We start from the raw sequence: 144,179 nt of genomic DNA on the forward strand, positions 1-144,179 counted from the left end.
GGGTGCAAAATGATTCTTGATATTGAATGAAAAATGACGTCGGCATAATCGCTTTTGGTGAAATCGCCAATACCAATCGTTAAGTTTTTAATCTCTGAAACAGAAACCGAATCTCACATTCAAGTTAACCGATTCCTGAAAACTCAAATTCTTTCAACAACAATTGCGTAAACGTACTGAAATAGCCCAGAAATTTCAATTTCTTATAGTCTTAAAAATGATGGGAGTTATACTTTGTATGTTTTAAAAATGGTAATGGTTCAAATTAAATTCAAAAACCAAAAACTCGAAGACCTCCTATCTAAAAGTGCAATGCTTACAACTGAAGTATACCAATCTGGACTGAAACTGAAAATTGTTCCGCACACTAAAAAAATCAATGTGTTGTTTTTCTCATTAAGCATTGTAGAATGAAAAACAGTGAACAAAAGTAAACCATAAAACCTCTTCTAGAAGACGATGCATTGAAGAAACAGCTAGATGTAGTCAGAACTGTATTTTGGTCAATAACAGCACCTGAGCAGTGGATTGTACGAGTGTCCTTTTCAAAAAGCCTAACCAGTGCATAAAAAGGCCTTTTGGGTGCAATATATTTGCCATTGGAAACATTTTGGACGTTTTCGTCTTCAATTGTCGGCTTAAGTAAAACACATAAATTCAAAATCAACAAAGCATTCATTTGCGTCCACATTGTTGACGTTTGGTTGTGAAACGAAAAAAAACTTTACTGACAAGCGGAAACAACTGGCTACAGATTTATAATAAAACTTAAAATAAGATCACTAGCAATTACTTATCTTTCGAAGTTTTAATTGATAGTAATCTTGTCGGTTAGAAATATTTGACAATTATGGCTTCATTGTGTTTGGCTTCGCATCAATGTAGGTTTGACAGAACAATGTACCCCCAGTTTGAGACAAATACCACGTGGCTAATTTCTTCACGCAATTACGTTGCAAAATCAAAAACTTAAAGGCCAGTTTAGAAGACAATAAAACAGGAAAAATAGAAAAATAACATTACACACTAGCGCCCCTATTAAATTGGGACGACCATTCTGTCCATTTCACGCATTATTTTCAACGAAATGTATCTTGAAAGATGCAAAAATGGCTTAAAATGTGAATATGGATAAAAAAATTAGAATTGAAAGCTGCTTCAATTTTTTGTCACCAAATTCAGCAAAGTGGCCATTTTGGCCTTTTTGTGGAAATTGGTAAAAAAAAATGTGTCCATCAGATTACGCCCTTTAAAATACGATGTTCCACAATTTGCGGTTTCCATTTCGACACGCTATGTCCCTTAGAATCCAGAAATGAGCAAATAATTAATGCTTGTTTGAGTAGTAAATAATCTGACTTCAAAGACGCTTTTAAAAAACAAATTGCGTCGACGGTCCCAGAACATTCACACATCATAGCGCATATCTATAAAAAACTATATTATTAATAAAAATTTGTAAAATATACGTTTGATTGAATAATATGTATTTATTTAAGAGAACGATCGCTTGTGAGTGATTCAAATGAATAGTTTCTATTTCAAAAGTGATAGTTGTTATATAAGTTAGATTTCAAAAAAATCGTTTACGAAATTTTGATAAAATTGCTATAACAATTTAAAAGTTTTTCAGAGCCAACTCAAAAAGACCACCTTGTAAGGCTGGTGAAATATATACTCAAACAGATTTATTTCATAATTCTCCGCCAAATGACACATTCGCATCAAAATTACTAATTCACAGCTAAATGAATTCACAGCCCGGTGCACTTTAAGAAACATGGTTTTTAATTTTTGGAAATTATATATACTTGATCACTTTTTACAAAGAGGGATCTTTCAGAAATTGAAAAAGCTATTACTCATACTCCAACAAATGGACGCCCAGCATACATGAAGTATATTGGACGCTCATTTGTTGGAGAACAAGTCATTGCTTTTCAGTTTACCTCTGTGTGAAAAAAGATAAGCTACTATTAATTTCTAAGAAATCGCTCTGTAAAAAATCGACCAGGAAAAATTTTTTTCTAAAAACTTATTTGTAAATTGGATTGATTTGTTAAATTTGCCAAAACTAATATAAAAACAACCGTTTAAATATCCGAATTTCAATGACCGAATTTTCGCGGCAATAAAACAAAATCGACGCTGCTAGATAATTTGAACTTACCGAAAGCAGGCTCACATACGTAATTGTGTTTTATGGTGACAAAATTTGGCACCATAATTTTAAAAGTAATCAGTTTTGAGAAATTTGTGTTAATATATTTGAACGTTATAAGTTGGAATTGAACGGAGCGCTAGTGTGTTATCAATTTTTTTCAATTTTTAGTTGAGAGATAATTCAGAACAGCACATAAATGCTTCCCTAGTTGTTCATACATGAGAATTAAAATGGAGGTCTCGGAGGTTTTAATCCATGTTGATGAAATGTAGTTTTCGTAATTGCATTGTTAACACCTTTTCGTTCGGTTATTTCAAACATTTGAACAGTGAGCGAAGCTAAGTACACAGAATAGAATTATGCATTGTTTACTTTAAAAAATTACCTAATTTTTTAAATTTTCAACTTTGGAAATGACTAATCAATATCAATACTTCCACAATGCCTTCACCAGATTTCAAAGCTATGCAGACAAACCTGAAAAACAACGTTTCCATTCACGGAAATTACTTTTTAAGTAATAGTATAAATGTAAAAAGCGGGGTTGAACTTCCGACGTTAAATAGTTTTGTACAACAGAGATAGTTTGGCGCAGTTATTTGCAGTAAAAATTATTAACGACTTCAGCCAATAGTAAAAATTTTCAAAAAGTTCTGCTTTGGCATTATCTGTTACAATATATTACATTTTTCATTTTTCTATACACTGAGAGGAGAATGTTTCATAAACGACACCTAAGAGCCACTATTACAATTTGTCTACGACTGTAAATCAGAAAGACCAAAAAATGGCGAAGGAAGTATTGAGAGCGAAGGAAACCAAACAATAATTTTGGTGAAGTGCGCCAGGATTGCAAATTTATTCTCGTTTCTTATCAATTCTAAACTACTAGGACGAAACTTGACATAAGCATGATCTTTAAATAGAGACGTATGTAGAACGATTGATACTGCTTATACATTTACAGCTTTCACACCGCCAGTTATATCTTTTTGATTTTTAAAATTTCACCAAAATGAACACAAAAATTGCGTCCTTGAAGTTTTCAGCAGGGTCTATTATTTTAACCACTACTCTCACACTTATGACAGAAAAACATAACTCAGAATGTTTTAATTCTGACAGAAAAAAATAACTCAGAATGTTTTAATTCTGACTGAAAAACATAACTCAGAAAGTTTTAATTCTGACAGAAAAACATAACTAAGAATGTTTCAATTCTGACAGAAACACATAACTCAGAATGTTTTAATTTTGTCTGGATTTTTCGTTTTTGCAGCTACCTTCTCTGAACCTCATTATCCACTATATTGTGTTTATCATTGCATTAACTAACACTGAATTAGTGCCAATAACTAATAGTCCAGCTTTACTGACGAATAAACTTGCTTCAATCTTATAATCGATCCAATTCCAAGTTGAAAAAATCAAAGAATAGTTAATTGTTCTGTATAATAAACCCAAATCGGAGCAAAATTAGCAAATTTCAACAGGAAGAATTAGCGGAATAGGTTGTTAGTCTTTTACCAAGTTTCAGATTTTATAAAAATAAGTGCTGTGCTCAAGAATTTTTAAAAAGCCAAAAGAAACAAAAACAGAATCAACCGAATAATCGTTCTAAAATGGAGTACTTTTTACAAAGCACATCAAATCAATTTGATTTAGTATATCTAAATTTCTGAGTTTCCAGCTGATATTTGAAAACTCTTCATCCCTACTTTTACTTACAGTCTTATGGCTTACCAATTAGATTTTGGTCTTTGGTTGACTGTAGATACGAAGGTCAACAAAATTTGAACAGATTTCCACAAAATCCTTTTCCATTATAACTCTTAATTCTAGGAAAGTTAATAGCCATTTCCATACTCGCAACAATTTTCATGACAAACTTTTTGGCAAATATCGGAATCAAATTTAAAGTTAACTTAATAAGTTGCCCACAAAGAAGCAAATTTGATTACTTAGGGCTGTCTTAGAGTCCTGTTATAGTTTGAGTTTTATTTCAAGTGGGTTTTTATTTTCCAGCAATAATAAACATGAAGTTAACGATAGGGTTTTGAATAAAACGAATCGATAAATTTTGCATTAAACATGCCAGTTTACCATAAATTTTGATTTGGCTTTTGAATGCGTTTGCTCATTTGATTAACCTTCTTTTTTCGGCCAAATTTTCAGTTTGAAAGCATCAGTTCTCTCTTGTACAACAGGAGCAAAATTCTTTTCTAGAATCCTTTGTTCGATCAAACTTTCGCTCACTTGATCAAATAGTCGCTCATCAAATAGCTTTTCGATTATCTCCGTAACTCGACCCAAACTTTTTTGTCGTTGATTTTGGTCAAACAGAGAAACACCACTACCTTTATTTTTTTTCTTTGACCTCGATGGTCTTTCCAGACAACTATTTATAACTGACTTTTTTTGTTTGCAAAAAAGTATGCCATACACGATTCTAATATGCTGGAATTTTTAGCGAGATCTTCAAATGACCGACGCATTTTCTGCGGATGATAGTTAAAGTAAGCAAACGTTTATGTTGCCGAACACGAGGTTCCTCTACGTCATTAACGCTATTAAAATGAGGAAGTTAAATTGTCTAGCCTTTAGTACCTGTTCGAAGACATTTTGTATTTTGGAAACCTTTTCAGTGAGTAATCTGATCCCCAAAACTGCGCACATTGCTTTCTTACAACTTCTAACCAACTGTTCTCATACTCCTCTCAAAGGGGTGCACTAAGTGGGTTGAACCTACATTTGATCTCCTGTTGAACCAGATGTCCGTCTATCCTTTCTTTGTTCTGTGTTAAATTTTTGCAATCAGCGCCAAATAAGTTTGTGCTATTGTCTCCGACCTTTACAATATTTTTCCCCAATAAAAAAGGGTTTTCTTTTCTTCAGCCTTTTTTATGAAGACTGATGAGGATTTGATCTCTTCTTATGATGCATATATGAATTTGGCCTTCTTGGCCCAATCACCTTCAGGTCGCTTTAACCAGGCCGTCACTTACTTTTCCTCCGTTTCTCAAAATTGTTGCTTTGATGTCAATGTCAGTGCTGCGTTGTTGACAAAATTTAATGTTTCCACGGCAAAACAATAGTTGCGTCGAGTATTTCAATCGATTACAAACACTTTTTGTTTTACGATGGCCGCTGTGCATCAATTGAAGCACTTTATTTGAGTCTTTCCAAAAACTCTATTGTTATCTTAATCTTATCATCCCTATCCATCTGTTCTATAAACCTCTCTCATCGTTGTTTTTTACTATTTTTTAATGATTGGCGTTGAAAGATGTTTCTTGTGATGGCAAATTTCAAATCGGCTGCTTATTCTTTTTTTTGGTTGTTTGTGAAAGTTGATGAGCCACTTAAATCTTGTCTTTCGTAGCCGCAGCAAACACATGAAGCTAATTTTTTCCGAACTATAGATGTTTTTCATTTCGATGCCTGTTTCAGTCTTACTCAGAACTTGTTCTTAGCATTTCATGAAATCTGTTCCCTGGAAAATTTATTTTTTGTCTCGCAATCCAATGTTAAAATTTTTTGCATTGGTTTATAGCTACAGACCACGTGAAAATCCTATCGTCAATTGATTGCTTTTTTATTATATATTTCATTAAAGAGTCTCAAAAGAACAACTCGCAATCAGTGCAACTTTTGAGATCGTTTCTTAAAAAACAATTTTTATTACAAAAACGTTTCTTCTATACAATGCTTTTCAAACTAACAATAAAAAAAATACAAACAGTTTTGATGAACAACACCGGACACTTAATCGGACATCAGAACAGATTATTACTTCTCTGGGCCCACATAGTTCAATGCAAATCTTTATTTTGTTTTTTAGAGCAGAAAATATTCATCGTCAATTTGTATAATTTGCTCTCTAGCAAAGTGTATAAAGATCCATAAAGTAATTCTAAAAAACACTCCAGCAAGAGACAAAAATAGAATCTGGCGACGAAACAGAAATCATGAAATGGACAGAATAAATTCTGATTCCGATAAATTTGTTTTAAAACCCTGTATTAATATAATTTTTGTAATCATTTTTTGATCGATTCTATTTTGCATCTCTTCAGTCATTAAATGAATGCATTCTTCATAAAATAATATACAGTAACCCATTTCTCTGCATAATTTCTTTTATCTGTCACCCAAGTGCATCAATTAGAAGTACTTTTTGTGATTAACAAAATCTTTCAGCTCAACAATGCAAAGCAATACTTGCCTTTAGAGTAGTCTTCTCTAGCCATCCGATTAAATTGGGCAGTATTTCTCTAGAATTTGTCTTCAGAATGTAATTTGATCAGGCTATCCAGGCTCTAGAAAAAGTTATGATGTACCAGACAAACCATACATTAACACCAGACAATCCAGTCTCCCCAGGTTGAGTTCTTGCTCGAAATCGCCTCTGATCAGACCGTCCCAGACCAAAGTGACCTCTGATCAGACGAGTGTGCCCTCGAAGATCGTTGTGCGCTCGAAGTGCGCTCGAAGCCTCCTCTGATCAGACTAGTTCCAGACCGAAGAGACCCTTGATCAGACAATTTCCAGACCATTGTCCAGGCGAGTTCCAGACCATTGTCCAGACTAACATGCGCTTAAAATACTGTCCCAGACCATATGCATGGATGATCTCTGCAGATCTTCAATAACGAAAGTGTTGCACAAACCTACATGAAAATACATAAAACAATAAGATTTATCAATGAAAAAAAATTTCGTTGCAATAAACGAGTCCATATATCACCCAGGTTAAAGTCCCGAAGCGAGTATGCCCATACTTAAGATGAACGCACTGCATGGAATACTAAATTCTGTCTGAGTGGATTCTTATAATAGACAAGGGTGCTCGGTAATATACGCTCCCATATAATGTTCCGACCCCGCTCATCCACGTTTTTATTTAATTGTCTACCAAATGAGGAAGAGATGGAAAACTTTCAAAATTTCACATATCGCTCGAAAAAAACAATGTGAAAAAAATGCTGGATTAAGTGAACAAATAATGCTGGACTTCAGGGCCGATGTGACTTGCCATTAACGAAAGTAAAAAACATGAAGAACAATAAAACCGTTTAATAGAAAACATTAATTGCGACACTAAAGTCGGTGTCTATTACGACTCTAATTAACAAAAAGAACAAGGAATCCACTAAATTGTGATTTCATCAAATTAACCTGTTTCTCATTAGATAATATACGAGACCTTACACTAATGAGATGCGGTAACAGGTCGACGAAGAAGAGCAAAAATGGCAAAGATCAAACATACGTTTCTGTTTTGAAAACAATCTTCCAATTGATATAAACCTATACATATCAACTCGCCACATTAAAAAAATATTTGTTGAACCACACAGGAAACAAGTAAACGTTTTTCTTCCATTATATGTCAGATTACTACAAAAAGAACGGCAAAAACGAAAAAATCAATTAAAATTACTAAGAAAGTGTTATCACTATCGTTAAAACCCTAGGCTATTCATAAAAAAATTGAACTTCTCAAGCAGCGCCTTTTTTTACCATTTGGACGAGTACAACAGTTTAAAAAGTGGAGTTGTTTAAATTACATAGAGCTCTAATCAGACTATCCAGACCTTTGACTGCACCCTGATCAGACCTTGACCAGGTCATAGAGTAGATTTCAGACTTTGATATTTGGGTTCCGCTTTAACCCTGTGTGTGAGCCAAGTCAGTCTGATCAGGGCTGTCTTAGGTTGTCGCGCACCTAAGCATGGGTCGTTTTAAATCATGACATTAAGAGTCATGGCATGCTTGAAAGTTCATACTTTTTTTGCCCTATGTTTCATAAGGTCTAAATTTTTATTTGAAAAAAATTAAGAAAACTTTGCTCGCAGCATTAGTGTATTACTGATAACCCATTTTGTCTTTATCTGAACGACGTTTGAAAGCCTTGATGGATGCTTTCTTGCTCAGAGATGTATAACGGACGTTGAATTTTATCATATTTTTTGAGCAGGTCATCTTGAGCGATTTAAAATAGGTTTGTCGGGTACATCAGTTACAGCTTCTACCCTCGTGTGTGCTAATAATAAATATCTTAAACTTACAGCAGAGTGATTGCCAAATTGACCGATAGAGGGTTCAGCCGACAACCAATTAATTCAATTCATACCCACAACCGCGGCAAATGGTCGGAAAACGGCACATAATTACAATGGTCCGACGAATTAGTAATATTTTGACCAATCAGATTTGTCAACAAACAAAATTAAATTATCGACTGAATTTGCCGATTTTTTCGTTGTCGTCTGAACACCTTGTAGACAAATACACGCGGCACATTGACATAGCTTCTCGGCAGCTATTCAAATTTCCAATTGTTACGACAGTTAATTAAATTTAGAAATTTGATTTCACTTTTTCATCATTATTGTCTGTAATTCAGTGGATTGGTCATATCTTGGTTGAGATTTTCCAGACGTTGCCCTGTTATAAGATCAAAAATTTAGACATTGCCCTATTGTTTTATCCTAACTCAAATTTGGCTCTAACTCCAGCTGGGCCCTAATATCAGATCAATTTTTTAATTTAACTCAAGAGCGAGTTACTTGAATAGGAACATCATTCATGAATTAAATACCGTTTTTTGAGCAATTAATGTTGAGAAACTGTTGTATATATATAAATATATATATATATATATATATATATATATATATGTGTGTGTGTGTGTGTGTGTGTGTAAGTGTGTGTGTGTGTGTGTGTGTGTGTGTTGTAAATATATATATATATATATATATATATATATATATATATATATATATATATATATATATATATATATATATATATATATATATGCGCTGTTTTGAATGTCTCTCAGGCGCTGAATTTGAAAAAAAAGTCCACAAACAGCCTCGAACTTACACTTATCAATTGCTGAAATAGACTGGGTGGCCACTCCGGTTGGAAATGAGTCTGATCAGATGTCTTTCTGGTCTGTATGATCAGCAGTGATCCGCTTTAGTCTGTCTGGTCTAGTCTTAGGGGGGTCTAAGCAGGAGCAAAAAGTGTGAAAATGGACCATTACTGTATTCGAACATGCATCTCTTATGTGAAAGCCTGGTGTGCTAATCATTTACTCCAACTGTTCTCCAGCTCTGGAAATTGGGAATCTCTTATATCCCATTCTTATATTATTTCTTGTTCCTCGACAGCTATTTCAAGCTTTTCTTATGCACAATTTAAATTAGGTTGTTCTCTCTCAACCTTCTATATCGCCTTGAAGGGTATCACCCAATCATTTTTAAACCCTGCAATGACTCGCGAAGAGCTGGTGGAGTTGCCGTCTAAGTAAGAAACGATCTCCTACACACAACAATTGAACATTCAAATAACAGAATTGAGAATTTGATAATCAAAATTGGCACTGACGGAAACAAAAAACGTTTTTAACTGATTTACAGACCACCAAATTACCGGTTGTCAGAATTTTTGGATGCCTTTGAAAACCTGTTGCTGTTTTTAAACAATATCTTGAATTACATCAAGCATTTGATTTCCAAGTGCAAAACAGCGAACCGACTAGAGTCACGCGATCATTCGCGACATGTATCGATCACATTTAGCGAGAAAATATATAGCAACTGAAAATATCACAACAACTATGAGTGATCATTTTGCAGTTCAAGGGGTGTTGACAAGAAATACCAACAGACTGGTTATCAAGGAGGAACCAATCGGCCAGCGATCCATTTCAAAGCTTAAACTGAAAACACTCCTAGATTTTTGTTCGTACTGGACCAAAGTTTGCGAAAAATCGATCTTGATAACTTCACTGCCGAAGATATTTTGATTGAATTGTCGAAATTAATAATTGATACAATTCAAAACTTTGCTTCTTTGCGTAAAGTCAATTATCAAAGAAAAGACACTTGGATTACAAACAATATAAAGAACGCGATCAATAAAAGAAACAAATTTTTTTCATTTATGGCTGAATTCTCCGACCGATGAAAACAAACTTCGATATCGGTGTTCAAGGAATGATGTAACAGAACAAAACCGCAAGTAGAAAAAATTAGGGAACATGAAAAAATGGGAACCAATGCTTGTCCTCGAAAACTTTTTCAAGTCTTCGGCTCTATAACGAACGACGACATGGTCAATCAAAAAACTCCAGAACCAAACGAATTGAATGATTATTCTGCAAAAATTCCTAGAACGCTATCGGATAGGATAGAGCAAGCGTCTGAACCGTTTTCAGTGGAAAGAGTTGTTGAGTCGATGGCCCTCTTCCCAACAAATCGCAATAGGATAACAAATATATTATCCCACATGAAACCCAAAAAAAAAATTGGTAACGATGGTATCAGTAATGAATTGTTAATATGTTAATATGTTGTTTGCCGATCATTGAACCTTATATTGCTTTAGCTATTTACAAATGTTCCAAGAAAAATATATTTCCAAAATGCCTCAAAAATGCAAAAATCATACCGTTTTACAAAAAGGAGACTACCTAGATTGCGGAAATTACAGAACAATCAGTCTTTTGAATTTTCTCTCGAAAGTTTGTGAAAGTGTTCTCTATAAAATGATGTCTAAGTTTTTTGTGACTAACACCCTGTTCAACCAACGACAGTTCGGATTCCGTTCTCACCGCTCCTGTGCACACTCTATATGAGAAATAACTGATTACATCAGAGAAAGTATCGAGCGTAAACAACAAGGGCATGCAATTTTTCTGGATTTTTCAAAAGCTTTTGATACGCTGGATCACAAAAAATCTCTTGGAAAAACTAGAAAAATGGATTTGGTGGGTCAATCATAGAAATTTTGATAAATTATTTGTCCGATAGAGTTCAATATGTCTGTCATCGAGGGAAAAGTACTGGAGCATTAACAATCGAAACTCGTGTTCCTCGGGGCTCAATCCTGGGTCCGTTTTTGTTTCTCGTTTTTATCAACGACCTACCAAATCAAATTAAGCAAAGCAGTGTTAGTCTCTTTGCTGACAAAACCACACAAGAGAGAGCTCCGGCAAGGAGTCAGATGTTATTAATCAAGAACTGATCACTTTGAAAAACTGGTTCAAGCGGAACAAACTATCAGTGAACTACACAAAGTGCGTATTGATGCATTTCGGTAAAAGATGCAAGTGAGAAGGTACATTGAAATTACAGGAGCAAGAAATAGCTACAGATCACAAATGCAAGTACCTCGGAGTTTATCTAGACCCAAATTTGACGTACAAAGAACGCATAAAGTATATAACGACGAAATTGAACAAATTTTGTGGCACTTTATACCGAGTGAGGAACCTTTTCATCATTAAACACATATTGACGTTTTTATCATTCTTATGCAAAATCAATCATAACTTATTGTCTTCTGATACATGGAAGTGCTAGCAAAACAGATTTACAGCGTCTCAAAAAATGCCATAGAAGGATAATTCGAGCCATATTTTTCAAACGAAGAGTAGATTCCCTCCGCAACATCTATGAGCAGCACAACTTGTTAACATTTTTCGAAATGTATATCTGTGAAATTTTCAAAGAACTTTTAAAACTTAAGAATTTAAGATCCGAATCTCCCCTAAGATTCCTCACTGAAAGCTCTGCTCTGATTCTTGTCTATAATATTCGTGGCAGCATACATGGAATATTACCCTCTCAACACAGTAGGACTTGCACTTAGGAAAAGTCACTAGAAAACACGCTCCGAAAAGCATACAACTGTTTAAAAAGCGCAGAATTGCTACCACCCAATATAAATTCGCGCTCTAAATCGAGCGTCGCCCTTTTTACAATGCTTGCTAAAACTTTCATTCCAGACAACAAAACTTTGTTTGAGTTATTTTTCTAGGATCTAAGATTTCATTTATAAGTTAGCCACGAATTTGGTATCTCTAAGGGCAACGACTATGAAGAGCCAGATTGCTCATTCGTTGTCCCTTCCGATTGTTTGGTTGACATTTTTGTATTGTACTTATCATAAAATGCTGTTATTTCAACAATCGGTTAAATAAACTTTACTTTTACTTAACTTTCTAACATTCAGGAAAATAATGCAATGCCCCCCCAAACACACACACACACACACACACACACACACGCACAGTACGTTATACACCGCAGGGGGGGGGGGGGGTTGGAACAGAAACCGAAAATATCTCTAATCTAAGTTTGGACGCATAAATAGTTTTCACCAATCATTTTTGAGAATTCGAGTTAGTTGTTTATGGATCAAAACTTACATTTGATTTGTGTCGTCATCATAAAATATGTGATTGATCGAAGCAAGTACTGTGTAAGAACACCTGACTAAAAGGTCGCGTGAATGATTAAAACTATCACAGGTCACGTTCAAACGTTTGAAAAAGTGTAAATTAAATTATTCGGAGCTCTGTCAAAGTACACCACAGATTATGTGTTGTATATATAATCTGTGGTATACTTCCACAGACCCTTGAATGATTTAAACTTTTTTAAACTTTTCAACGTGTCTTAAGCAGAAGGCTTTAAAGATAGCTTTATTATACGTTATAGCGAAGATATAAACATCAAAACTAAAATGTAAAACAATAATCATAACGATAAAAGCAGACATTTAAGTACATTACGATTTTGTCAAGTTGGTAAGAACAGAATACACTGAATGCATTGTTAAACAACACGCGTTTCCGGTGAACACAAAACAGATGGTTATCAAATTACTTTTGCTGTTATTTGCGTTATTATTATAAAATTTAGTTATTACTCTAAAATTGTTTTTTATTCATTTGGTTGGTATATTTTGAGAATCTATACTTGCTAAACACAAACCTTGACTTTCAAACTGTTATGGAAGATCATAGATACCGCTACAACTGAGAACATGTCTATTGAAAATATTTTTGATACTAATTATAATTATTGTTATGTATAATATGATAAACAAAATTTTTTTATTGTTCAAACATTTAAATTACTCAGACTATAACCCTAAGGTTAGATATCTACATGCTTTAAAATGGTAAAAATAAATTAATCAGTATTGTTATTAAAATCAATTTATAGAATGACCCAAGCCTGCTCATTCGGTAAGATTGGTGGCCGATGTAAATGAAAACAAGTTACAAATTTCAGCTCTGAATTTGGTTAATTTTTATGTTGTGTTGCCCGCTGTGTTGATGATACACAGTGGTACAAAAAAGAGTTCCATCATTTCTCTAGTAACGAGCTATTGCGCCTTTGTATCTTTTTTTAACGTCTTGCGAACGGTTTGTATAGTTTTCAATCAAGTTGCTAACAACATCTTAGTAACCCAGGTTGAAGTTCAGACCCAAATTATCTCTGATCAGACTTCTCAAACGGAAATAAACCCTGATCAGACTTTCCAGACCCAAGTCATCTCTGATCAGAATTTTCAGACACAAAGGGCCTCTGATCAGAATTTTCAGACCGAAGGCGTTCTGATCAGACCATCTTCAGACCATGGTCCAGACTCAACTTCAGACCATCGCCCAGACCTTAATCAGACAATGATCAGACTGGAGTGCGCTCGAAGAGGTTATGATCAGACCCAGTTGCGCTCGAAGCATTTATGGTCAGACCCAGTTGCGCTTGCAGCCATTTATGATTAGACTGAAGTGCGCTCGACACCGGTTCTGATCAGACTCAAGTGCGCTCCAAATAGTCTGATCAGAAAAAAATTTTACTTATGAACAAATCTTTTAATTTTGCTATAATATATTCATTTCATAAAAACTGATGATTGCGGTATTTAATTCATCTAAGGAAAATTCAATTATAAAGGTACTGCTAAAGAAAACGAAACCCAGCTGCTGAGAACAAATTTTATTTAGTGTACCGTTTAGTGTATATTTTTGACTCAATGGGTGAGTTTAGGCAGCTTTTCATAAGAGACATCGGGGTCTCCAGCTGATCAAATTTTCCTCTGAAGGGGACCAGCATTTGTTATCAGCGGGATTCCTTTTACTCATCAGAACTATTGGACTTTTGATGAGTCTCTGATAAGAACGCTGCCTTATTATTGCCTCTTGGCAGAGCCAACATCTCTCAGTAAAAGAAACAAAAAAAGAAAAAATAAGGCGCTTGAAATGGTACCTGATCAGACCCAATCGCGTTCGAAAACGTTTCTGATCTGACCTCTGATCAGACCATCTCCAGACCGTCGTCCAGACTGTAGTGCGCTCGAAATTCCGTCAAAACCCTGTAATTTCGGTCTGGGAACACACGGGTGTGCGCTCGACTTGGTCTGCTCATAAACTAATTTAGGTCTTGACCTCAACCTGGGAAAATTCGTTTCAAAATACCCGGCACTTTCTCTTCAAAGTTCTCCACAAAAATTGCCTGTTTTCGTAATCACTGCTTCGAAAACACATATACATTTCCACCTGGGTTCATACACAGACTCTATACCAGCAACCCCAGTACATCCAGCTCCTTTTTAGAAAAAAAAACTGCTGAAAACCTTTGATTTATATAAAGTAGCATTATCTTGTTGAAAAAAGGGGTCCTTAACATGTGTCTTTTGTTCGCATTGAAAATTTACCAATAAGTTAGGACATTGTTTTATACGAGACATATCCTTATTTAGCTGATGTAGTTCTCTCAACCTATCAGCCCGCCTTCTGGTTTGAGTAAAATGATTTATATCCGGGTGACGATCCAGCAGTCTTTCGTTAGATGCTGGAACATTTGTGGAAGCTGTACTGGCTTGAGATGACAGTCTAAAACTCCGCAATTTGGACACGTGTTCTTCGCTTCTTTGGACGACTAATGAATCCAGTTTGAAGAACTGTGTTGTACACACCTTGTGTTGAGACGCAAACTCGTAAAATTATATCTATTTTATTTTGTCAGAAAGCCCACCCAGGAGCGCCACTGTAGAATTTTGTATTTTTGTCGTTAGAAGGCTTCTCACTAGGGACTGGCTAGCGCCCAAAACTCTATCAAAATTTGAAAGGTTCTTCGAAGAAAAGTGAGTTCGTCTGACAATTGAGTATAGACTGTTGTCCCCGGTGCGCTCTCAAAGCTGTATATAAACGATATTTGATGCGCGAAATAATGAATTTCTTTTCCAAGTAATGAAAGTGATAATTCACTGAAATATAGTTATAAAAACAACCAAGTATATATCGGTTCTTTGCATCGATGAATTGAAGCTAAGGATTATCGATGAATTGAAGGTAAGGATTATCACAGAATAAGTAATTACGAAGTAGAGAATTAATGAACACAATCAAATATTCTCCTGTTATTCAAAACTAAGTATTAAACACAACTTACAACGGTTTGAAGAATCCCGATTCCACTAAGTCAGTGTAATTTAAACTAATCAGGAAGGTTGATTAATGGCTTTTTTCAACACTCTTTTTTACCTAGGAAAGTTGACAAACCACTGCTTTTCAGATTCGCAGATATTTCTCTGAGCGTTTTTGTTGTGCCTAAGGGTACTCAACCTTGTCAGTTTTTTATCAGCAAAACGTAACGTGTCGTTCCTTTTAGAACATTCTGACCTAACGTTTATGTGTGATAGTTGGCGTAGAAGGTCAGTCGCAAGATGCAACTCATATAATGTGAATGTTTGTTCGCGATGACCGAAGCTGCGTGTTTAACTCGATTTGATAATTTCAGAATATGGCACAATTCATGTCTCAAGCTAAGCAAAATGTGTGCAAATTTTCGCACAATTGGTTTTTACTCTCTCCCAGTAACGGATACACATCCGACTTAACCTATGATACCTTTGTTTCCCGTTTAGGCTGGAGTAATGTTTAGTTTTAGATAAACCTTATCCCTTTCCTAAGAGTAATGAAAAAACGAAAAAGAAAACTCCGCTCTTTCTGTCCCTCATTCCCTTGTAAAATAGTTTCAACGCTAATACTTTGGGTTATATTGAAAGTAATTTATCTCAACTTTTAACTCGAGGTCTTGGTAGAATGTTTTGACTCTGCAAAAAGTGTCGTTTCTTTCAGAGAAGGATAAGAAATTCGTCCTTCACCTTTTTTTTGTTTAATTTAAAGGCCAAAAGAACGATTTATTCAATGTGCAAGGAATTCTCCTACGATTGATCAGTTAAAATTTCCTGGTGATCGGACCTGAGGAAGTTGGGTTTTCGGGACTTGGGGTGGGGTGATGAAATTCTAGACGCTTAGTTTGAAGCAATTAGGAAACCTGAAGCCGTACCACAGAGTGGCAGATCGATTTTTCATGCTCTGATACCTCAGTAAAGGAATTAGTGTGCATACCATTTCTTGTTTGCTCAATGAACTTATGCAAATACCAGTAAACTAGCAAATTACCAACTAGCAATTTCATTAAACCTTAATTCCTTCTAGCTTTAATTACCTACTAACTGAGAGCGCCAATGGATTTCCAATTATATCCTTATATACTCAAATTTCATCGTCGTGGAACATTTCGACAAGATGTCAGTTTTAATCGACAGAAAAGGCACAATTTTAAACAATTATGCATTCGGTTTTGCAAACCGAAACTAATTCTTATTAATAAAAAGACTGGACTGAGAGTGTTGCATTCCAGGAAGGCAAAAATTATCATACAAAAATTACATCGGGATCCCGAGCATATTAGAGCAGTTAAGCTCGAACGGCTTGATAAACAATCTTACGATGTCCAGGGAGCCCAGCCCATCGTTCGAGAAGTAGTACGCAACTGTGATTATTGCAACGAACAAATTACACATCGGCGTTCTACCGGTCCCTTAGTTCATGCTTCCCGCCTTACACTGGATAGAGTTTGCTACGAATTAGGCCTAGTTATTAACGAAAGGCCGTTACTGGAAAACAATTGCTTCAAGAACGCCCCTTCGTTAGATGCTACATCTTTTATCCCTAAAACCGTGGACACTATTGATCTCGAATACAATTGCGTTTGCTCTGACTTAGCACAATTTTGAACGGAAACCCTAATCAAGGCGGAAAAATTGAACAAATAATTCGTTGTTTCCAAAAGGAAGGCCCGGACCGCCATTTATTAAATCTGTTGCACGCTGCCCCTCTTACTAATGGCCCAGATGATCTTAATTTCGTTACAACAACAGATTTGTGAATGAGTTTAAGCAAATCCACTGGGATTGTTACATTGGAAGCAAAAAGGGCCCAAGTTGAGGAGCAATTTACTTAAAGGCCGGCATGAGCGGTGAGCATTGTTTTATTGTTACTCGTGCTAAGCCAAAAAATGAAAAGTGAGTGGTCCAAGTTCGATGACATAATTTACTAAACCGGACTAGCACACACACATGACAGTTATATAAATTATATTAGTGTTAGCTTTTACTCAACATAGAAACGCTTGCTGTGTACTCTCTTTTTTTCTATTAGTGCTTGTTGTTCAGCTCTTCCATCTTCTGATAAGTCGCTATCGTAAGTTGGTTGATGCTGTCGTTGTTCGTTTTGAGGCTGTTGTTGCTCGCTTTGAGGCTGTTGTTGCTCGCTTTGTTGCTGTTGTTGCTCGCTTTGTTTCGCTGCGAAGGTCTTTTTTCCCTTGTTGGATTTGCTGCTCTTTCTACGCTTCTTTGTCTTTGTCTTGGAGGCCCCAATATGCTTTGCCCGAGGGGGTTTTCCAGCCACCGGAGGTAGTTTTATTGGTGCCTTTCTGAGTCGCGATTTCACAATTTTGTTATCCATAACGCGAGTGAGCTATAATTTAAAGCCTGACGAATAAAGGGTAATAAATATGGAGCAAGGCCAATAATAGCAATTATCTAAGTTCAGTTTCTAACTGAAAAAATGAGGGAAATAGATTGATTTTCTTTTGTTTGGAGTTGGAACGGGCTAAGTTTTAATGTGAATGACCTCGAGGTTTTCAAACTCGAATAATCTTGGTCTCATTTGCCTTGCTCCAAATGGCGCCACAATTTTTTCTTCCTCTTATCAGGTGTTATTTACATTGCGAAACACCAATTTTGGTATTGTTGGTCATTTGTGTGCTCATTCGGTCTTCTTTTTGTTAGAACAAGGCATTTGAGTCCTAAGTGTTTGTTTCATTAGCCCTAATGTAAAGACGCATAATTGTATTTGAGACCTGTCAAAATTTGGACCTATTTATTTTACGCGCAAAAGCTCTGGGTGTGAAAGATAAAGCTGTGATTAACAAAGGTGTCAATAAACCACGCATGAACTAAATTCTACACATTTTATTGGTTGAAAAACGACGACTCGAAAGTGGCCTAGCAGAATCAGACGTAGAACTGCGCAAATATAGGAAAGGCAAAACAATGTTCAATAATCGGATCGCCTCCATTGAATTGAGAGAGAAATGTATAACATGCACAATGGCTTATTTTTAAATTTATTTTTTACCACGGCGAAAAAGTTTGAGTAAGACAGATGTTACGCAAAAATACTGAAAAGCAATCATGGTCATGCCTGAGTATGAGTTACCGAGCTACCCTAGCAAATTGATTTGAATCAATTTGCTTCAACACTGATTCATAGACGGATTTGTGCCTTCTTTTAAGGTTTGTTAAGTATTTTTGGATAAACGTTATTGTTCCGATCCCCCACTTTAGTGGGGAGGGAGGAACTATATACTCAAATGTGTTTTTTTTTCAGACAATTTTGGCCAATCGATATATTCAACGTAGAGTGTTGTGAGTGGTATCATTAAAAAGCACGTATCATCATCTCAGAGTTTGGAATTGAAAGATTTTTTCTGATTTATGTTTTTACAGGGAGTCATCGAGTATCAAAGTTTTGTGAATCGTCGACAATTTTTTTTCACATTTTCAGTATTGTTTGCTAAAATTTTGCAGAATTATGCCAATATGATTTAAAATAAGTTAAGATTTTTAACGGTAGAGTTATGTTATTATAGTTAGAAAGGGAAGGCCGTTGCTGAATTGTTTGATTGAAGTTTCTTTGGCAAAAATTGTGAAAAAAAATTCAAAATCTAGAATTTTTTCATTAATAATTGCACCAAAATATGCAGTTTTGGTCCCCCTTTTCTCCAAAAGAGAAATCGGCGCCCCTTAAAAGTCTTCTGGAAATACAATTACGCCGTTTTTTGAAAATTCTGTTCGACAATTATACAAAGTGTTTTATTGTTTTTTTTTTAATTTGAAGTATTTCACTCTACAATTGGTCTAATTCGCAAACAGTTGGAACGCTAGGGCGGCTTTGGGCACGCAGCAAAATCAGGGATAGGGTTGATATTATCATGGATTTTTTACAGGAAGTAATAGGGGATCAAATTTTGTGAATATTTGAGTTTTTATTTACATTTTCTGAAACTTTTGCTAAAATCAGGCCCAATTTTGCCAATTTAATTTGAAATAAATTACAATTTTGAAGTGTAGAGTGCTTTTGTTACACTTAGAGAGAACAGGCCGTTGCTGAATTGATTGATTGGAGTTTAATTGGCTAAAATTTGTGATAAAAATTTCAAAATTCAGAATTTTTTCGTCAAAGATTGCTTTTAAAATATGCATTTTTGGTCCTATTTCTTTGAATTTGCCAAAAACAAAGACCTAGAAACCGCTAACATAATCCCTTTGAACTTCGAAAGAGAGCTAGTTGAATTTTGGCGCCCCTTAAAAGTCCTCTGGAATTACAATTTTGCCATCTTTTGCGATTTCAACACGACATTTATAAAAAATGCATCATTCATTTTTTAAAAAATTTGAAGTATTTCACTCAACGATTATTCTAACTCGCAAATATTTTGAACACTTGGGTGGTTTGATGGGAACGCGGTAAAATTAGGGATAGATTTGATATTATCATGGATTCTTACAATCAGAAACTTTTTAACTTTTATTTTGGTGCTGCCTTTTTTTCCAAAATTTTTAATGTTAATTACTGACAATTTTTTATTCACGGCTCCATTAGGGACAGCTGATATTTACGTAAACTTGAAGTCAACTGTAGATATAAATTGTTTTCCGATAACATAATGGTTTTTCTGGCATTGAGGAAAATTTTTAGTAAATTTTAAATGAGTTATTGTGTCTTGCATTTAGCTTGAAAAACGAATTTGTAGCCTCAAAATTGAGAGATATCTTTCTTTAATTTTTTGTTCAACCAAAAAATAATTTTTTTGTTGGTTAAAAGCTTTGACTGATGTCTTCAGGGCGTAGACAATTTGTTTTAGAGGAATTTTGTCAAATTTAGATACATTTCAACTTTTCTGGTTCTTTTTGCTTTCATTTTGTGATGGTCGTTTTACAAAAAGACATTATGATGTGCAAAGGAGAGGGAAATGAACTTTTATTTCCTGGCGTTTATTGTTTTATAAATTTAATGCCTTCAACACTGTGGTTTCGAAAATTGTTTGTGAAATTATTTAGTTCAACTTGTATTAAATGTTTTTTATAGTCTTATGACTCAGTCTCTCTAATAAGAGGTGCAAAAAGTTTTCAGAGAAGTTGAAAGAAAAACAGTCTGCTCTTCAAGTCGAAAGCTTATGTTGGTTATGACTTTTGAAAATGTTTGTTTTTTTTTTAAAAAAAAGACAGTGGATTTCTGAGGTTTTCTATTCCTGCTAATTTTATTTCTGATATTTGTAGCATAGCATCTCTAGAGACAAGTCACATCCCTTATCCAATGAACTACAATTTGCTTTGAATAATAATTTTTTTTCTTCAAATGGTCTTTAATCTTGTTACAACCAGTTTTCATAAAATATTCATTGTTTTTGCATATTCCCCAATTTTTGAATTTTTGCAGGTTTTTTGTTTTCTTTTCACAGTATCACAAAAATGGGTGGTCCCCTAGTCATTTGAAAAAATTGCACTCAAAAAAGCTTTTATGATTTCAGTGAACAGCTTAATGTTCAATTGGCTGGGACATAGTTTTCCTTCAAAGTTTTTCGTGCAAGTTTTTTCGTGCAAATTATTTTTTCTCATTTTACCTGTATTTGCCCATTCGCTCATTTCTTGTCGACTTGTTAGCAAGTCGTATTGTGGAAAAATCACATATTTTTTCTAAATAAGTGGAGTGAAGATAATCTTCTCTAATATAAGTTTTATCTGATACCATTTTGAATTGGTTAATTATGGTTTTCAAAAAAATGGACAACCAGACAAAATGGTCGTAATAAAAATTTGTAATCATTGGACTCATCTGCCCTCTAAAGTAGATTGTTTTATTCATTTTGTAACTTGTTGAATGATGTGTTGATATGTTAAATTTTTATCTCTTCCTGATTTGGTAAAAAAATTAAGTGAAAAATGCAGATGAGCGGGTCGGAACTTAATAATAATAATGAAATTAATAAATTGTTTCCAGAGTATTGATTAGAAAAAAAAGAAACCTGCTCTTTTACATTAAGAAGTTACAATCGAAATTAATTAATGCATTAAATACTCCAGGAGAACACTTTTACGCCAAGGTTGGTCTGTTTTCAAGTGTCTAGCGAAAGCACCTTACCGAGCCTCCTTGTTTATTAATTCTCTGACATATGTTTCCTTTAATTTCTTTCTTTTTCATATATAATATATACTGGCTCATCAAACAGCGGCAGATGCATTTTAAGAAGCTCTTAAAATTTGAAGAAGTAATTTTTAATGGTGCCGAAGATTTTTCCTTAGAATAACTCGAAGTATGCAAGCTGCGTCAGGTTTTGATTTTCAAATCTTTCTTCATGAAAACTATAACTTTACCAAACGAAGAATCATAAAATTATTAAAAGTATTCATTAAAAGTAAACTTCTCCGATTAGTCAAAATTTTGAACTAATTCCAGTGGTGTGAGTCGAAATTCAAGTTGCTTCTTAGTTGTTTTTCAAACTGAGCATTATAAAATTATTTTTCGGGAAGATTGATTTGCTGCAATGTTTAGGTCTAGACAAAATATTGAAACTTTGTGTAAAATTATTTTCAAAACCACAATACTGCATTGCTTATTTTTGCACAATTTATTTGGGAGTTATTGTCATGGAGTTTTAGATAATATTTTTAACTGAGTCCAGATTACTTCTTAATTCTAACTTTTTAATTCTACATTCTTCTTTATTCAAGCTTTCAAATGATACCACTCACAGTTCTCTACGATCGACACTTGAGTCCTGATTACTTCTTAAAGGTTTACTTTATAATACTTCATGCATTATTCATACATTTGGTTTTGCCCCCCCCCCCCCCCCCCTGTAGTGTCTTTTTTCAGTATTGCTTGGTTACAGCTACTGTAGATTGCTATATAAATTAGCCAAATGGCGAAGCAATAGTTAATTCTATATGACCGTAGTAAATATTAATGCCTTAAATGCAGACTTGATCACAAAATCTTTTTGTGATGAAATTAGAAGACAAAAGAAAATTCCTGATTAATAACACTTCTCGTGAAAAGGCCAACAATAAAACATTTGCTACTTCAGGCTCATGTTTACTACTTATTCACAAGAGATTTCCAGTTTACAATGAATTGCTAGGTTGCTCAAGTGGGTAAAACATAAAACCCGAAAATTTTACAAATCAAAACAAATCAAAAGTCATCAATCAATCAAAACAAATTAAGGAAATCAAGCTTGTGCTTGAACAGATCAATATCACAATCTCGTTTTTCTCAATAACAGAAAAAATTCAGTAAACTAAGCTATTTTTTTCTGCTTCTATTGTAAATAAAATCTCAAAACTTCAACCTTTCTAATTTGTAGAGAAAAATAGCATCAAAGCTCGAGGAAACTTGAAATTAAACCTACTCGATGACAAGCAGACTAGATCAACCAAGTTTTATTCTCAAATTTTTGCATCATAGCCAAAATTCATTTAATCAACAAGGCGGATATCTTTATTGTTCAGTCATGAAAAGTATCCGAATTTCGAAATTTGGGAAAATAGTTCTTTCAATTACTGCTACATTATTATTGATCTGGTTATTCGCAGTGGTTCGTAAATTTGTTCTTTATCTCTGCTTCGACGTTATTTATTTTCCGGACCGTATAATTGAAATTCCGCCTTGGTTCAACAAAACTCTTGTCCACCCGGAAGGATTATATCACAAAATGCCACCTGAGGATAAAATTATTGTCAAGAACATTTCGGCTAATTTGAACTCATGTCGAGAGTTTTCGGCTAACGATAACTTGCGGGTTTTCGTTGTTCTCAACCGACTAGGTAGCTATAGACAGCGGTATGATATTCGAACAACTTATGCTCCGGATTTGATTTCAATTCGAAATGAAAATGGTGAAGCAATTTCTTGGAAAGTTCTTTTCATAACCGGAATGCCAGAATCTCCGAGCCAAGCTAAACGTGTTTGGAAAGAAAACCAAATACATAATGATGTTATTGTTATTAACGTTTTGGAAAGATATCATCTATCGGCTTTGAAATTACTTTTGGGCATGAAAATAGTGGCGCAATTTTGCCCGAGTGCAAAATATATGCTCAAAGTTGATGACGATATCTATTTTCAAGCGCCAAAAGTTTCAGAACTTATTGCAAAAGCGCAAAAAGTGGCCAACGAAGCACGAAAACTGTCAGATAGTCGAGTGTCAGTTGATGTTCCTATTTACGCTGGCGCGCGTTGCGGTGGCAAGTATATTATAGCCCGGAGGAGGGGTAAATGGAATATTTCAAGGGAAGTTTACCCGTTTAAAACTTACCCTTATTACTGCCCCGGTTACTTTAACATATTTTCAATGTCTTCGGTGAAGCAAATGGTTAAAGACTGTCCTTATCATTGTGTAGGTCATGGTACGAATTATATTGAGCAAAAACCTAAACATTGTCTTAATGATTTTGATGATGTATTCTTCGGTTCGTGTGTCAGTTTACAAAAAGACACATTCAAAGTTCCTCAAATTGAGGAGGGCTTGAGTGAATTGCCGTTAAGTTATTTTAGTCTTAGAATTTCTTCACACCCTGAAAAATTTTTAGCCGTGCATACTCAAGTGAACAAACAATTGTTCAATGACAATTCTGAGAAAACATCATATAGAGTTTTAGAAAACCAAGAAAAAAGTGAAATGCAATTGCTTCACGAATTTTACCGACAGCTTAACTTTGCTTCAAATAGAGCAAACATCGTTTTATTGTTACCACTCCTGTTATGCTTACTGTTTCACATGGCAGTATAAGAAACTTTCGATTGAAGGTTTTGCTACAAATTTGGTGCTAAATTTTTCAACATTAATGCAAACTTAAAACTGCTGTATGTACAAAAAATACATAGCTTATTAATGAATTATGGTGGGATGGGGAATGTGCTTAGGACCATTTTGATTGTGTACTATTAAAGTAAAATTAAATTTGATTCGTTTTGTTTGGCCTGTTTTGTTGCTATAAAAGGTTTTGAGAAGTCGACTACTTCCGTCAGGTTTTGAAAATAATTGTGTTTCTGTTTTGCCGGCTTTTTCCTCGAAATCGATCAAAAGTCAACTTTTGTAATTTCAAATTTTAGTAATTTTAGTAATTTAGGAATGAACGAAATTCTAGTTAATGTTGAAAGTTTGTGCTCGAGTGCACCAAAGTTTGTTGCACATTTGATTCCAATAAACAGCGGAATCCCCAAAAACTACATTTGCTTCTTCTGCGAGAACGAGAAGCCAGATTAAATTTTCGTGTACTGCAAGCATTTGCAGATAATAAAAAAGCTCCGTTTGGGATGCATGTTATTCTAAACTTTTAAACATCATATGAGGTAACTAAACAAAACGCTAGGAAAACAAAATGACAAACCAATTCTACCCAAATTTCCTTAGTCCGCTACTATAATTAAAATTTATCCTTAAAGAAGTTGCAACAATCTATAAAAAGAAGTTGCGATAATCTATAAAAAGTTCTGTTCACTAGTTGAATATCGAAAACAATCTAACTTGCATGCACGTTGGTGTGGTTTCGATCCATTAAATCTCAAGCTAATATTTCAATATAAGAAAACCGTATTTTATCATTTTTTGCGCTAGGAATTGGCAGAACCTTAAGCAAAAACCAAAATCAAAACAGCATGAGATTATCAATCTCTGAAAAAAATACATTTTAATTCTGGCATTTTAAAAATTCACCATATTATTCAACTGAACGAAATGAAAACAGAACAAGCAGGCTCGTTAATGTGCGTTTGTACATGATGTTCCGACCCGAGCTCATCTAAATTTTTGACTTAATTGTCAACCAAATGAAGAGATAACAAAAATCTTTGTTCGAGTTGGAAAAACTCGTTACAAAATCCAACTACTAGTTGACTTATATAATGTCATGCCTCATTACAACAACATGCCTCATTCAAAAACAAATACTTCAAGGCAAAAACTAATTATCTAAATTTAAAAGCACCTAGTAACGTCATGATGCAATCAGATAAAACATTAACTAAACAAATTAGATTTAACTAACTATACAACAGATGGAAATTGCCTTTAATGAGGCTAGGTAACAAGTCGACAAAGAGAAGAAATGATGGGGTGAAACTCGAAAGTCAATTAACATTTTTTGAACCAAACCATTTCAAAAGTCTTAAAAATCATTAGCTTTTAACTAATATTTATAACTCTTGATACATTTAGCAGAAAATCATTAACAAACCAATGGCACTTGTCTTTGGTTAGAAAAAGCCATGAGAATGGAATGAATATACAGAAAAACTCAAAAAAATTGCAATTATTTTGCAAAATTACAATATCTCCGAAGACTTTAAAATCATTAGTAATTACCTAAAAAATATATTTTTAATTCAATTTTTTTTATACGACTTCAGCTAAGATGATACTGAAAACATAAATAGAATCATTGGAGCCACAATTGAAAATCATTGGAATCTGTTATTTTCCGAATGTGCAAAAGAAGAGAAAAAGAAACACAAACTTAACACTCACGAAACTTTTTTGAAAACGCATATTGTCCATTGTCCGAAAAACCATCAGTTATAACATAGAATCAGTAAACATTTTAATTTTTCAAATGCAAAGAATTGGACGTGACCTCTCAATGATGAGAATAAGTTACAGGTTGACAAAAAAAATTAACAAAAACAGAAAAAATTCAAAAATATTTTAAAAAGTAGAGTGTCATAACCTTTATGACTATTGCTATAGACTGACTGATTTGGGTAACATCTTCAATTCAATGCTTAATTCCAAGCTAATGAGACCGGTCAGCATTTAACAACCATAAAAAGAATAAAAAAACAAGCAAAAACAGCAAACTCAAAAAAAAAATGAGCGAAAAAAATGTCGAGCGAAACCATTAAAACTGAAATTTGGGAATTTTCAGTATTTTTTAAATTTATTTTGTAAAAACAAAGGGATTCTACTTTTTAAACAATATTACTCAAAAAAATCAACAAATTTGAACAAACACAATAAACCCAAAATTTTCGAGAAAACCCGTAGTATCAACGTCATTAATTCCAATAGATTTCTACGGAAGCCAGTAAATAAGCTAAATAATGCCTCGATGGGACAAAAACGATGTATGTCGTTCAAAAAACATCAACAAAACATACATCAAGTCACTGACTATGAAAACAACAACAAATACAGGCAAAATCTAAAAAATCAGTAGAGAAGTGTGAGAAGAAAGTGACGGGGCCATTTAAACAATAAGCTTTTCTCTGAAATCCTTATCTATGATCCATTGAACTTCTTCTATGAGCCAATTTGAACTATCAATTTCAAGATAAAGTGATAGGATTTGGAAAGGAATCAAAATTACAAAAATATATCCAAAAATTAAAGAAAAAAATTATGACAACTCGTGCATCGAAGTCACAAAACCAATAGTTAGAACATGTAACCGCTAACTAGATAAACTTCAATTGAAGGTGAAAACAAAATATACCTGTCATTACTTATTACAGGGACTGACGATTAGTTCACAAAAATAAATTTACGATTGTGCAATGTTCAAAAGAAATTTTGAAAAACTATTTTTAAAGTCTTGACAGTCATTAAAATCAATAGCTTTCAGCGGATGTCATAAAATACGTCCAGTTTTGCCTCAATGGGAGGACAACGATGTTTTCTAAGCTTTGGTAATTAATAAGACTTCACAATACGTCTTATGACTATGAAAACAACAATAATTATAGGTAAAAACCAAATATTCAGTAGAAAAAAGCAGCAAGTATCCAAGCCATTTCAACCAGAAGTTTTTCTCTGCAAATTTTATCTATGATCCATTGAACGTCGTCTTCTCAAAGCCAAAGGGAGCTATTGGTATCAAAATAATGTGATAAGATTTCAAAGGGAACCAATAATACGAAAATATCCATAAAATTTGAACATTTTTTCAATCTTGTGGCCTTGAAGTCAAATGACCAATAGTTAAAGATTAAACTGCTAACCAGATTATTTATTGTCGCAGAAGGAACGAAAGGGGTCCTTTAATTACGGAGACTGACTTATAGTTTACAAAAACAAGTTCTTGATTGGTTAATGTTGAAAAAAATTTCTAAAATTTATGTTCAAAGTCTTAACAGACATTAGCTGTCCATTTGAAGCACTATATAGGTTCACTTAAGGCTCATTACGAAAGTAAATGCACTTTCAATCAACGAGTCTATTCCATGCAAATCCAAAAACTTTGTAAAACCTAAAAAAATCAAAATTTCAATTAAAGTTACAAAAAAGTTAAGTCTTTGTTATCGCCTTCCGTCTATTAGGAACACAAAATTGATTCATTTTGTGGCGTGAAACGTAATTTTGAATTACTATTTTTGTAGAAAAAATCTTAATTTGAACAAAAACTCCCCTAAAAGGGAACAAAATCATGCCAGATTTCACCTGTTCACACAAAATGTTAAACCTCGATAACTCCTCAAAAAAAAAAACGAATTCTTTTTAATTTCGAAAATTGTCTGCACAAAAAACCCATTTGAGGATATAGTTGCTCCTCCCACAAGTGGGGTCGGAACTATTATTGTGATTTAATACAAGCAATTTTTATCAAGGTCAACGGTCAAATGCTTTTGAACGAAGTTTGAATGTTTATTGAAGCCATGTGCGTCTCTGTTATGCAAAATTTATGCCTAACTAGTTTTTACTTTTAATTGACTTCTACGTCTTTGATTTTTGCATGATCTAAATGGCACTCATTTTTAATTTTATGCAGCTGTGCTCAGCTAACGGCAATTTATCTCTGAAAGTCAAATTGATAATTGGTTGGAATTGATTTTTCTTGCCTTAAATCTTATTAATGGTCTATAGTAACCTATATTTTTGTCATTTGAGGCGCCTGGGTGGAGTAATTGCTGCTATTATCACTGATGCTGGGCGAAATTTCGCTGTTTATTGGACATAAAAAAGTTGAGAAAAACAATCTCAAGAGTCATCTTAATTGATTATCTGTTACTGTTTTTTTCGTAGAAATCTCAAGTTGTTATTAGTTGCTCCTTCAACATTTCCATACTGTATTAATTTGCATACCTATTAATTTCACGAAACATTTAAATTTTCGAGAACGTATTGTATATTGAGGTTTCTACTATAAGAACTGAGAATAAGCAGGTGTCGGTTTAGTTGTATAATCATCTTTCATGTTTAATCATTTTTTTCATCGCTTGTTCTATTACTCCCCACTGTTCTTAAACTTCTAGTAAACAGTAAAATTGAGCGCGCTACTCTTCAGACACTTCTGAGCAGTGTTCCTAGGGAAAAGAGAATTTTTGTTGAAATGTTTTTTTTTTAATTTGAAGCAACCAAACGAGAAAATATTTTATGAAACATTGTTATTACACGCCAATTTTGGCACTTAATGCTGGCTTTGTTGAAACAAATGGTCAAAATTTTGCATTAGAACTAGTTGTTATCATTTGCCTAACAAGTTCCAAAATGAATGATTGAATTTTACCCTGTTTCTCATTAATAATATCAACACTGATTTTCCATTCTCTCAAGATAATTAGTAGAACCATTTTTCCATAACTTTTAGTTTTTCTTGTTCAATTTTCTAAATCCACAGTTCAATGGTTTCTGACGACCAATCGAATTTGGTTGCGATTGGTTTAAGAATAACCTGGGATAAAAAGGAAACAAGAGCAATTATCTTTGGAGTAGTTCCTTTGTCAGAATTACTCCTTACAGTCCACTATAACTCATAACTGCCGCATTCCAACAATTGAAAATCGATAAAGCGGTTATGCCTAAAAGTTCGAAGCCCGTTTGAAATCAAGGGAAGGCTTTTGAAACTGCGCTTATCAACTCTCAAATTTTAACCGATTTTTTTCAGAGCTATATCTTGCCGGAAAACATTTCTAAAAAATCTTTCTCAAGGCTGGCTCCGAAATACAAATTGGCTAAAATCTAATTTCTAAGTAAACATGAAGCAGTGAAGGGCACTAAAACATGGATGAGCTGAATCAAAATATTGACGTTTCTTTACTTTCTGCCACTTTTATCTTTATTTGTGCACCAATTTTGTAAATTCTAAATAAAACCAAAATTAGAGCTTCACAACTTTTTTTCACTTAGGTGTTCCTAAACCGTTTTTCAGGTGTTATGATCTCGCATTTCCATCTTGTATTCAATATGCAAACACATGTACGTGGTGGCAAGAGTCTTGAGCCAAAAAAGTGCGTACGCTAATTCCTATTAAATTCATGGCCACTTTGCCATTTCAGAACTTCATACTCGCGCTTAGAGAAAAAGATATCTCATACTTGAATTGTCTTGTGATCAGATCATTGTGATATTAATAGAGCTGTATGTACAGTATCTACACATTAGTATTCATCCCACATTACAACCAATTTCAGCCAAAACAAGTGATAGAACAGAAAGCACTACAGTTATAATTTAATTCGAAATTCTCAATTAATAAATTGATTCAAAAATACACAGTTAATAAATTAATTTGAAATTCAGAGTTAATAAATTAATTCAACAATTCTAAATTTTGATATCGTGACTTTAGTATATTAGCTTTAAGTTTAGCGAGCAACCTTTGTGTGCGTTAAACTATTTAATAGTGAACTGCAATGACAATACTGTTAAAATTTAGAATCTCGCCAACATAATTTTGTAAATTTCTGAATTTGAAATACACATTTTTAAAGTTTAAAGTGAGTGAACCAGTAGTTGAGTGCCCCCTTTTTTCCAACCATTCTGAGCTAGCCATAATCTAACTACTATGGTTCATATGTTGTTAATTGTTGGCAAGATCACATACAACTACGATTCAAATTTTATGAGAATCAGAATCAAGTTTCTCCTTTCCAATGTTTTTGAGTAGCACGAGGAATATAATGGCATGTGTACTATGAGGCAGCTAATAGCTCAAAGGTTTCAGCTGTTTCCTTTCTTCCCATGCTCAGACCCTCGTTCACCCCCCCCCCCCCCAGCTCTTTAGGACAAATATAGCACCTAAATAATGGTAGACGGCATTTGCTCGTAGGGGAGACGTTAACATTACATGTCCAGAAGAAGAATGGGGCTTCTACCAAGATTAAATCATATCTCTACAATTCAGGGTTAAACTGCCGGAAGGAAAACAGATACTGAATGGCCAATGTTCACCATGTGAACATGTTTTAGTTCACGCCTTCCACGTGAACAGACATAACAAGCTAAAATCTGTTAATATGCATATCTACTACTTCTATGAAATTTTCTAGAATATTCGACTTGGCCACATTACGTATCAGTCAGATCAAAACAGTGATGCTTGGCTAAAGCGCGCAGCAGAATTCGCAGTCGCATCCACCACTGAGTCTTTGGTCTCGTAAGTTTGAAGTCTGCATCTAGAGCGACAGTTGCAATTGGTAAGAACTCGAGCTTTCCGTGTGTCATTCCTAGCACAACTGCAGATTCTGGTTTAATTGTGAGGACAGAGGCTGAAAAACAGAAATGTCTTTCAATATCAAAACCTACCCGGTAGATTATCGGAAAATAGCATCCATTGATTTCCATAACCGCAATTGGGATTGAAAGAACAAGAAAAAATGGACAAAACTGATTTATGTAAGAAAAATGCAATTTTAAAGAGCGAACTAGTTTGATTTCATTTCGTAGTTAGATATAATCCTGTTTCTTAATGAGACCAACAGATCAACTGACCAATGCCTGCCAAAAAGACAAACAGTATCCAAAAATTTAGAGAAACTAAAAAAACCAAACAAATTAAATAAAAATAAAATCATTGCTTAAGCTCCTAAAGCTTTTACCCTGCAGGTTAAATTTGATCCATTTAATTATACGCATTAACCCACGCAAAAGCCGTGGAAGAGGTTTATTGGCCAATTATGATAGAACTCAAGTTTCTAAAAAGTTCGCAATATTAATATGTTTACAACATGTGTCTCTTGAATCTCTTCACCAACACATCTGCAAGCCCAAAAAAATTCACTGGCCATTAAAAATCAATAAACTCGGAAAACAAAAATTATAAAAAATTGAAAATTTTGAATTTTATTAAAAAATTGCTTCAATTCGTGATATTAAAACGAATTTACGTTGAAAACCATCCAACTGGAACTAAAAACTATGTATTAACCTATTATCAAGCCCTAGATGAGGTTACCTGGACGCTGATGCTGGAAAAATTAAAAAATGTCACATTTTCAGGGAACTTCAAAATTTGCAAATTTTATCAAAAAAATTGCTTTAACTCCTGATACTACAGCTTTAATGAGAGGATTAAGGGGCTAGCATCAATACCAATAAGCAAAAGAGATGGTATCTAAGACTTATAAGAAGAAACTTCTATCCCGTTCCGATTTTGATTGCGTTTTTTGATACTGATTCTGTTCCGTTTAGATTGCTTCGCTGATCAACTGCTGTTTAAAAGCAGAATGAGCGACGAATGAAACTAGCCTAGAAAAGTCAAAAACATTTCATGTTAAATGTCGAAAAGGTGTAAAATGAGGTAAAGCAAAACAAACTTTTATTCGACGAAGTAAGAAAGCGCGCAATAATAGCCTGCAGAGAAGATGACAGTGGCCATTAACAAGCAATTGTTTCTAATTTTCTCAAGAAAAAATTGATACCGTTTGGCGGCTGAGTTTTATTTTGGCTTTGCATCAGTCCTATATATGATTCTCGGAGTCTCCATTTTGTGATTAGATCTAAGAATTATACCTATTTCAGCTTGTAAACTGAAGACTACTTATCTTTACAGTAAGGTTAGCCAGCAATCTAATAAACTTTGATGACCTATTGCACTGACTTAATGACCGGGCTGCATCGGTTTATCCCTTTTCGTTTCATGTTGGTCTTTTAAACTTGACTTAAACACTGCACTGAGTAATTCACCAAGTGAAAGAATTTTAAATCAATTCAGTTGAAACAGTAAGTGAGGGACGCCAGGAGTCAAACGTCAAAGTCGTCCCTTGTGTAAAATGAAATACGTGATCGAATAGTAAGGCAAATTAAATAGATCTAAGCAGGACAGTTCTTCAAACACAAAAGAATTGAACTAAAAATTAAGATTACTCTACCAGACCAATTGAACAATGCCAGCCAAACAGGTTTGTACAAAAATAGAGTAAAAATAGCATTCAATGTGTATATACTTTAAGGATCAGCGTGTTGAAAAACAAGGTCTTTGTTCAAAAATGTAAGAAACAAGAGAAAATATTTGACAAATAAATTGAAAACATAACCAACTAACGACGGGCTAACTGCTCTCAAAACGATCGGCGAGCGGTTGGCTTCGTCAGTAGCTAGCCAGTTTAGTCAGGCTAGCTTTAAATTAATTGAAGGGGCGTAAGGTGAGCGCAGCTGGGGTGCCAAGTGGATTGATTGAGGAGACTGATCTGGAGGCGGTGGGTGGGTGGGGTAAGTGATCAATTTCTAAGAACCGCCCTTCACACAAATAAAAGTCTCCAAAACAGTTTCTGTTAATCGCATAATTGAAGACTAGTGTACTGCACGACTCTAGAGAACTTAATACAAACTAGGCACTACCTCTTTATCCCGTTTATGAAGACGAAAGTCAAATGGTTCAGAGGAAAAGTCGGCCAAGCAAAAAATTGCATAAAAGAGACAAACAGGATTAACATATTTGCTAGAAATTGCTTTTGAGAGCAATTAACAATGACTTCCTAAAAAGTGCCTGTTAAGTCATTTATGATAAACACATTTCTACCATAACTCATTGTTAATGAAAATCAGAGACTATGACATTAAGCAGCTGAAGTGCGGCACAAAAGAAGCTGAAGTGCGGCATCAACAAAAAAAGAGAGCGAGAGAGATAAAACGTGAACGAGAAAGAGAATGAAAGAAACTCTATCCGACAGAGAGAGGAGATAGGAATATTTTCTATGATGGGATTCGACTCTGCAACTTCTAGCTTTCTAGCCCTGTTAGTAAATGAATCATATAGAAAAAAAACTGAAAAAGGCAAAATTTAAGAAAAAAATTTCCAACTTCGCAGTAAAAAAAAGTTCAGAACCATATTTTGTCTTGAAAGTTCTGACAAGCAACCCATCTCCGAGACTTGAAAAGTTTCGTTGGCCAGTAATGGTGGTTAAACTCAGAAAAGTACAAAAAAAATGAAAAAATTGGAAAAGAATTGCAAATTTTAACAAAAACTTGCTAAAATTCAAGACATTAACATCCTAAGAACAATTTCATTGTCTCAAGAGGCTATCCCGTATCCCTGTTTCAAGTCTGAAATAGTTTCACTGGCTCAAAGATTCATACACTTGAAACATGCAAAAAATTTTCCAAAAATGTGAAATTCCAAAACTGGAGGCATAAAAAATATTGATCCCCATGCCATTATCTCTAGAACCTATTCACCAGCTTATTATCAAACCTTTAAGGAGGTCCCAGTGCCCCTGTTGCCGGAAAAAAATTCAAAACCAAAAAATCGCGATTATTATGAAAAGTTGTATAAATTTGTGATAGAAACATTCCGTTAGATCCATAAAATATGCAGAAACATATTATCAAACACTAGAAGAAGTTCCGTGGTTCATGAGGCTAGAAAAACCTAAAAAATGATTTAAAAAATTTGGAAAACTAAAAAATATTAAGTATTAAGCATAGCCGGCAGATTGCCGGAAAATAGCCGCGATAGACGCTTGAGACCTTCCATGAATTGGAACAACTAAAGAGATTAGATAGACAGATCGACCACCAGTCCTTTAATAGACCACTAGACTTTTTGGGTTAGCTTTGGACTGTCTTTTGTATGAGACACATAAGCTCTATAAGGAAAAAGCCCTAATGGGGCTTTTCAAAATTAGGATCTTTTGACGTTTGTGCCCCCTCAGCTGTGGGCGCATATTATTTGCACCCCTCAGATGCACGTGCAATATTTTTTACATAATGACTTAGTATGTAATGGCACGTGCTCTAACTGGGGGGCGCATAACGTACTGGGGGGGGGCACAAACGGAGAAGATCCCATTATTAATATTCGAAATCAAAAACTCAAGACTCTAATAATCAAGAATTAGGGAATATATGTTTGGCACTACTTAGATGCACACTATTGACCTTTAATAAGTAAACGCTCATAAAAATTTAGGTTCCATAAGTGAGTTCAGAAGCCATTTTTTTTAGTGAGGTAAGTCATGGAAAAAGTCAATTCCAAGAATTCAGGGTAAGACGAAGCAAAAAATCTGTTAGACGAAGAAAAAAATTAGGAGCGCTATAATAGCCGCCTGGAATTAAGGACGCGGCTGTTAATAAAAAAAATTGCTAGAACTTGTGATATTAAAAAGTTGAAAATTAATCACTGACCAACAACAATTTTATAGTAACTTAATATCAAACCCTAGCGGAGGTTTTCTGACCCTTGAGGATCAAAATCCTGAATAAGGACTATAAATGTCAAAAAATTGAAAAAAATATGACAAAAATTGTCAAAATTCTTGATGTTAAAATCTTGCAAGACATTCCATTACATCTAGAAATTATACAGTAACCTATTTACCAACCCTAGAGGACGTTACTCGGCTCTTGAGGCTGAAAAAACGTAAAAAACAAATTTTCAAAAAACAATTGAAAAAAAGCAAGTTTTATCAAAAAATTGCTAAATTTGTGACATAAAAAAGTTCAAAAACTATTCATTGGCCGAAAAAATATTGCCAGTAACTTATTATCAAACCCCTTAAGATGTTTTCTGGCCCCTGGGTCTGGAAAGACCTGAAAAAGGAAAAACAAATGTCAAAAAATTTGAAAAAATAGCTCGTTTTGTCAAAAAATTGCTAAAATTCGTGATGTTAAAGTGTCGAAATCATTCCATTACCACTAGAAACTATACAGTAACTTAGTATTACAACCTTGAGGCGGCTACTTAACACATCGGGCAAAAAACACATCGGACAAAATGTCAAAAAATGTTCAAAAAGCCTAAAATTGCAAAATAGTATAAGCGGTTGCTCGTCAGTAGCCGGAAACGGGGGTGCACCGAGGGCTGATGGTGGGAGGGGGTGGTGCAACAGTTGGGTGGGGGTAACAGCGCGCTGGGGATGCGGGCAATAGTGGGGGGGATCAAGAGTGGAGGGGTCTTCAACCTCTTAAGAACCGCCGTTCACACCAAAAGTTTAAGTCTCCAAAACAGTTTCAGCTGAAACAGAGCTGAAAGGCTCCAAGAGCACTTAATGCCCGCTGGGCGCTACCGGTTTATCCCGTTTTTGAGGACGAAAAGTCAAAAGCGTCAGACGAAAAATCGGTGAAGCGAAAAATTGCATAAAAAAGACCGACAGGACTAATATAATTGCTAAACTTCGTTTGAGAGCAATTAAAAAACTTGTTTCATAGATAAAAACGTGTTTCAAATTCCCAATGTTTCAATGCTGTGATTATCTCCAAAACAAGAAACGTATCGCTCATATTTAAAAGTTCTGGCACTGAGCTGGCATATTCACAAGGCGGACCTGAGCCCATAGTTTTAAATGACGACTAAGCCCAGAAAAATTGAAACATTCTGATAACAAAACCGAATTCGTTGTGAATTAGTCTAACTCTTCACACTCAAGTCTTCAAAACCTAAAGGTTCTTGCTAAATTCTCAAAACAACTAACTTGCAGGCTAGCATAATCAGGCTGCATATATATGAGACAGACAACCAAGAACAAGAAAGTTTTTAAAATTTTAAAAAATTAGCGTAAACTGGGAAAATTAGAGAACAAATGCTATATTTCTTGACGCTAATATTATGCATAAGTGTTGAAGAAGCTTCGTTGGGAACTAGAGATAGAAAAAGTCGAGAAATGACAAAAAAGCAATATATATTTTTAACAAATTTGATCTTGATTTGATCTTGATAATATAATCTTAAAACCGCTTTCGTGAACATAAAGAACTAACCAGTAACCCATCGCAAGGCCCTAACAAGTTCCACTGTCCCCTAAGAATCCAAATATTTGCAAAATGACAAGTTTTCAAAAAATTTCAGATTTTCAAGAAACGTCTAAATTTCGGGATACAGAAACTTTGAAAAATATTTCATCGCCCCAAAAAATCATGCATTAAACTGCCCTCAAGCTTCACTGGCCTCAAATGATTGAAATAGTTGAAAATGACAAAAAAAATTGACGAAATTGACTTAAAACCTAAAATTTGAAATTTTTATTGAAAAGTCAACAAATTTCGTGAAATTAATATTCTCAAAACCACTTCTGTCATTCTAGAAATCGTCCATTAAGGCAACTTCAAGCCATGAAAAACTTTATTGGCCCCTAAAGATTGAAATGCTCAAAAATGACACATTTTCAGAAATCATTTAAATTTTAAAGCTCTTAATTTGTGTTTAAGTTTGCATCACCAAAAAATACAGCACGAAAACGGACATCAAAAGAGTTGATGGCTCTTAAACCTTTAACCAACTTTGACAACAGTCGAAAAAAAAACTAATCCAATAAAAATTAAACAAAAATTGCACCATTTTGGAGTTAAAAAGTCCCAGAAGTGACCTTTCGATCTTGAAATTAGGCCTTCCTAGCAGCTTTAGCACTCCAAAACCTACGCACTTGAATAACTTCTTTACTCGGGTTAGGACCTCTAATGAAACTTAATGCCCACTGGTCGTTTCCTGTTTATCCCGCTTTGAAAGCTCAAAGTCATGGAAATATGTGTGAAAACATCTTGTGAAAACAGACTGAAACAGTAAAGGAATCGCTGAGAGGAAACTATCAACCAACCATCATGCTTAAAATTTACGCAGAGAAATTTGAAGCCCCAAAACCGAAAAAAATCAGATTTGACTAACTTAAGACTTAACAGTGATTATGATGGTCATTCAAATAAAACAAACTGCACCAAAATTTTACCGATAGTTATTTAGTTCAATGAGAAAATGAATCTGAAGTCTATGCAGCCAGTTAGGCGAGTCAGAAGTTTTTACATGCTCAAAAAACGAGATTAAAGCTTCAAATAAACTAATAACATAGGATGAGTCATGAATTACAATAAAAGTAATTCTATTTGAAGAGACGTTGAATTGCTAGGGATTTGGCCATGAAAAACCGCTCCAACATCTAGGAAAAATAGGAGTCATATTGACGCACGTGAACGCGGATAAGGATTTCCAGCTTTCACAACTCTAATTTTGATTTCACATTGATATAAAAAACGATGCACGAAGAAATCTGCTAAAAAAAGCACCCTAATACAATTCATATTCTTCAAAAGTTTACATTAGGATCGCTTGAGTAGATGAGTCCAGCAAATACAAAAAGGAAAGAAAAAATTTATACAAAAGGACGCAGTTTGAATAAGGAATGCGGCTTTTAGCCCAACTGACATTTATAGCCCCCAGAAGAACAGGCGTTGGCCTAGCTCCGCTTGAAGCAACCGTGCGGTTAGAGAACTCAGCCTCATTGTGCACGCTCGTGGGATTGTTGGGCTTCCTGAGCGGTTTGGGCGAACCGTTCACTTAGAGCGCTATGTTGCTTTGCGAGAACTGCACAGCAATATAATGCTCTCGAGCTTCAAAAGACGCATAGTAAAACTGCTCAGACAAAAAAGATCGAATTGAAAAACGAACATGGCCCCAATAAGTGCCACAAATTTCTTTTGAAAGCAATTAACAACCAAAAAAGGTTATAACTTTAAGTTCAATCGCCGTATCGGAAATTGGAAGAAAAATTTTAATATGAACCTTTAAAATTCATTAGATGCATTTTGAGTTTTGTAGTTTTTCTGACTTATCCTTTAATCAAGACTTCATGGCAAATTAAGCATACTCTCAGAAATATATCCAACTCATTTTTGCTGCGATTTTGAAGTTCCATGTGAAAATCTATTTGAAGAATAAAATATGGTTTGCAATTTCACGTCGAAAACATCGAAAACACAGAAAAAATCAAAGCGAAATTGCCGCATGTGAACAAAAAACCACTAGCGAGAAAGTGAATTTTTGTTCAAACACGGTTTTCTCACTCTACTTTAAATTTAGAGCGAAAAAAATTCACGCCGCAAAACCACTCGCTTTTTCGCTCCACTTCCTGTTTCGGAGAGACCAAAATCACTGCTCCAATTTGACTTCAAAAATCATGAAAATGTGTGAACAGATCTTAAAAAAACATACCCGGAAGAATTCCGGAAACGACTCGAAGTGAAAACCTTTTTAACCACCATGAAACTACTCATCAGAAAAAACTTGCCTTCACTTGGCTCTTGAGGCTGAAAAAACGTAAAAAACAAATTTTCAAAAAACAATGTTGTGATTATCAATGCTGAATGTGATTATCAATGTGATTATCAATATACCCGGAAGATTACCAAAAAAACATACCCGGAAGAATTCCGGAAACGACTCGAAGTGAAAACCTTTTTAACCACCATGAAACTACTCATCAGAAAAAACTTGCCTTCACTTGGCTCTTGAGGCTGAAAAAACGTAAAAAACAAATTTTCAAAAAACAATGTTGTGATTATGAATGCTGAATGTGATTATCAATGTGATTATCAATGTTGTGAAACAAATTTTCAACGCTGTGATTATCTCCAAAACAAGAAACGTATCGCTCACATTTAAAAGTCGCATAGTAAAACTGCTCAGACAAAAAAGATCGAATTGAAAAACGAACATGGCCCCAATAAGTGCCACAAATTTCTTTTGAAAGCAATTAACAACCAAAAAAGGTTATAACTTTAAGTTCAATCGCCGTATCGGAAATTGGAAGAAAAACTTTAATATGAACCTTTAAAATTCATTAGATGCATTTTGAGTTTTGTAGTTTTTCTGACTTATCCTTTAATCAAGACTTCATGGCAAATTAAGCATACTCTCAGAAATATATCCGACTCATTTTTGCTGCGATTTTGAAGTTCCATGTGAAAATCTATTTGAAGAATAAAATATGGTTTGCAATTTCTCGTCGAAAACATCGAAAACACAGAAAAAATCAAAGCTAAATTGCCGCATGCGAACAAAAAACCACTAGCGAGAAAGTGAATTTTTGTTCAAACACCGTTTTCTCACTCTACTTTAAATTTAGAGCGAAAAAAATTCACGCCGCAAAACCACTCGCTTTTTCGCTCCACTTCCTGTTTCGGAGAGACCAAAATCACTGCTCCAATTTGACTTCAAAAATCATGAAAATGTGTGAACAGATCTTAAAAAAACATACCCGGAAGAATTCCGGAAACGACTCGAAGTGAAAACCTTTTTAACCACCATGAAACTACTCATCAGAAAAAACTTGCCTTCACTTGGCTCTTGAGGCTGAAAAAACGTAAAAAACAAATTTTCAAAAAACAATGTTGTGATTATCAATGCTGAATGTGATTATCAATGTGATTATCAATGTTGTGAAACAAATTTTCAATGCTGTGATTATCTCCAAAACAAAAAACGTATCGCTCACATTTAAAATTTCTGGCACTGAGCTGGCATATTCACAAGGCGGACCTGAGCCCATAGTTTTAAATGACGACAAAGCCCAGAAAAATTGAAAAATTCTGATAACAAAACCGAATTCGTTGTGAATTAGTCTAACTCTTCACACTCAAGTTTTAAATGACGACTAAGCCCAGAAAAATTGAAACATTCTGATAACAAAACCGAATTCGTTGTGAATTAGTCTAACTCTTCACACTCAAGTCTTCAAAACCTAAAGGTTCTTGCTAAATTCTCAAAACAACTAACTTGCAGGCTAGCATAATCAGGCTGCATATATATGAGACAGACAACCAAGAACAAGAAAGTTTTTAAAATTTCAAAAAATTAGCGTAAACTGGGAAAATTAGAGAACAAATGCTATATTTCTTGACGCTAATATTATGCATAAGTGTTGAAGAAGCTTCGTTGGGAACTAGAGATAGAAAAAGTCGAGAAATGACAAAAAAGCAAATTATTTTTAACAAATTTGATCTTGATTTGATCTTGATAATAAAATCTTAAAACCACTTTCGTGAACATTAAGAACTAACCAGTAACCCATCGCAAGGCCGTAACAAGTTTCACTGTCCCCTAAGAATCCAAATATTTGAAAAATGACGTTGAAGTTTTCAAAAAATTTCAGATTTTCAAGAAACGTCTAAATTTCGGGATACAGAAACTTTGAAAAATATTTCATCGCCCCAAAAAATCATGCATTAAACTGCCCTCAAGCTTCACTGGCCTCAAATGATTGAAATAGTTGAAAATGACAAAAAAATTGACGAAATTGACTTAAAACCTAAAAATTGAAATTTTTATTGAAAAGTCAACAAATTTCGTGAAATTAATATTCTCAAAACCACTTCTGTCATTCTAGAAATCGTCCATTAAGGCAACTTCAAGCCATGAAAAACTTTATTGGCCCCTAAAGATTGAAATGCTCAAAAATGACACATTTTCAGAAATCATTTAAATTTTAAAGCTCTTAATTTGTGTTTAAGTTTGCATCACCAAAAGATACAGCACGAAAACGGACATCAAGAGTTGATGGCTCTTAAACCTTTACCAACTTTGACAACAGTCGAATAAAAACTAATCTAATAAAAATTAAACAAAAATTGCACCATTTTGGAGTTAAAAAGTCCCAGAAGTGACCTTTCGATCTTGAATTTAAACCTTCCAAAACCTACGCACTTGAATAACTTCTTTACTCGGCTTAGGACCTCTAATGAAACTTAATGCCCACTGGTCGTTTCCTGTTTATCCCGCTTTGAAAGCTCAAAGTCATGGAAATATGTGTGAAAACATCTTGTGAAAACAGACTGAAACAGTAAAGGAATCGCTGAGAGGAAACTATCAACCAACCATCATGCTTAAAATTTACGCAGAGAAATTTGAAGCCCCAAAACCGAAGAACATCAGATTTGACTAACTTAAGACTTAACAGTGATTATGATGGTCATTGAAATAAAACAAACTGCACCAAAATTTTACCGATAGTTATTTAGTTCAATGAGAAAATGAATCTGAAGTCTATGCAGCCAGTTAGGCGAGTCAGAAGTTTTTATAAGCTCAAAAAACGAGATTAAAGCTTCAAATAAACTAATAACATAGGATGAGTCATGAATTACAATAAAAGTAATTCTATTTGAAGAGACGTTGAATTGCTAGGGATTTGGCCATGAAAAACAGCTCCAAAATCTAGGAAAAATAGGAGTCATATTGACGCACGTGAACGCGGATAAGGATTTCCAGCTTTCACAACTCTAATTTTGATTTCACATTGATATAAAAAACGATGCACGAAGAAATCTGCTAAAAAAAGCACCCTAATACAATTCATATTCTTCAAAAGTTTACATTAGGATCGCTTGAGTAGATGAGTCCAGCAAATACAAAAAGGAAAGAAAAAATTTATTCAAAAGGACGCAGTTTGAATAAGGAATGCGGCTTTTAGCCCAACTGACATTTATAGCCCCCAGAAGAACAGGCGTTGGCGTAGCTCCGCTCGAAGCAACCGTGCGGTTAGAGAACTCAGCCTCATTGTGCACGCTCGTGGGATTGTTGGGCTTCCTGAGCGGTTTGGGCGAACCGTTCACTTAGAGCGCTATGTTGCTTTGCGAGAACTGCACAGCAATATAATGCTCTCGAGCTTCAAAAGACGCATAGTAAAACTGGTCAGACAAAAAAGATCGAATTGAAAAACGAACATGGCCCCAATAAGTGCCACAAATTTCTTTTGAAAGCAATTAACAACCAAAAAAGGTTATAACTTAAAGTTCAATCGCCGTATCGGAAATTGGAAGAAAAACTTAAATATGAACCTTTAAAATTCATTAGATGCATTTTGAGTTGTGTAGTTTTTCTGACTTATCCTTTAATCAAGACTTATGGCAAATTAAGCATACTCTCAGAAATATATCCGACTCATTTTTGCAGCGATTTTGAAGTTCCATGTGAAAATCAATTTGAAGAATAAAATATGGTTTGCAATTTCACGTCGAATGTTAGCGCTGTTGACGGAGCTTTAACCAGTAAATCAATTTCTATGAGAACGAAAAAAGATAAGCAGAGCTTGATAAAAAAAATCGGAACTTTTGTTCGACGTCACACTCACATCCATCGGCACCAGTGCACATGTTGATCTGCTTCACCATCCACTGACCAGCCCTGACTCCCATTTTGGATGCGTAGTTCCTGTCGTATGCTGTGGGGTGGTGTCCCTCCTGCATGTGTCCCAGTCTGTTAGACCTGGCCGAGAATGACCCCTTGCCCTCCTCATTCAACAACCTCTCCATGAACTCCATCGTGTAGTTGTCATTCGCATTTTCGTTCCTACATTGCATACACCATTAGTAAACCAGTAAATCAGAAACACGGAAGTGAACCAAAGTTTTTAGTTTAACTCAAAACTGAAAGACCCAAAATCTTATGACGATGGGATAACCCTTAACTCCGAAATCTGTCACATGGTAATTGATTTCACTTGATTCAATGCAGGGATGCCGTCTACTACTATTTTAAAACATACCCGGCAGATTGCCGGAAAAGGGTTGACTTTGTATTTAGCGGGATTTAGCTGAAGAACAGGGACACTAGCCTCGGAAGGCAAAGAATGGGTGGGGAAGGGTTAAATGGGGCTAAGACCGCCGCTTTCCAACAATGAAAAACTGCTTTCTCTAGCGTTTTTTCATCACGTTTCTGAAGACGGAAATTCAACTTAACCGCTCGAGCGAGCAAAGAAAGCGAGCTTCAAACGGTACAATCTTCAATACATAAACATACCCGGCAGACTGCCGGAAAATAGCCGCCGATGATTCCAATAAGCATGATTGGGATTGAAAGAATAGAAGATATTGAAAAAAAAAGATTTTTGTACAAAAACATTTTTAAAGTCCGATTTATTTTGATGACATTTCGTAGTTGAACATAACGTACTTCTGTTTCTTAGAGTGAGGCTACAGGGGCTACTATCAATACCAATAAGCTAGTAACTAAGACTTATAGGAACTACGTTCAAAAAGCGGGCATCTAAAATTGGGCATTATGGGTTTATCCCGTTTCTACTTTTGACTTCAAATTTTTATACTGACTCTGTTCATTTTGAATTGCTTTGCTGAGCAACTGATGTTCAAAATCACTTTTAGCAGAATGAGAGAAGAGAGAAACTAGCCTAGAGAAGACAAAAAGATATCACGCAAAATGTTGAAAAAGCGGCAAAATGAGGTAAAGCGAAACATTTTTTTTATTCGACGAAGTAAAAAAACATAGCAGGACAAGTCCTGACGTACAATTCAAAAAATTTTCATTGACTAAACAGAAAACTAGCCCTAGAAAGGACTATGAATGGATTGGGAAAACCATTTAGGAAAAAAACGATCCAAAAAATCGAAAACACAGAAAAAATCAAAGCGAAATTGCCGCATGTGAACAAAAAACCACTAGCGAGAAAGCGAATTTTTGTTCAAACACTGTTTTCTCACTCTACTTTAAATTTAGAGCGAAAAAAATTCACGCCGCAAAACCACTCGCTTTTTCGCTCCACTTCCTGTTTCGGAGAGACCAAAATCACTGCTCCAATTTGACTTCAAAAATCATGAAAATGTGTGAACAGATCTTAAAAAAAACATAGCCGGAAGAATTCCGGAAACGACTCGAAGTGAAAACCTTTTTAACCGCCATGAAACTACTCATCAGAAAAAACTTGCCTTCACTAATAGCCTTCCAAAGCAAACCATAAAACAAAAAATTAAAAAAAAAATCAAATATGTTAAAAATGATTAAAAAATCTGATCAAATTTTGTCAAAACTTGAGATCCCGAAATAACTATCTCTGCCAAAATTACTCCATCAAAACAACTAGTACTTACTAAAATCACTTAAGTGAATGTCTTAATGCTTCATGTAAAAATACTTGGGGCCAAATTATGAAAAAAAATCTCTTAAAAACAACCGCACTAAAAAACTTGAATGAGTTAGTAAATTTCTTAATATTACAAAAGCATATAAATCCAAAGAAAAATTCGTTGCAACCAATAGCATATCCAGGTGCTCGCAAATCAATAGACAAGTCATAATAGTCTCAGAAACTTGTCTCAAAAAACAGAAAAAAAAACGAAAAAATGCAAAGAAAAAAATTAAGAAAAATAGTTCCAATTTTCGCCATTTTTTGTCATATTTCTCAACAAAAAAATGATTCATATCAAAAATTGCCCATAATTATTACTAAACAACTAGAACAACTATTATAAACCCTAAACCTCCTTAAATGCCGTAAATGCAATTAAGGAATAGAAACGGCATTCAAAAACAAATTCAACAAAAAAAAACTGAAAAAACTAAACGAGTTTTTTTAATAGTACAAGGACACATAAAGCCGAATATTGTTCCTTTGCAATTACAGCAATGAAAACTCGGCAATTAAAACAATGGGCAAGTTATAAAAGGGTGGGTAAGATACTCGTGTAAGATTAAAAAAAGAAAAACTCCAAAAAATGAGAAAAATAGTTTAAAATTTCTCAATGTTTCGGTAATTTTTCCTTAGAAAATGATTTAACCCAACAAAACTTTAGTCAATTGGTATCTGACAATTCCTTAGGTAACAAGCTTCTATTCAAATCCCACTTAAAGCAGTAAAACAAAACAGGTAAAAAAATCATTAAATTTCGTCTAAAAATCAGCAAAACTGATCAAAAACCTCCAAATTAGCATTAAAAATCAAATCAACTACTTGAAACCTTCAATTCCTATCAAAACAAACCTAAAACTGATACAATATCATATTCAAACCTCAAAACCAACAAAAGTTGCAAAAAACTGCTTTAAAAGCCGCACGTGAACAAAAAAAAATCGCTCGCTTAGAAAAAATTTTTTCACACACCAAATTCTCGCTCTCTCAAAAACAGCGGTGTGAACAAAAACCACTCTCTTTTCGCTTTGCTCTTCACTTTTGTTCAGCACCAAAATCACTCCAAATTTTTTCACGCGTTTCATTTCCCGCTTCAAAATTCACTCCAAAAATTGATTTAAAAAAGGACTTCTCCAATACTCCTCTTCGAGTCGTAAAAAGACAGCGCCCCAATACAACTCAAATTCTTTGAACTGTAAAAAAAGGAGCACTATAATAGCCGGCTGAGAAGATGAGGGCGGCTATTAATAAATACACCCAAACATTTGCTCCCAAACATTTCCCTATTCACAAGATCTGAAAATGCGTCAATCTATTCGCTTTTCACCGTTAAGTACCAATCAGATGCGAAAAAATTGATTTTTTGACAAACATTCTGTTTCATGATTATGCTTCCAGAAACTACTCTTAAAACGTTTAACCATCCTAAGCCACCTGAACTAAATATGCATTTAGGAGTAAATCTAAATCCAACAAAAACTAAATATAAATTTCAACAAAAACGAAATTATAATAACCCAAGAATTGTCATAGGTTCTCAGACTATTCTGCTTGACTGACCTAACTAGCATGCCTCTCTGTATATCTGAGCATTTGATCTTCTCTTGAATGTGATAAACATCGTCTTTCAGGTCCTCAATGGAGAACTTCTCCTCGTGAATGTAAGCAGCATCAGCGTCACATGCCATTGCAGCCATAGTTGCTAAGTAGCCACAATATCCACCAAATGTCTCAATGATAAACACTCGCTTCCTCGTCCCTTGAGCTGACTGCTTGATGACGTCACACGCCTAACAATGAGTTCAATAGTTGGTCCATAGATTACACTCCAAAATCAGCTTAAAGCTCCTTTTAAAAATTTCTCATCTCAATCTGATGAGAACTTTAATTAGAGAGGAAAATATAATCATTCTCTACACTGTAATTTTACAAGCTGGCATTTGCTCAGTGGTCATTATTTTTTTAAAAAAATCTTATTCTAAAGACACTGACTATTGTCAACGCTTTCAAAAATTGCTGCTCTTAAACTAAAAAGACTAAGCACAGGTTAACTGATCATTGTGGTGATGGGTGGTGTATACTGACCCTGCAGATGGCATTGAGGGCAGTGTCGCATCCGATGGACAATTCACAGCCAGGCACATTGTTAGAGATGGTAGCTGGCACCACTATCATAGGAATGCAGAACTGTCTGTAGTCTTCCCTCGCATCATTCAGAATCTTCACTGATTGAAACGCCTAAAAATCATAATCTTGACAAACCTCATAGAAGAGATTTAAAATTAATGCATCCGGAAATTGACATCATTTTTCACACGCAGTTAAAACCGATTGCACGCTCGTAACTGGAGAACATTTTTGCACTTGTTTTTAGCATGCTCAAGGTGCCGCGCCCTCGGATATATAGGCACCCCAACATCCGACAACAAAATCTTCCGAGTTACAAAAAGAGAATTACGATTAAAATAAATTGGTGCGCACCAAGAGCCGCAAAACGATAAATAGTTTCGAGCATAATAAAATTGCTCTGACCTGAAATCCTCCAATGACAACCAGACCGCAGATATTGTGGGCTTCAAATTTCTCAGCTACTTTTGGAATTTTGCTGGGAACAGTTCTGAAACAACCAAAGACTATTAAAAGAATTAGTTAAAATTTTATATCTTTTATATCTTTTATAACTTTATTGGCATCTCAATATAGGATTGAGGCTATCTGAAAACTGGAAAGGATCCATCCAAGAAAATTGGGAAAACTGACATATTGAACGTGATGTTAATAAAAGCTAACCCTTTACAATGGTTAAGCAATAAAGATTCAGTTTCAACTTAAGAATAATAGAAAGCAAATCAGGAAATGAGCAAGCATTAAGAAAATTAATTTGTAAGCATAGATTGATTATATACGACTGTTAGAGGTGTGGCTTTTGCAAGGTACACAGGACCCCTTTAACACCAGCTGAAATGATTTGAAGACCATAAACCTCGTTTGTAAATTCTATCAATTGAAACGATGAAACTCTCATCAGAATGAGCAGATACAAAAGATCTGTTCATTGAATAGCGCATTAAATCGAACTAACGGGATTAGAAGAGATAATCCACTGTTTTCGGTCACAACACGAACTTTTGCTGCTTTCCAATAAACTACACAAGTAAATTATCTACTTATTATTAGATTATTACTTTTTAAGCAGAGTATGACGAGAAAATATCGAGAAAATATCTATTCATTACATTTAAGCTAAAACTAATTCTATTATACAACTAAACTGACAACTGCTTATTCTCAGTTATAGTAGAAACCTCATTATACAAGACGTTCTCGAAAATTTAAATTTTTCGTGAAATTAATAGGTATGCAAATTAATACAGTATGCAAATGTTGAAGGAGCAACTACTAACAACTCGAGATTTCTACGAAAAAAAAACAGTAGAAGATAATCAATTAGGATGACTCTTGAGATTGTTTTTCTTAACTTTTTTATGTCCAATAAACAGCGAAATTTCGCCCAGCACCAGTGATAATAGCAGCAATTACTCCACCCAGGCGCCTCAAATGACAAAAATATAGGTTACTATAGACCACTAATAAGATTTAAGGCAAGAAAAATTATCCAACCAATTATCAATTTGACTTTCAGAGATAAATTGCCGCTAGCTGAGCACAGCTGCATTAAATTAAAAATGAGTGCGATTTAGATCATGCAAAAATCAAAGACGTAAAAGTCAATTAAAAGTAAAAACTAGTTAGGCATAAATTTTGCATAACAGACGCACATGGCTTCAATAAACTTTCAAACTTCGTTCAAAAGCATTTAACCGTTGACCTTGCTAGAGATAAATTTGACTTTCAGAGATAAATTGCCGCTAGCTGAGCACAGCTGCATTAAATTAAAAATGAGTGCGATTTAGATCATGCAAAAATCAAAGACGTAAAAGTCAATTAAAAGTAAAAACTAGTTAGGCATAAATTTTGCATAACAGACGCACATGGCTTCAATAAACTTTCAAACTTCGTTCAAAAGCATTTAACCGTTGACCTTGCTAAAAATTGCTTGTATATAATCACTATAATTGTTCCGACCCCACTTGTGGGTTTTTCTGTTAGACAATTTTGGCCGATCGATATATTCATCGCAGAGAAATGTGAGTGGTATCATTAAAAAGCTCGTCCAGCGAAAAAGTTTTAAAACTTTTTTCTAGGAGTTATCAAGCTTTGAAAAATTGTTATCACTTTTATCGTTTGTTCAAAGTAAAATCACTTTTTTGTTCAAAATAAAACTATTTCAATGAACATAATAGTTCAAAATTACATTTCACGCTACAAAATGCATCAATTTGGTGTTCCTAATAGACGAAAAGCGATTACAAAGACTAGTTCTGGTCTCATAGGGAAGTTTATTATCAACAAAAATCGAATTCTATTTGAGAGCGGTTTTTTTAAAAACTTTTCACATTTTTTTGTTTTTTTTTTCAAGTCACTTAGATAATAGTCACCTTTCATATCGAGGTTCTGTTATTGACAAACCTTATTTACAGTCCAATGATGCCCAATGAATAGAAAATTAGCTTTCAAGGAATCTCTCACATTTTTTGGCTTAGACTCAAGTGTTTGTAATTTTTAAGGAATTTTTTTTCAAATTTTACTAAATTTTTGAAGTCCTATGGAACAGACTCGTTGACTAAAAGTGCAAAAGTCTTCCCAATCAGCATTAAGTGAACCTATCTAGTGCTTTGAGTGGATAGCTAAGGGCTGTTTAATTTTAAAAAATTTGTGAAAATTTTTTTTGAACGTTAACCAATGTTAAACTTATTTTTATGAGCTGTAGGTCAGTCAGTCGACGTCCTTCCTTTCAACTGCAACCAAAATTTATTGGTTTTACCTTCTAACCACCGATTTTATGTCTTCGATGCGACAACTTTTCACATATTTTTTAAAATTGTTAATATTTTTTTATATATTTGGTTCCTATTGAAATCTTATCACATTTTCCTAATATTGAGAGTTTCCATTGGCTTAGACAAGACGTTAAATGAACAAGTTTTCAGAGAAAAGCTTATAGATTAAATGGCTTTGACACTTTCTTCTAGCACTTTTCTGCAAATTTTGCCTGCATTTGTTATTGTTTTCATAGTCTGTAACGTATTCTGTAGCTTATTGATGACTTATGAAAAAAAAAACAGCATTGTCTTCCCACCGAGGCATGACTTAAAGAATTTATTGACTTCCCTTTACAGCTATTGAATTTAATGGCGTTGACACCACGGGTTTTTTCAAAAATTTCGTGGTTTCAAAATATTTGATGATATTTGTTGATTATTTGAAGTCTTGTGGCTAAAGAAACAAAAAAACTCAATGCTGTTTAAAAAAAGTAATTGAAAAAGAAAAAGTTTTCACTGAAAAATTTGTTTTTTAATGGCTTAGACACTTTTCTCTCAATTTTTTTGAATTTGCTGTTCTTTTACTCTTCATTTAGTCGTAAAAGTAAAATGCTCACAAGTCTGATAAGCTTCCAACCGGCGATTGCATGAATGATACTACTCTTCGCAGTCAGTTCATAGCGAAGAGTCTTAAAGTTTATATATTCAATTTCATCTTTTTTATTTCTTCAAGTTTCGTTGATCGTTTTGTTAACTTGTAACTTCTCATCATTGAGAGATCCCATCAAATGCCTTGTAATTCAAAAAGTAAACTTTCTATTGCTATTGTGTCTTAACTGATGTTTTGTTTGATGGACAATATGCATTTTCATGTTTTGTGAGCGCTCAGAATTTGCGTTTCTCTTATTTTGGCACATTCGCGCAAAATAGCAGAGCCCAATTATATTCGAATGAAGCGCAAGTGAACCTACTCAATCGTTCAGTATAATGTTAAATAATAAGCATAGATAACATTTGGAAAAAACAGATTCAGATAATAGCTAATGATTTAAATGGCTTCAAAAATTTGTGTTTTCTTCATGTTTCTTGTGTTTTCTCAAAATTTCTCCATTTTTCTGCATGTTTCGTCCGTTTCTATGGCTTAGTTTTTTGTGATGAAGTTTTAGTAATTTTATTAAGAATTATTTTGTTAAAAGCTAATGATTTTTAATACATTTGACATTATTAATTTAAAAAATGTTGATTGATTTTTGAATTTCGCCTCATTATTTCCTTTTTTACTTGTTACCTAGTCTCATTAAGGAAAAGTTCCATCTGCTGCATAGTTAAGATAAAAGAAAATTTGTTTTATCTGATTGTATTTGACGTTGTTTACTAGGTGTGCTCTTAAATTTATATATTCAGTTTTGCCGTTATTTTTATAGTTTCTCATTTTCTTTTTTCTCGTAGTCTTTTTTACTGGCAGATCTCGTGAGCGCTGGAATGAGGCATGGTATTATGATAGCAGTTTGGATGTGTAACGATTTTTTTAAACTCAAACATCTATTTTTGATTATCTCTTCATTTGGTTGACAATAAAGTCAAAAATGTAGATAAGGTCGGAACATCATGTGCGAACGAACATTACCAAGCCTCCTTGTTTTCGATTTGTTGGCAACAAACTTTGCAAAGGTTAAATGATCCTAAAATTTTGTATACACATCGGCACCCTCGAGAATCTGGATTAGAAAATGATCGACGGCTGTTGGTAATCTGTGTTGCTTTTCAAAAACATTTATTCCATTCGAAAGGCTTATTCCACTTAAAAATCTTGCTTTATGAACTAAACAGATGTCGAAAAAATTATTCCATTTGAAAATTGCTATGAGCGCTTGTCGAAAAATATATTCATTCGAAAATTATTTTTTTTAAATGTACAATCCCGCTTTTCAAAATTTTAAAGAGCGGAAAGAGGATTAATGCAAATTTTCCAAGATGTTTTGGACGTTTTTCGTCTATAATTAATAAATTGATTAATAAATAAGCGATTAATTAGGATATTTTTGTCCTTGTACTACAACAAGCTCTTAAACAAAGTTTTGATCGGATTTCTTGATGACAATCCAAGCAACTGCTGACTACTATTTCTAATTTTGGTGAAGTTGGTTATTTGGAGTTCAATTCTTGTCGGTAATGTGGTGGGAATTTTCAATCTCCATGGCATGCCCTGCGCTGTCAGAAGATTTCAACCCTTTTTCAAATAATACTAGAGGGATAAGTAGGAATGAGTGAATAAATATCACACGAAACATAGAAACGGTTTGCAATTATTATTTATTTTAGCTCCAGTTAATGAGTAAACTTAAACTATTATCATTGTGTATTGACAAAATATTGATTTACGATATTCGATAGGTCTTTAACTTTTGCTGACAGATACGAATGCACTGTTCTAGTCTGATTTTGATCAATTGGTTGAACTTTTTTTTGAATGCGCTAGCCGTTAGTTGGAAAATATCAAAAAAGAGTCCACACTTGAATTTTAAAAATTAAGCATCTGATTCATGGACAGCAATTAATTAGATGTACAACTGCAGAATATAGAAAAAACAAAGATAAATGATACAATCTACAAATAAAAGCTCCATAGAATAATGTGGTATTTGAACAAAAGTGTTATCAAGTTATTACTGCAGAAAATAATTTTAATCAGATAAAATTAAACATGGACAAGAATGTATGCATTGATCTGTGACCTAATGTATGACGACGACCTTTTAGTACAGAAATCAACTCTAATAGTACAACTTGGTGTCAATTTAAGGCGAGTCGGGTATGATATTAAATTTATTAAATGAAGGAAGATGTCATTGAGGGGAGGAGGGGAAGGGGGGGGATGACAGCACTTCCACGACTGCGCATAAGACCGACTTGCCTGGATTAATCTTTGGTCCAAAATCTACAATTTACCCATAAAAAATGATGGAAAGATGCCAGGGAATGACCCAAAACTAAGAAACATAAAACGGATCATATATGGTCTTCAATTTTAAAAATTTGTTCAATGAACAATAATGGTATGACTAAATTCTCTTGTAATTTTCAGAAAACTTCAACTGTGAACACTCGTATATAATGTATTCAAACAGTGCATTTTGCTTTGCAGTTCTGGACCTCGGTCATACCAAAAAAAATTTACGTATGCCAGGAAAAGTGTTTTCGGTTGTATAATACATAGTTCACCGTTTTATGGTTCTCTTCAGGGAAAACTTTGCAGATAATTCAATTGAGCTAAAGCTGATTAGTTATAGAGGAATGATTTGTTCAGGCCGCTCTTCAAGCCATTCCAGTTACAATGGCTAGATCAACAGGACAGGGCAGTTTTTTGAAACGTTCAGAAAAATACCAACACAAGATAGACAAGTTGGAGGATGTTAGTGAGACACTTACTTAAAAAGACTTCTGAAAACAAAGCAATGTTCCGTTGCAGTCAATCCCACATTATTTGGTATCTGTAATTAATATAGCATCTGTAATTAAAATTACATTTAATTGCGGCATGGTTAAAAAACCGATGCCAATGGACGGAGCCAATATCAAAAAACCGCACGCTAAAAGAGTGAAACTGACAATTTCAGTTTTTCAGTTGAGCTCTCGAAATGATAGCCCGATCATACGAAGAATACTGTTGCATTTGAGGGTCGAAAAGCATTGATTACGTGAACAAGGATCTGAAGACCTACACAATCAAATCAATGAAACATCTCACCCTATTTTTGGTTGCTAATATCTAACGACAGTTTCTCTCTCCTCGCCCGCTTCACGAGGACAGAGAGAAAAATCCAACTATGGTTTCAGAACAATTCATCCAATGTCAGTCGGATACGTTTGAAAAAGAGGCCAGAGGAGCGGGGAGGAAATGATGGGGGGGTATGAATGGGAGGACTGGACGAGAGGGGAGGTCCAAATCGCCCAGTGGATGAGAGTGGACGGCAGAGTGTTTGGGGTGAGGGTCACTAGGGGGAGGAGATGTGTGTGTGTGTGTGTGTGTATGGGGGGTGTGAGGGTGGGGGGTCAGCTAAATGATGGGGGGTCAAGCTTTTTTAAGATTAACAGCCGTCCAAAGGGTCAGACGAAAGACGGGCCAAGGGAAAAATTGCATTAATAATACCAAAACACAAATATAATGGCTACAAACTTTGTTCTAGAGCAAAGAAAAAGATCTAGGAATAATATTGAAAAACGGTTTTTCGGCTAACTGATACGATTCTTAATTTCACAATTTAATTTAAAGAATTTGTTTAAATAAAAGCCCTGTTTCTAAAAGATGGAATCGATAATCTTTCATTAGGGTGATACACCTCGTTCACATTAAATCAGCAACTAAATTCAGCGAAAGACCTCTCCAAAAAAGCAAAAAAAAACATAAATCGACAACAGTCGGATGAATTGCTCCCGAATGACAGACGGGTGCAACTTAATTTAGAGGTGTAGCTTTATGTTTTATGGGCGCAAAATACCCGACCCCACAGGGGTTCTAACCCGTGCCTTCCATGTTGCAGTCTGAAATTTTAACCACTCAGCCATAATGGCATTGATTTCCTTTCCGCTCACAGTCGCTTTTACCAAAAAATCACTTCAGAACAAGAGCAACTCAGACCATAAAATGAAAAAGTCACAAAAGAAATCAAAAACGTTCTAAAACAAAAACTAAAAACAATCAGGCGCAAATTTTGTGATTCTAATCTAAATATCGCTTTTTTACCTTAAATATATTCACGTAAATTTGCTGAATAATTCTAAAATCCATTTATTTGAAACAGCGAGTGACGAAAGTCAGAAATTGAATGTGGACGTCGTGACTTTTATAAAAACGAAAAACGTGATCGAAAAGTAAATGAATTGAAAAAAGAGAGCGCCTAAAAAATAGACTTTGATAGGTTGATGGCGGCTATTAAACAGCAAAAAAAATCTTAAGAACAAAGAAATATCATTTTGCAAAAATTGCAACACTTTGTAAAGATTGCATTTTATCTGATATAAGTTATTTACCGGCGTTGAAAAGTGAAAACAATCTGAAAAATCAAGGCTATAAAGAACAGACAAAATAAAGAATCCAAAAGATTTCAACAAAACATTTAACGATCTACAAAGCATTTGCGGAAAAATATTGAAAAAAGATTTACTGTTAAAAAATGCAAAATAACAAGGCTGGCAGACTGACAAAAAATGTTGCGGTAGCTGCATAAACCATTGGTCTAATAATACAAATGAAAAAGTAACACCTAAAAAGCTTCAAGACAAAAATTAGAAGAAGGCCTCCTAATTTGACTTGAAAACATCAAAATTGAAGTCAAATTGAGAGTGACGAAGTCATTGTGAGAGTTATGTCCTTGGCTACCGAAAACTTATTTACTCACATGAACAAAAACTCGCTCCCAAATAATTGAAAAATGAAGTCATACGCAACGCAGTGAAAAAAAATTGAATGACTAAACAAACAAAAACTGATTTGAAGTGAGCGTAACGTCATATAGTCATAACAAAAATTTTGACGAATTTCACACGTTCTGTTCCGTTACAGATCTCTTTGATAAATTGAACAAATCTTAAAGCTAAAAACATAGCCGGCAGATTGCCGGAAAATAGCCTCGATAGACGCTTGTGGCCTTCCATGAATTGAAACAACTAAAGAAACAAGATAGGCAGATTGACCAAAAGTCCTTCAGTAATCCACTAAATTTTTCGGGTAAGATACGCACTGTCATTTTTATGATACACATTTGGTCTAAAAGGAAAAAGTCCTAAAAGAGCTTTTTCAAAATTGATTTTCGAAATCAAAAACTCAAGACTAATACTCAAGAATTAGGGCATATAAGTTTGGCACTATCAGATGCACACTAGTGATCTTTAACTAGTAAATGTTCATAAAATAAAGTTCCAAAAGTGAGTTCAGAAGTAATTTTTTAGTGAGGTAAGTCACGCAATCGACCTAAAAGCAGGAATGACGTCACACAGACAAATTTTAACTGCAAAGCACTAGAAGTCACTGAAGTCATTGAAAAAGTCAGGGTAAGACGAAACAAAAATCTGTCAGACCAAGTTAAAAAAAACATAGCAGGACCAGCCCTGACGTACACTTCAAAGAATTTTCATTGACTAAACAAAAAAATTAGACCTGGCACGGACTATGAGTGAATTGGAAAAAACATTTCTAAAAACTCAGATCGGAAATGAAAAAAAAATCCGAAAATCAATGTCAAAACACCGCATGATGTGAACAACAAACCAATGGCGATAAATTGAAATTTGGTTCAAACAAAAAACTAGGCCTAGAATGAACGATGAATGGATTGGCAAAACCATTTAGAAAAAATCCAATCCAAAAAATTGAAAAAACAGTAAAAATAACATAACCGACTAACGTCGGGCGAATTGCTCTCAAACGACCGGCGAGCGGTTGGCTTGGTCAGTAGCTAGCCACGGGGGGGGGGGTGGAGCCAATAGTGGGGGTGGGGGGTCAACAAAGGGGGGGTGTCAACCTCTAAGAACCGCCCCTCACACCATAAGTATAAGTATAAGTCTCCAAGACAGTTTGAGCTGAAACAGACCTGAAAGGCTCTAAGAGCACATAATGCCCGCTGGGCGCTACCTGTTTATCCCGTTTTTGAGGACGAAAAGTCAAAAGCGTCAGACGAAAAATTGGTCAAGCGAAAAATCGCATAAAAAGACCGACAGGACTAATATAATTGCTACAAACTTCGTTTGAGAGCAATTAATCAAAGTGAAATTTCAGCATGTGAACAAAAAAAACCACTAGCGAGAGAAAATTTTTGTTCCAACAACGTTTTCTCACTCTACTTTAAAATTAAAGCGAAAAAAAATCACGCTGCAAAACCACTCGGTTTTTCGATCCATTTCCTATTTCGTCGTGACCAAAATCACTACTCCAATTTATGAAAATATGAAGATGTGTGAACACATCTTTAAAAAAAACAGCGCCCCAATACAATTCAAATTCTTTAAATTGTAACAATTAGGAGCGCAAGAATAGCTGCCTGGAATTGCTGACGCGGCTATTAATAAAAACATAAACCCACTAACGTCGGAAAATTTGCTCTCAAATGACAGGAGGCGCAATTTAATTGAGAGGCTGTATCCTCGATAATTTTTTCTTTATGGTTGCGAAAACATAAGCCGATGGTAGGATTCGAACCCCAACCTCCTGAGTACAATTTTGTTACATCGACGGAGGTATTAACCACTCGGCTATCAGAAACTTGTCATCGAGCCTCTAACAATCGGTTTTGTCTGAAAAACAAACTATATTTTGGAGTGACAGCAATTGAGATCACTCAAAAATCAAGAAGTGCGTGAAAAAGTCAATTTAGAAGTCAAAGAATATTCTCGAAGAAAATCCCATAACGGTCGAGCAAAAAATGGGCATAAAAAGACACGTTTACAATAATTGCTTCTCATTCGAGAGCAATTAATTAATGAAATCACAAAAAATTACTTAATTCATACCATTACCTGACTCCGCCAAAAAATTTATACTGCTATTATTATTCACTTGAAATAAAATTTTTTTAGACCAACGCACACAACATAAAACCAGAAAATAGAAGTCTGAAGAAAAAAGATGAAAAATATTGGTATGAATTGATAAAAGCAAAAAGACTCAAACAATAAGTTCAAAATTTTGATCAAAAACATCTATAATCTTGCCATAATCTGAAAAAACACGATATATAAAACATTGAAATTACCAACGCCTTGTAACCATAAAGCCAAAAATGGAAAATAAAATTTGATTATGACAAAAAACAAGAGTAAAAAAGAAAAACTTAAAATTCGGCCGAAAACGTATCAGTTAAATAGAATCGTAGAGCATTTACGGATGTAGCGAAACGAAGTGTAGAGGGGTCAAATGATTACGTGGTTGCGCGGGGGTCAGACTCTTAGCAGCGCCTAACACCACTAATTTGTCTCTTACACAGTTACGGTGGCCGCTCTAAGAGAATTTAGTGTCCTCCGGACTTTACCTGTTCATCCTGTTTTTGAGGACGAAAAGTCAAATGGTCAAACAAAAAAAGCAATCAGACAAAGCTGTTAGTGCAAAAAATTGAATAAAAAAGACCAGCAAGACTAATATAATAGTTATAAACTGATACGACACGGCGAACTACAAAATCGAGAAATATCACCTGATTTTGGGTTTGGAACACATAATTGGACTATCAGAAACATTACAAAATCAATTGCATAGGGTTACATAATAATATAGCCTTGATAAAAAATATTCCAAACAAAATTATCAGCGTAGAATAGCTCAAAGACTGAACCGGTTAGCTGTGTGCACTATTCTGAAATAAATTTCCTCTCAGAAACTTTTTACTGACAATGTTAATTGTACACTTTATCGCTTTGTCAGTTACTAACATTTGAGTAATTAAAAAGAAGTAATCTGTTCTCAGCAAAATCAGTGCAATGACTCCCACAAAATGAAAACGTAGCTGACCAACTTCAGACGAATTACTTTTAAACGACGGTTATGGGTATGTGCCGATATTAGCTAGCATATTTTAGGGACGTTAGACTTGTTGTAAACGCAAACACTTGCTAGTGTTTTCCAGCGCTCTCAGCCGAGTGGTGATCGTAACCAATTAATCGCGTCTGCAGGTTCAAATCTTGTCAAAATCTTATTTTCGGCCCCTATGAAACTCATCCCTTTTCAACCATCAAAATAACGTTTGGCCGACAACCTTCGGGTCTCTGTAATTTTTGCGGTTTTTTGTCGTTTGTCCCTTCTGTAACATACATTTTTTGCACATACGATTACGATTGTACGCTAAAACTATACCAAAAATAGACTCGAATTCTGAATTTTCAAGCTTGAACTAGTAACGATACACGGTTATTAGCTCGAATTGAGTTTGAATTTTGGGTTCTGAAGTAGAGAGACAAGATATGGGAGGGGAAAATACGTCTGGGCCCTAATCGCAGTAAAAATATGATTGAGAGCAGCGAGCGCTAACACATTCGTACATTCAGCTTCCTTAAGTTATTGTCCTTCCTCAAACCAATTAGATCAATTTTCACTTTAAGAAGCAACTAGTCAAGTTACTAGCATTGACGACACTGAAACAACGTTATCAAATTCATAGATAGACGAGATGACAGATTGTTAACAGAATTTCAAATACATACGTCAGCTCTCTACAGCAATAGTGTAGCAATCCGCTATTGACAAGGGGAAAAATTTAGTTAAAACGAAGTATTTTTAATGCTCGGTTAAGTTTTGACGAGACAAATTTATTGTAACCCGGATTGTGGCGAACACAGTTGGCATCCTTCAAGTAACCATGACCTTAGAGTCAAAAAAATTACTAAGCTACCATTGACATTTTTCAATCGCTCCTTATTTTTGACCAAAAATTTCCGATTCTCCGTTGAAAATCCCGAGTTTGGTTTTTATTTTTCCGCGAACTAAAATTCATTAACATTAAAGTATCCCTCTCCGTGATGAGGCCACATGAACTTTACTCTCTGAATAATCTGTGATATTATAATTGGAGCCATTTATTTTATTTGTAAAGGCTTTTGGTACACTCACCTATTAGTTCCCAGAATGGACCCTCCACTACCCAGAAATCCAGACACAGATGACCAATTCGCATACTCTACCTAAGAAAAAGAACAAATGAGAGGTAAGTCTTGACAGTAGCTTCAAGACTCTTTAATAACACAATAATAGCATTTTTGTCATTCCTCTCGGTAACTAAAGGCTGTTAGCTTGAGAAATCAACAGAATATATGCGAATCATGAAAAACTGCTTGAAATATAAAATACTTTTTGTAAAAATAAAAAAACTTTTGCAAAACTAAGATTGCGATGCGAGTAACATAGCCGGCAGATTGCCGGAATAGCTGCGAAAGAATAGACCTGCGTGACATATAATAGAGATAGAAACAGATACAGATCTAAATTGAAAAAAAAATCGACGCCGCTCAAAAAACTAGGTAAAAAACATTTACCGATAAATTAATAAAGCTTGTTAAAATTCATCCCGCAGAAGCCTCTTATTAGGGACCTTTACGGCACATATGAGTTCCTTTGACCTTGAAAAAATTCAAACTAAACTTAAGTTTTAAAGTACAAAAGTCATTTTATTGAGTGAGGTAAGTCACGTATGATCAAAATCTAATCACGCAAATAACCTAAAAACTTCTGCTAAAGCGAGTGAGAAATGACGTCACGCGCGCAAATGCCGTTAGTGAGAGGAAGAAGTCATTCAGAAAATTTGACTTTTTCAGCTTTGCTGTGTGAACAAATGTAAAACGAAAAAAGAGCGTCAGACGACGAAACAAAAAACATAGCCGGAAGAATTCCGGAAGCGACTCGAAGCATCAAAACTTCACTAACAAAACCGTAATTGCAGCGGAAACCACCACTTTTTGTATTAAACCATTAACTCACTGCCTCTCCAGGTCTGCTCTAAAAATTGGTGAAACTTAAACAACTGTCACCAAGCGAAACAAAATGCAGCAAAATTTTATATCATTGAAAACGTTTGGTAACGTTAAAAAACCGAAATAATTGAAGTGGTCAAAAAAGTGATAGACCGAAAAAGCTGACAAGGTTATCAATTTCCCTCAAATAATTCATGATTTTAATCTGAAAGCTCGCGAAAGCAAACGGCAGATAATAATCTTAGAAACCAAGTTAAATCTTTTCAAAACAGAAAGCTCAAATTTAAGAATCAGAAACACCTATAATTACACTACTAATCATTGCGATTAAAACAAAAAACAACACACTCAAACTGTTCCTTTTTGTACAAAAGCTAGACAACATGATTTCATACTAAATCAAAAATAAAATTGATCATAGAAAAGACATAAGCAGCAGAATATTCAAAGACAAAAAATTGTTTAAATTAACACCAAGGCCGGAAGAAGGCTGCAGTAAATAGTCATAAGTGGAAATTGCGGAAAAGGCTTGCTATCAAATTCTCAGTACTGCCTTTTGCTGAATGAAATCAATTGCACTCCAAAGAAATGACGAAAATCTAAGAAAAAGTTGAAATCATTCATTTTTAACAACTGAAAAATCAATATACGGAAAATAAATGTAGGTGCCAGTATAAGGATAGAAAGATACTAACTAGAATGTGAAGTATGTAAAGAATATGGGCACAATGTAAGAAACACCGTAACAAAAACACATTCTTGATTTTTGAAAATTAAAAATCAAAAAAAAATTCAAGAAAAACGAATACATTTCATTGTTCAGCTTTCAAGACAAATAAAAGATAATTAATCATCCGATACAAAGAACTATTCTCCTGAAGAGAACACAAAACAGGATAAAGCAGAATTCATAAATACGAAAAATTGAAGCCATTTGCAAAAAATGGTCAAAAAACTTTTAAAAAATTGGTGAAACTTAAACCACTGTCAAGAAGAGAAACAAAATGCAGCAAAATTTTATATTATTGAAAACGTTTGGTAACGTTGAAAAATGAAAAATTAAGGTGGTCAAAAACCTGATAGTCTGAAAAAGCTGGCAAGGTTATCAATAGCCCTCAAATAATTCATGATTCTAATCTGAAAGCTCGCGAAAGCAAACGGCAGATAATAATCTTAGAAACCAAGTTAAATCTTTTCAAAACAGAAAGCTCAAATTTAAGAATCAGAAACACCTATAATTACACTACTAATCATTGCGATTAAAACAAAAAACAACACACTCAAACTGTTCCTTTTTGTACAAAAGCTAGACAACATGATTTCATACTAAATCAAAAATAAAATTGATCATAGAAAAGACATAAGCAGCAGAATATTCAAAGACAAAAAATTGTTTAAATTAACACCAAGGCCGGAAGAAGGCTGCAGTAAATAGTCATAAGTGGAAATTGCGGAAAAGGCTTGCTATCAAATTCTCAGTACTGCCTTTTGCTGAATGAAATCAATTGCACTCCAAAGAAATGACGAAAATCTAAGAAAAAGTTGAAATCATTCATTTTTAACAACTGAAAAATCAATATACGGAAAATAAATGTAGGTGCCAGTATAAGGATAGAAAGATACTAACTAGAATGTGAAGTATGTAAAGAATATGGGCACAATGTAAGAAACACCGTAACAAAAACACATTCTTGATTTTTGAAAATTAAAAATCAAAAAAAAATTCAAGAAAAACGAATACATTTCATTGTTCAGCTTTCAAGACAAATAAAAGATAATTAATCATCCGATACAAAGAACTATTCTCCTGAAGAGAACACAAAACAGGATAAAGCAGAATTCATAAATACGAAAAATTGAAGCCATTTGCAAAAAATGGTCAAAAAACTTTTAAAAAATTGGTGAAACTTAAACCACTGTCAAGAAGAGAAACAAAATGCAGCAAAATTTTATATTATTGAAAACGTTTGGTAACGTTGAAAAATGAAAAATTAAGGTGGTCAAAAACCTGATAGTCTGAAAAAGCTGGCAAGGTTATCAATAGCCCTCAAATAATTCATGATTCTAATCTGAAAAAGACCGCGAAAGCAAACGGCAGATATTAATCTTGAAACTAAGTTAAATCTTTTCAAAAAAGAAAGCTCAAATTTAGGAATCAGAAAACGCCGATAATTACACTTCAAATCACTGCGATTAAGACAAAAAACAACACACTCAAACTGTTCCTTTTTGTACATGAGCTAGACAACATGATTTCATACTAAATCAAAAACAAAATTGATCATAGAAAAGACACAAGCAGCAGAAGAATATTCAAAGACAAAAAATTGTTTAAATTAACACCAAGGCCGGAAGAAGACTGCAGTAAATAGTCATAAGTGGACATTTGGGAAGAAGCTTGCTATCAAACTCTCAGTCTTTTGTTGAATGAAATCAATTGCACACCAAAGAAATGACGAAAATCTAAGACAAAGCTGAAATCGTTCATTTTTTACAACTGAAAAAATCAATATAACGAAAATAAATTTAGGTGCCAGGACAAAGCTAGAATGATACTAACTAGAATGTGGAGAATACGGGCACAATGTAAGGAACACCGTAACAAAAAGACTTTCTTGATTTTTGAAAGCTTAAAATCAATTTAAAAAATTCAAGAAAAACGAATACATTTCATTTTTCAGCACTCAAGACAAAGAAAAGATAACTAGTCATGCGATACAAATATCTATCCTCCTGAAGCAACCAAAAAAAATTTTAAAAAAGGAAAAAGCAGAATTCATAAATAAGAAACATTGAAACATTTTGCAAAAAAATGGTCAAAGAACAAGTTAAGACTGCATTTAACTATTTTCTCAAAACTTAACGCCAAAAACTGATTGAATTTTTATTGAAACGAAATTAAAGTCCCTCATGTTGCACAAAAAAAACTTTCTAGCAATTACAACCAAAATACAAACGAGAAACTGACGAAAATCGGAAAAAAATACCAAAATCGGATTAGCATATGTACAATTTTATGGAACAAAATTACATCAAGGTATAAAGTGGCGTTGAGTATAGGAATTATCAAAGAGAAATTGCCATACTGATTTTTGACAAAAAGACGGTTAAAAGATCCAAAAAATAAGAAACTAAAAGACAAAAAATGCCAACAATTAACAAACATAGCTGGCAGATTGCCAGAAAATAGCCGCAATAGATTCGTAGATCGGCAGTCTAAAAAACAGTAAAAAACGACAGACCAAAAAAATTCGTTTTTTCATTAAGGCTGATCTGTTATATTTTGATTAAAAATCTGTATAAGTTATTGCTGCCTTCTATTAGCTGATCTCAAATAACCTTCATTTAGAGTGACACACACCCATTTGACCTTATCTCTTTGAATTAAAGTAAATAAAAGTCAATTTCGAAGTGAGGAGGTCATTTTTGAGAGTGAGGTAAGTCAAGTGTGACCAAAAATTTAATCACGCGCATGAACAAAACTCGCTCCACAAAGAGCGAAAAATGACGTCACACATGCAGTTCAGTTGAAATTGCATGAACGAATGAACAAAAAGTGGCTGTGACGTCGTCATATGGTCGTAACAAAAATCATGACGACGAAATAAAACCAAGAGAAGGCCAATAATAGCACCAGCTATCGCTGTGCGGCTATTAAAAAAATCAAGAATTATGTGCCAATGTTCAACTTGAAACGCATTTTCATGCTCTGCAAAACACTGTGGCATCAATTTCCGAGGTTGACACTTCAATATAGTATCAAAAAAAAATTATTTCTAAAAGGAACCAAATTAAAAGTAAAAAAATTGGGCCACTTAGACGAAAAATCGGCTAAAAACGGTTATCTATATGTGCAATTCAGTCAAAAACTACTTTTCAAAGTCAAAAAAGTCATTTATTAAACGCAGCGCATGATCAAAAAACTTCTGTCGCTTAGCGAAAATCTGTTCACCAAGACAGCTCTTCTCACTTTCGCTTTTAGATCAAAATGCCGCGTGAACAAATCTACTTCCTGTAAAAAAAACCGAGAGAAAACCAATACTCCTCTTCGAGTCGTAAAAAGACCGAGAGAAAACCAATACTCCTCTTCGAGTCGTAATAAAAAAACCAATAGCACCGCAATATAGCTTCTATATATAGCTTCGCAGCTATAAAAAGATAGCTGTTTGAGGTCAGGGTTTCAAGGACAGACTTGAAATCGAATTCCGTCCAATACTCACTTGGTCGAGAAGAAATCCGTCAAAGCCTTCAGAGACGAGCAGGACGTTGTAGTTGTCCTCATAGAATAGAGTCCTCACTACTGCACGGACTGCTGCATTCATGCCAGGCGCAGGGTTCCCCATGTTCATTACTGCTATCACTTGGGTCCGTTGCTAAACAGAGCAAATTACATTGAAACATTTCAGTTAACATTTCCGGAGTCTAAGTGGTTTTATGAGCAGTCTACGTATCTTGTATACATAAACTACAAGCCGGAGGGGGGGCTACTCTAATTCAATAGTTTACGATTGAAAAGTTTGTCAACTTGGACTTGACCATGTTTTGTAACTTCGGGATGATCAAACTTTGGATTTTAGAGGGTGTGCGAGAAGTGTGTCAAATACACCCCCCCCCCCCCCCCACTTGTAGTTTGTATAAACAATAACTCAACAACTCGTTAAATTATGGTTTCAAACAAATCTGATTAAAACTACCATCCGTAATTAAAACAGTGAATCAGAAACAAATACAAACAAGACCTCTGTTCTATCTAAACTGATTATCATCTCAGAGCACTAATTTATGCCTCATATAGTGGGAGCCAACCTGACGTAAAACTCATTTTAAGCTCTAATACAAGTTGAAGTATTATGTCAACAAATTATTTTTATTGACCTCACTTTTTAGCGATAACTTCGAAGACCACTCGGAAAAGCAAAACTTGTTGCGAGTTTCATTTATACCATGAGCGATAGCAACGCATATAATGATCGATTATCAATAATCATGAGAGCATTTTTGCTGCAAATTTGTTAAGCATGAATTGAGCCTTTCGATCGGTGACAGCTGTAATTAACTAAACTGTAATGCCACTGCCCTCTAGCGTGAACTGTGAATGAATGAACTGTAGTACAACGTAATGAGACTATAATCAGGCAACTCAAACTATCTAAACACTTTTCATCGCTTCAACTGTCACTTAACATCACAAACATTTTAGAAGACATCAGGTCTTTCACCGATACATACCCTATTGAACAACTCCATTTTGGGACTCCATGCTTGATCCGCTGGCTTTAAAAAACAATAGATGATGACGCACACACATTAAGAATGAATTGACTTTCAGGTCACACAAATATAACAAAAAGATTAGAAAAAGCAAAATCATAACGAAGTAACTTCAAGGAATTGCCAATGGTGGTAAAACTTTGCTCCAAAAAAGCACCGGAAACTAGTTGTTTTGATAACTGCAAAGCTAGCAGCACCTCCTGGTAACCATTAGGTGAACCGGTGAACCGCAGACAGGCTCAGAAAAAATAGTGAGAGAACAAATGAAAAACCCAAAAACTAATTTAAAATAATATGAAGTAACAAAATAAGTAGGGCAAATTACTCTCAAACGACAGGCGAGAGGCTCGCTCCGTGTGGGAGGGGGGGTATCGCTGTACGGGACCCTTACGGTTTGAACGATGTGCAGGGGGGTGGGGGTCTAAGAACCGCCCTTCACACCATAAGTATAAGTCTCCAAAACAGTTTCTATGAACCGCATACTTGGAGAATAGTGCGCTGAAAAGCTCTAAGAGATTTTAATGCCCGCTGGACGCCACCTGTTATCCCGTTGTGAGGACGAAAAGTCAAAAGCGTCAGACAAAAAATTGGTCAAGCGAAAAATCGCATTAAAAAAGACCAACAGGACTAATATAATTGCTAAAATTCGTTTGAAAGCAATTTTAAAAATTAGTTGTTTCTAGTTGTAAATTTCTGTGGAAAATTGTGAATTGCGCAGTGACTTTTTGACAGTTAGGGAAATCAAGTATTGGGGGATCATTTTTCAAGAAATTATTATTATTATTGCTATTATCTTCTATACAAAAACGATCACTGCCAATTTTTTTGTAAGGGTGTTTTTGCAAGTCGGTTTCAATTAGGAAAAAAACTTGGTCTCCGCCGTAGGCTTTTAGGACATCAACAAAAACTGATCAATAAACGGTTCGATTTGACGGGAAACTGCTGAAATATGGAAAAGTTGGTTGAGTTTTACTACCGTTATTTTGCTACTACACTACTAGTTTATTGCTCAATAATAAACAATCTTTTTGTTGTTATAAACTGTTTTTTTAGCAAAATGAATTTTGGGGGCACCAAAGAACTCGAAATATAACTGACTAACCGAGAAATTGCTCTCAAGCTACTGGCTAGGGGTCAAACTCTTAGAACCACTCTGAATTAATGTCTCCATAAGAGTTTCGGTGAACCGTGTACTTAGAGCCTAAAAAGCCAACAGGCTCTAAGAGAACTTAATGCCCTCCGGGCGCTACCTGTTTATCCTGTTTTCGAGAACAAAAAGTCAAAGAATTGGACAAAATTTGGTGAAGCAAAAATTGCATAAAAGACGCAGGACTAATATAATTACTACAAACTTAGTTTGAGAACAACTTATAAGTTGCTACTGAAGTTAGCTCGCTCCCTATTTCAAAAAATCAGATTATGTGTGTTCTCAGTACTCCTTCAAGACGAGTACGCTCTTTGCTCCAAAACCTCTTTGAAAAATATCTTTGTATTTATAGAAAGAAAATTTTGTTCCCCCAACCGAAGTATTTTGAGATGTTTGTAAAAAAAACATCGTAAGCAATCTGGCGGTAAAAGAAAAAGCCGGGAAAAGTTAGGAGAGCAGTAGCAGCAGCTATTTGTTTATATACTACCGTATTAAATGTTCAGGAAAAATATGGCCTCAGGAAATCTGGAAAAAAAATTGATATATCAATTTAGACGGATTAAAATACGGCTTGGACAAGAAATTGCAAGGGGGTGGTACAGCAGTTTATACCATTGACTATTCTTTAAGATGATCATTTGCATAGCAATGATTTTCAGAGCAACTTAACCATAGCAAAATGTAGCTATGTGGCTATTCCTGAAATAAGCATAATAAATACTTTATACAGAGCAATGATGGCATATATCACAAAGCAATAAACCCCACGTACACATTTTTGAATTTCTTCAAAGCCACAAACAATGAGAAAGAACGTTTCAAACCAACTGAAACAAACACCAAGAGCTCGCAAATCGGTCTCACTCAACAATGGCTGAATGATTTTCAAGTTTCTGTTGACATCGCCACCAAACTTTCCAATCAGGAAACAACCTTTGAAAACGTTTCATTTTATGGTCACACAGATGCCACACAAGTACTCTTTCATTCAAAGACACCTTAAGAGATTGAAACGGTTGTTTTTTCAACTCAATATCTCTTTAAACTGATTTCTAGCCATAGCCAAAAACTTGCCATACCCTCTATGGCACGTAATTTTATGCCGCTTTATGGTTAGTAACTTTCTTCCAATGATCAACCCGGTGTATTCGTAAGTGTTATTTCGTTATTATATGGGAGTGTGTCCTGTTTTTCAACGCTGTCTCAAGGTTTCAACTCTGTTAGTTTTATTTGGCAGTGAATTCTATGCATGCTTACACTGTTTCCGAACGTATTCAATTTTGCAGCCTGTTAAATATCAATACATTAAAAACATACATTTTTCTCAGCAAGCATGTCCGTTCCAGGTGACTACCAACAATAATTCGCACAAGAGAGTTGTCATGCAATTTTCCGATGCCAAATTGGCACGCATTGTTGGATGTTCTCAATAACCGACAAACGTCGGATGAATTGCTCTCGAAATACTGGCTGTGCTCTCGATTCTATTCTAACGTGTGTCAACCATTTCAAAAATACACTCTTATAGCAAAAAATAATGGTAATAATCGGCAAACTTTCAAAAAAAAATCCCGCTAACGGTTGATCTTTTCACTAACATTACACCAACATCACAGCTTGGCAAACATAAATGACTAATGTCGGAAAAATTGGTCTCAAACGACCAGTGGGAGCTCTAGTCAAAAGGTACTTCAGTAGGGGGAACGTAGAGGAATAATGAAAATGATTTTTGAAGAAAATTTTAAAGAGCGAACTATTTTGATGTCATTTTGTAGTTGAACATACTCTTGTTTCAAAGTGAGACGATACAGGAGCTAGTATCAAAACCAATAAGCATTAGAGATGGTGACTAAGACTTATAAGAACCAAGTTCGAGAGACGGGCATCTAAAACTGGGCTCTATGGGTTCATCCCGTTTCTATTTCTAATTTCGTTTTTTGATGTTTCGTTTTACCAAACATAACCAACCACGATCGGCCAATTCCTCTCAAACGACGGGCTCGAGCTCCTTTGTGCTGTACCTTAGCCATTGAGGGGGCATAATACAACTAAGGGGCTTAAAATGATATTAGATCTTATTATAGACCAATTATAAGATCCAAGATGAAACCAAATCGATCGAGTGGAAAAATGGATTCGATAAGTCAAAAGCATTATTACGTCTAGATAACTTTCTGAGATCGTAGAGAAACTGCTTATACTACTTTCCAAAAATTTATGGAAGATCTGCTGAAAACCTTAATTAAATAAACAATAAAATAAAATGTTTACATTCCTTCCTATTGGTATCAGATATGCTCATACCATTGCATTAAACGAGTAATAAACTTCTAGCGAATTTTGACGAAGCCAGAAATACTCTATGAGGCAATTGAGTAACTTGTTAATTGTTACCAAATATAAGGCTACCGCATTGCGATTATCGGTTTGATAGACAGTCCAGGGGAATATCTCCAAGTCTACTTCGAAGGAAAGAAATAATTTCTCTGTTGTTAATAATTAACAAAACATGAATATATTAATTCAAGAGACCCGGAGGGGACAGGCAACAGGACAAGCGGTCTGCTAACTCCTGCCCTTCAAATGAAACACTTCATAATGAAACACTTCATAAATGAAACACTTCATAACACGTCAAAATATTCAAAAACTTCAAAAATAAAAAAATGTTTTTAATAATGGGTTAAGTCTGGTTTTTTTTTGTTAAAGTACGATACCAAACTATTTTATCATGCCAGAATCGCCGGTCCTTAATGTAACTACGCTCCCACATATTGCTTTAAGCGTTCAAATAATTTTTCAAGCAGCTCTGTACCTCACTGAGCAGCACCTTTCAATTTTACTTTTACAAAATTGTTCATTCAAAAGGCACTTCTAGTAAAGTCTGGTTTTTCAAAGACAAATAGGTCATTCAAGAACGTTTCAGAATGCAATTGGTTTAACGAGCTTAGAACAACTTTCAGGCACTCATAGATGTACAGTTCATTGACCGTAAGAATTTTATTTGAAACAGAAATATCTCCGATGCGATCCATACGTTTGCGAAAATAAATTTTAAGATTTTTTTCTGAAGATATATTTTTGATATATAGGAATAAAGTATACATCCATAAACCAAAATATCGTATTGGATGATAGAGTTAATGTTACTTTTGTAATATTGTATTAGCTGCCTCCTAGGAACAGTGCCTTAACTTGGATATAATCCCGCATTGTTTTCCGAGTCTCTTTTTAACATAATCGACATGTGAAACAAAAGACAGTTTACTATCCAGACGTATACCAAGATGTTTACACACAGGCTTACACAGACAGCAAATACTGTAATTTCGCTAGCTTTGCGACAGGAGGGTAGATGATTGATATAGATAATAAATAACAGTGGACCCAAAATTGATCCTTGAGGAACCCCGCAATTTACTGGTAGCCAAGAGGAAGAAGCACCACTTAATTCAACTCTTTAGTATCTCTTAGTTAGGTATGACTGAAACCAAGCATGTGCATCACCCCGTACACCATAGGATTCTAATTTAGATAACAAAATATTATGATCTATTGTGTCAAATGCCTTTTTCAGGTCCAAAAAGGAGCCTATAGTTGCGTCATTTTCATTGGCTGGTATTTTTTCGATTCGATGAATTAAAGCATCAATGGTGCCAAATTTTTTTGCGAAAACAAAACTGCCTGTTTGTGAACAATTTGAACTCTTAAAAGAGATGGTAGAATCTATTGAACATCATTCTACAAAAATTTTGCTCCAGATTATGCTCCAGATTACTAAAAAAAGATATCGGTCTATAATTGTTTCAATCAGTTTTATCAATTTCTTTATGAAGAGGTAAAACTTTTGCTTTTTTTAAATTCACCAGGGAATTTTCCTTTCTTGAATGATAGATTGATTAAATACGTCAACAACGGCGCTACAATTTGACTTGTCGTTTTCACCAAAACATTGCAAATTTCATCCTCCCCAGATGATGTTTTATTATCCAAGCTATTAATGATCTCAATAACCTCACTTTCCTCTGTTTCAAACATGCACAAACTTTATATTTGACTCTCTACGGGTTTTAAGGGATGATGAGGAATCTTGTCTGAGACATTACTCCCTATTCCTGTAAAGACTTTGTTGAAACAACTGAAACAATCTTTTTCTGATTTTTCTACTTTTCCCTTAGAGCTGAAGGGAATGTTTTGACAACGAATGCTTTTTCCAGTTAAATCATTGAGTAGTTTCTATGTCTTTCTTGAGTCTCCAACGCATTTTACTTCTTAAATAAGAGGCATAAATTTTTATTAAGAAACCTAAATTTTAACCAAAGAAGTTGTTATCAAAAACATTTCGGATGAAGGTTTACACCCTTCGCCGTATGAAGTGCGGTCGTTAAAGAAGAGCTTTTATTTACGCCCTTCAAAAATTATTCACGAGATTAGATTCACGTTTTGAAATTTGGAATATTAATCATTAAATTGTCAAGCTAGCCGCCGAGCTAATATTATTGTTTCTGTTATAAGTCAAGCACCAAGCTCAACTTTTTTTCCAAACACACTGAAGACCTGGTCTTCATTTGTCATTACTAACATGTCACCAAGCTAGCGGTGATATTGATTTATCTGGGGAAACGGGATGAGGCAAAACAAATAGGAGCGAGACCATTTTTCGAAATTCAATATATGGATGAGCTCAAAAAAGCGCCTTACCAGTAATAACCGATGACTGCGATCATTTTCAGGTCCTCATTGATTTAAAAACAATCGCCTAACTTCGTTCTCTCGAACGACAGGCGAGGTGCTGGCTTTGGTTGTAGTTAGCTTAACCTTAGGAGGCTTACCTCACTGGGTAACGATAAAAGCTCGTTATAGCATGGATTTCTATCTCTGCAAACGTTCTTAACATCTTGGGTGAATCATACACTTAGAGCTTACTAAATCTCCAACAGCTATACAATAGCTTAAAGCCATCGGGCGTAACCAGTTTGTCTAGTTCCTTTTGTCAAAAAGTTATATCTCAAACAATTACCACCCGACAAATTGCTTTCGAACGACGGATGAGGTGTTGCCCTGTATAGTTGTAGCTAGATTAAGATTATGCTCAGCCCTAAGGCGTTGGAGGTCTCAAACCCAAATTATATCAAATTTGCCTTTCACGCCTTGAATTTCCACTTACAAAGCAGCTTCGGTAAATTGTACACTTAGAGCCTACTTAACTTCAACAGCCTTTTAAGACTCCTGGGTTTTATTGCTTCATCCCGTTTTTGAACTCGAAAAGTCAACTTAAATTGGTCAAGTGAGCAAAATAGTTTTCTGGAAAAGGTCAAAAACGGTCAAGCAACATTTTGCACAACACGACAAAAATCTTTTATTAAAACTTTGTTCTCGAGCAATTGGTAACTCAAGCAGGCCAATGAACACTCTTGAAAAAATCGGTCGAGCAAAAATCGAACATTAAATCGGTCGAGCAAAAATCGAACATTAAAAGAAGACACACAGCTACAAATTGCTTTACACTTCATTCGAGAGCAATTGATAATGGATTGATGGCAATAATAGATTTTAATTTTCTTACCTTGCCTTCGATGACAGATGTTGCTTCTTCGGGGACATGTCGATTGTTCAAAGTTCTATAGATTTCTAGATTGTTCATAAAACTTTTGCCACGCAGCTCAACCGCATCTTTGAAACGAGCCTCGCTGACTGCTTTTGCAACACTTTGGGTCTGAAAAGGAATAATTTAAACCGCAATCATTTGACAAAAGTTTGCTTTGCATCATTTAACACAATACAATGACCAAGGGGCAGTAATTATGCCAATTACACTTGAGTTATTTTCTCTGTTCCTGAACAAATTTTAGAAGTTTGCTTACTTCGTGAATTACCACTATATTCATTTCACGCTCTCTTCACAGACTTTCAACAAGCAGAATATAAGAGAGAAAGGATACATGCCTTAAGTACGGCCTCCATTAGTGGCACTCTTTTCTCCCTGTTACCCGAGATGGATATCACGTAGGCTGGTGTCTCGGGTGTAGAGTCTCGCAGTGCCGCTATGGCCTCAGCCCCCATTCGGGTGCCTAAGATTCGGTCGAACGCGGAGGGACTTCCACCACGCTGAACATGTCCGAGTATTGTGACCCTTGTGTCGTGATTGAGACGTTCTGTGATGACCTGCAACAAAAAAATTGGTATTCAGATTTCAGCAATTTAATGCGATGTAGTTTCAAACTCATAATTAAAGTGAGTGATAATAATTCAAACAATGAAAGCAGAAAACAATATTACCACAGTTGGAATAAAGATATGTCATATATTCCGATCAGACTTTGGTCGGAATATATGATATCCCAATTTTTTTTTGAATAAGTATGCAGAATTGTAGAGACAAAATTCGATTCAATACAAACGCGATAAATTCTAAGTCAATTGCTAACAACAGAGTCGCCTATACTACTAAAGGCAGAGGATAGAATACTGAAGTTAACGTTACGTTCAAACAATAGAACTCGAAATTGCAAATAATTTTGATTAATCAGTAACTAGACCTATAAGAAAATTTTCAGAAATATTGGAGTACCTTTTTGATGTGGTCGGCAGATATATGATTTCCCTGTCTGTCTGTTGCCCCCTCAGCCACCACTACGATACACAGTCTCTGGCCTAATGTTTTGGCCTCTTCTAGCTTTGCACACATTGCTTCCTCCCAACCATCTTCGGGGGGATCCTGAAAAAATTTAGCAACCTACCGGTCATGGTTTCACGGCAAAATCGTTTGACAAGTACTAGATCTCAAATCAATCCAGCCAAGCAACTCTAGAAAACTCAGAACATGAACATTTTTTATTGTCTGTTTATTGATACTATTCCTTCACGCATCAATTCAAGCTCTCGAGGGTATAAGTAGAAGATTTTGTTTTCGTAGTAATCATGATATAATCCCCTAAAAGAGCGTTGGGAAATTATGAAAAAGTTTGCTTATAATTTCTCCACAAATTTGCAATCACACTCAACAACGTTCTATACTCAATTTTTCATGCCTCGGACTTTTTGTCCGGTGTTTGAAGAATTGTCCTAGTCTGCTTATACTAAAATCTCAAAATGAGGACAAGTTGTGCATGTAAAAACCTACATACTCGGGATGACCTCCATTAAAAAAATTCCAAACAATAAAACGCCAACCATATATGGATTTCATGGAAACTTAATAAACAAACAACGATCATACAAAGTTTTGGCTGTAACATTCCACTAGACCACTTGCGGTTCCGAAACTACGTTTCTGTGCATGAAAAGTCGAGATTCAGAAGTTTCTTTTTATTGTTACTTGAAAATGCCATGAAAATGTTTATCGAACGTTTTATGGTTACAAACTTAACATAAATATGCTATTATTGAACTTATCCAAACTTTTTTTAGGTTATTTCGCATATCGTAAGTTGCTAGCTACGATTTAGGGAAGCTAGCTTTAGTTTAATTGAGATGATTAGTTGCATTGATGTGAAATGCATTGATGAGCGTGGCAGAGGGGGCGCACGCGGTGGGGGAGGGGGTGGAGGACACCGAGGCTTCGGGGGCATCGAGGTTCAACGCGCTGTGTTGGAACGGTCTGTGGGGGTGGGTGAAGAGGGGCGGCTGATTTAAGGGGCGAGTGTGGGAGGTGTGAATTGGGAGGAGCGTAACAATGATTAAGCTTCACTCATTGTCCGGTTTGCAAACTAAGAGAGGGGAAAAGATACTGTTTGTACTCGAGGAGCTCCTGGAGGAGGGGATCCAAGTGTGCGGGGTTAGCGGTGAATGGAGGTGGCGGGAGACGATTTCATCTCTTTTAAGCAGCTTCTGTAATTTGTATACTTAGACTGGAGAAACTCTAAAAAGAACGGCTCGCCGACTTAACAAATACCGGGCTGTACATGGTTAGCCAGTTTTTGCGGAGCAGAAGTCAAATGTTCAGACAAAAAACTATCAGATAAAAAAGCGGTAGTACAAAAAATCTCATTAAAGAAGAGCAATAAGACTACAGTAATCGCCACAAACTCCGTTTGGCCGCAATTGACTATTGGCAAATTATTGTTTTGCTCATGAAAACAAAGGTTAGATAAGAAACAAAGCTAAGGCAAGATCCAATAATAGCTTTTATATATCACTATCGCAGCTAATATTTTTCTCATTACTTATATCAGAACAGAGGTCTTGACATCAACTACATTTCTTTTTTCTCTCAGCATTGATTATCAGTGTCGGTCGAATCAACCAATTCTGAAAATCGACATGGTAAAATTTATTTTTAAAAAATTCTGTTGTGGCTAACAAGAATTTATTGATTCAGGATGTTAATTGCTTTGCATAAACTGGGCGCAAAACAAAACACATATTGCCTCAGTAGACTGAAAATATAAAAAGCAGACCTCTGGTATGAAAATCCAGTCGGCAGCACTGGCAATTCCGGCAACTAGAGCTAAATATCCACAGTGACGACCCATCACTTCGAGTACAAACGTCCTTTGATGGCTAAAACAGTCACATTTCGGAACATGGGTATCAAGAATCGGACCAAATAATACAAAACATAAACCGACTAGTGTCGGAAGAATTGTTCTCGAAGGACAGGCGGGTGCAAGAACGTTTGACCCACACCGGGATTCGAAAAATTTTTGACCCCCTCCCGCTTTATAATCACATGCTCTACCGACCGAGCTATTTGGCCCATACTATTGCTATACTGCAACCAATTTTATATTAGCAACAACAGTGAGAGCAATAGAGATCTATCAAAAATGAAGAACGAAAGCGTGAAAAAGTCACTCGAAAAGTCAAAGAATGCTTTACAAGAAAAGCACAAAATTGTCAAGCAAAATATTTGCATAAAAAAAGACCAACACGTTTACAATAATTGCTATGAACTTCGTTCAAGAGCAATTAATAACAACAATTGACAAGTGCTTTTGTGTCAAGGTAGTGACAAAAAATGATTGGACAATAAAATGTGGAAAAAATTAACTGCTAATCTAATTTTGATCAATTTCTCAGCTAAACATTACCGCGGTATTGTGCTAAACTCCGCTGACTTGCCACAAGTACATGCCCTCGCTAAGATTTTAATAAATAATAGCAGAGTAGAATTCATTTTCGATTGAGCAACATATGATAACCCAATGACTCGATTGACCCGACAATTTCTGTGTAAATTGGTTTGTCCAGAATTGGACAGCTAAAAGTTTACAATCTTTAAAGATTTTAGATTTTCTTAAAACTTACTGCAATAATTTAATTTGATTTAGAAGAATTGTCGAGGTATCATGTCAATAAGGCACTTAAAATGATGCCACGACAGATTATTACTTATAGACAACTAGTAATATTTAATGAAAAATGAGACGAATTGTGGCACAATATTTATTTGACTTTCATCAATAAACGGCCGCATATTAATCCCCGGAACCAAATAATTGCTTAAAAAAGAAAAGCACAATGGAGACGATAAACAAAAATAGAACCGACTACCACCAGACAAATTGCTCTCGAGCGACGGGTGAGGGTTAACTTTGTATTTAGCGGGATTTGGCTGAAGAACAGGGACGCTAGCCTCGGAAGGCGAAAACGGTAGAAACGAATGGGTGGGAGGGGTTAAATGGGGCTAACACCGCCCCTTTCCAACCATGAAAAACTGCTTTCCTAGCGTTTCTTCATCAGCTTCGCTGAACCGTACTCTTGAAAGCTGTCTCAGACTTAAAGCACTACGGCTATGCAGTTTATCACAATTTTGAAGACGGAAATTCTTAACCGCAAGTGAGCAAAGAAAGTTCTATCGCTTCAAACGGTACAATGTTCCATAAATAACAAGAAATAACGCGTTTACAGTACATGCTTCAAACTTCGCTCGAGATAATTACTGAATCTCACCAAATGTAATAACTGCATTACTTGAAAGTTTAATAAAAAATTGTCAAACAATAGCAGACAGCTTGAGGGACATATGGAGGAGGGAATTATGAACGAGAGCGCAATTTAGATCACGCCAAATTCAAAAAGTCACAAACAAGTCCGTAAGTCAATCAAGAAGTCCGAAAGAGCCAGCAAAAATTAAACCTAAATTAATTGCTTCGAATCTGTTCGAAGCCAGGATTCGAACCACTGACCTCCCGATCCATAACCACATGCACTGACCACTCGGCTATCAGGCCCTTATTTTTTTGCTTTGCTGCAACCGACTTTATATTAGGAACAAGCTTTACTTAGGAGTGAGAGCATTACAAATCACTCAAAAATGAAGAACGAAAGCGTGAAAGTCACTTGAAAAGTCAGAGAATGTTCTAGAAGAGAAGCGCAAAATGGTCAAGTGAAAAATTTGCATTAAAAAGACCAATACGTTTACAATAATTGCTATAATCTTCCTTCAAGAGCAATTAATCAATACCCAATGCGCATGAACCATTGGTTTTTAAAAAAGCTGCACTCCGAATAATAAAAAGAGCCCCAAAGCCGAAATACTTTGACTAGTGAATTTCTCTACGAGTATAAAAAACAGACAACCGCCAGACGATTTGCTCTCGAAGGACAGGCAAGGGTTTTGACAAGCACATACACAGAATTAAAATGATTGCTTCTAATATAATTGGGGAGCAATTAAAAAACCAAAAAATATCGGTTGTAGCTCCGCTCAGCTATCGCAACTAGTAAAAGGACCGGAAAAAATCACAATGCATTTATCTACATAATTCTAAATAACACTGCATTAAGATTCACTGCCTTGAGGCTTTATCGACTTCTGCTACACAAAAAACGGTCGAAAAATTGAAACATACCGAGTAACGTAGAGCGAATTGCTTTCGAACGGCTGTCGAGCGGTTGTATTTTTTCAGCAGATAGCTGGCGCTTAGAGAGGTAGGGTAGAGTTGGGGAGCATATAGGGTGGGGGTGGAGTTAAGAGGAGATGGCGGAGAGCGTTGGGGCGAGGCGGTTGGAGTGGGTGGGGGCCTAAGTCGCCAAATGCTCCTCAAACCATAAATTTATGTTATCTTCAGCAGCTTTTTGCACTCAGATTTGTACACTCAGAAACCAGTAAAACTGTAAGAGAACTGCTTGGTGACATATTGCATTCCGGGCGTTACATGATAAGCCCATTTTCCGGACCAAAAAGTGGAATGAATGGTCAGACGAAAACAGGATTCAGCAAACTGCTAAAAATTCGTGCGAGAGCAATTTAAAAAAGGCAACATAGGTAACTCATACTTGGAATAATTTAATGAAGCAATTAAAAAGCTTCGATACCAACATAAATTTAGTGATCAGTGAATTCATTTAGCCTATATTATTGTTTTTGATCATTCTCAATTTTCAGCGCTTTAAATTTACGCCATCAAAATTATAACACAACGGACTAAGGTCGGAAGACTTACTCTCGAAAGAATAGTAGGAGCTCGAAACTATTGCCAATCGAATCCTCTTCAGTAGAGGGACTAAAAAGTCCTAAGGGGGGGCAAATTTAGAAGCTATTATATACCACAATAACCATTAATAAAATTTAAAGTGAAAAAATCAATTTCGGCGCATTTTTCACTGTTTTTAGTAGTAAACTGCACATGACTCTCCAATGACAAGTCCGATGCCTTTCTTTGTCGCATCTACCTTCAATTTAGGTAGGCTAAACTGTCTGTCTAGGATTTAAGTCCCCTCCGTAATTTCGAATCCCGCAAACTTAGCGATTAGTTAGGCTCTTAGAGAAACGCACAGCCACTTAATTACCTCGACCTTTACCAGTCTCTCGCGGTATTTCAAGACAAAAAAATCCGAAAACTTGTCGCATAGACAAAAATTGGTAGTCCGAAAAAAAACGCATGAAAAGACCAACAAAGCTAATATAATTGCTAAACACTTCGTTTGAAAGAAAGTAACAATTGATTGATCGCAACAGTTGCGAAAGCACATGACAACAATTCCATAATACTTATGTTTGGTGAGAGCAAAACTAAAACATATCACCAAATGTGTCAACAGCATACAACTATGCCAACTCAAATCGATCTTCTAGTTTTGCCGAATAGTTTGTTACACTCACAGAATTGTTTGTTTCAAAAAACAGAAAAATGGAAAGTGAGAATTGAAGTAACAAGTAGTTGAATTTCAAATAGAGTAAGGGGATTTTAATTAACTTTTATGAGGTCGATAGGTATTTCAGAAATTAACTTTTGACTTCATTAATTGAACTAACCAAATCTAAATTCAGATCAGTATATAGTAGAGGCCAACCAATTTTAACTTAATTGTGGTGACAGAGATTGTTTGCATAAGCGCAGAGATTTTGCTGAATTCAAATTCGGTATTTAACGAACTTCAGAAAACAGATTTTCCAAAGTTGATTATCTGAATATCAGCACTAGCGTTATCTACCTCTGAGCAGTGGTCTTGAGGGCATCTGCGCACTCTAGAATTCTGTGTAGAGCAGTATCTGCACCGATTGTCATGTCAGTGAGACAAAAGTCGTTGTCTATGGATCCAACCAAACCAACTATTTGTAAATGGCTATGCAATTCCTTTTGTCCCTCACTTATGTCACCTAAAACAAATTATTATCCTCAAACCTATTATCCTCAGACTACCTATTATCCTCAAACTACTGGTACAAACCATGAACGCACGTAACGTATCCCCCCATCGCAGTCTATAGCAAAAAGCTCTTTTCGTAGTTAAAGGCGATTATCGTAGCTCCTCTCCTCAAAGGATTTGAAAGCCAGTTTTACCTTTGCCCGCACTTTTCGTATTTGCTATTAATTCTCTCGAGTAAAAAGCTGTTCATAGTTTAATTTGTTTTTACAGGATTGAATACATCTGTTTCCGTCTTAATTTCTGCTGTCGATCCTTTGTCATGATATTTCATCCAAACCAAATTGATTTAATTCATCAATTAAAATCTTTTCATCTACTGAAGCAAAAAGATTTATGAGGTACAGAAACATTTGTTCCTTTTCATTCAGTTTATTTCAAACTTGTTTCTGTTAGCAGTACCAGTGCATTAGTATCTGATTTCGGACTACTTACCATTAGCGAACAGTTCTTCTACTAAGCTAGGCCACTCTTCTCTGAACAAATTAGCCCCAGTCAAGCTTCCATCTCCCCCAATAACAACCAAATTAGTAATGCCCTTGCAAATGAGATTCTTGGCTGCTTTGAGTCTGCCTGGTCTCTCACGGAAGGCTTTGCATCTTGCACTGCCAATGAAGGTTCCTCCCTGTAATAACAGTTACACAGTAATACAGGAACCTTCCCATTTAAGTTGCGAAAGACAATTCGAACTTTGTCTCGAAGCAATATGATGTAGAAAATGACATCCCAATTCAAGACAACCATATAATAACTAAACACGCGACAAAAATCAGGCAGACAAAAGGTATGTCAAACCAAACATTATCTGCCCTGTTTTCCTGTGAAAGTTTTGACCCCTTCCTCCATAAATTTATGTCCTAAAGTTTGCGACCGCTTTGACCGAAAATTAGGGTGTCAATTAAAATATTAAAAAATACTTCGTGATACCTTTTCAACTGGAGGAGAATATTTAAACACATTTACATTAACGATCCCACCGGGTGACTTTAAAATTTGACCTTAATCACATTTAAGTCTTCAATGTCTTGTCGGATCAGAAATGAGATCTTAGGCCATAAATAACGAAAAAAAAGTAGTTCATTGCCTTGCCCTATTTCCAAAGAAAATTTGATTGACAAATAACAACGCAACTGATTTTAATTTACGGGTCTTTCCAATTATATCCCCCAGCTTAGTAGTCATATAACATATAACCCCACCCCCTCCCTCCCCCCCCCCAATTCATGGCAATTATACCGTAACGGGGGAGCTATAATTTCGTGGGGGGTCTATAATGGGAAAGACTCAAATTGACTTGAGCACACTCAATTAATAAAGCAGCAGTCGAATCCAAAAAACAAACGAAAGTCAAAAAGTTGTGCGCGAAAAGGTTCTATCACAAGCAAAGTAGACATACTAACCACGTGAATGACGTCACTGACTTTTGCCCAGGTCGCTTCCTCAATGAATTCATTGCCATCCACCATTCCTTGATAACCCTGGAATTAAAAAATTCAAAGTATCATTTTACAGAAAAAAATTACAAAAAAACTTGTCTCGGCCAGGTGAAAAAGAGTTTATTTTTAAAGACTCCTCGATATTGTAAGAAAAGAATACACTTAAGGTTCGTTCCCAGCTGTCGAATTTGAAATCTAACATTAACCTTTGAAGCAACCGAATCTTAATCTTGAAAAAAAAGGAACAGATAACCGGCTAACGTCGGGTTTTGTACGGCTAGCCTACGCTTAAGATAGGGAGTAGAAAAAGCGACGCACTAGTTTTATTGGAGGGACTGTTTGGGGCGGGTGGAGTGAGGTGCGCGGTGGTGTACTGTGGGTAGTCAAGCATGGGGGCAAGTTAGGGGTGTGAAATTGGAGGTCGTCGCAAATGAGTGAGCGGGTCGAGTCCAACCCACGAAAAACTGCCTTTCACACCATCATTATATGCCTTCTCAGAAAATTCGGTGAATTGTACTTTAGACACTAGTTAAGCTCTAAGAGGGCTCTCCACAACAACTTAATGCCATGCGAGCTTTACATGTTTATGCCGTCTTCGAGGATTAAAAAGTCAAAAGCGTCAGATGAAAAATCGCATTAAAAAGACCACAGGACTCAAATAATTCCTGCACTCTTCGTTTGCAAGCAATTATAATAAATAATGTTTTTTGAGGATCAAAGTTTATGAATTCCGATGACCACTTCTCTAAAATTCCATATTTTATGGCACTATATTATCCTTCTGAGGAAGAACACGTTATATTTGCATCAAAAATGAAAACATGCAGATTCTAAAGTGCTCATATTTGGCAAAAAATAGTTATCAGCTGCAAAATTAAATGTAAAAATTATTCATGCATCGAAAAGCAAGGGACAAGACAGAACTGTAAACACATAAAACATTAGAATGGCGCATCAATGAATGGCTCATACAATCCAAAAAAAATTAAGACAAAAATATACAAACATAGCCGGCAGATTGCCGGAATAGCTGCGAAATAGACTTGCGTGCCGTAAAATACAGATGGAAAAAGATACAGAAGTGAGTTGATAATAGTTATCGCCGCCGCCTATATAACTTACAAGTTTATTTCAAAGGAGGTTGTTTTTGGGTGCAAAAAAAGTTTCCCTGTCGCGTCTCGAACCGGCGATCTCCGGATTAACAGCCAGTCGCCGTAACCACTCGGCTGTCGGACCATACAATCTGTTTTCTTACAATCAACTTTGTTTTAGGAACAGATTCTGTTTCTGAATAACCGCAATTTAGGTCACGCAGAAAGCGTGAAATCAAGCGCGAAAAAGCCATTTAAGCAGTGACGAGACAGAATGTTCTAGAACAAATGTAAAACGAAAATAAAGCGTCAGACGACGAAACAAAAAAACCAAGAGCACCGCAATATATCTACGCTCAGCTTACAGCTTCGCAGCTATAACAAACATAACTGACTAAGGTCGGGAGAATTGCTCTCAAATGACCAGTTTGCTTAGTCAGTAGCTAGCCACGGTTTAGTCAGGCTAGCTTTAGCTTAATTGAAGGGGCGTGAGGTTAGCGCAACAGGCGGGGGTACCGGGGGCTGACAGGCTGGGTGTTACCAGTGGGAGGGAGTCTTTGGCTGCACGGGGCCCTTACGGCCTCAATGATGTGCAGGGGTAGGGATTGGAGGGATGACGGGGGTAAGGGGTGGGGAACTTAGAACCGCCCTTCACACCATACGTATAAGTCTCCAAAACAGTTTGTGAATCGCATACTTGGAGACAAGTGAGCTGAAAGGCTCTAAGAGAACTTAATGTCCGCTTGGAGCTACCTGTTTATCCCGTTTTTGAGGACGAAAAGTGAAATAAGCCAGAGGAAACAACGGTCAAGCAGCAAAAATCGCACAAAAAAAGGCCCAGATGATTAATATAATTACTACAAACTTCATTTGAGAGCAATTAAAAACAATTCTAAATGTTAGGCCCGATTGTTCTTATAATTCCATAACAAATTTTGGAGACTTCTGAGACAACTTGAGAAATTCGAAAGACAATTTAAGAAAACAAAACTCTGTTTTGCAAAAAAACACTAACAACAGTCAAAATAATCTGATAATTAACGGAAAAGGCCAACCACTTCACTGGGTCAATTAAACGGTAGCCAATTGATCAAAATGGGCTCAGAGAAAAACGTAGATAATTTGTATACATTGCTTGTAAATTTTGCTTCCATTGATCTGACTGTATCCAGTTCTTCTCGAATTGCAATCGTCTGGTCATAACCTTTCCAAAATGCTTGATAAACAATTCTACAATAGCCTTTCTCATAAAATATGCTACTAAATTCATAGAAAATTAAAACATAACTGGACAAGGAGGCTTGGTAGCGTTCGCATATGATGTTCCGACCCCGCTCATCTACTTTTTTTACTTAATTGTCAACCAAATAAGGAAGAGATAAAAAATGACATATCGTTCAACAAACTACCAACTGAATAAAACAAATTTCCTTACAGGGCCGATGAGACCTGTCATTAACGAGATTACGAGAAAAAAGAGCGACAAAAATCAAATAAATACATATTATTAATAACGACCAAAACTCGTTGTCCATTTATTAAAAACCCCTTAATAACCAAATCAAAATGGCATCAGATAAAATTTTATTTAAAACCCCTTAATAACCAAATCAAAATGGCATCAGATAAAACTACGAAAAAAGATTGACCTGTACTTCGTTCCAAAAAATATGGAACTTTGCCTCAATACTTCAACTTTTCGAATTGGTACAAAAAAGTAGCATCAAAGCTTGAGGAAACTTGAAAACAAACCTACTCGATGACAAACAGACTTGATCAACCAATTTCCATTCCCAATTTTTTTGAACAAAGCCAAGTTTTGTTTTATCAACAAAGCGTGTGCAGTCATGAAAAGACGGCGATAAAAATCATATAATTACAAATAATAATTACAACCAAAAATTGTGGTTCACTTTTTAAAACCATCAATAACCAAATTCAAATGGCATCAGATAAAGAATCTACTCATGAAGATTTTTCTGTACTTCATTAGAAAAAATATGGGACTTTTTTCAATGCCACTTAGTAAGAAGTCCACAAGAAATGAGAAAAATGGTAAGGTTCCATAAAACGTTACTTTTTTGAAAAGAAAAAATGCCAAGCTGATTAGAAACATTATGTATCAACTGAAATCACTGAGCGATTCATATATACCTCCTTAGACAGTAATTGAGACCTTCAATTATACAGGATATGTAATACGACAAAAAGAACGACAAATACAGGCAGAAAAATTCAAAATTTGCACGAAAACGGTGTCCCAGCCAATTAAAGATTAGGCTAATCAGCAAGAACATAGAAATTTTGATTGGGTTTATTTCAAATGAGCGGAAGACCAACCATTATTGTGATACTGTGAAAAGAAAACAAAAACCAACAAAAATATGCAGAAATCAAGCTCTTATAAAAACTCGTTTCACCAAGAACTAAAACCATTTCAGGAAAACAAAAACAGTTTTTAAGAGCAAAATGTAGTTCAATAGATAATCGATGTGACTAGTCTATAGAGATGCTAAGCTAAAAAGAATCAGCAATAAGATGGGCAAAACTAAGAAATCCATTGTCGTTTTTTTTTAATTTTTCAAAATCCATAGCCAACATAGGCTTTCGACTAAAAGAGTAGAGTTTATCGTGCATATTCTTCGAAAACTAACTGCACCTGTTATCAGTGAGACTAAGTCATAAGACTAAAAAAACATTAAAAACAAGCAGAAGTAACAAAAATTTCGCAAGCAACTTTAAGAATTCAGTGTTGAAGCAATAAAATATATAAAATATTCACCGCGAGAAAAATGAATCTTCTTGTCTGATTTCGACTTTGCGTCTAATTTGAACACGTTGAACGACTATCTCACTGACAACAAAAAGAGCTACCGGAATTGAAAAGTATCTAAAACTCACAAGGTTCTCCTGAAACAAAGTGTACGCCCTAAAGACATCAGTCAAAACGTTTAACCAACAGAAAAAATATCATTTCTTTCAACAAAAAAAAACGAAATCTGTCAATTATGAGGATAAGTTACGAAAACAATAAAAATTTTTCAAAAAATCAAAAAAAGACGCACACGAAAACAAAAAGGTTAAGTTGAAAAATACTCATTTTTTAAAAAATTTCTATTGAAATTCAATAAAAACCATTAGCTAAATACCGATATCAGTTATTAAGTTCATTTATTTATCCATGGCCATTGAGACATTTAATTACCCAATATTTGGCATACGACAAAAACAAGGCAAAAATAAAAAAACTACCAAAATTCTGCGAGAGAATGATGTCGCAGCCCTTAAAACTATAAGTTATGAAAACAATAGATATATACAATTACGTATTTTGTAGAGAATTTTTCGATTAGATTGTTAAGCAATGTGACAATCTCCACAAAAACAAGAACAGCAAAATGGGCAATTATGCACAAAAATGATAAAATTTTGCCAGAAAACTCGTAGCACCATAACCATGAAGCCGTTATTTTAGAACAATCCACCACAAATATTAGTTTGTATCTTAAATGAAAGAAAGTTTGAAAATTTTAAAGAGAATAGGCTAAAAACTGACAGAAAAAAGATAAAATGAGAAACCACTAAAATTTTCTCAAATATTAATACATTAAATACCAACCGAACGCATTGTACATGTTCACTTACCTCATAAGAAGTCATTTGGATCTTTTAATGGTTAGACTTAGTAATCAGGGTGCACCAAGACTCGAAAATGAAGGCAAAACACAAGAATTCAGTTAAAGTTTACTAAAACTCGTCTTCAAAGCCATAAAAACCATAAGTTTCTTCGAAAACAAACTGTATTTACATTCGTCCTCTTTTTCACAAAAATATGAGTTTTCATTAAAAAAGCTCTGAATTGAACATTTTGTCAGTAATCAACATTAAAAATACCCAAATGCAAAAAAAATCTCAGCACCAAAAAAAAAATTGAAATAAGTTTCAAACCTATCCCTTATTTTGCCACGCACCCAAAAAACAAATCAAGTGTTCCAAATGCTTGCGAATCTAACCAATTGTTGAGTTAAGTATTTCAAAAATTAAAAATAAAACAATTATGCATTTTGTATAATTATCGAGTTAATTTTGCAAAAAACGGCAAATTTCCAGAAAACTTTTATAGGGCTCCGAACTTCAACTAACTCTTTTGGAATTGACTGGGATACTATCAGCGGTCTCTGAAAAAATTTTTGGCCAAAAAAACTCTAATCAAACAATTCAGCAACACCACTCTTCTATCTTACGGTTAACAATAACATTCTATCTTTAAACAATTTAACTTAATTTAAATTATATTAGCAAAATTTTGCCAAATTTTAGCAAAAAGAACAAAGTTTAAAAAAAACTGTTCAATATTCACAAAACTTTAAAACTCGATCTCCGTAAAAAACAAAATTCGAAAAAATCTTTTTTATTCAATATTTTAGGATGTACGTGCTTTTTAATGATACCACTCACAACTCTACGATTGATATATCGATCGACCAAAATTGAATGAACAAAAAAACCATTTGAGTATATAGTTTCTCCCTCCCCACTAAAGTGGGGGTCGGAACAATAAACCCAAAAGGGACGCTCAAGGATTTGTCCACCCAAAAAAACTTCAGCCCTGGAAAAGCACTCGGAAATAAAAAAAAGTATCCGCCAAAATAACCACATCTCTTTTATTTATTAGATGAATCCTGAAGATCTCGGTAAAAAAATGGTTAAAGAACGGTTAAAGAAAAAATCATCAATATAGTGGAAAAAATTTTTGCGCAATGTTTACATTAGAAACCAATGATTTGAACCAGTGATAATCAATGGTTGGCCATCAATCTGAGCAATAGGCACAGGCAGATAGGGGGCAAAAATGGTTATTTGATTAAAAAAACGGAATTGTCCCCAAATTAAACTACATTACCATTTCATTGTATACAACTTGTTGCCGCTCAAACCAGTTTCTCAGTGAGCACAAAAATCGATAGATCATCAGATATTAATTCGCAGAAATAAGTTGAAAATTTTTGGAAGTAATTTTTGGAAGTAAATTTTTGGAAAATTTTTGGAATATTTAGAAGATTGTAGGGGCACAACTTCTGGAAAAGAGTTAATTTGGAAAAAATAGTTCTCCGACCGTTGAATTGTGAGAAATTGGTTTAAAAACACTTCCAAGCAATTTGGCAAAAATTTCAAAAGGCGGGAGAGGATAGGGACTCTGACAGCTGTTACTTTTTTCTAACATGGTCCTAGATCGGAAAAGCAAATTTGGAAACAAATCTGCTGACAAACTATCATGTCGGCATGAGGTGTTCGCGAGAACTAGAAAACTCGTTCAACACTATTTTTATTAATTGATAAAATTTTTGCTTAAATCATGGGACACGTTTAACAACCAATAGGAAAGCTTACTGTCCAACATATACGGTCTATATCCGCTCACCAAAGTCTACTAACTTCTTGTATGAGGTAGACCTTTGCACCCAGAGAGATACCCATGACGACAGCTGCACGCACGGCTGCATTCATGCCAGGTGCATCTCCGCCACTAGTCAACACTCCAATGTTCGCCTGGAGTCTTCGGGCGCTCACGCTGTATGATCTCGCTGAAACAACAAAGAACTCTAAGATAAAAAGGACTGTCAATAGAATACGAGTTTGCAGCATTGAATTTATTTCAAGCAGAAACTAATGCCCGAAAATTTAAGTTAATCTAGCTGTTGAAGGTAACAATCATTATTAGAATAAAGCTATTCACTTCTTCACACTATTGCCTCTTACACACAAGCCAGTTTATCTTACCTGAATTTGCGTCACGATAAACTTCTTATCACAGAGTTGGGAAAATTAAATCACAATTTATCAAATTTAAGCACTGATAAAAACAGTACCTTTCAGGGGGCCCTCTTTTAGAATCTTACTTCATTTTTTCTTTCCATCGATTTACGTTTGGGGCGGTTTGTAAAGTACGACTTCATTGATCTTGGTATCTGTCCGTGCTTTTTCTGTGCAATAAGAGGTAATGTTCAGGAAAAAGCGAAAAAATTCTTACTTCCTTCCCTAGAAGCAAAATTCTTCCGTTGGCATCTGCGGTGAAAAGCAGCTTTAAAATTTATCTGACAGAGCCAAAAAGGATTTCAAAAAAAACTGCCTGACAGTATAAACTGAGAATGCCGAGGAAACAGACGGGAAAACGAATCGAAGCCCAATAAATCAAAAAAATTTAACGATATTCTAAATACTTTTCACCCAAGGTGCAAAGTTCCAACTGTTGTTTTCCCAATATCTTTCAAAACCAATTTTGCCTTATTATTAACTACCCGTACAACGGATTGTTCACTAAGCATCAAAAAACCCGGAAAATTAAGAAAACCAAATACAAATTAAAAACCTTTGTTTATTGCATTAAAAACAGGCCAATCATACATTTGTCTAAATAAAAGTTTCAGATCAAAAACAGGGAAAACATATCTCAAAGTCACAAAAAGAAACAAACACGGCAGACTGCCGGAAAATAGCCTCCGTTGATTCCATTAACCAAGATTAGGATTGAAAAAAGAGAAAAACTAACAAAAATGACTGATTTTTGATAAAAATTTTTGCACGCATACAATTTTGAAATGCTAACTAGTATGATGTCATTTTGGAGCTAAACATACTCCTGCTTCGTAGTTAGACGACACGGGGGCTAGTATCAATAACAATAAGCATTAAAGTTGTTAACTAAGAACAAACGGATCTTTTCCGTTTGTGCCCCCCCCCCAGTACGTTATGCTCCCCCCGTTTCAGAGCACGTGTCATTACATAGTAAATCATTATCTAAAAATATTGCACGTGCCTCTGGGGGTTGCAAATAATATGGACCCACTAAGCTGGGGGGGGCACAAACCGAAAAGATCCGAACCAACTTCGAGTAACGAGCCTCTAAAAAAGAGTTTTATGGGTTTATCACGTTTTTGTTTCGTTTTTTATACTCACTCTGTTTATATTGAATTTCCTTGCGGAGGAACTGCTGTCTAAAAACACTTTTAGCAGAATGAGAAAAGAGTGAAACTAGCCTAGAGAAGTCAACAAGATTTCACGAAAAATGTTGAACTTGTAACTAAGGTAAAGCGAAAAAATTTTACGACGAGGTAAAAGATAAAATAGGAGCGCTATAATAGCCGACTGAGAAGCTGAGGCGGCTAATAAATAAGCAAAAGATCAAGAAAAGAGACAAAAAGGCAAGAAAAGAGACCAAAAGGCAAAAAGGATCAAGAAAAGTGACAAAAAGGCAAAGAAAAACTAACGGCTAACATGAAGCTTTTTCGGGCAGGAGCAGAGCTTTCCGTAGGTGGATACAATATAGCAAACAAACTCTCTAGTCAAATCTCTTTAACGGCAAAATGACAACAAATCATCACTAAAGAGTTTACGAAATTCTGATAAATGCTCAAAATGATTAAAATTCTCCTATGAAATTTTCAATTGAAATAAGTGAATAGAATCAGCTTGGCAAAAAACTTACCGACTGAATTGAAAACGCAGCATGAACAAATTCTACTAGCCTTCCCAAACATTTATTTTTTCATACATCTCTTCTCGATCTACCCTAAAATAATGTATGGAGAAGCAACTCTTTCTTTCTTTGACTACTGTTCAAAATGGACAGCTCCCAATTACTAGCCAATTGAATAGCTGATAGCGGCTATTAAAAACGGTTATTTGGTAGATTAGAACACTTCCTGTGCGACGCACAGCTGATGCCAATCCCTCTTTTTTTCACTCTGATTCCACCAAGTTTGTCGGAGGTAAAACTACAGGCTCAGCTGTTATTTGCTCAGTAACTTCACCCGGTCAATATATTTGACGTAGAAAATTTAAACATAGCTGGCAGATTGCCAGAAAATAGCCGCAATAGCTTTGTAGATCTGCAGTCCCAAAAAAACAGTAAAAAAGACAGACCAAAAAAATTCGTCTTTTCATTGAAGGCTGATATGTTAAATTTTGATTAAAAATCTGCATAAGATTTTGCAGCCTCTATTAGCTGCTCTCAAATAACCTTCACTTAGAGTGACACACACCCATTTGACCTTATCTCTTTGAATTAAAGTAAATAAAAGTCAACTTCAAAGTGAGGAAGTCATTTTTGAGAGTGAGGTAAGTCAGGTGTGACCAAAAATTTAATCACGCGAATGAACAAAAAAACTTGCTCCACTAAGAGCGAAAAATGACGTCACACACGAAATTCAGTTGAAATTGCATGAACGAATGAACAAAAAGCAGATTTGAAGTGATTGTGACGTCATATGGTCGTAACAAAAATCGCGACGACGAAATAAAAAACCAAGAGAAGGCCAGCTATCGCTTTGCGGCTATTAATAGTATGATTAGAAAACTCATCAATCTTCGAATATTTGGACCGGAGGATCTTTTCTTTAGTTCTTTCAACGAGTTAATGAGAAGATTTTTCTTGGCTAAGTTGAGACTAAATTGGATGAATTACCAGCATTGTATGTTCAAACCCGCAAATTTTAGGCATTTTTTTTCATTTATAATGAGAAAAAGTCAAGAATCGAAATATTTGTAAGATTTTAATTTAAATTTCAGGGTCCATATAGATTACATGCAACTAATTTACACTATTGTTCAGTTATTTCGCCATTTGTGACTTCTAAAAGGTTTATATGATATCTCATCGACCATATATCTTGCACGCATTTTTAAAAATGAAGAGCAGTTTTGATTGCTTTCAGAAACTTGGTTTAAACTTGCGCGGTTTAAATTCAGCGAGGTTTAAACTTGGCTAAATCATCTTGCAAACGCAGTCTTAAAAATTTTGCATGTCGGTTACGTCGATTTGCTAGCAATCAAAACTGGAGGTGAATAGTTTTTTTGGTGTCTTTTCATAAACATGCAAAACAGGTGAGAAAAGATTCAAAAAATGATTATTTTTTCTAGTTTATGATAATTATTTATTGTGCAAATTTCATACTCAGCTATTAAAAGAAGTATAATAACAACCACACTTTTTGTCAAAACGATTCAGGGATCGAAAAAAGTGCTTCTGAAATAAATTTTTTGAACTTGTTTTAAATTCTCACTTGTTCCGTTTTTTGTTCACCCAATAACTTCAACTACAAAACAAATTTTCCCCAGCCGCGTCCGTTCAATTTGCTTTGCATATACTCGTGAACCCGTCAAGATGCAAACCAAGTAATAATCTTTTTTATTAGTTTTCCATCTGCTTAATTTCTTGGAAAAAATGGGCCAAGAGTGCGGATGGAAGAGCGCACATTACCCAGCTTCCTTGTCAATTCCGTTTTTATTATCTTTAAAAAGATCTTTAAACTATAGCTGCTGCGTCAATATTTTGGTTTATGAGCAAAATTGTACTTTCATGCTTCCATAAAATTGCAAAATGGAGCAATGATCTTCATGTAATAATTGAGCGCACCTTCAAAGTACATCAAACAAGAAATATTCAAAGCTAAAGCACAGCTCTAGCTATGGCCATTGACGAGCAAGCTGTACATTACCTTCAATCTGTACTTCTAAAAATACACCCTTCGAAGAATCGAGACAATTTGAATTATTTCAAACGAATAAACTCAATTTTAACAAGTTTTTGAGAGAAAGCGCACTATTTGATATTCCTAAGGATGTTTTTCAAATTGTAATTTAAAACCTTTCAGAAAAATACGTTATAATCGAAAACTCAAAAAATATTGAAACATAGCCGGCAGATTGCCGGAATAGCTGCGAAAGAATAGACCTGCGTGCCATATAATAGAGATAGAAACAGATGCAGATCTAAATTGAAAAAAAAATCGACGCCGCTCAAAAAACTAGGCTAAAAAACATTCGGCGATAAATCAATAAAGCTTGTTAAAATTCATTCCACAGAAGCCTCTTATTAGGGACCTTTACTGCACAAATGAGTTCCTTTGACCTTAAACAAATTCAAATTAAACCTAAGTTTTAAAGTGCAAAAGTCATTTTATTGAGTGAGGTAAGTCACGTATGATCAAAATCTAATCACGCAAATAACCTAAAAAGTTTCGCTAAAGCGAGTGAGAAATGACGTCACGCGCGCAAATGCCGTTAGTGAGAGGAAGAAGTCATTCAGAAAATTTGACTTTTTCAGTTTTGCTGTGTGAACAAATGTAAAACGAAAAAAGAGCGTCAGACGACGAAACAAAAAAACATAGCAGGACAAGTCCTGACGTACAATTCAAAGAATTTTCATTGACTAAAAAAACAAACCTAAAACGGAAAACCATTTAGAAAAAAATCCAATCCAAAAAATCGAAAAAACAGTAAAAATCAAAGTGAAATTGCCGCATGTGAACAAAAAAACCACTAGCGAGAAATCGAATTTTTGTTCAAACACCGTTTTCTCACTCTACTTTAAATTTAGAGCGAAAAAATTGCACGCCGCAAAACCACTCGCTTTTTCGCTCCATTTCCTGTTTCGGCGTGACCAAAATCACTACTCCAATTTGACTTCAAAAATCATGAAAATGTGTGAACAGATCTTAAAAAAAAAGACAGCGCCCCAATACAATTCAAATTCTTTGAATTGTAATAAAAAAAAACCAAGAGCACCGCAATATAGCTACGCTCAGCTTACAGCTTCGCAGCTATAAAAAAAATCTTAATTCAATAAACTGCTTTTTTTTACCATAGTTATGACAATTTATAAAATTTATAAAATCATAGTTATGTTAACCTAGTTAATTGTCAAATTCAAAATCTTGAAAATTCGTCCTTATAGTACTTAACTATTCTGAGGAAAAGCTAGGGAAGTCATAAGGTTCATCAGTTATGGCACAGCAGAAACTTCTGAAGTTGATTAACAGTAGAAAGGAAGACAACAAAGCTTCTCCCAATATTCAAGGAAAGAATTGTTACATGGCAGAGAATCAGCTCGGGTTCCAAAAGCATAAAGAAAGCATCGCAATTGGTTAGTATTAAGTTTTCTATATTAATGAAAAGTTTTCAAAACGCTTTACGGCAATACAAGTACCATAAAATACTTACAGTTCTCTCTATCTTTAAAAAGAAAGTTATTTAACATTTGAATCTGATCCACTGATAACTGACAAAAATTTGCAACATCTTTGCAACAGCTTCCAACTAACACTTAGCTAAAAACACGCGTGGTCAGAAGCACAGAAAATCGAAGTTGTTTCATTGAATTCAGTGTTATTATACGCTTTCACAATATCTTGGCCTCAAATGGAACCATTATTCTATATTGCGTTATGAAATTATATAAGTTGAGTTATGCAAATTGAGCTGAAAATTGATGAAAACACTGGTTTCAGAATTAAAATAAAAACTGATCTCTCCTTTTCTCGCATTACTGAAGGTATCATAGACTCTAAAAAGCAGGATTCTTCGATTGCGTTGAACAAAGTTTCAGACAAATGAACATTCAAAAGAAAAACAACTGAATATTCAAATAGTTTCGACAAATTCAAGAAAATGGCGAAACATATTGACGGCCGTCATTTTTCTCCAACCTTTCATGTAAAAAATTCAGAAGTTCGCTCTCCTCTCAATTTCCCCCTTTCCTTCGCACACACATCTCTTTCATACAACTATAGATAAACACTCAAACAGCAGAACACGCAAAGGCTTTATCTCTTACAGGCTTCAGAGACTAATGATTCCAGACTGAGCTTGGTTTTTTAAGTTTTAGTTACTAGCGTTGTTGTCCAAGCCGACATTAAAAGCTCATCAAAAAATGGTTCACTTAGTTTGATTGCAGTTGAGTTATTTTACGGTTAACTTTTGGCTATCGAAGGCTATTTTTGTCAAATCACTCTTTAAGAGCGATTCACTCTTATTCGGAGTGATCCCCCAGTAGAAAGATCGCTCTTTTTCACTCTTAAAGAGTGATTCCCTCTTTTTTGAAATATTTTTTTTATACTTTTTATTTCAAATTATCTATACTCTTCAATAAATTTATATTTTCTGTTACTTTTTCAATATTTATTCCATTATTAATAAGAAATGACACAAAATTATAGTATTTACATGAACAACTATCAGTGAAACTGCTTCGCAGATCCTCTGTTTGGTTAATAACTAAAGGACTTACAGCTCTAGGACTTTGCCAACTAGGATTAATTGTTTTATCCGCGAAGCGGTTACACCGATCAGTTATATTTCTAATAAATCCTGTAGTTAATTCTACATCTGGATGTTGTTTCTTTACAAGAGCCCGTATCCCATCATATCTCACAACAGAAGTACAATATGAACAATTAACTTTAGCTGAAGTACAACTTCTACATGTATTCTTACTCTCATCAAAATCAGTTAGTGGTTTTACATAATTACATTTATTACAACTTCTAATTAAGACTTCTGGGCTAAGGTTAGGGTTATGGTTAGGGTTAAGGTTAGGGTTAAGGTCAGGGTTAATGTTAGGGTTAAGGTTAGGGTTAAGGTTAGGATCTGAGTTAGAGTCATAGATAGAACCAGAACTAGAACCAGAACTAGAACTAGAACTAGAACCAGAACTCGAGCTAGAACTAGAACTAGATTCATTTTTTAAAGAACAACCCCATGGAGAAAAATTATTAGCACAAATACCACTTAGTATTATATTACCACACATACATTTATCAGTTTTATCTTTATGACATGATTCATAATGATATTTTAAAACAGCAATGTTTCCATACTCATAGTTACACTCTAAACATTTTAAAAGCATTTATAATAGGGTAAACTATAATATTTACCTAATCATAGGACTTTGTCCATCAGTGGAACTGCTTCGCGGATAATATTTAACCATGATTTCAATTAAATCTGTAGCATTATCTTTAGATGTGATACACTCTGCTAAATATTTATTTCCTAACGTATTGAGTGTATTAGTTTTACATCTCTTATCCAAAATCAATTCAAGGTCTAATTTTTTTTATCTCTAACAAATTTTATAATCTCTTCTCTAAATTCTTCATTATTTCCATGTAGTATGGTTCAAAACTTTCCTCCCTTTCTATTCAAAATTCCCATCTCTTCATTGACGAAGTCACAGCTACACTGATTTATATATTCTTCTTGCACTGTATTTCGTAGATTAGCAAAGCTACTTCGTAGATTGGGCTTCGCCCATGTTTCACCATTGGTGAACGAGCTTTGCTCGTGGTTCTCCAAGCTACTTCGCAGATCATTATCCAACTCTTCTCCATATCCAACGTTAACTAATGTATTTACTCTACTCAACATTGTGCTTGCTCCCATTGCTACACTCCCAGCATTTCTTGATATTATATCGGGATAAATATAACTAAGTATAATTAAACCTGAGCTTATAATTCCACCAATAGTTGTTAAACTTTTTATACCCTTTCCCACAATCATTTCTTTAGTTAAAACATCATTCTGAATTTTAATATTATTTAATTTAAGAAGTTTATTAAAATAGAATATATAGTTATCGTGATTAATAACATTTCTATCTATTGCATTTATCATGAGTGGTTTCATATATGCTATAAGTTTATTTATATCTTCTCTTTCTAACTCATCTTTTGAACTAAGAGCTTTTAAATCAAGGAAACCAACTCTTGAATCATATATTATTGTTCTATTACTATTAATAATAATAAAAGTATTCTCCTTCTTATTATATTTAATTATACCATAACGAAGTTCATCTGACATTCCATCTGTACGATTATAATGGTTACTATTTAACTCACTAATTATTTTACTAAAGTCATATTCACATTGATATATCTCATTAAAGTTTTTAAATAGATCAGGTCCATTATAAGTTATTAAATAAATAGTATCACAACTCATTCTTGCTGTATTAATTATTTGAGCTGGTTTATGACACATTACAATCATTTGAATATTATAATGTCTACCTTCAGTAAAATAATAAGCTATATCCTTATTTAACCTATCACCCATATCAAGTACTTTTACACAATTTCGAAATTTAAGCATATTATTTTTTGTGATCATATTTATATCACATTTATTAAACCCAGTAAAAAACTTATTAGACTCAGGATCTATCCAGTCTCTGTCATCTTTACACACTATAACTATATTTTTTAGCTTGGTCTTGGTTTTGGTCCTGGTTTTGGTTTTGGTTTTGGACTGAGTACAATTTTAAGTATTGTCTAATAAAATATGTTTTCCCTGTACCCGTTCCACCATAAACATTATGTAATGGTGACTTTTTATATTCAAATCTAACTAGATTCCTATTCATAAATCCACCAAAGCTTTCTTCTAGTTTTGTGTATTTACTCGGTATTGAATCATATAATAAATAACAAATTCCAATTAAAAAAATAAAAAAAGTATACCGCCTTTATCCATTTTTATATATAAAATTTATTATATAAAAATGCTTATCCTAACTTTTGAGGAATTCATTAATAAATTTAATATTGATAATAGTGCTATGAGTGATATCAGAATAAAAGATATAGGTAAAGATATAAGTCTAACACCAATTGAAATAGTAATGAGAGATGAGACTCCAGATAGTATCCGTGAAACGGCTTCACCGATCTGCGAAGCAGGTTCCCTGATCGGGGAACCTAACTTCAACATTATTGTCAATCTACATCCAACTGATGGTACACATTGGATTTTAGTTATAAGAAGAGAAGGTGGTCCTGTGTATTACTTTGATAGTTTTGGTGTAGAAACCCCACCATTATTTTTAGAAGAATATGTTGATCTAGGCTCTAATGAGAGAATACAACAATATGATGAATCTTATTGTGGGGCTTACTGTTTATACATGATCTATCTTATTGATAGAGGATTTAGAAATAAAAGTGCTTTGAATATTCTAGTTAATCAATGTAAATATCCAGGAATATATAATGAGTGTTTTTGTTTAGGTTGTAATGTTAATGTTATTGATAATGATAATGTTAATGATAATGTTAATGTTAATGATAATGATAATGACATTGATAATGATAATGATAATGTTAATCAGGGAACCGGCTTCGCAGATGATCTAGGAAGTAGCTTTGCTAATAATGTTAATGGTAATGTTAATGATCTACGAAGTAGCTTTGCTAATAATGTTAATGATAATGATAATGATAATGACATTGATAATGATAATGTTAATGATAATGTTAATTATAATAATTATGTTAATGATAATGTTAATGATAATTTTATATATCAGGGAACCGGCTTGGCTAGCCAGGAGCAAAGCTCGTTCGCAGATCTATTTGGGGAAAAACATGTTGAAACATCGGTGGAACTGGTTCCCGGATGGACGAAGTCCCATCAAAAGGGTAAACCTAAAAACAATAGTCCTACTAACACTATCCGTGAAGCGGTTCAACAGAGTTGTTTTGCAAATACACCGCTCTCTGTAAATATAAATGAAGATCTACAATCATGGCTAAATGATGATGATATAATTACTGAAGCCACATTCCCAGATAACTTTAGATGTATAATATCTGGTCCTAGTGAATGTTGTAAGACATTCTTATTTAAAAAACTAATTCTAGCTAGTATATATTTTGATAAGCTATACATCATTGGACCTACTGGTGATCAATACAATGGATTAGAAAGAATAAACCCAACAGCAATTATAGAACTTATTAAAGATATAAAAGATTTACCATCTGATAAACTACCCAAAGACTTAAAGAAACTAATGATATTTGATGATGTTAGAGCCAAAGTACCAGTTATTAATGAATACTTTTGTAGAGGTAGACATAATAATTGCAATATGATATATCTTAATCAAAACCTGTTCTCTCTGGATAGGCAGAGTGTTAGAGAGAACTGTAATCTATTTATTTTATTTGAACAGAGAGGTAAAGTCCTAGCATCAATATATCAAGATCTCTTTAATAATGTTGAACTTAGTTATAATGATTTTGCTAATATATGTAATAAGGTATGGAAAGAGCCTTATAATTACATTGTCATTGACATAACTAAAAATAAAAATATTAATGGTAAACTAAGAATTAATTGGGATCGGAGAGTTTTGTAGTTAAATTATTTCTATGTCCATGGCTATTATTATAGATAGAGATTGAACTATCAGTGAAACTGCTTGGCTAACCACGAGCAAAGCTAGTGTGTAAACCACAGACGACTCTGTTCGCAGATAACTATATCATTAACTATCAGGGAACCTGCTTCGCAGATAAATACTTTCTAAATCAAATGTAAAGTAAAACTTAATACATCACCATTAAAGTCTATAGGTCTTCCATGCTCATCTTTAATATGAAATTCTATATATTCCATTCTATCTTTAGTTACATTTCAATACAAGATATTAGTTGGTATAATATTTATCAAGTAACCTGGTGGTTCTGTTAGAGTAAAAGTATATAGTATGTCTGTGTTATTCCCATTATCTTTAACACCAGATATCACCTTACAATGAATCTTAATAGTACTAAAACCCATAATATCAACAATTTTCTGAGATGTATATTTACCTTGTTCAAATACTATTTTTCTAAAGCCCAGTAATGGCGCTATTGAATTTTCTATGTCAAAGTTAATTGCACCTTGTTTTACTTCCATTAAACTTTTCATTGTATTCTTATCAGATTCTATTATAACATTACCATTAGTTTCTTCTTTTATTAATTCTGCTATTTCGAATAATTCATATGCTCCTGGTATAATAGCTAAAATACGGGTATCTGACCATGTTTCACCCTTGATATCATATATGAATTGATTGTTCCTTCCATTAACATTAAACACCGAATTATAAACAGATAATCTAATAAAACCTAATTTTGTTGTATTAAGTTTAGGTTCACTAAAGTTAAACTTTTCGATTGGTTTTATCATTCTAAAGTTAAGTGTATGCTCTTCTTTAGTTTTAGTTAAAGCTTCATGTATATTTTGTAGTTCCCTTAAGATTAAATTGTCTGTCATTTTTTATCTAAAAAATGGATTTTAATTTGGATACAACTTATGGTTATAATAATGATATACACAAAAGTAAGATTATAAAATATAAACCAAATAATCTGGCAACAATGAATACAATCAATACTAACATTAATATCATTCTCAATAGAGAAGAGAATCATTTAAACTTGCATGATTCATATCTAGAGATAGAGTTTGTTGTATCAGATGATGCTGGTGGTGTATTTTCTAATGATGCTAATATCAGATTAGTTAATTATGGTATGATGGCATTGTTTAGTTCAGTTAAACTTGAAACTAGTGGTGGTAGGACTATTGAATATACAGATCACTGTGATCCTAATCTATTGATGTATAAGTTATTAACTAGTACTGATGATGAATATGAGAGTGGTTTTGTTAAAAATCAAGGCAATAGAGATAGTCAACTTAAAGGTGACCATATTGCTCCACAACGAGGTCATATGTATATGATGATTAGGATGAGTGATCTATTTGGTTTTGTAAATGATTTAGAAAAGATTATATATGGTTTAGGATTTTAACTAATATTAAAAAGAAATAATAATGATGAGCTCTATATAGAGTTAATGCTAATCCTGGTGCAGGTGCTAATGATGGTAATATAGAAATTAGAGATATATCATGGTGTGTACCTAGTACTGATCCTAGTAGTGATAATAGAATTATTGTGCAAAAGGGTTTAAGTAAAAAGAATAATGTAGACTTTAGTTATTATGAAAGAAAGACATTTTATAAGAATGTGCCCAATGCTACTAACTTCTTGTTTGATCTTGGTATGGAAAGTGGCATGGAAAGACCACAATATATAATAGTTGGTTTTGAAAATAATAATGTTAATGAACAAACTCATGATGCAAGTACATTTGATATAATGAATGTTACTGAATGTTATTGTAAGATTGGTAGTGAGTTTTATCCCGAGGATAGAATGAATATTAATTATGGTACCAATAATTATAATGAGGCTTTTAAAGAGATTGTTAGCTTTAATAAAGATTATAATGGGCTACCACAAAATAAAACCATATATAATTCATAGAACATTCAAAAGTAGTTATAGAATATATGTATTCGATACTAGATATCAAAGTGATCATATAGGTCCACAACCAATACAACTTAATTTTAAATTTAGTGCTGCAGTTGCAGATGTTAAATGTAATGCATTAGTATTAACTAGAAAGGTTATTAGTGTGAATAGTGATGGAAATAAGATGGTTGATATTATATCATAGACAGAGTCTTAGTTATAAATAAGTCATAGTTATAATTAAGTCATAGTTATAATTATAACTACAGTCCTTGTCATTATTTCCTACTAGTCTTAACATAACCCTTAGCATAAATAATATCTAATTTCTTTTTATTCTCTAGAGATAGACCCTTAGCTTCAAGCTTAATCTTAGCCTTTGGCCTAAATTTGGGCTTGGGCTTAGGCTTAGGCTTCGAGCTTCGCTCGCGGGTGGAACACGTAGTCTTAGGCTTAGGCTTAATAACATCAAAAGGATAATACTTTTTAACTTCCATTATTTTTTATATATAGAAATGAGTCTTTTAAATAAGTTCAAAACCAATTCATATTGTGTTGGAGGTAGATATTATAGTGGTACTAATAACAAAAGAGGTTTTATTACTTCAAAAGGTACTAAAATGTTAAAGGGTAATTGTGTTAAGTGTAAGAGAAATAAGTCAATGACTGTTAGTGATGCAACAATAGAAGCAGAGGGATTGAAAGATTTCTTTAAAAGTGTTGGTAGGGCTACGGTTAACTTTGGAAAGAAAGTTGCTAATAATCCTGTAACAGCATTAGAAATAGCAAGTAAAATAGGAAGTGCGGCTGCATCTAGAAAACCTAGAGCTGCTTTATCAGCCACACCCGATTTAATTAAATTTGCAACTACTGGTGAAGGTATTAAGGTAGTAAAAAAGGAAGAGGGTTATACTTAGGTACTAAGAAGAGATAAATGTTTGATTATGATTATGATTATTTTATGTTTTTATGATGTTTATGATTATGATTATATTATACTTATGATTATGATTATATTTATATTATGTTTATGATTATCGATAAATATTAATACTAATATTATTATTACTAAATACATTATTATAACTAAACACTAACAACTTTAGTTTAAAAAAATACTCAGTTTGTTTTTCTTGTTCTTCTTATAATCCTCATATACCTTAACTAATTCATTATACTCATCATTATCTATTTTATTATCATTCATTGATTTAATATATAGTCTATTAAACTTGTCACTAAACTGTTTACTTAAAATATACATTTGTGAATACTTTATAATTTTATTTCTTATTTTAGTATTAATTGTTTTTGATAATGAACCACAAACAGTTGCTGTAGCAAAAGCTGTTGGTATAGAATAAGGTAATCCTATACCTGTTAATGCAACTGATGTTGATGTTGCAGTTGTTGCTATAGATGATAATACTATTTCTGTTATCTCGGCTACATTAACATAATTTTTATATCTACTTAACTTCTTATTATAGTTATTAGTTTCAGTTTCATAATATTTTCTAATATCCTTTATAATGTTAATATTGTTGTTAAATTTATTATTAGCTTGAATCTTTTCGTTTATGTATTGTTCATTAACGGTTGACAAGTTGGGATATAGTAATCTCTCACTCGGTGCTGTTGGGTGTCATAGTTTCAGTTATTTTAATTAGTAAAAATTCTTTCTATTTCTTTCGTTATATCTTCTTGTTTAAAACCATAATGCATCTCAAGTCTTGCTTGCTCTTTATTATCAACTAACGTACTTCGTAAAAGTATAGCAATTATATATTGTACTATTGACCTTTTATTCTTTAAAAGGGCTTCATCTATAAAAGAATTAGTCTTTTTCACTTCTTTAAATTCTTTTAGCCCAGTAGTAAACATTTCATCTATTTGTATGTTAGTGATATTCTGATTAAACTTATTATTATCAAATTCTTGTTTTAATTGATTATATTTAGAGATAGTATCTGCAGCAACTTTATTACAAAACTTAACAGTATTTCTGACTTCATTTGTTGATTCAATAAACTCATTAATTAGTTCTTCATTAACTTGTGTTTCATTTAGTTGTAATATTTTAGTTGTAACTTTATCAAAGTCACCCTTTCTTAGTTCAGTTATGTTTCTACGTAAAATCTCTATTTTATTAGAAGAGGATAATAAGTTATTGTCACAATACTCTTTATTAACATCATCTTTTTCATCTATCGGAGGATGCACATTTGTAATTTTATAGGTATCCTTCATATCAATATTATCATTATCTTCTAGAAATAACCCACGAGCCTTACTTAGTGTTAAGTTGTTTGTTGATGTTGATGTTAATCCGAGAAGCGGGTTCCCCGATGGACCTCCGGTCATGCTTCGCCATTGATGTTTAGCTTGATTGAATCTATTTCTTGTCATCTTTGTATTTGTTTACATATAATTAGAATAATAATTAGTCTTGTAATTAGACTTATAATTAGTCTTACAATTAGACTTAGACTTAGAATTATAATTAGACTTAGGACCGCAGGTCAATGTTTAATGATTTCAAAACCTTATTATTAGATTCAAAGTCAAACTCGGATTTTAATAATTCCTGTTCGTAATATTTACCTTCTATTATCTCACCATTAATATCTTCTATTTTATATGTTGGTGGTTGTGTTTTTAGAACTTCATTAACTTTAAACAATTCTCTATTCCAATTAGAAGTGTATCCCTTAGAGAAGATATTACGTTTATATACATTTCTAACATAATCACCGACTTTAAGTTTAGGTTGGGCGTAGCCAGCTTTACCCTTAACACTCTTAAAACTAAAAGTGTATTTAACTTTATCGGGATTATTAGAAGCGTCAACTGGTGTCATATTAATTGTTGAGTGAATGTTATTGTTATATGTTACAACAGCATCATTTAGTAAATTTACCAAATTACCATTACCATTGATGAACATTGGTTTATTAATTATATGTAATAATGTTCCATTGAATCTCTCTATGAATACAGCCTTTAAATCACTAAGTAGAATATAGTTCTATCCCTGAAGCGGCTTTGCCGGTTCCATATTCTTTAAGTAAAGATTTAAATGTTTTATTGTAAAACTCACTACCTTGTGGATGTTCACTTAATATTATTATAAAACCATTAGTTATAGATAAACCAGATTTATTCTTTAAAGGAATAGCCCATGCATATTTTGTGAATATATCCATAACAGTTAATATAAACTTATAATTATTATTGTATTTACTTAGAGCTGATTTGTCTATCAAATCAGCTGACCATGTTTCATCTTTATATAATGGTATTATTCTTTGTCTTCTAAACTTTGTTATTTGAGGACTGAATACTTCTTTAGCTAATAGTTGTTGTTTTTGTTGTTGTTGTTGTTGTTGTTTTTCCATCATTATTTATTTACCATAGTTAAAAACAAAATTATCTAGTTGCTCTTGATTAATAATATTCATAGATAATAGTTGCTTAGATATACCTAGCATTTCATCATATAATCCATCATGACCAGCTTTTGTTTCTAGTATTAATAATTCTAATCTTTATTAAATTATTTGGGTCTGGTTTGCTATTTAATCCCCTACCATATACATCATTTTTTGCCCCTATTATACGTTTTATTGTTCTATATCTAGCGCTTTTCTTATCCCCTTTTCCTAAATCATATCTAATATCCTTTAAAAACCTTTAATTTTGTTTTCATCGTCCTCGATTTCACCATGTTTTATATTTGGGTAAGAAAGTTTATGAACTCATCTGACAATTCATATATATTATCCTTAACTATAAATGCATTTTCTTGGTAAATTAGTTTAACACCGTTCGTTTCAAATTCACCAATATCTAAATTTACGAACTTTAACTTTAATTGGGGATTAGATTGAACTGATATTAAATTAATAATTTGAGCCGTGTCTTTATCTACTAACATTCCTCGGTTATCTCGAGCTTTCTCTACAGCCTTGTCGTTGGACTTCACCAATGCTTCACCATTGGACTCCATTAATGCTTCATTAAACTGGGAGCCAGCTTGCTGGATCATCTTAGTTTGTTTATCTAACTCTTGATTTTGCCAATCTATTGCTCTTAGTGTTTGTTCACTTAATGCAAGATTGTGTTCATTGTTTGCACTTGGAGTTTTAGTTAAAGTATCAAATAACTCTTCTATTTCTCCATAATATTCTTGTTGTTTTAATTTATCTTCTAATCTATTCTTTCTGTTTAGTTATTCTAGATAGTTTAATTCTATAAGTTCATCTAGCTTGGTCATTTTATATGTATTGAAAAATTATAATAAGAGTAAAAAATGGATAATGAAAATTCTATTGATGAAAACTACTCTGAGTTTAAAAAAATGTTTAGCTTGTGGAAAACAATATCGGGCTATCAGGGAACCTGCTTCGCAGATGGAAGAGTTTGTAAACCATGCTAAGGATCACTGGCATGATGAATTAATAATTTCAAGTTATTCTAATTATATAGACAAAAGGGAAACCAGTAAAATAATAAAATTTAAAGAATATAACAAACAAATTAACTAGAGGAAATAGTGATTTGGAAATAACTTTGGGAGGGATAATGATCTATAATGTACAAACTACTAAACCGGGAGATGCAATTGATCATTTTATAAAAGGAAGTATAGAATATTATTAACCAGTTTTTATTAAGATTATAAATCAGGGAGAACCTGCTTCACAGATAGTGAAACTGCTTTGCAGATCATTATATAATCTAATAGCGGCTTCAATTAACTTTCTATCATCATTAATGGTTAGTTCTAGAATATTATTAACCAGTTGTTCTTTGTTTAAATTTAATGATGCTTGGCTTGCCATGGATGAAGTCCGTTCACAGATTTTATTTACTAAATCTCTTTTGAATAGATATAGATTCTCATCATGAGGATAACTTTTTATATTGTTTACATAAAACTTTTAATCACCAAATATATTTAAACTAATCTTACTTGTTTTTGTTGTTGTCATGTTATCGCCAACTTTTTGTATTCTGCATTCATCTACTGTTCTCTGTGTATTATTCATTAATGCATCATAATATTCTATGTGCCTAGCATTATAATGCTTCTTTATTCCTTTTTCTTTAGTGTTTTTAGGATAATTTTTGAAGCTATATGTTTTGGGGAACAATGCTACAAATTCCTCAATAATCCTACTCCCCAGCTCGTGCTTAAACTTGCCGGGGACTTTATTATTCGTTTTTATATGTATGTCTAGATTACTTAAGTCCATATGCTCATCGCTAACTTTACCTTCACTATAACTTAAAACGAAACTGTCCGTATCCATATAGTGAAGTGTTAGATCTCTGAGGGATGGTTGTAGAATATTATAGAATACATCAAACATATGTAATTTGCTAAGTTCGAGTATTGTTATTCCTACATATACAGGTGAGCTATATTCTATTTTTTTCTTTATATATTCTATTTTGCTATAATCTCTATATCTAGTTATATTCTTAAATGTTGGTTTACTTACATTTTTCATTATCTTTTCTTCATCATGCAGGAACTTACTTTGAAAGAAGTGTAGAGGATTCATGCACATTCTTCCATATAATGAGTTATTCACTAATTTCCTTACATCCTTTTCTGCTTCAGTTTTAGCTGTTGCTCTTTTATTTGTATTGTTTTGTATATAATCTTTACATATATAATCTTGTTTAAATTTAATTACTCTATGTATTTTTGTTACTTTTACTCCCATCTTAACATAGAACTTTAACATCCTAGAATGAACCATATATTCTGTTTTGTTGTTTTGGTCTAAGATTAATTTCTCTGATCTTGCCTTGCCTCCATCTCTTTCTCTGTAACCTAATTCATTATTTATCTTTCTCTTATTAGGTATTAGTGCTAACTGTTCTGTTCTCTCTTTACATTCATTAGTATAATCAATATCACAAACTATATAGTAACCATGATCACGATCATCTGGAGTATTTAATATAGTATCAAGAGTAGTAGTAGTAGTAAACTGGAAGTCCTTATAAGGTAGCTTTTGCATCATTGCATAGCCGTATAGGTTGTTTGCATCAATGTACCATATGGTCTTACCATCACTGTTATCTATATATCTATCACCCATTATTCCACATATACCACCTCTCTTCGCTCCAACAAAATCATCTAGCATTTGTTTATCTTGCAATGTATCTAATGTAACACCACTTGACATTAACCAACAATCAAAACTATAACCTGGGAGACTTACATAATGTAGTGGGTTGAGCTTGAATTCTTTCATACTTAGTTTAACATATTCATTCATGCAGTAGTCTAATATTTCCACATCATTTTGTAAATACTCTATAGTTAGATCTTTACCAGTTTTATGACTGTTGTCTTTATTAAAGATATCGACTCTTGTGTTGGTAATTTATTACGTAGAGAGGATTTGAAGTCTTCTATTTTTAGATTACCTATAACTTCATCATACGACTTTGTCGTGGTTGGGGAACCAAGGCCGGAGGCCTTTCCCCAGGTAGCTTTGCTACTATACGACTCTAAATCAAAGTATTCATATGGATATAATGTTTTAGTTTACACCCGTATATCTTTGCCATTTTATCTAGAGGCATAGCTAGGAAGTTATAACTATCTAAGAATTTAAGACAACCAATGCTAAACAGCTTAGACTTACCAGCAGCTAGTGGTATGTTATCTACTTTTCTTTTATCATTATTCTGTTTGAAGAGTTCACTGTATAGTAGGTTGAAGTCATAGCCAGAGCCATTATGGAATATTACTGGAATGAAGTTTTGTTGTTTGTATCATAGATTACATATTTTACATGCAGGTCCTCTATATTTACCAGTTTCATGACAATGATCTCTTACCTTATTAAAACATGTTTTGCTGCAGATATGACAGGTGTTATTGGTTTCATGATATAATTTATCTTCTGTGAATATCATTTGTTTGTTGCGCTTGAAGTTATTCTCAGTTTCTATTTCTAATAGAACTCTAGCAAAACTTTTGATGCAGCCTAGACCGAAGTAGTGCTTGAAGTTACCTTCCCAGGTGTAACCCACAGCTATTGGAATATGTTCAGCTATTACATATTTACAATCATTAGTTGAGACTTCAACAATGCAACATTCTATATCAGCAGTTATAATATTTTTTATATTCTGACGTTTGTGTTCATTTATAAAAGTAATATGTTTTTTCTTAGGACAAACAATCTCTGGTTTGAATGAGTTGTTGCATTCGTGTTTATCATATTTGATTTGTGAGTTAAACCAATAGGTACACCTATCAAAATAATAATATTTAATGTTGTTTTTATTTGGTCGTTCTAACAGGCTTTCTATATTTTTTATTAGAGCACAGTGTTCTATTTGACCATTACTCCAAACTAGTATTCTTACATCTTTTCTAACTTTTTTAAAATCATCCACTTGTTTAAACAATTCTATTTTGCCCCCACCACAAGGTGTGTATACCCAAATATTAATATTATACAATTTCTGTATTCTTATTATATAAGCAAAATCATGTTCATGTTGTTGTCTTGGTTATTAGTTTATCTACATATTTACTTTCACGAGTTGCATGGTGTGGGGCGGGATGTAGCCAAGCAGTTATAGTTAGTTGTAAGCAATTGTATTTACAACTACGTATATTTAACATCGATTTAGAGTTTTTGAGATCAGGAGGTAAATCTATATAACTAACAATAGATGCTTTAGTTGGTTCAGTGTTTAACTGAATACTTCTTATTCCAAGAAACTCAAAATCAAAACCATAACCTTCATATATTTCCTTTTCGAAATCCAGCCACCGATTGAAGTCACCATATTCATATATTGCATTATTATTAATATAATCAGTATTGAAGAAAATTTTAGTAGCTTTACTTTCTTCTTTGGTTCTCTTCTTATAATCACATGCAGCCGTGATCTTATTTTTAAAACTCTTAACTTTACGAAACTGGTAACAGTTTTTAATTTCTTCTAAAGAGTAATTAGTTGCTTCATCTATATCTTCAATGTAATTCCCACCTTTATCTGTAATATAAAACTATCTCATGTTCTGACTGGATTTTATATCGAAGTCTTCTGTGTTTTCTAGATACTTACGATTATGACTATATGAGTGAGTAATTAGAGCTATTTTATTCCTAAATTCTTCATGACATTCTTTACATTCATACTTAAATCTGGTGGAGATATCCTCTTCAGTTTTAGTTTTAGGTTTGGTGGCTAGTTTAGTTTTAATAATATAATCATCTTCATCCGAATTATACACCCTCTCAGAGATTTCTTCTTCTTCAGACTCAAACATTTTCTCCAATAGTTCCTTATGTTTGAGATCGTATGATTGATGCCTGTATAAACCCTTCCTTGATTCAAAGGATAGATTACAGACATCGCAGAAGTTTATGACATTAGTTTTAGTTGATTGGGACATGATGTATTTATTTAGGGTAATAATCAAAAACAAAATATTTCGAAAAATGAAAATGGAATGCAAAAAGTGTATAAATAAACCTTGGAAAGAATGTTGTAATAATTGTAAAGAATTAGAATATTCTTGTTATGTATGTAAAAATATGGTTAAAGTGAGAGATTATATAGAACATTTGGAATATCATTATTCTGATCCTGATCAATATCTAACATGTAGTATGAGTAATGTTTATAAACATATATCATTATATAGATTTAGAAATAGGAAATGTAGACTATGTATTTATCTTCATAGATATAGATATGGTCATACTAGAAATCAATTCAGAGAGCATGTTTATAAGAATAATATTCAAGAAGACATAGAAAAACACTAATTACTGTGTTTCCACCGATCTCAGTGTTTTTGACTGTGCTCTTTTTGTTCGCTTTCTTTCATATTTAGCAACCACTAATAGTACAAGAAGTCAACAAGCTTGGTTTAACATCGCATTACACATCAGAGAAATGGCTTCGCTGATCGAATGAAAAGTGCATGTCATGCTAAAATGGCCGTCACCATTGACAAAGAAAACCACCACCACTAACAGAATGAAATCAAATAAGTAAAAATTTCGAATATATGATGCCCTTAAAAATTAGCTAGTAAGGTGAGTATTTATTAAAATTTTTATTTAATTTTTAATAAATTATACAAAGATTTCAATTTAATAGAAAGATTTAAATCTTACTTTACTTTCAAACAGGTGATTACTTGGGAAAGGATAACTAATTTTAAGTTAAAAATCATGTCAATGTTCTAGAAAAAAGAATGTTCTAGAATAATTCTCCATGAGGGGACCTTTATTCTCCACGGCACTTTTTGGCTATTCATCATGAGTTTCACTTCACTACAAAAACTAGCGAAAAATTTTAAACAATTTTCGTCATTTGACGAGACTTTAATAACTGGCGCTTTATCATGCACTTCTTTATCTGAAGAAAATATAAACGAGTTGACTAATTTAACAACTCAAATGATTACATTTTGTACGGAGAACAAATGCATACCCGACAACACCGCCGAACATGAAAGTGAGACTTGAAAACGAACTAAAACAGAACTCTTCCAGTTATTCCTCTCCAAGTTCAAGAAGGACCTACTAAGTTACGAGCATCAGGAAATACTGGACAAGTTTGAAGTGAATGTGCCGGAATATTTATCTTTCCACAATAAACTCAGGAATTCATTAAATATTGGTGAATTTGAGTCTTATCTTACCACAATCAATAACATGGAGGGAAAGCTGAATCGTTTATATCTACTGACAATTTCTGACAGAGGATACATATGAGGGAAAGTGAAACAAAATCATCAAGAAAACAGTAAGGATATTCCCTGGAAAAAACTACAGAACTATAAAGGATATTCCTACTCTACTATCCAGAGTTATATCAACTTCTCTCAAGCGTGTGAACGCTATCCCAGGATCCTAGTCTCAACAGACTACTACTCAGAATGGAAGAAGTTCCTAACAATGTTTTTGGCAGAAGTTCAGAAGGATAGACAGCTACAATCTAGGTGCATGACAGAACTAAAATTTTCAGAAATGATAAAGTGATTGGTTATTGAGAAATATATTTAATATTAATATTAATATTGATATCGATATCCCTACAAATGATATATTAATATTGTTCAGTCATTCAGTCAGCTTAATATTAGACTTCAGTCAGCCTAATAATTCAAATTATAAGTGTTCAAGCATTCTGTAGTTGCACCCTCCCCCACAGTTGCCATTAAGAAAGGTCGAGCAGTACTGCCGTAGCGTGGTAAAGGCGAGTCAACCTTTTAACAAGACCTCTCAAGACTCGGCTCAAAAATGTAACCAGGTACATAGAATCACTCAGTTAAACATCATAGATCAATCGTCTCCTGGTTAAAGTCAAAATTTTAAAGAAACTTGTTTCTTATTATCCAATTCTAAGCAATTTTGAGTTATTTTCAGTCCATCCGATTCTATTGAAAAAAACTTTGTGAGATGATTAACCTGATTTATTTCAATATAGTTTGGTATATTAGATATGAAATTAGGCTTAAAACTAGCTTTGAGAACTTTTGGATATTATCGTATGGAATACATAAATTATACTGGCTATGTACATTTTTGTACACAAAATTGTGCGCGTAGTATGTATTTATAGTGCTGGCTGTAGTAGTGGATAAAACAAGGATTCCAACAAACAGTAAAATTTGGCCCGATTCGACATGCGCGATTAGCGTTAGGAGAAAGGGACAAATTTTAATGGTGGTTGGAATCCTTGTTTTATCCACTACTCATATACCACTACAAACACTAAGCTTAAAGTAAAAAAGGACACCAACTTCGGCGCTTTTCATATGATTTTAGTTGTGAACTGCCATCAGTTGAGTTCAGCTCAAAGTGTTCAACGTGAGAAAAATTTAGATACCTGGAAAAGCAAAGAGTCGCTCGAAAAATCGATACGCTCAGGCGAAAATTTTGCATAAATCATCACGTTTACGATAATTTCTTCAAACTTTGTTCCACATGAATTAAAACCTATTTAAACCATTTAAGTAAATTGTCTATTTGAGCTTGTTGAAGCCCATTAACCATTTCCTAATTTATTTCCCTAAACTAATTTTTCGAGCTTTCTGTTCTTATACCATTGGAAGCTCATTGCACCCATATGAATTGAGTTTTGAGATGTCACTCCATCTAGACTTACAGTTGGAAATCAATTGTAAACAACGTATTCGCAACGCTTAATTTTTGCCACCAGGATTAATTTGCCGCCAAATTTAATTTGCCACCCTCTTAAACGAAGACCTTTATTGCATTCTTGTATGATAATCATATGTCACAATAAATTGATAAGAGTGTTATTCTGAGCTATACAGGAAAAAATTGTCAAGGAAAAAATTGATTCCGAAAAATTGTTGAGCAGAAAGTATGAATAAAAAAGTAAAAAGTATGCAGAAAAATGAAATGTCTCAATTTAATGTGATTGTTTCAAAGTTGAGGCACTCGGTCTCTTGTGGCCTTCTATTCTCTTACTATAAAATCTACGTCAAACCAGTGATTCAATTTGGTATCCTAATATATGGAAGTACGAATATTTAACGATTTGAGCATTGCGCAAAGAAAATTGCTTATATTTATTTTCTTGATGAGTATCAGAGATAGTGTCACACAATAATTCCCACAAGTGTCCCACAGAACAATACTATCTGTTATGCAGCTCTATTTGTATGATCTTATTAAATTCGCTCTTAGAAGCGTTCGAGGAGACATTTGTTTGAGCTATTTGAATATCGCATATCATCAAGTGAAACACGAAAAATCAACAAAAATAAGCAAATGGGTTTAAGCTTTCGCAAGTAAAAATAATAAATTGAAAAGGTTTTCCTTGAAATATCGAGGAACTAAAGTTTTTCTTTTCACAAGAACACTATCTGATGAACATATTTTCCTTGTCTCCCCAACAGGTGGAGAATTAAATTCACAGATTGAAGAGTATATACTGCTTGTTCGAGAATTTTTGAGTTAACTTTTTCACTTATTCAGGTTGCCATGTCAAATGTATGTCAACAATTTTATGAAGATAGCTGGCATATTGCCAGAAAATAGCCGCAAAAGCTTTGCAGTCTCAAAAAACAGTCAGACTCAACAGACTCAAAAAAGCAGTCTCAACAGAACAAAAAAATTCGTCTTTTCATTGAAGGCTGATATGTTATATTTTTATTTAAAAAACTGTACATGTTTTTGCTGTCTCCATTAGCTGCTCTGAAATAACCTACATTTACAGTGACACACATTCACTTGACCTTATCACCTTGATTTAAAAAAAGTCAATTTCAAAATCATTGAGAGTGAGGTAAGTCAGTCACGTGTAACCAAAAATTTAACCACGCGAATAAACAAAAACACTCGCTCGACTAAGAGCGAAAAACGACATCACGCACGCACTTCAGTTGAAATTGCATGAAGGAATGAACAATAGTCATAACAAAAATGGTCGTTACAAAAATCTTGACGACGAATTAAAAAACCAAGAGAAGGCCAATAATAGCCCAAACTATTGCTGTGCGGCTATTAAAAAACATACCCGGCAGATTGCCGAAAAATAGCCGCCGTTGATTCCAATAAGCATGATCGGGATTGAAAGAATAGAACATATTAAAAAAGAAGATTTTTGTACCAAAACATTTTTTTAAGTCCGGTCTATTTTGATGCAATTTCGTAGTTGAACATACTTCTGTTTCTTAGAGAGAGGCTACAGGGGCTACTATCAATACCAATAAGCATTAGAGATGGTTATATGTAAAGGAACGACGTTCAAATAGCGGGCATCTAAAATTGGGCTTTATGGGTTTTTCCCGTTTCAATTTTTTATACTGACTTTGTTCATTTTGAATTGCTTTGCTGAGCAACTGATGTTCAAAATCACTCTTAGCAGAATGAGAGAAGAGAGAAACTAGCCTAGAGAAGTCAAAAAGATTTTACGCAAAATGTTGAAAAAGCGGCAAAATGAGGTGAAGCGAAACATTTTTTTTTGCTCGACAAAGTAAAAAAAATTAGGAGCGCTATAATAGCTGGCTGAGAAGATGAGGGCGGCTATTAAAAACATTAAAAACTAGAATGATGAAATGAAAGCTGGGCCCTGCTAGATTTCTTGAGTTAACTTTTATAGTAGTTTATCTTGGGTCCCACGTGTCTAGCACCTAGCTTGCTGTTTCAGATCCTCACCGGTTAATGTTTGCTGCTCCCAAACTGGTGCTTAAATGTATGCAATGTTATATGATTTGTAGTGCAAAGTGGAGAAATAATTAAAATGAGTTAATGTGATTGCAAAATTATGTGGTTGTTTCTCTGAAAAATATAGACAGGTTACGAAAAAAAGCGACTGAGCGGTGGACCTTCAGAAGAGTGGATCAGAAACAATTAGATCCAAAAAAAATTGAGTGTTCAAGACCCATAAGCAAAAGCGGGCAAATTTTCAGCAAAAAGACCCTTTTAAGAGCGATTAGTAGATATTAGAATTATTTTGTACGTTTAAATGTGTTAACACTCAAATTATAAAGCATACCACGTTCGGCTAGACTAGGAAATAAATGTAAAAAACAATATTGAATCCTTAAAAACACTGCTTTTCCCTAAACAGTTTGCAAATGGCAGTTTGTCCTTAAGCTTCACAGTAATGCCGATTACTCTGATGCCGATTCAACCTAATACCGATAGCTCTTGTCAAAATTGAATGATTTCTCTCGTCAGACCCGTTCCTTTTTTAGCATTTAGAAACCTGCAAAATCGATGAGCCAGGGCGGGCGCTCTCTGGAGACCTGTAGGTCCCGTTGACCGTCCCGTCCCCTCCGAGTCAATTAACTTTTCGTCCGACGTAGTATTTGCTATTTTGTATATGTATATAAATTAAGAGAAACAAATTCTTCTTCATCAACTAAGAAAGGAAAAATATAACGTACCTCGTCCGCCTGACATAGGCAAGGGTGAGCCGCCGTCAAACACACCTGACATTATCAGCTCACTTGTCAGACACACACACACGAGCGCACAAAACAATATCTGAAAAAAATTATTCCAAAGTAATCATTTCTATGCTAACAAATAAGCGACAAAATTTATATAAAATCAAGTCGATATTTGAGTGCAGCTGTGATTATCCGGTCAAGCCCGCGGAGGGTTGAATAAGCCCATAAGTTGTCCTCTCCGGTCTTTAATTTACTAGAATAATTCTGCTTCTGTTATTTAAAAATAATATTTGGAGAAATAAACTTCTTTCCATTGCCTTTAAATAAACATTAACATAGCCGGCAGATTGCCGGAATAGCTGCGAAAGAATAGACCTGCGTGCCATATAATAGAGATAAAACAGATACAGATCTAAATTGAAAAAAAAAATCGACGCCGCTCAAAAAACTAGGTAAAAAAAACATTCAGCAATAAATTAATAAAGCTTGTTAAAATTCATTCCGCAGAAGCCTCTTATTAGGGACCTTTACTGCACAGATGAGTTCCTTTGACCTTAAACAAATTCAAACTAAACTTAAGTTTTAAAGTGCAAAAGTCATTTTATTGAGTGAGGTAAGTCACGTATGATCAAAATCTAATCACGCAAATAACCTAAAAAGTTTCGCTAAAGCGAGTGAGAAATGACGTCACGCGCGCAAATGCCGTTAGTGAGAGGAAGAAGTCATTCAGAAAATTTGACTTTTTCAGTTTTGCTGTGTGAACAAATGTAAAACGAAAAAAGAGCGTCAGACGACGAAACAAAAAAACATAGCAGGACAAGTCCTGATAAACAATTCAAAGAATTTTCATTGACTAAACAGAAAAACTAGACCAAGAATGAACTATGAGTGAATTGAGAAAACTATTTTAAAAAAAATAAAATCAAAAAATAAGAAAAAAAAAACAGAAAATCAATGTCAAAATGCCGCATGTGAGCAAAAAACCACTAGCGAGAAATGAAAATTCAATTCAAACAAAAAAACTAGGCCTAGAATGAGCTGTGAATGGATTGGGAAAACCATTTAGAAAAAATGCGATCCAAAAAATCGAAAAGACAGTAAAAATCAGAGTGAAATTGCCGCATGTGAACAAAAAACCACTACCGAGAAACCGAATTTTTGTTCAAACACCATTTTCTCACTCTAGTTTAAAATGAGAGCGAAAAAAATTCACGCCGCAAAACCACTCGCTTTTTCGCTCCATTTCCTGTTTCGGCGTGACCAAAATCACTACTCCAATTTGACTTCAAAAATCATGAAAATGTGTGAACAGATCTTAAAAAAAAACATAGCCGGAAGAATTCCGGAAACGACTCGAAGGAAAAAACGAACGCCCCTAACAAACATAAAACTTATTCTACTGATTGACCACAATAACTAACATAAAGCTTATCCTACTGAATAACACTTGTCACTTTAAAACAAAAAAAAGAAAAAGAACAATGAAAAATAACTGACCAGAAAAGACGATAAAGCACGTGATAAAAATTTTACATTGAGTTGCAAGTTCAAAAACAACTTTTGGCGAAGACCCATGCAATAGGTTTAGTTTAATTCTGTTGAATCACTGCTATTTGAGACAAAAACCGAACACAAATTTCAAGTAGAATAAACGAAGGTAAAAGAAAGGAAATGAAAAACAAAACCAAAAATATTTTCTGTAAAAAAAAACAAAAAAATGGGCCACAAATAATGAATCAAATACCATCATGCTGATTTCAAATCATTATTTCAAAAAGCTATAATACTACATCTGGTCAAGTGTCCACCAATCCAAATCATTGTCTATTTATCTGAGTAAGAACGAAGAACGAAAAAAATAGAAAAAAAGTTAGTGATTAAGAAAAGTTAGTGATATTTGTCATTGAAAAGTGCACTAAATATATTTCAACAAAACCTCTAGAAAAGCTCCTACCAAAAGCTAGAACACTAAAAACTAGCAAAAAGCAGACAATCAAAAGAATTCAGCAAAAATTCCAAAAAAAACACGAAAATTCGCGGGAATCTTCATAAAAGTTACTCAATTATCTTTAACAAAATGATTCAAAACTGAAATCAAAATCATCAACACGCATCAAAGACAACTAATTTGGACCATAGGCATCCCCAAATGCTATAAAAAATTGAAGAACACAAAGGGCATTTAAAAAAAATTGAAAAAAAATCATAGAAAAAATTGAGCTTTTTTTTTAATTTCACGAGAGCACATAGACCCAAAAAACGTTAATTGGAGCGAATTAGTACTGGAAGACTTCGAAAACAATAGGAAAGTCGAATAGGCTGAAAAAATTTTCTAAGTTTAGAAAAACGAAAAACAGCAAAAAATTAAGAAAAATAATTCAAATTTTTTCAGTTTATTGTCATTTTTCTAAACAAAAAAATCGTTTCAAACCTAAGAAAATGTAATCACTTGGTATCTAAAAACTCAGTAATTAACATGCGTCTATTCAAAGCCATTACAAAGCATTATAACAAAACAAAACGCAAAAAATTGCTAAAATTCGCCTAAAATTCAGCAAAATAGCTGAAAAACCAGCAAAATGGTATAAAAATCTTATTAATGACCAGAAACTTACGAACCACTATTAAAACAACCCTAAGCATCACACAATATCATAATCAGACTTCTAAACCAAAAAATAACAAAAAACGGTTTTGAAAAAGCCGCATGTTAACAAAAAAATTTCGCTCGCTTGGAGAAAATTTTTTCACACATCAATTTATCGCTCTCTCAAAAACAGCGGTATGAACAAAAACCACTCTCTTTTCGCTCCACTCTTCAATTTTGTTCAGCACAAAAACCACTCCAAATTTTTTCACGCGTTTCATTTCCCGCTTTAAAAATCACTCCAATAAAATTGATTTAAAAAAAGGACTTCTCCAATACTCCTCTTCGAGTCGTAAAAAGACAGCGCCCCAATACAATTCAAATTCTTTGAATTGTAAAAAAACCAAGAGCACCGCAATATAGCTTCGCTCAGCTTACAGCTTCGCAGCTATAAAAAGAACGATACTGTCTTGTTTCATGTAATTCAATTCCTCGCCAAAATTGGCATTTAATTTAGTTTTTATTTCGTGCGTATTGAAAAATTAAAATAACGCAACCCCTACACTGATTGAATTGAATTGGACAGAACAAATTCAATAAGCCTACAGAACAGTTCGAGGGCTCAATGCACTTTTGAAAAACAGCTGGCTAATATCCGCATGTCATTTGCCTCAGCCAGTGTGTTTACATTTACATAATTGGAGAAATCAGTAAACTAGGAAGTAGACAAAATAAAAATTGGAAATAACGTAATTAAAATTGAATTCAAGTTCAATATACATATGCCAATTATGACGAAAATATCCACAAATGAAAGCAAAAAGTTAATATTTTCCAGGGCTTTTAAGCAATTTGAGATATAGTAAATATTTCGAAGCACACTTGAAAATGAAAAAACAATAATGGTTTGAGAAAAAGAGCTTGCCAACTACAATCTTTAATTCCGTCAAAGTAAGTTTCAAGCCGAGAGGAAATAATTAGCAAAATTGGCTTTTGTGCGCCTATACTGTTGTACATATACATAGCTTGTGTGACTCAAACAGCAGTTTTGGCGAAATTCCATATTGAGCCTATTTGACACCTCTCGTCTGTGAAAGGAAACACTGATACCGGGAAAAAACGGAACAGAGGGTTTTAACTTAGGGCCTATTGCTGTGTACTGTTACCCCATACTAAAGCTAAGAAACACGACTGTTAATAACTAATGTTTTTTATTTTTATCCATTGACGTCGACGCCCAACGCTCCTTCGAGGTTTGAGACATTACCAAATCAAAGCTTGAAACATTTTTCTTAAAGGCAAACGGATTATCCCCTGGTCGAGACCCGATGTTAATCTTGCAAGATCTTGCAAGATTCTTGCAAAAGGATGTTAATCTTGCAAGATCTTGCAAGACGATGTTAATCTTGCAAGATCTTGCAAGATGATGTTAATCTTGCAAGATTCTTGCACGATTCTTGCAAGATTAACATCCGAATTTAAAACCCCAGAAAAAAAAATAAAAATGATTCAATCGGTAAAAATTCTAATCCAAATGATCATACGTTTTGTGTGGTGAGTGAAAATAACATTTTTTGCTGATAAAATAGGAACATGGTGAAATTCGCAAATTGTCTTTATTCTTGGCCTTCCAATCCTTTTGAAAATCGTTTCACAGCTTCACTCTAAAAAATGTCTAGGTAATTTTACCTGCAGCGTTTGCAGGTAAGCAAAATTGCAGGTAACAATACGTGCAAAATTACCTGCAAAAATTTGATGCGTGCAATTTACCCTATATGCCCTATATCATCTATAATCCTTGCTGTCGGTAACTAGTTTTTGGCGTGCTCCTCTTGGTTTTCATTTTGTGTTTACATGGCTAAAACTGGCTGTTCAGATAATAAGGGGCGGGAAAGTATTGTATGAAATTGTGAGCACAGATCCAATGTTTTCTCTTGCGGTTTTAAAAAAGACCATTTTGCGATCTTCAAAAAGCTATCCATTGCCCCAAAAACATCTCTGTCATAAATGACAACAATTTTAGTAGCTATCGGTAACCTATCAGACTAAGTGAAGGATCATCAGATATTGTCCACCAACTCCACAACCAAACTTTTTATGTTCAATGTCGAGAATCGTTATTCAAAGCAATCTGATTTGCAAAACGCAAAAACAAATATTTATAAGCACAAAATCAAAAAACAGAACACTCGTATGAGAAACAAGAGACAGTTTTGGGCCATGAAACCAATTTTGAGATGAATAGAATGTATTCGCTTAGCAAAACTTTGTCGAAGCAGAAAATTGGTTTTTGGGGTAATTTGGATCATTTAGGTAAAAGTCTGCTCTCTCATGCGTTAAATAGGGATAACTTGCCACGTAAACAAAACTGATAATCCGTTTAAAACATTCGTTCTTTGAAATTAAGGTTTGGAAAGGTGTGAAACCACAGAAAACATTGAAATATAAAGTCATTCTGATTGAAATCTACGAACAGTTTCAATTATATTCTATAAAGAGAAGTGCGCATGGTTGCCAGTGGAAGTTGAATTTGGTAATCATATCATAAACTTGACACTGTACTTCTTCAGCAGTGAAATTATTATAGCCATAAAATTGGAAGGAAAATGATGTAGAAAGTTGTGACAACAGATCCATTATTTTCTTCTGTATTTTCTCTTGCGGTTTTAAAAAAGACCGTTTTGCGATCTTCAGAAAGATAACCACAGACCCAAAAAGATCTCTGTCATAATTGACAACAATCTTAGTAGCTATCGGTAACCTATCAGACTAAGTGAAGGATCATCAGATATTGTCCACCAACTCCACAACCAAACTTTTTATGTTCAATGTCGAGAATCGTTATTCAAAGCAATCTGATTTGCAAAACGCAAAAACAAATATTTATAAGCACAAAATCAAAAAACAGAACACTCGTATGAGAAACAAGAGACAGTTTTGGGCCATGAAACCAATTTTGAGATGAATAGAATGTATTCGCTTAGCAAAACTTTGTCGAAGCAGAAAATTGGTTTTTGGGGTAATTTGGATCATTTAGGTAAAAGTCTGCTCTCTCATGCGTTAAATAGGGATAACTTGCCACGTAAACAAAACTGATGATCCGTTTAAAACATTCGTTCTTTGAACTTAAGGTTTGGAAAGGTGTGAAACCACAGAAAACATTGAAATATAAAGTCATTCTGATTGAAATCTACGAACAGTTTCAATTATATTCTATAAAGAGAAGTGCGCATGGTTGCCAGTGGAAGTTGAATTTGGTAATCATATCATAAACTTGACACTGTACTTTTTCAGCAGTGAAATTATTATAGCCATAAAATTGGAAGGAAAATGATGTAGAAAGTTGTGACAACAGATCCATTATTTTCTTCTGTATTTTCTCTTGCGGTTTTAAAAAAGACCGTTTTGCGATCTTCAGAAAGATAACCACAGAACCAAAAAGATCTCTGTCATAATTGACAACAATTTTAGTAGCTATCGGTAACCTATCAGACTAAGTGAAGGATCATCAGATATTGTCCACCAACTCCACAACCAAACTTTTTATGTTCAATGTCGAGAATCGTTATTCAAAGCAATCTGATTTGCAAAACGCAAAAACAAATATTTATAAGCACAAAATCAAAAAACAGAACACTCGTATGAGAAACAAGAGACAGTTTTGGGCCATGAAACCAATTTTGAGATGAATAGAATGTATTCGCTTAGCAAAACTTTGTCGAAGCAGAAAATTGGTTTTTGGGGTAATTTGGATCATTTAGGTAAAAGTCTGCTCTCTCATGCGTTAAATAGGGATAACTTGCCACGTAAACAAAACTGATAATCCGTTTGAAACATTCGTTCTTTGAACTTAAGGTTTGGAAAGGTGTGAAACCACAGAAAACATTGAAATATAAAGTCATTCTGATTGAAATCTACGAACAGTTTCAATTATATTCTATAAAGAGAAGTGCGCATGGTTGCCAGTGGAAGTTGAATTTGGTAATCATATCATAAACTTGACACTGTACTTCTTCAGCAGTGAAATTATTATACCCATAAAATTGGAAGGAAAATGATGTAGAAAGTTGTGACAACAGATCCATTATTTTCTTCTGTATTTTCTCTTGCGGTTTTAAAAAAGACCGTTTTGCGATCTTCAGAAAGATAACCACAGACCCAAAAAGATCTCTGTCATAATTGACAACAATTTTAGTAGCTATCGGTAACCTATCAGACTAAGTGAAGGATCATCAGATATTGTCCACCAACTCCACAACCAAACTTTTTATGTTCAATGTCGAGAATCGTTATTCAAAGCAATCTGATTTGCAAAACGCAAAAACAAATATTTATAAGCACAAAATCAAAAAACAAAACACTCGTATGAGAAACAAGAGACAGTTTTGGGCCATGAAACCAATTTTGAGATGAATAGAATGTAATCGCTTAGCAAAACTTTGTCGAAGCAGAAATTTGGTTTTTGGGGTGATTTGGATCATTTAGGTAAACTCTAATCTCTTACGTGTTAAATAGGGATACCGTGCTACGTAAACAAAATTGATAATGCGTTTAAGACTCTCGTTATTTGAATTTGAGGTTTGAAAGGGTGTGAAGAGTAAAAAATTAATCACGGTCGATTCTCAAAAAAAGCTGAAATTTTCGTTCATGTTGGTATCACACAAAATTCGGTACCCAAAATAACAAAGTAAACCTACCTATATAAGTTTATTAGGTTCGTTTGATAATGAAAAGTATCCCAGTTACAAATTTTGTATGGTTTTGTGGAGTTTAATGGGCTATTTTTATCTGTAAAGGCCGAACCACGGAAAAACAAATCTTTTCTGAAATTTAAGTGTTGAGTGGTGTTTTTTGAAATTGAACACGTTTTCCGGCTGGCTTTTAATGTTTTCTGGACAATATTTAAGATCGAGAAGCCAATTGTGTCAATTAATGGGGTCAACTCAAGTCGGCCTAATCAAAAAGTTAATAATGTTTAACTTTGAAAAAATTGAGGTAAAAATTGCATTTTTGAGGGCATGTTTGTTGTTTCTGAAAATTTTTCCCTGAAGTACTATGTCAATTTGACCGGGCATACTCGCATTTTGTTGGTCCTGAAATACCCTTGATAGCAGTGTTTATTGGTTTCTCAAGTCGGCCTACTCAAAAATACATAAATGTTTAACTTTGAAAAATTTGAAGTGTAAATTGCATTTTTGAGGGCACGTTTTTTGTTTGTGACGATTTTTATCTGAACTACTCTGCCAATTCAGCCAGGCATATTCGCATTTTGTTTATTCTACTCCCCCTTGTTAGCGGTGTTTATTGGTTTCTCAAGTCAGCCTAATCAAAAAGTTAATAATGTTTAACTTTGAAAAAATTGAGGTAAAAATTACATTTTTGAGGGCATGTTTGTTGTTTCTGAAAATTTTTCCCTGAAGTACTATGTCAATTTGACCGGGCATACTCGCATTTTGTTGGTCCTGAAATCCCCTTGATAGCAGTGTTTATTGGTTTCTCAAGTCGGCCTACTCAAAAATACATAAATGTTTAACTTTGAAAAATTTGAAGTGTAAATTGCATTTTTGAGGGCGTTTTTTGTTTGTGACGATTTTTATCTGAACTACTCTGCCAATTCAGCCAGGCATATTCGCATTTTGTTTGTTCTACTCCCCCTTGTTAGCGGTGTTTATTGGTTTCTCAAGTCAGCCTAATCAAAAAGTTAGCGGAAAGAACTTGTTTTATAGCATTGAGAAAGGAACTTAATGTTTTTTACTTTTATTGATATCTCCTAAATCACTGTATCAAATTTAGATTATGAAGGAGCAATTTGTTGTTGCTAAACTGTTCTTTCTTGCCCAGCTAGTTGATTTTTCAAATCAAACTGATCAAAAAGTTATTAAGGTGTAAATTTGAAAAAAAAAGAATTTATTAAACGTTTTTTGAAATGTAGTCGTTCTCGTAATGAGCGTTGTTATTACTTAAAAATTGTGTTATTCGCCCGTCTGTTGAGTGGTTGGAGCTATTTCAATCATAGAACAGGTTTTATTAGGTTTTTGATGGACATTTTGCATTGATTCTCTTTAATTTCTTGTCTTTTCAGATACCGAACGTCCGGTTACAGTTTTTTTATTTTATCGATATCTCCTAAAGTACTGAATCAAATTCAACAAACGAGGTGGCATTTTGTTTCTATTGAGCTGTTCCTGGTAGCCTTTTGCCGGTTTTTTTTGTGTCGGCCTGTGCAAATAATAATTAGGGTGTAAACTTAAAAAAAATATGATTTTAAGCGTTATTATGAATTTGTGGTTTTTGTTGTAATGAGGGTTGTTGTTACTTGCAAATTGTGTTATTTACGCTAGTGTCGGGTCCATGAAGCTATTTGAATCAATAGTTTTTAGCAATTCAACAAATTTTCTGTTTTCACGATTTCATCAAATTTCTGTGGATGTTGTTTTATGTCAAAACACACAAAACATCATAGCCTTCATGGTGAGGTGGGAAATTTTTTCCCACCTCACCATGAAGGTTTGCCGTGACCTAGAACGTGCAAGTGGACCAGAATTACACCCACAAATACGCCGGGAACGCTGTTTCACGTTGTTTTACGTCGGATCCGGAGATCTTGGGCTTCGATTTTAGCCCATAAAATGGGGGTACAGAACAGAATTTTGTTAATATCTCCTAAAGTACTGGACCAAATTAAACGGGAGTGGTCGCATTTTGTTAGCACTGAACCCTTCTTGCTTGCAGTATTTGGTTGGTTTCCCAAATCGGCCTAATCAAAAAGTTATTAATGTTCAAATTTGAAATAGGCCGAATTTTCGGGCTATTCTGGGTGACCCAAATTTCGGTACAACAAAACGCGCGATTTACCCAACAAGTGTTAGTGTTTTAGAATCCTCAGTTAGTGGGGAGTATGCCCATATATATTTTCCATAGCGTTTTACGGAATTGAGATGGTCAAATTTGGCTCTGAAGCTAGGTCACCATGCTTTTTTGGTGATTTGGTACCGTACCTTATAATTGCTATAACTGCTCGAAGAATGTACCGATTGGGCTCATTTTTTAATATGATGCGTATCTCAAGCAGTGCTACCAACTGTACTAAGGGGGTTCATTTTTGTTCCGCCGTTTTAGAGAAATTGTCCAGTAAACTTGACCTCAGTTTTAGCCCCAGAAGCGGTTGACACCATCCGGCACCACTTTTGAACCTTTGAATTTTGCCACTTCGGGTGACAAAATTAGTGTTCTGAACAGCCCGTCTAATGTAGATTCCGAATATGTATACTTTGTATAGCGTTTCCAGAGGTTTAGGTGTTCAATTTTAGCTCTGAAGTCAGGTCACCTCGCTTTTTGGTCATTTGGTACGGTACCTTATAATTGCTATAACTCCTCGAAGAGTGTACCGATTGGGTTCATTTTTTAATATGATGCGTATCTCAAGCAGTGCTACCAACTGTACTAAGGGGGTTTATTTTTGTTCGGCCGTTTTAGAGAAATTGGCCAGTAAACTTGACCTCGATTTTAGCCCCAGAAGCGGTTGACACCATCCGACACCACCTTGAAGCTCTGTCACAAATCAATTTAAAGCTTGTTTATTGGTTCGTTAGCTTCCTTATATTATGACAAAGCTTTCTAGCTATTATTTGTAATTTGTTTGACACATTTTCATGTCAAATTTTAGCTCTGCAGTCAGGTCACCACGCTTTTCGGTCATTTGGTACGGTACCTTATAATTGCTATAACTCCTCGAAGAATGTACCGATTGGGCTCATTTTTTGATATGATGCGTATCTCAAGCAGTGCTACAAACTGTACTAAGGGGGTTTATTTTTGTTCGGCCGTTTTAGAGAAATTGACCAGTAAAGTTGACCTTGATTTTACCTCTAGAAGCGTTTGACAGGACTGGGTCCGGGTCCCTTCACTTTGAATTTCGTCATTTATATTATAAATTAAACTGTTTTGATTAGCCCGTTTAACGCAGAATCCGAATATGTATACTTTATATAGCGTTTTTGCAGGTTTAGATGGTCAATTTTGGCTCTGCAGACCGAGTACTCTGCTTCTTTGGCCATTTGGTACGGTACCTTTATGTTCGAATATCTCCATGTAGAGCGAACCGATTTTTGATTTGTTTGTTGATTTGAACTCAGCTTGAGCCGTACTTTAATCCCTGTAAATAGCGTTTTGTTTCTTTCGGCCGTTTTCGAGAAATTGGCCAGGACACATACCTCCATTTTGGCCAATTCGTGTCCGGTACCTTTGCTGTATGTACATGTTACACCATCAAAACTCGCTATTTTAGACTCCATAGTTAGTTCGTTAGATTGCTCCGATAATGGGGATTGTCCCTATATATATTTTACAGGTGGTTATAACGAGTGGTTATTGGTTATAGTAGAGAAACAGGACCCGAAATGGGTCATTTTGGTCGTTTGGTACGGTACCTTTATATTGAAATATCTCTTCGTAGAGTGAACCGATTTTTGATCTGTTTCTTGAATTGAACTCAGCGTGAGCCGTACTTGAATCCCTGTAAGTGGCGTTTCTTTTCTTTCAGTCGTTTTCGAGAAATTAGCCTGGATAGATACCCCTATTTTGACTTTTGGGCGTCGGGTGTGTTTCACGTTTCTGTTTAGGAAAGTGTGAATATAGTGAATTTGGCTGTATGCATTGGTGCATTGAACTCCATTTGTGATGGGGAAACTCCTCATATATACTTTGTATAGCGTTTTCAGGGTTGCAGGGGTTCAATTTTGACTCTGCAGGTGACCCCCCCCCCCCCAACCCCCTGAAAATATGCCCAAAATTCAGTAATCTCATTTGGAATTTTGTTAAAATTGTGTTTATACAGTTGATTGTAAGCTCCCTAGATGCCATATTATGTGTAGATACTAGTGCGCCGGGGTTGTAGCTAGGTTTTTGGTCTTTTGGATGGTGTATTTTGGCTCTGCAGACCACCTATGGCGCACCCCCATATGGAGCATGGCGCCACCTGTGGTGATCATAAAAACGTGTTCATGACGTTGTTATACTGTATATATACGGTCATGTAGACTCCAACTAAGGCACTGAATATTATGTCAAAGTGTCATTTTCGAGGGTCAAAGATTGAGTGTCACATATGTGTAATTTTGACACGTGTCATTTTGGGCCCAATATGGGCCTGTATGGGTGTGAATATTCTGTTGAAAATGTCTTTATAAGCGTGTATAAACATAAAACTCTTGCTCGACAGGCTAGTTATGATGTCTCAAGGGTCACTTTAAAGTTTCAGCTTCATGTGTGAAGGTTTCGTGATGACACTTATATGAAATTGTCCTATCCGGGTGTTGGTAGTCATTTAGGGCAGGTAGTACCCCCCAATGCGTGTTTAGCGTACGTTTGGAATCCAGTACCCCACTCATCTCACCACAGGGCGCCTGTAGACAGCATCTGGCTGTATGGGTGCTCGTTTTGCGCTTTTGGGTTAATGTGGGGTTGATAGATTCATGTCACACCGCTCTAATGAAATTTATAACTGACTTTCATACTTAAAGTACTTTGCTTAAACCTCTTGAGTAGTTTTTGATACCTTCTGTGCACCATTGGAGCGTTATTGGGTCATGCACTGTAGTGTACTTTCGTGCTCCTTAGCCTTGCTCACAATAATCGTAGGGCTTATAGATGTACAATGCAATTTCTCAACCAACTTTCCGCGATCAAATGATTTTTCGTTATTAATCGCCTTATAAAAGTATCTTTCAACTAACCTACAGTCCAGGGTGGCTCATGGTTTTTAAACTATAGACCATTTAGTTTGGTTGACCCTTGTGGTACCAGAGCTTGGAGAGAAATGCTGTCAAACTTCAAATAATTTTACGAAAATGTGAGGTTGCAGAGCGCTCCTTTTAGTATATCGTGCTTGAGTAACCATAATAGAGATTCACTTATTGTTACTGATCGCTCCTGGGCAGTGGTTTTGTGCAGTAAAACTTGGGTCGGAGTGTGTTGCTTGAAAACTGGGAGAAACTTTTTGTTTGGGAGAACTTTGTGTTTTTCGCAGCAAATTTTTTTGACGCCAAACATTCTTTTATGAATTTGCTGTAGATAGAACATAGGCGCAATTACTCTAACATTTGCCTCCCGTCTCTATGCAAGCTTGGGCTGTATATCATAGCTTTACATAACTTAATAGTTGTTTGGTCTGAAAATTCTGGGAGTTTGAGAAAATTTTGAAAAACTTTCACAAAAAAAATTTGCAAATATTTTTCTGAAATACTCAAAAAGACACCTTGTGCTTTACACTGCTAGACTATGAAATACGGCCCAAGCTTGCATAGAGACGGAGGCAAATGTTAGAGTAATTGCGCCTAAGGTCTATCTACAACAAATTCATAAAAGAATGTTTGGCGTCAAAAAAATTGCTGCGAAAAAACCCAAAGTTCTCCCAAACCCAAAGTTTCTGCCAGTTTTCAAGCAACACACTCCGAACCAAGTTTTACTGCACAAAACCACTGCCCAGGAGCGATCAGTACCAATAGGTGAATCTCTATTATGGTTACTCAAGCACGATATACTAAAAGGAGCGCTCTGCAAGCTCACATTTTCGTAAAATTATTTGAAGTTTGACAGCATTTCTCTCCAAGCTCTGGTACCACAAGGGTCAACCAAACTAAATGGTCTATAGTTTAAAAACCATGAGCCACCCTGGACTGTAGGTTAGTCGACAGATACTTTTATTGGGTGATTAAAAACGAAAAATCATTGATCGCGGAAAGTTGATTGAAAAATTGCAGTGTACATCTTTAAGCTATACGATTATTGTGAGCAAGGATAGGGAGCACGAAAGTACACTAGTACACTACAGTGCATGACCCAATAACGCTCCAATGATGCCCAGAAGGTATCAACAACTACTCAAGAGGTTTGAGCAAAGTACTTTAAGTATGAAGGTCAGTTATAAATTTCATTACAGCGGTGTGACATGAATCTATGAACCCCATATTAACCAAAAGCGCAAAACGAGCACCTATACAGTCAGATGTTGTCTACAGGCGCCCTGTGGTGAGATGAGTGGGGTACTGGATTCCAAACGTACGCTAAACACGCATTGGGGGGTACTACCTGCCCTAAATGACTACCAACACCCGGATAGGACAATTTCATATAAGTGTCATCACGAAACCTTCACACATGAAGCTTTCAAATCAAGAAACAGATCAAAAATGGGTTCAGTCTACGACGAGATATTTCAATATAAAGGTACCGTACCAAATGACCAAAATGACCCATGGGGTTAAGGGGTTTACCTTCAGATTCAAAATTGAACACCTGTTAGTCTGGCATTTTTTATATCCATGAAAAAGTTTTCTCTATTTCAGATTCTTTGCTCTTAAATATCACTGAAAAGTGCTACTTCACTCTCTAAAAGTCTTTCGGTGAGTTGCAACTTTTTCTTAATGAATTTACTTTTATTAATTCATAAATTTACCTCCAATTTCTCTTGGTAACTGTTAAAAACTGCGCGATCTGCCAGGGACGTGCAAAAAATGTTTCAATAACTTGAAATCGAATATTGTTTAGCTCGTGATGAGGTAAGAAGTTATTTCTGTTTTTAAGCTATGTGTCAACGCAAGGTTTTTTTGTCTAGTCATGAGAAAGCCCTCTTTTTTGAATGTCTTCCATAGGAAATTTGTATTGTAGAAATGAGTGAGCAACCACAGTTTAATCCTCTGATGCAAACCGCCAGTCAAGAAGAAGGGGAGGTCTCTAATGTTTCCCTGGAAACGGTTGAAATTCCTGATGACTGGGTTTTCATCTTCTTCTTTGAGTCTGATGAAGCGTTTGCTCGCGTAGATGCATATTCAGCACGATGGCCTCTTTATATGAGCAATGCCGCGAAGCTTGCTTTAGCTGAAGGAGATTTAGTTGACATCAGGTGTGGGGGATCAGGCGAGTTGTATGCAACCGGAAAGCTGAAGTGGCAGGGGCCCAGGTCAATGAGTGTGCGCATTCTTAGCAATTTGTGCAGAGAATTTGCAAAGCAAAATGGGCTAGAAAGCGACTCTGATGATTTGGAATACTTTTACTCAGAATAATAAGAGCTTGTGGTCTGACAGGGACATAAGCGTAGTAAAACGACCCGATCAAATAGCTGATTGTTATTTTCGATCTAGTTGTTGATCATATTATTAACTGATCTCAATGTCTGTTTAAAGTAAAATTTCACTAAGGTTTGTTTGATATATTTGGTTCTTGTCCTCAAGTAAAGTTTTGCTTGTTTTTTTTCAACCGGGAAAAATTCAGTCGCCACCTCAAGATGAGACAAAAGTTTTTGAGCGTTCAAAATCATTTAGTTAATGGCGTTTTATTTTGCATCATCAGTGAGCTACAAAGAAAACTTTTTAGCAACTGCAATGACTAACGATCACTCGACTCTCGTTTCCGTGTTCGTTATTCAAATTCGAATTGTACGCACATTCATTTTTTGACAAGATTGTTCCATGCTCAGTTACTCAAAATTCTTCGATTTCAGATAATTTGAAACTTCTTCATACCCTCATTCTTTGCACTCTCACGATATCAAACTTCTCCATTATTTCTTCGGTGAGTGTGTTACCTAATTTAAGTTTGGTATATTAAGTAAGTTCTAACATTTCCTAATTGTTTACAAAAAAGTGCGATCTGTCAGGGACGCTCAAACTTTTTATTTCTAAATTGCTTTCTAACGCCGCTAATGAAATTTTTGGAAATTGTTTTGGCGAATGATTTTTGTTGCAGTAATGAGTCAAACCGATAAGCAAAGTCTTAAGCGATCCGCCAGAGTGCAGGAGAAATCCAATGCTGCAACGAACGTGTCGACGGAATCTATTGATGTGCCGGATCAATGGGTGTACATATTCTACTTTGATTGCGATGACACGTATATCCGAATCGAAGCGAATTCGCTGAGGTGGCCTGAAAAAATGAGAAATTCCAAAAAACTAAGTTTGTCCGAGGGTGATATTGTTGAAATTAAGTGTGGGCAACGCAGGGAAAAGAAAGAACAAGGAGAATTCAAATGGCAAGGCACCAGGAAAGAGAGTACGCGAGTACTTAGGGAAATGTGCAAAATGAGAGGAGCTGGCGTTAATGTGAGTCAGATTAAAGGCAGAGATTTTGAGCCGAACACGCAAGAAGTGCAATCGCAATACGCCAGTGATTCAGAAACGGAACCCGAGTGCGAAAAACCGAGTCCGGAATACAATCGTAAGGTTCGGAAAACTGTACCGGAGGGAGATGATGAGGCCGATTCTCCTGATGAACCCGAATTGGAACTAAATGAATTTAATGAGTACCTAAATTTCGTGCGAGCTAAGGAAAACAGGACTGGACAGGGTACTTCAAGTCAGGTTCCACAAGGTGTTGGAGCAGAGATGAACACTCAAAGTAAAGATGACAATCTTGAGGTTAATATGTTAAAATTTAATAGTAAAGAATATTCTAAATGTAGGTAGACGATCTGTCAGGGACGTTCTTTCTTACCTTTCCTCAAAATCAATTTTCTGCTAGAACAATAAATGCCTTGTTAGACTAAAAACGTGTAGGCTATTTTTTAAGTATTGAGATTTTTTAAGGATTTCTCACCTGAAAGATTCCGTCATCTCATGGAACGAATTGAGGCCAGGATTGAGGCGAGCACGGAAGTAACAAGGCAGTTCATGAGCTTTGCAAGAAAAGCGATGGAGGAAATAAACAGGCTGCATGAGAACGCCCTGCGAAATAGAGATGACGTCGACGACAAAAATGGCGAGGAATTACCTGATGAAACTGAAGTTCTATTATTTAATGAGAAAAATCTTCTTGGTCTGGGCGGCAACACGTATCGAGAGAGGGCAATAATCATTGCAAACGAAATCTGGAGCGAAGACGAAAGAATGCACCTTTGTATCGAACCGAGAAAAGCTCTCTCTGGTGATCGAAAAGCTGCTGACGACGAACGTGCCGATATTTTGCGAAAGGCGATGGGAATGATCATGAAAAAAGATTTTTCGGAAGCGCGGTATCGCAATATCCTTAGATATGTCAACCAGCAGGGAGTAGATCTCCAGAAGAAGAAGAAGAAGAAAGCCGAACAGGAGAATATACCGCCTGTAGATGAAAATTAATAAAGAGCTTGTGATCTGGCAGGGACATAAGCTAACTTCCAAATTTGTCTTCGATAAAGAAATTTGTTTCTAACTCCGTGTGCTTGATTTGTTCAAAGTTCTGTTACACGTATTCAGTTGCCCTTCTTTTGAGTTATATAAGGATCTATTGAGTAAATGTCTCAATTGCTAAAATTGTTTTTAGTTTGTAATACTCCTCGTTGTTTTTCACTCCCCTTCTTTCTCTTAAGCATATTTATTGTGTTATTCAAATGCTTACCTGTGGTGCATTAACATCAAGTATTTTGTTGTGATCTGACAGGGACGCAACCTCAAAACTTCTTATTTTTTAATGTATTTTGTGTATCAGGATCTATTGAGTAAATTTCTCAATTGCTAAAATAGTTTTTAATTTGTAATACTCCTCTTTGTTTTTCACTCCCCTTCTTTCTCTTAGGCATATTTATTGTGTTATTCAAATGCTTACCTGTGGTGCATTAACATCAAGTATTTTGTTGTGATCTGACAGGGGCGCAACGTCAAAGCTTCTCTCATTTTTTAATGTATTTTGTGTATCAGGATCTATTGAGTAAATGTCTCAATTGCCAAAATTGTTTTAAATTTGTAACACTCCTTTGCTTTTCACTCCTCTTCTTTCTCTTAGGCAAACTTGCTGTGTTCATTGGATAGTTTTTATCACGTTTTTGTCAATATGGAAATGCATTTTCAGAGTCAAACTTGGTCGGTTGCAAATTGGGAAATTGTAAACAAAAGGTAATTTTCCATTTTTTCAGAGACAAATCAGCAGAAGTTAAAATATTGGGGCATGTAAATATATAAATACGTTAAGTTTTCAGCACGTCAGATTTTTTCCATTTTTCACTTGTTTTTATTTGTGATAGAAATGAAGAGCACGAGAGTTAAAAATTCTACCAGCTCGAATTCACATCCTTGGCGCCCTACAGCGACCACAATTCTTTGCTTGAAGTCGATTGAAGAAGCTCTTAGAAGGCACAATGTTGTCCAAGTTGAAGCGAGAAATCAAATGCTTCAGATTTCAAGATGTTTGAAAAAAATTGTAAGTCTGGTTTCCCAAACTAGAAGTAAAAGTTTTTGACTTGCTTTCAAATTTGTTTAAGTTAATTGATTGTAGACAGCCTTTTTTAACGTCTTCGTGAGTTAGTAATTCTAAAAAACTGTGCAATGTTTTTTTTAGAATGCAAGAGAAACGGAAAGAAAACGAAGGGAGTGTAGCTCTGGTTTGATTTACAACGGCAAAAACTTGCTCGCGTTCAGGGGATCTCGAGATGACTATGCGGGCTTCGGAAGATTTCTTGCGAGATCAATGTTAACAAGAGAGCAAAGGGAGAAAACGTGTTGGTTTGCTCAGCGAGCGACACAAGAAGGGCGTTTACCAGCCTCTGAAGATGAGCAGAAGGTTTTCAGAGGTATAATAAAGTGATTTATCACGTCTGTGAAAATGTGAAGGTAATTTAAATAGGAGTTTTTTAGAGGCGGTGAGAAGATTTTGTGGAGACAGCCTGTACGCTCTGCGAAGAGTTAAAGATGCTGCGAACTCTGTTGGCATTCATGAGCGGAACGAGAAAATTGGCTTAAAATGAAGTATTCTGTTGTGATCTGACAGGGACGCAACGTCAAATCATCTAATATATGTTTTGTATTTTGTAACGCTTTTGTTAGTGAACCTAATCTTTTGTCTTAAGTTTATCTGACCCTTCTGGAAAAAAGTTGTTTCGAGCAATAGAATTTTTTAACTTAGAATTTCTCTTTAGAATTGTCTCAAAAAGCTGTCAATTTCTATCATTCATTTGGGCGGGCTTTGTCAATCCTAACCTTAGATTGGATCTCTGAGATGTCTACAACTTTCTTATTTAGGTGCGATCTTAGAAGTAATCGTTTTTGACTTGCTTTCACATATGTTCAATACAAACGGTTGTAGACGTTTTTTTTTGTAACGTTTTCCTGAGTTGAACGAGAAAATACATTAAAATAAAGTATTCTGTTGTGATCTGACAGGGACGCAACGTCAAATCTTCTCATTTTTGTTTTTTTTGTAACGCTTTTGTTATTGAACCTAATGTTTTTTTAACGTTCCTACACAGACAGTAAAAAAGTCCAAATTTTATCAGATCCCTCGTGAAGAAGTTTGGTTAAATTTAAAACTTTTTTAGAATTATGTCTCAAAAAGCTGTCGATTTCTATCATTCATCTGGTCGGGCTTTATCAAACTTAACATTAAAATGGAAGGATCTGGCAAAAATTGGTTCTTCACTGACTTCAAAATGGGTTGACTCAGCTGGTTTGTCATCACACAAGATAGTCGTAGAGGGATGCTTGGTTGGAAACGAGGACAAAAATTTTGTGCATGGGTTTTTAGATGGCGAGTATGGGAAAAGCATGATGTCTGTTGACTACAAACCAGTAAGTTATCTACCGAGTGGTTCCTTTGATCAGATAGGTTTATTTGCAAAATCGGAGATAGAGAAAGGTGCGGTTGTTAATGGAATAATTGGTGTGTTGGCGGAACTTGTTGAAAGTGAGATTATTGCCGGTTTCAATGATGTTTCTGTGTTGTACAGTAAGCTAAGGAATGTTCAGTGGTTGATGTTGGGACCCATCTCCTTTGTTAACGCGTCTTGCAGACCAAATGTTGAATACCGCCAGAAAGGTAAAGTTGTTTACTGTGTTGCTTTAAAAAATATAGCTATTGGAGAAGAACTTTCTGTTTTCTATAATCGACATTTTTTCGGCCGGTTTAACGTAGATTGCCTTTGTCCGTTCAAAAAAGAGCATGGAGATCCTTGCCCAAGTGATCCAGAGCCACTTAGAAAACGTAGAAAGATTGCAGATGCTGCCGATAGTTCTACACCTGTTAACCTTAAGCAAGATAGCCTACATGAAAAACCAATAAGAAAAATTTTTATCGAAAAACTCCCTCCTAGGCGTATGCTGTACGCAAAATTTGAATCAACACCTATCGTTAGCGAAGAAATTGAGGAATACTTAAGTTACGATTCTTTCTTTGGTGAAATAGAATTGACCCCTAGTCCGATTAAAGATAATAATTCTCCTGCAGTACTTACCAATTCATCAATAATAAGCGCCCAAGACTCCGATTTGAGTGAAAATGTTAAATTAGACAATGTTGTCTGCTCAACGCCATTGAGGCTTGATGTGTTTGAAGAAGATGAAGTTCAGGAAACGATAGAATCCCCGCCGCCTACTTTTCTTTACTTGTTTCAGGATGAAGGAATTTCATTGTTTGACGGCAGCCCAACATCTACAGAAAGTTTCATGAAAGAGTTTGAGTTGCTTTCAGATAAGCATAGGTTGTCAAAAGTTGCGCGAGATGATTTTCTGAAGCTCTTTGCTAAAAGTTTGCCAGTACCAAATAATGTGTTTTCTAAATTAACGATTCCTGTTCTACCGACAATTTCTACCGAACGTTTTGAATCTGCAAAATTCTGTTCTGTCGATATAAAGACCCAATTAGAATTAATTTTAAGTAAAAATGTGGCTTATATTAATAGTTCCTGGAGTACAGAATATTCATGGAACAATAGTTGGAACTTCTGCTCAGCTCCTGAGATACAGCTTGTTTTAAACATTGATGGAGCCCCTCTATTTAAGTCCTCTAAGATCTCTGTCTGGCCGGTGTGGGTGCAAATTTTTAACTTACCGCCTAAGTTGAGAGGCTCTTTTGCAAATATGTCGCTTTTAGGTCTTTGGCATGGCAAAAGTAAACCTGAGTTTTCTAAAATGCTACCGCTCATTCTATTTGAGTTGGAGTCTTTGAATGAAGCAAAAATGAGTTTGAATGATCTAGGCGCGCTTAAGTTTCGAATAAGGTCAATTGTAGCCGATATGCCTGCTAAAGCTTGTGTTCTTTGCATGATTCAATTCAACGGTTACTCATCGTGTCCTCATTGTTATATGAAAGGCTTCGCTCAAAATCATAGAATGCTGTTTCCTGTTAATAAGAGTTTTAAGCTGCGTGAAAACGCTGACTTTCAAGCTTGTGGTTACATTGCTGAAAAAACGAAAACAACTAAGTGCGGTGTCAAGTCCTCTACTCCCTTAAACAGCGTTTTAAGTTTACCATGGGAATGCCCTGTTGATCCCATGCATCAAGTTTTTCTCGGTACAGGTAAAGTTCTTACTAAATTAATGGTTTCCTTGACCAAAGGTGTTATGCTAAGAGATGCTGAAAATTTGCTGAAGAGTGTTAAGATACCTTTTGACATCCAACATAGATTGAAATCGTTGTCTGATATTAAGTTTTGGAAGGCATTTGATTTTAAAGTTTTCTTCTTTCATGTTGGACCCCTTGTCTATAGAAAAATAAGCGTTCCAAGAAAATACTACAAGTTTTTGCCTTCTTTCATTAGCGATCAGGCTTTTGTCAGAGGTAGAACCCAAGTCAGACGAAATTGAATCTGCAGGATCTTTAATTGAGGAATTTTTTGATCAATTTCTAGAGCTTTACGGAGAAGATTCACAGTCTTTCAACTTTCACACCATGCGACATCTTTGTGAACAAGTAAAACGAAACGGACCTCTTTGGTTTTTTTCGGCGTTCTGCTTTGAGTCAGCTAATCATCATTTATTAAGCGCTGTACAGGGCACTGTTAAAGAACCTGAAGCCATAGTCGAGCAGTTTATTAAACACCAAGCAGCCGTGGAAAAAATTGAAAAATCAGACACTTATAAATGCTTAAAAGGGTTGACTTTGGTGGATACTGAAACAGTTCAATTTTGTCAAGAGTTTAATGTAGATTTCTTTTTTTCGAGGTACATCAATGGACGCGGTCAGTGTTTTGGCTCACTTTCTTACACCAGATTAGGAAAAAATTTAAGTGAATGTATCTTTCAGCTGTCGGACGGCCGTTTCTTTTTTGTTAGAACTTACTTCTCTGGCCCAGAGGGAATTTTTGCAGTAGGGAGATACAGCAAATATGTGAATGAAGTCGATGTGACACATTCAAAAAAAAGCTTTGGGTTCTTCTTTGAACTGTTTGGACTTGATTCTTGGGCAAAAGTTGGGGTTTATGATATAAAGTATAAAACTGTGGTTTTTTGCGAAGGCTCCTTGACTCTGGTGAGCGTTATCAAAGAGGGCTTTGAACATAACTAGACAAAAAAACTTTGCTGTTTTGTCGCTGCTTTTGTGATTGTTTGAAAACTGAAATAATTGAAAAAAAAAACAGACTGAGCTGACAGGGCCGGTTTGTACTGAAAATTATTATTGATATAATCACTAAGTTAGATTTTTGTTTAGTGGGTCCATCGTAATAATTGGCGACAGCAATCTGGTGCGGTTGGAGGATCAACTGTTCGCTGATAACTTACTGGCTCCATACCCCATCACTCTTCATTGTAGACCTGGTTTGCGTGCAGTGCACATGGATTCAGAGGATCTTGTATACTGCGCTACGTTTACGCATTGCATTATCAACCTAGGGAACAATGATATCTCTAACCATCCCACAAAATCATGGATAGTTGCCGAAACCCCACTCAAAACTGCGGCTAGATTAGGTGGTTTTGCTCAACAACTCAAATCCAAAAATGTTGATGTTAAAGTGATTGGCTTGCTTCCAAGGCCTGATGTGCATATCAAGTTGGTATCTGAGACAAATCAATATCTCTCTGGTTACTTGGGTGTTGACTACGTTGGTCCGAGATATATTCATGAAAATCATTTTTTCACACCTAACAGACCAAATGACCTGGCACATCTAAATGACGATGGACAAAAAAGAGTTCTATCACTCTATCTAAGAATTGTGCGTGACAGGTTCAAATTCCAGCCTTCGGATTAAGTTAGGTTAGGTTGCTGTCAGTGGCAAAGATAATCAAAGATTGAAAAAAAAATGGTTCAGATAAAATATGTCTCTGAGAAAAGCAAAGAAAACTGAAACGTGAAAAAAATCTTCAAAAAAAAGTTTAAAATTACTTCAAACAAACAAAAAAAACTTTATATTTTTGCTTGGTATGTTAATTCTGCTTCAATTATCTGAAATGACCTAATAAAATTTGAAAAATACTTAAAACGAAAAAAAGAAATTGAAACTACAAAAACGAAAAAAATGAAAATGACAAAAAAACCGAAAAAAAATTAATACCTTTCTTCTGCTTGCAGGTTACTTTAAACTTTTGCTTCAATTGTCTGAATTCCTATAACTATTTTTGAACAATATTTCAAAAAAATAATTTAAACGACAAAAACAAAAAAAACTAAGAACTTCCATCTGCTTGCTTATTATGTTAATGCTGCTTCATTTATCTGAAATATCCTAATAGAATTTGAAAAATACTTTGAAACGAAAAAAAAATTGAAAACTACAAAAACGAAAAAAAAAAATTGAAAACGACAAAAACACCAAAAAAACTAAGAACTTCCATTTGCTTGCTTGTTATGTTAATGCTGCTTCAATTATCTGAAATAACCTAATAAAATTTGAAAAATATTTCGAAACGAAAAAATAAATTGAAAACTACGAAACGAAAAATTGAAAACGACAAAAACACCAAAAAAAAAACTTCCATCTGCTTGCTTGTTATGTTAATGCTGCTTCAATTATCTGAAATAACCTAATAGAATTTGAAAAATACCTCAAAACAAAAAAAAATTGAAAACTACAAAAACGAAAAAAAAATTAAAACGACAAAAACACTAAAAAAATAAAGACCTTTCATCTGCTTGCTTGTTACGTTAAACTTTCGCTTCAACTGTCTGAATTCCTTTAACAATTTTGAAAAATATTTCAAGAAATTACTTAAAACGACAAAAACAAAAAAAACTAAGAACTTCCATCTGCTTGCTTATTGTATTAATGCTGCTTCAATTATCTGAAATAACCTAATAAAATTTGAAAAATACTTCGAAACAGAAAAATAAATTGAAAACTACGAAAAAAAATAATTAAAACGACAAAAACAAAAAAAACTAAGAACTTCCATCTGCTTGCTTATTATGTCAATGCTGCTTCAATTATCTGAAATACCCTAATAGAATTTGAAAAATACTTCAAAACGAAAAAATGAAAACTACAAAAACGAAAAAATTGAAAACGACAAAAACACCAAAAAAACTAAGAATTCCATTTGCTTGCTTCTTATGTTAATGCTGCTTCAATAGTCTGAAGTAACCTAATAAAATTTGAAAAATACTTCGAAACGAAAAAATAAATTGAAAACTACGAAACGAAAAATTGAAAACGACAAAAACACCAAAAAAATAAGAACTTCCATCTGCTTGCTTGTTATGTTAATGCTGCTTCAATTATCTGAAATAACCTAATAGAATTTGAAAAATACCTCAAAACAAAAAAAATTGAAAACTACAAAAACGAAAAAAAAAATTAAAACGACAAAAACACTAAAAAAATAAAGACCTTTCATCTGCTTGCTTGTTACGTTAAACTTTCGCTTCAACTGTCTGAATTCCTTTAACAATTTTGAAAAATATTTCAAGAAATTAATTAAAACGACAAAAACAAAAAAAAACTAAGAACTTCCATCTGCTTGCTTATTGTGTTAATGCTGCTTCAATTATCTGAAATAACCTAATAAAATTTGAAAAATACTTCGAAACAGAAAAATAAATTGAAAACTACGAAAAAAAATAATTAAAACGACAAAAACAAAAAAAACTAAGAACTTCCATCTGCTTGCTTATTATGTCAATGCTGCTTCAATTATCTGAAATACCCTAATAGAATTTGAAAAATACTTCAAAACGAAAAAATGAAAACTACAAAAACGAAAAAATTGAAAACGACAAAAACACCAAAAAAACTAAGAACTCCATTTGCTTGCTTCTTATGTTAATGCTGCTTCAATAGTCTGAAGTAACCTAATAAAATTTGAAAAATACTTCGAAACGAAAAAATAAATTGAAAACTACGAAACGAAAAATTGAAAACGACAAAAACACCAAAAAAATAAAAACTTCCATCTGCTTGCTTGTTATGTTAATGCTGCTTCAATTATCTGAAATACCCTAATAGATTATGAAAAATACTTCAAAACGAAAAAAAAATCAAAAACTACAAAAACAAAAAACAAACGACAAAACAGCAAAAAAACTAGTGAGAAAAAACAGCTTGAAAAAAGCTCTATGCGATCTGTCAGGGACGTATAGAACAGCTTCAGTCAAACAAAATACCGTGTGTTTGTAGTTTCTTTGTGCTGCTGGTTGTTTTTTCCAGGATCTGACGACACCCGACTTTGGTCGACTGACATGGATGGCTGGAGGGTCTCCTGGCTTCTTCAACCCGGTCAGGTTGTTCTGTTTTGGCGCCTTTTTTGCGCCTTTTTTTCTTAGGTGTTTTGTTTGGGCTTTTGCTTTGCCCACGTGTTTGCCTGCGCCTTCTTAGGACTAGGTCTTTGAGCGCTTTTTGCGCTATCCCCCCACTAGGTTTTTGGCGCAGGCCCTATGTGTTGCTTTGCTTGGCTTTGCTCTTGGCTTTGGCTGCTTAGGTTATGGGTGGGAGGGCTCTTTTTGCCTGTGCCGGTTTTTTGCCCTGTTTTGTTCCCCCTGCCCCCTTAGGTGTTCGGCACAGGCATTAGGTTTTGGTTTTTTGGGCTTTGCTTTTGCCCTGGTGTGCTTTGGCTCGGTGTGGGGGGTGACCATGCATTTTTGTGCATGGTTTTTTTTGTTTCTGTTCTGTTGTTGTGTTCAGTTTTCTTTTCTTTTCAGGATCTGACGACAGCCGAGGACGAGGAGAGGACACCTGGATCTGGAGCGGCTCAGTGGCGGGGCTGGCTGGAGGGTCTCCTGGCTTCTTCAACCCGGTGAGGTTGGTCTGTTTTGGCGCCTTTTTTTGCGCCTTTTTTTCTTAGGTGTTTTGTTTGGGCTTTTGCTTTGCCCACGTGTTTGCCTGCGCCTTCTTAGGACTAGGTCTTTGAGCGCTTTTTGCGCTATCCCCCCCACTAGGCTTTTGGCGCAGGCCCTAGGTGTTGCTTTGCTTGGCTTTGCTCTTGGCTTTGGGTGCTTAGGTTATGGGTAGGAGGGCTCTTTTTGCCTGTGCCGGTTTTTTGCCCCGTTTTGTTCCCCCTGCCCCCTTAGGTGTTCGGCACAGGCATTAGGTTTTGGTTTTTTTGGGCTTTGCTTTTGCCCTGGTGTGCTTTGGCTCGGTGTGGGGGGTAACCATGCACTTTTGTGCATGGTTTTTTTTGCTGCTGTTCTGTTGTGTTCAGTTTTCTTTTTTCTTCAGGATCTGACGACAGCCGAGGACGAGGAGAGGACACCTGGATCTGGAGCGTCTCAGTGGCGGGGCTGGCTGGAGGGTCTCCTGGCTTCTTCAACCCGGTGAGGTTGGTCTGTTTTGGCGCCTTTTTTTCCTAGGTGTTTTGTTTGGGCTTTTGCTTTGCCCACGTGTTTGCCTGCACCTTCTTAGGACTAGGTCTTTGAGCGCTTTTTGCGCTATCCCCCCACTAGGCTTTTGGCGCAGGCCCTAGGTGTTGCTTTGCTTGGCTTTGCTCTTGGCTTTGGGTGCTTAGGTTATGGGTGGGAGGGCTCTTTTTGCCTGTGCCGGTTTTTTGCCCCGTTTTGTTCCCCCTGCCCCCTTAGGTGTTCGGCACAGGCATTAGGTTTTGGTTTTTTTTGGGCTTTGCTTTTGCCCTGGTGTGCTTTGGCTCGGTGTGGGGGGTGACCATGCACTTTTGTGCATGGTTTTTTTTGATGCTGTTCTGTTGTGTTCAGTTTTCTTTTTTCTTCAGGATCTGACGACAGCCGAGGACGAGGAGAGGACACCTGGATCTGGAGCGGCTCAGTGGCGGGGCTGGCTGGAGGGTCTCCTGGCTTCTTCAACCCGGTGAGGTTGGTCTGTTTTGGCGCCTTTTTTTCTTAGGTTTTTGTTTGGGCTTTTGCTTTGCCCACGTGTTTGCCTGCGCCTTCTTAGGACTAGGTCTTTGAGCGCTTTTTGCGCTATCCCCCCACTAGGCTTTTGGCGCAGGCCCTAGGTGTTGCTTTGCTTGGCTTTGCTCTTGGCTTTGGGTGCTTAGGTTATGGGTGGGAGGGCTCTTTTTGCCTGTGCCGGTTTTTTGCCCCGTTTTGTTCCCCCTGCCCCCTTAGGTGTTCGGCACAGGCATTAGGTTTTGGTTTTTTTGGGCTTTGCTTTTGCCCTGGTGTGCTTTGGCTCGGTGTGGGGGGTGACCATGCAGTTTTGTGCATGGTTTTTTTTGCTGCTGTTCTGTTGTGCTCAGTTTTCTTTTTTCTTCAGGATCTGACGACAGCCGAGGACGAGGAGAGGACACCTGGATCTGGAGCGGCTCAGTGAAGGGCTGGCTGGAGGGTCTCCTGGCTTCTTCAACCCGGTGAGGTTGGTCTGTTATGGCGCCTTTTTTGCGCCTTTTTTTCTTAGGTGTTTTGTTTGGGCTTTTGCTTTGCCCACGTGTTTGCCTGCGCCTTCTTAGGACTAGGTCTTTGAGCGCTTTTTGCGCTATCCCCCCCACTAGGCTTTTGGCGCAGGCCCTAGGTGTTGCTTTGCTTGGCTTTGCTCTTGGCTTTGGGTGCTTAGGTTATGGGTGGGAGGGCTCTTTTTGCCTGTGCCGGTTTTTTGCCCCGTTTTGTTCCCCCTGCCCCCTTAGGTGTTCGGCACAGGCATTAGGTTTTGGTTTTTTTGGGCTTTGCTTTTGCCCTGGTGTGCTTTGGCTCGGTGTGGGGGGTGACCATGCACTTTTGTGCATGGTTTTTTTTGCTGCTGTTCTGTTGTGCTCAGTTTTCTTTTTTCTTCAGGATCTGACGACAGCCGAGGACGAGGAGAGGACACCTGGATCTGGAGCGGCTCAGTGAAGGGCTGGCTGGAGGGTCTCCTGGCTTCTTCAACCCGGTGAGGTTGGTCTGTTTTGGCGCCTTTTTTGCGCCTTTTTTTTCTTAGGTGTTTTGTTTGGGCTTTTGCTTTGCCCACATGTTTGCCTGCGCCTTCTTAGGACTAGGTCTTTGAGCGCTTTTTGCGCTATCCCCCCACTAGGCTTTTGGCGCAGGCCCTAGGTGTTGCTTTGCTTGGCTTTGCTCTTGGCTTTGGGTGCTTAGGTTATGGGTGGGAGGGCTCTTTTTGCCTGTGCCGGTTTTCTGCCCCGTTTTGTTCCCCCTGCCCCCTTAGGTGTTCGGCACAGGCATTAGGTTTTGGTTTTTTTTGGGCTTTGCTTTTGCCCTGGTGTGCTTTGGCTTGGTGTGGGGGGTGACCATGCACTTTTGTGCATGGTTTTTTTTGCTGCTGTTCTGTTGTGTTCAGTTTTCTTTTTTCTTCAGGATCTGACGACAGCCGAGGACGAGGAGAGGACACCTGGATCTGGAGCGGCTCAGTGGCGGGGCTGGCTGGAGGGTCTCCTGGCTTCTTCAACCTGGTGAGGTTGGTCTGTTTTAGCGCCTTTTTTGCGCCTTTTTTTCTTAGGTGTTTTGTTTGGGCTTTTGCTTTGCCCACGTGTTTGCCTGCGCCTTCTTAGGACTAGGTCTTTGAGCGCTTTTTGCGCTATCCCCCCCCACTAGGCTTTTTGCGCAGGCCCTAGGTGTTGCTTTGCTTGGCTTTGCTCTTGGCTTTGGGTGCTTAGGTTATGGGTGGGAGGGCTCTTTTTGCCTGTGCCGGTTTTTTGCCCCGTTTTGTTCCCCCTGCCCCCTTAGGTGTTCGGCACAGGCATTAGGTTTTGGTTTTTTGGGCTTTGCTTTTGCCCTGGTGTGCTTTGGCTCGGTGTGGGGGGTGACCATGCACTTTTGTGCATGGTTTTTTTTGCTGCTGTTCTGTTGTGTTCAGTTTTCTTTTTTCTTCAGGATCTGACGACAGCCGAGGACGAGGAGAGGACACCTGGATCTGGAGCGGCTCAGTGGCGGGGCTGGCTGGAGGGTCTCCTGGCTTCTTCAACCCGGTGAGGTTGGTCTGTTTTGGCGCCTTTTTTGCGCCTTTTTTTCTTAGGTGTTTTGTTTGGGCTTTTGCTTTGCCCACGTGTTTGCCTGCGCCTTCTTAGGACTAGGTCTTTGAGCGCTTTTTGCGCTACCCCCCCCCCCCCCACTAGGCTTTTCGCGCAGGCCCTAGGTGTTGCTTTGCTTGGCTTTGCTCTTGGCTTTGGGTGCTTAGGTTATGGGTGGGAGGGCTCTTTTTGCCTGTGCCGGTTTTTTGCCCCGTTTTGTTCCCCCTGCCCCCTTAGGTGTTCGGCACAGGCATTAGGTTTTGGTTTTTTGGGCTTTGCTTTTGCCCTGGTGTGCTTTGGCTCGGTGTGCGGGGTGACCATGCACTTTTGTGCATGGTTTTTTTTGCTGCTGTTCTGTTGTGTTCAGTTTTCTTTTTTCTTCAGGATCTGACGACAGCCGAGGACGAGGAGAGGACACCTGGATCTGGAGCGGCTCAGTGGCGGGGCTGGCTGGAGGGTCTCCTGGCTTCTTCAACCCGGTGAGGTTGGTCTGTTTTGGCGCCTTTTTTGCGCCTTTTTTTCTTAGGTGTTTTGTTTGGGCTTTTGCTTTGCCCACGTGTTTGCCTGCGCCTTCTTAGGACTAGGTCTTTGAGCGCTTTTTGCGCTACCCCCCCACTAGGCTTTTGGCGCAGGCCCTAGGTGTTGCTTTGCTTGGCTTTGCTCTTGGCTTTGGGTGCTTAGGTTATGGGTGGGAGGGCTCTTTTTGCCTGTGCCGGTTTTTTGCCCCGTTTTGTTCCCCCTGCCCCCTTAGGTGTTCGGCACAGGCATTAGGTTTTGGTTTTTTTGGGCTTTGCTTTTGCCCCGGTGTGCTTTGGCTCGGTGTGGGGGGTGACCATGCACTTTTGTGCATGGTTTTTTTTGCTGCCGTTCTGTTGTGTTCAGTTTTCTTTTTTCTTCAGGATCTGACGACAGCCGAGGACGAGGAGAGGACACCTGGATCTGGAGCGGCTCAGTGGCGGGGCTGGCTGGAGGGTCTCCTGGCTTCTTCAACCCGGTGAGGTTGGTCTGTTTTGGCGCCTTTTTTGCGCCTTTTTTTCTTAGGTGTTTTGTTTGGGCTTTTGCTTTGCCCACGTGTTTGCCTGCGCCTTCTTAGGACTAGGTCTTTGAGCGCTTTTCGCGCTATCCCCCCACTAGGCTTTTGGCGCAGGCCCTAGGTGTTGCTTTGCTTGGCTTTGCTCTTGGCTTTGGGTGCTTAGGTTATGGGTGGGAGGGCTCTTTTTGCCTGTGCCGGTTTTTTGCCCCGTTTTGTTCCCCCTGCCCCCTTAGGTGTTCGGCACAGGCATTAGGTTTTGGTTTTTTTGGGCTTTGCTTTTGCCCTGGTGTGCTTTGGCTCGGTGTGGGGGGTGACCATGCACTTTTGTGCATGGTTTTTTTTGCTGCTGTTCTGTTGTGTTCAGTTTTCTTTTTTCTTCAGGATCTGACGACAGCCGAGGACGAGGAGAGGACACCTGGATCTGGAGCGGCTCAGTGGCGGGGCTGGCTGGAGGGTCTCCTGGCTTCTTCAACCCGGTGAGGTTGGTCTGTTTTGGCGCCTTTTTTGCGCCTTTTTTTCTTAGGTCTTTTGTTTGGGCTTTTGCTTTGCCCACGTGTTTGCCTGCGCCTTCTTAGGACTAGGTCTTTGAGCGCTTTTTGCGCTATCCCCCCCACTAGGCTTTTGGCGCAGGCCCTAGGTGTTGCTTTGCTTGGCTTTGCTCTTGGCTTTGGGTGCTTAGGTTATGGGTGGGAGGGCTCTTTTTGCCTGTGCCGGTTTTTTGCCCCGTTTTGTTCCCCCTGCCCCCTTAGGTGTTCGGCACAGGCATTAGGTTTTGGTTTTTTTGGGCTTTGCTTTTGCCCTGGTGTGCTTTGGCTCGGTGTGGGGGGTGACCATGCATTTTTGTGCATGGTTTTTTTTGTTTCTGTTCTGTTGTTGTGTTCAGTTTTCTTTTCTTTTCAGGATCTGACGACAACCGAGGACGAGGAGAGGACACCTGGATCTGGAGCGGCTCAGTGGCGGGGCTGGCTGGAGGGTCTCCTGGCTTCTTCAACCCGGTGAGGTTGGTCTGTTTTGGCGCCTTTTTTGCGCCTTTTTTTCTTAGGTGTTTTGTTTGGGCTTTTGCTTTGCCCACGTGTTTGCCTGCGCCTTCTTAGGACTAGGTCTTTGAGCGCTTTTCGCGCTATCCCCCCACTAGGCTTTTGGCGCAGGCCCTAGGTGTTGCTTTGCTTGGCTTTGCTCTTGGCTTTGGGTGCTTAGGTTATGGGTGGGAGGGCTCTTTTTGCCTGTGCCGGTTTTTTGCCCCGTTTTGTTCCCCCTGCCCCCTTAGGTGTTCGGCACAGGCATTAGGTTTTGGTTTTTTTGGGCTTTGCTTTTGCCCTGGTGTGCTTTGGCTCGGTGTGGGGGTGACCATGCACTTTTGTGCATGGTTTTTTTTGCTGCTGTTCTGTTGTGTTCAGTTTTCTTTTTTCTTCAGGATCTGACGACAGCCGAGGACGAGGAGAGGACACCTGGATCTGGAGCGGCTCAGTGGCGGGGCTGGCTGGAGGGTCTCCTGGCTTCTTCAACCCGGTAAGGTTGGTCTGTTTTGGCGCCTTTTTTGCGCCTTTTTTTCTTAGGTG

The 144,179-nt window shown here is 35.3% G+C and overlaps 3 protein-coding genes and 1 long non-coding RNA gene across 12 annotated transcripts in view; 1 reads left to right on the top strand and 3 right to left on the bottom strand.

Annotated features, from left to right (window-relative positions):
* LOC142348614 (trypsin-1-like) overlaps positions 1 to 772 on the bottom strand; it is a 1,390-nt gene extending 618 nt beyond the window's left edge. The window contains exons 1-2 of the mRNA XM_075400020.1: positions 445 to 772; positions 1 to 94 (exon numbers count right to left, since the gene is read on the bottom strand). The exon at positions 1 to 94 is cut by the window's left edge and continues 618 nt beyond it. Coding sequence (XP_075256135.1) covers positions 1 to 94; positions 445 to 691 — 341 coding nt within the window. The 5' untranslated portion in view covers positions 692 to 772. The remainder of the gene's footprint in view (positions 95 to 444) is intronic.
* A 5,633-nt stretch (positions 773 to 6,405) lies between these two features.
* On the bottom strand, positions 6,406 to 12,698 carry LOC142348615 (uncharacterized). The gene is made up of 3 exons (XR_012760754.1): positions 12,390 to 12,698; positions 9,056 to 9,181; positions 6,406 to 6,483 (listed from the first exon to the last, which is right to left on the bottom strand). It is a non-coding gene; the product is annotated as an uncharacterized LOC142348615 (long non-coding RNA).
* Positions 12,699 to 12,785: 87 nt separating this feature from the next.
* Positions 12,786 to 24,311, top strand: LOC142348616 (lactosylceramide 1,3-N-acetyl-beta-D-glucosaminyltransferase-like). 5 transcript variants are annotated; one of them, XM_075400024.1, is made up of 2 exons: positions 12,786 to 12,917; positions 22,857 to 24,311. In XM_075400024.1, the coding sequence occupies exon 2, from the start codon at positions 22,903 to 22,905 to the stop codon at positions 24,178 to 24,180; it is 1,278 nt and encodes a 425-aa protein (XP_075256139.1). In that variant the 5' UTR covers positions 12,786 to 12,917; positions 22,857 to 22,902; the 3' UTR covers positions 24,181 to 24,311. The 5 variants fall into 5 exon arrangements, with proteins under 5 accessions (XP_075256139.1, XP_075256140.1, XP_075256136.1 ...); XM_075400025.1 differs by having other exon boundaries at positions 12,807 to 12,917; positions 22,830 to 24,311; XM_075400021.1 differs by lacking the exon at positions 12,786 to 12,917 and adding an exon at positions 12,959 to 13,121 and having other exon boundaries at positions 22,756 to 24,311.
* A 6,125-nt stretch (positions 24,312 to 30,436) lies between these two features.
* Positions 30,437 to 113,066, bottom strand: LOC142348174 (ATP-dependent 6-phosphofructokinase, liver type-like). 5 transcript variants are annotated; one of them, XM_075399409.1, is made up of 19 exons: positions 112,971 to 113,066; positions 86,536 to 86,684; positions 79,973 to 80,050; positions 79,008 to 79,197; positions 78,360 to 78,525; positions 77,917 to 77,937; positions 74,378 to 74,480; positions 72,550 to 72,696; positions 71,925 to 72,143; positions 71,545 to 71,694; positions 67,236 to 67,265; positions 64,790 to 64,834; positions 63,781 to 63,933; positions 58,704 to 58,774; positions 46,758 to 46,842; positions 46,311 to 46,463; positions 45,786 to 46,015; positions 42,435 to 42,652; positions 30,437 to 30,872 (listed from the first exon to the last, which is right to left on the bottom strand). In XM_075399409.1, exons 1-19 carry the CDS (start codon positions 113,020 to 113,022, stop codon positions 30,673 to 30,675), a joined length of 2,460 nt encoding a protein of 819 aa, XP_075255524.1. In that variant the 5' UTR covers positions 113,023 to 113,066; the 3' UTR covers positions 30,437 to 30,672. The 5 variants fall into 5 exon arrangements, with proteins under 5 accessions (XP_075255524.1, XP_075255526.1, XP_075255527.1 ...); XM_075399411.1 differs by lacking the exon at positions 67,236 to 67,265; XM_075399412.1 differs by lacking the exon at positions 64,790 to 64,834.
* Positions 113,067 to 144,179: the final 31,113 nt, after the last annotated feature.

Source organism: Convolutriloba macropyga, chromosome 10 (assembly GCF_964194025.1).
Source record: "Convolutriloba macropyga chromosome 10, txConMacr16.3, whole genome shotgun sequence".
NCBI classification, from domain to species: domain Eukaryota; kingdom Metazoa; phylum Xenacoelomorpha; order Acoela; family Convolutidae; genus Convolutriloba; species Convolutriloba macropyga.

Coding starts and splice junctions, on each gene's coding strand:
- LOC142348616 (XM_075400021.1), top strand. CDS start 22,804: ATGACAAGCAGACTAGATCAACCAAGTTTTATTCTCAAATTTTTGCAT.
- LOC142348174 (XM_075399409.1), bottom strand. CDS start 113,022: ATGTCAGGTGTGTTTGACGGCGGCTCACCCTTGCCTATGTCAGGCGGA. Junction 79,198..79,972: donor TCAGTGACGTCATTCACGTG/GTTAGTATGTCT, acceptor CTGTTATTACAG/GGAGGAACCTTCATTGGCAG. Junction 77,938..78,359: donor CTCAAGACCACTGCTCAGAG/GTAGATAACGCT, acceptor GATATGTTTTAG/TTTTGCTCTCACCAAACATA.